The 129301-nt window shown below is 55.9% G+C and overlaps 39 protein-coding genes across 39 annotated transcripts; 22 read left to right on the plus strand and 17 right to left on the minus strand.

Moving 5' to 3' along the window:
* Window positions 1–3996: 3996 nt before the first annotated feature.
* CkaCkLH20_09435 (uncharacterized protein) lies at window positions 3997–5490 on the plus strand (the record flags this gene model as incomplete). The annotated part of the gene is made up of 1 exon (XM_038892150.1): window positions 3997–5490. One exon carries the CDS (start codon window positions 3997–3999, stop codon window positions 5488–5490), a length of 1494 nt encoding a protein of 497 aa, XP_038742386.1.
* Window positions 5491–6922: 1432 nt separating this feature from the next.
* CkaCkLH20_09436 (UV excision repair protein Rad23) lies at window positions 6923–8473 on the plus strand (the record flags this gene model as incomplete). The annotated part of the gene is made up of 7 exons (XM_038892151.1): window positions 6923–6982; window positions 7050–7097; window positions 7173–7245; window positions 7299–7378; window positions 7431–7754; window positions 7812–8297; window positions 8348–8473. 7 exons carry the CDS (start codon window positions 6923–6925, stop codon window positions 8471–8473), a joined length of 1197 nt encoding a protein of 398 aa, XP_038742387.1.
* A 1092-nt stretch (window positions 8474–9565) lies between these two features.
* Window positions 9566–11452, minus strand: CkaCkLH20_09437 (myb-like DNA-binding domain-containing protein; the record flags this gene model as incomplete). The annotated part of the gene is made up of 1 exon (XM_038892152.1): window positions 9566–11452. The coding sequence occupies one exon, from the start codon at window positions 11450–11452 to the stop codon at window positions 9566–9568; it is 1887 nt and encodes a 628-aa protein (XP_038742388.1).
* Window positions 11453–12021: 569 nt separating this feature from the next.
* CkaCkLH20_09438 (BRE1 E3 ubiquitin ligase) lies at window positions 12022–14607 on the plus strand (the record flags this gene model as incomplete). The annotated part of the gene is made up of 5 exons (XM_038892153.1): window positions 12022–12153; window positions 12484–12627; window positions 12676–12736; window positions 12784–14387; window positions 14434–14607. 5 exons carry the CDS (start codon window positions 12022–12024, stop codon window positions 14605–14607), a joined length of 2115 nt encoding a protein of 704 aa, XP_038742389.1.
* Window positions 14608–14987: 380 nt separating this feature from the next.
* On the minus strand, window positions 14988–15923 carry CkaCkLH20_09439 (uncharacterized protein; the record flags this gene model as incomplete). The annotated part of the gene is made up of 1 exon (XM_038892154.1): window positions 14988–15923. One exon carries the CDS (start codon window positions 15921–15923, stop codon window positions 14988–14990), a length of 936 nt encoding a protein of 311 aa, XP_038742390.1.
* Window positions 15924–17306: 1383 nt separating this feature from the next.
* CkaCkLH20_09440 (fic/DOC family protein) lies at window positions 17307–18371 on the plus strand (the record flags this gene model as incomplete). Its single annotated transcript, XM_038892155.1, has 1 exon — window positions 17307–18371. One exon carries the CDS (start codon window positions 17307–17309, stop codon window positions 18369–18371), a length of 1065 nt encoding a protein of 354 aa, XP_038742391.1.
* Window positions 18372–21573: 3202 nt separating this feature from the next.
* CkaCkLH20_09441 (ABC transporter) lies at window positions 21574–25715 on the plus strand (the record flags this gene model as incomplete). The annotated part of the gene is made up of 3 exons (XM_038892156.1): window positions 21574–22129; window positions 22176–23441; window positions 23488–25715. 3 exons carry the CDS (start codon window positions 21574–21576, stop codon window positions 25713–25715), a joined length of 4050 nt encoding a protein of 1349 aa, XP_038742392.1.
* A 2228-nt stretch (window positions 25716–27943) lies between these two features.
* On the plus strand, window positions 27944–29149 carry CkaCkLH20_09442 (protein kinase-like domain protein; the record flags this gene model as incomplete). The annotated part of the gene is made up of 1 exon (XM_038892157.1): window positions 27944–29149. The coding sequence occupies one exon, from the start codon at window positions 27944–27946 to the stop codon at window positions 29147–29149; it is 1206 nt and encodes a 401-aa protein (XP_038742393.1).
* Window positions 29150–30075: 926 nt separating this feature from the next.
* CkaCkLH20_09443 (uncharacterized protein) lies at window positions 30076–31273 on the minus strand (the record flags this gene model as incomplete). Its single annotated transcript, XM_038892158.1, has 4 exons — window positions 30076–30381; window positions 30435–30632; window positions 30682–31144; window positions 31191–31273. 4 exons carry the CDS (start codon window positions 31271–31273, stop codon window positions 30076–30078), a joined length of 1050 nt encoding a protein of 349 aa, XP_038742394.1.
* Window positions 31274–32269: 996 nt separating this feature from the next.
* Window positions 32270–33291, plus strand: CkaCkLH20_09444 (uncharacterized protein; the record flags this gene model as incomplete). Its single annotated transcript, XM_038892159.1, has 4 exons — window positions 32270–32510; window positions 32564–32657; window positions 32713–33116; window positions 33167–33291. 4 exons carry the CDS (start codon window positions 32270–32272, stop codon window positions 33289–33291), a joined length of 864 nt encoding a protein of 287 aa, XP_038742395.1.
* Window positions 33292–38371: 5080 nt separating this feature from the next.
* Window positions 38372–39503, plus strand: CkaCkLH20_09445 (C6 transcription factor; the record flags this gene model as incomplete). The annotated part of the gene is made up of 2 exons (XM_038892160.1): window positions 38372–38869; window positions 38916–39503. The coding sequence occupies 2 exons, from the start codon at window positions 38372–38374 to the stop codon at window positions 39501–39503; spliced, it is 1086 nt and encodes a 361-aa protein (XP_038742396.1).
* A 997-nt stretch (window positions 39504–40500) lies between these two features.
* Window positions 40501–41436, minus strand: CkaCkLH20_09446 (uncharacterized protein; the record flags this gene model as incomplete). Its single annotated transcript, XM_038892161.1, has 1 exon — window positions 40501–41436. The coding sequence occupies one exon, from the start codon at window positions 41434–41436 to the stop codon at window positions 40501–40503; it is 936 nt and encodes a 311-aa protein (XP_038742397.1).
* A 355-nt stretch (window positions 41437–41791) lies between these two features.
* On the plus strand, window positions 41792–43852 carry CkaCkLH20_09447 (uncharacterized protein; the record flags this gene model as incomplete). Its single annotated transcript, XM_038892162.1, has 1 exon — window positions 41792–43852. The coding sequence occupies one exon, from the start codon at window positions 41792–41794 to the stop codon at window positions 43850–43852; it is 2061 nt and encodes a 686-aa protein (XP_038742398.1).
* Window positions 43853–44771: 919 nt separating this feature from the next.
* Window positions 44772–45737, plus strand: CkaCkLH20_09448 (uncharacterized protein; the record flags this gene model as incomplete). The annotated part of the gene is made up of 3 exons (XM_038892163.1): window positions 44772–44831; window positions 44880–45001; window positions 45074–45737. The coding sequence occupies 3 exons, from the start codon at window positions 44772–44774 to the stop codon at window positions 45735–45737; spliced, it is 846 nt and encodes a 281-aa protein (XP_038742399.1).
* A 729-nt stretch (window positions 45738–46466) lies between these two features.
* Window positions 46467–49259, plus strand: CkaCkLH20_09449 (uncharacterized protein; the record flags this gene model as incomplete). The annotated part of the gene is made up of 1 exon (XM_038892164.1): window positions 46467–49259. The coding sequence occupies one exon, from the start codon at window positions 46467–46469 to the stop codon at window positions 49257–49259; it is 2793 nt and encodes a 930-aa protein (XP_038742400.1).
* A 1931-nt stretch (window positions 49260–51190) lies between these two features.
* Window positions 51191–54994, plus strand: CkaCkLH20_09450 (uncharacterized protein; the record flags this gene model as incomplete). Its single annotated transcript, XM_038892165.1, has 1 exon — window positions 51191–54994. One exon carries the CDS (start codon window positions 51191–51193, stop codon window positions 54992–54994), a length of 3804 nt encoding a protein of 1267 aa, XP_038742401.1.
* Window positions 54995–55996: 1002 nt separating this feature from the next.
* On the plus strand, window positions 55997–56428 carry CkaCkLH20_09451 (putative ABC transporter; the record flags this gene model as incomplete). Its single annotated transcript, XM_038892166.1, has 1 exon — window positions 55997–56428. One exon carries the CDS (start codon window positions 55997–55999, stop codon window positions 56426–56428), a length of 432 nt encoding a protein of 143 aa, XP_038742402.1.
* An 866-nt stretch (window positions 56429–57294) lies between these two features.
* Window positions 57295–58227, plus strand: CkaCkLH20_09452 (uncharacterized protein; the record flags this gene model as incomplete). The annotated part of the gene is made up of 1 exon (XM_038892167.1): window positions 57295–58227. One exon carries the CDS (start codon window positions 57295–57297, stop codon window positions 58225–58227), a length of 933 nt encoding a protein of 310 aa, XP_038742403.1.
* Window positions 58228–59337: 1110 nt separating this feature from the next.
* On the minus strand, window positions 59338–61124 carry CkaCkLH20_09453 (uncharacterized protein; the record flags this gene model as incomplete). Its single annotated transcript, XM_038892168.1, has 2 exons — window positions 59338–60749; window positions 60803–61124. 2 exons carry the CDS (start codon window positions 61122–61124, stop codon window positions 59338–59340), a joined length of 1734 nt encoding a protein of 577 aa, XP_038742404.1.
* Window positions 61125–61529: 405 nt separating this feature from the next.
* On the minus strand, window positions 61530–64090 carry CkaCkLH20_09454 (uncharacterized protein; the record flags this gene model as incomplete). Its single annotated transcript, XM_038892169.1, has 4 exons — window positions 61530–62069; window positions 62124–62901; window positions 63258–63604; window positions 63653–64090. The coding sequence occupies 4 exons, from the start codon at window positions 64088–64090 to the stop codon at window positions 61530–61532; spliced, it is 2103 nt and encodes a 700-aa protein (XP_038742405.1).
* A 644-nt stretch (window positions 64091–64734) lies between these two features.
* On the minus strand, window positions 64735–66434 carry CkaCkLH20_09455 (uncharacterized protein; the record flags this gene model as incomplete). The annotated part of the gene is made up of 3 exons (XM_038892170.1): window positions 64735–65976; window positions 66050–66211; window positions 66267–66434. 3 exons carry the CDS (start codon window positions 66432–66434, stop codon window positions 64735–64737), a joined length of 1572 nt encoding a protein of 523 aa, XP_038742406.1.
* Window positions 66435–67082: 648 nt separating this feature from the next.
* Window positions 67083–68726, minus strand: CkaCkLH20_09456 (UMTA methyltransferase; the record flags this gene model as incomplete). The annotated part of the gene is made up of 10 exons (XM_038892171.1): window positions 67083–67119; window positions 67171–67590; window positions 67673–67719; window positions 67779–67869; window positions 67924–67999; window positions 68055–68184; window positions 68251–68273; window positions 68338–68423; window positions 68473–68504; window positions 68556–68726. 10 exons carry the CDS (start codon window positions 68724–68726, stop codon window positions 67083–67085), a joined length of 1113 nt encoding a protein of 370 aa, XP_038742407.1.
* A 1307-nt stretch (window positions 68727–70033) lies between these two features.
* On the minus strand, window positions 70034–70957 carry CkaCkLH20_09457 (uncharacterized protein; the record flags this gene model as incomplete). The annotated part of the gene is made up of 1 exon (XM_038892172.1): window positions 70034–70957. One exon carries the CDS (start codon window positions 70955–70957, stop codon window positions 70034–70036), a length of 924 nt encoding a protein of 307 aa, XP_038742408.1.
* Window positions 70958–71797: 840 nt separating this feature from the next.
* On the plus strand, window positions 71798–72934 carry CkaCkLH20_09458 (uncharacterized protein; the record flags this gene model as incomplete). The annotated part of the gene is made up of 2 exons (XM_038892173.1): window positions 71798–72614; window positions 72693–72934. 2 exons carry the CDS (start codon window positions 71798–71800, stop codon window positions 72932–72934), a joined length of 1059 nt encoding a protein of 352 aa, XP_038742409.1.
* A 509-nt stretch (window positions 72935–73443) lies between these two features.
* CkaCkLH20_09459 (putative epoxide hydrolase) lies at window positions 73444–74442 on the minus strand (the record flags this gene model as incomplete). Its single annotated transcript, XM_038892174.1, has 1 exon — window positions 73444–74442. The coding sequence occupies one exon, from the start codon at window positions 74440–74442 to the stop codon at window positions 73444–73446; it is 999 nt and encodes a 332-aa protein (XP_038742410.1).
* A 1192-nt stretch (window positions 74443–75634) lies between these two features.
* CkaCkLH20_09460 (uncharacterized protein) lies at window positions 75635–76229 on the minus strand (the record flags this gene model as incomplete). The annotated part of the gene is made up of 3 exons (XM_038892175.1): window positions 75635–75772; window positions 75822–76039; window positions 76088–76229. The coding sequence occupies 3 exons, from the start codon at window positions 76227–76229 to the stop codon at window positions 75635–75637; spliced, it is 498 nt and encodes a 165-aa protein (XP_038742411.1).
* A 3696-nt stretch (window positions 76230–79925) lies between these two features.
* Window positions 79926–80861, plus strand: CkaCkLH20_09461 (mipc synthase; the record flags this gene model as incomplete). Its single annotated transcript, XM_038892176.1, has 1 exon — window positions 79926–80861. The coding sequence occupies one exon, from the start codon at window positions 79926–79928 to the stop codon at window positions 80859–80861; it is 936 nt and encodes a 311-aa protein (XP_038742412.1).
* A 123-nt stretch (window positions 80862–80984) lies between these two features.
* CkaCkLH20_09462 (uncharacterized protein) lies at window positions 80985–82490 on the minus strand (the record flags this gene model as incomplete). The annotated part of the gene is made up of 1 exon (XM_038892177.1): window positions 80985–82490. The coding sequence occupies one exon, from the start codon at window positions 82488–82490 to the stop codon at window positions 80985–80987; it is 1506 nt and encodes a 501-aa protein (XP_038742413.1).
* A 1128-nt stretch (window positions 82491–83618) lies between these two features.
* Window positions 83619–85555, minus strand: CkaCkLH20_09463 (DNA photolyase; the record flags this gene model as incomplete). The annotated part of the gene is made up of 2 exons (XM_038892178.1): window positions 83619–85317; window positions 85383–85555. 2 exons carry the CDS (start codon window positions 85553–85555, stop codon window positions 83619–83621), a joined length of 1872 nt encoding a protein of 623 aa, XP_038742414.1.
* Window positions 85556–87188: 1633 nt separating this feature from the next.
* CkaCkLH20_09464 (uncharacterized protein) lies at window positions 87189–88517 on the minus strand (the record flags this gene model as incomplete). The annotated part of the gene is made up of 1 exon (XM_038892179.1): window positions 87189–88517. The coding sequence occupies one exon, from the start codon at window positions 88515–88517 to the stop codon at window positions 87189–87191; it is 1329 nt and encodes a 442-aa protein (XP_038742415.1).
* A 7159-nt stretch (window positions 88518–95676) lies between these two features.
* CkaCkLH20_09465 (uncharacterized protein) lies at window positions 95677–96365 on the plus strand (the record flags this gene model as incomplete). Its single annotated transcript, XM_038892180.1, has 2 exons — window positions 95677–96228; window positions 96327–96365. The coding sequence occupies 2 exons, from the start codon at window positions 95677–95679 to the stop codon at window positions 96363–96365; spliced, it is 591 nt and encodes a 196-aa protein (XP_038742416.1).
* Window positions 96366–97706: 1341 nt separating this feature from the next.
* CkaCkLH20_09466 (uncharacterized protein) lies at window positions 97707–98971 on the plus strand (the record flags this gene model as incomplete). Its single annotated transcript, XM_038892181.1, has 4 exons — window positions 97707–98062; window positions 98116–98256; window positions 98316–98424; window positions 98477–98971. The coding sequence occupies 4 exons, from the start codon at window positions 97707–97709 to the stop codon at window positions 98969–98971; spliced, it is 1101 nt and encodes a 366-aa protein (XP_038742417.1).
* An 819-nt stretch (window positions 98972–99790) lies between these two features.
* CkaCkLH20_09467 (enoyl- hydratase isomerase family) lies at window positions 99791–101194 on the minus strand (the record flags this gene model as incomplete). Its single annotated transcript, XM_038892182.1, has 1 exon — window positions 99791–101194. The coding sequence occupies one exon, from the start codon at window positions 101192–101194 to the stop codon at window positions 99791–99793; it is 1404 nt and encodes a 467-aa protein (XP_038742418.1).
* Window positions 101195–102636: 1442 nt separating this feature from the next.
* Window positions 102637–107077, plus strand: CkaCkLH20_09468 (nacht and ankyrin domain protein; the record flags this gene model as incomplete). Its single annotated transcript, XM_038892183.1, has 7 exons — window positions 102637–102843; window positions 102898–103002; window positions 103061–103446; window positions 103496–103951; window positions 104399–104724; window positions 104778–105379; window positions 105437–107077. 7 exons carry the CDS (start codon window positions 102637–102639, stop codon window positions 107075–107077), a joined length of 3723 nt encoding a protein of 1240 aa, XP_038742419.1.
* Window positions 107078–107271: 194 nt separating this feature from the next.
* Window positions 107272–108334, minus strand: CkaCkLH20_09469 (uncharacterized protein; the record flags this gene model as incomplete). Its single annotated transcript, XM_038892184.1, has 2 exons — window positions 107272–107634; window positions 107687–108334. 2 exons carry the CDS (start codon window positions 108332–108334, stop codon window positions 107272–107274), a joined length of 1011 nt encoding a protein of 336 aa, XP_038742420.1.
* Window positions 108335–109084: 750 nt separating this feature from the next.
* CkaCkLH20_09470 (ankyrin repeat domain-containing protein) lies at window positions 109085–110605 on the plus strand (the record flags this gene model as incomplete). The annotated part of the gene is made up of 4 exons (XM_038892185.1): window positions 109085–109536; window positions 109595–109934; window positions 109988–110281; window positions 110351–110605. 4 exons carry the CDS (start codon window positions 109085–109087, stop codon window positions 110603–110605), a joined length of 1341 nt encoding a protein of 446 aa, XP_038742421.1.
* A 2914-nt stretch (window positions 110606–113519) lies between these two features.
* Window positions 113520–119272, minus strand: CkaCkLH20_09471 (acyl-CoA ligase-like protein; the record flags this gene model as incomplete). Its single annotated transcript, XM_038892186.1, has 4 exons — window positions 113520–114294; window positions 114340–118947; window positions 118998–119056; window positions 119213–119272. 4 exons carry the CDS (start codon window positions 119270–119272, stop codon window positions 113520–113522), a joined length of 5502 nt encoding a protein of 1833 aa, XP_038742422.1.
* Window positions 119273–121656: 2384 nt separating this feature from the next.
* Window positions 121657–123669, plus strand: CkaCkLH20_09472 (uncharacterized protein; the record flags this gene model as incomplete). The annotated part of the gene is made up of 1 exon (XM_038892187.1): window positions 121657–123669. One exon carries the CDS (start codon window positions 121657–121659, stop codon window positions 123667–123669), a length of 2013 nt encoding a protein of 670 aa, XP_038742423.1.
* A 3462-nt stretch (window positions 123670–127131) lies between these two features.
* On the plus strand, window positions 127132–129155 carry CkaCkLH20_09473 (cAMP phosphodiesterase class-II; the record flags this gene model as incomplete). Its single annotated transcript, XM_038892188.1, has 2 exons — window positions 127132–127206; window positions 127677–129155. 2 exons carry the CDS (start codon window positions 127132–127134, stop codon window positions 129153–129155), a joined length of 1554 nt encoding a protein of 517 aa, XP_038742424.1.
* Window positions 129156–129301: the final 146 nt, after the last annotated feature.

The following is a 129301-nucleotide window of genomic DNA, read 5'->3' on the forward strand; positions in this document are numbered from 1 at the left end:
TATTAGAGGCATCTCTCATCCTGAGGACGAAAGCAGCGTCGCAAAACCTCACCCAGCAACAGACGCGGAGAAGGGGCAGGTACATGGTCTGGGGCAGACAGAATCTCTCATCTGGGATAGATTCGTTCTGATAGTGTTCTGATAGTGCTCTGGCGTCATCCCGCTGCACCTCCGTCCTCCCCCCAGCGAGCACGACAGGCCCCGAGAATAGAACCGGAAAATGTGCACATGAGACATTTTTACATTTGCATTTGCGTTTTATTGCAATACCGACGGCCAACCAACGGCTTGGATCCCTCGGGAATTAGGGCACTTGTCAGCCCTTTTTACATGGCTGGCGTCCCTGTCATACGAATACCGGAATACAGAGTACCTCATCCAATGTACTTGGGCCTCGCTTCTCAGAGGTATCTCGTGTCAGGTAGCTGAGATTTATCATTTTCGACAGCCAGGAAAAATTTTCAGCAATTGGTCAAAGTACTGCTCAATCACAGCCTCTCTCAGTTCTGCCTTTGCAAGGGAGGTTACATGGTCACATTCTGCGACATGACCCCCGGAAAATCTCTCCTCCCCTGCAACAGTACCTCAACTCAGCTTTTTCGACACCGACGAAATTCTACACAATTCTTGGCCGTTGGGGGCCGAGTCAGTCTCCGGCCCAGTTCGGCGTCCACGGATCCGGAACCTATTTGCTGGACTCCCGTTCAGCTCAGCTTCGCCTGAACCGGCAATGGTCGCAAGCCAGACGGGCCAGGGCAGGCAAGGGGGCATCTGAAGCTGTCGACATCGCCATCCCATATCGACCAAAGCATGGCACATCTGCTGGCCCGTCCTGCAGAGCTCGGCTCGACTATATCCAATGTTTATCTGACCGTCCGCTTCAACCTTATGCACTCGACGCCCCGAGCGCGCCCGGGGAAGCGGCACAAAAAGCCCTCTGTTATGCACGTCTGCGAACTCGTCCTCTACAGAACATGGTCCACCCATGCGTCCGCCTCCCAACGGCCATTTCCCCTCGCCGCCAGCACACTTGTCAGACCTCTCGCGGGTACCTGACGGCGGTCCTCTCTCCACTGAACTGCTGCCGCCTCGTGGAGAAAGCGACGCCGGGCACGGAGGCGGGAGGAGGGAACACCCCCTCTCGAAGCTCGAGAGAGCACTGTCTTCCCTCTCTGGCGCCTCCGCTCTTTTATTTCGCCAGGCTAATTGCCATGGAAACAAGTGGAGGACGCCGAAATTCCTGCCCAAAAACCGCCGTCTTTTGTTTACAAACGGCGATTCAGCAGTCAGACAACGAAATTGTCTTCCGAACTCTCCGATCTGTCTTGAGGCCATCGTGGACTGCGCGTGGCAGAGAGAGTCTGTCTGTCTTGAACATGCCTCCCTCTGCTCGCGACCAACAGACAAGGATCCACGTCCTGTCTCACCCAAAAACAACAACATGCAGCAAGGACGCCACGCACCTCATCGCTAGCTCCGTCGATCTCCGTCCTCTCTGGTAAAAGGGCAGAGAGACTGCGAGTCACAGCAGCGCGGTGGCCTTCGCTGAGACGCCAGAACTGACGGACAATTGATGGATCGCCCGTCTGATTCATGGAAGCAAGGGAACGTTCACAATTGGACATTGGCAACAACATCAAAGAGGGCCGGAAATTGTGTCTGCACACCCCTCACATTGGGATGCACTCTTGAATCCAGCCTTACCCTGCGCCGTGGCTGCTAGTGGCCTCCCTCGACACGTCGCTGCAACCATGCCAAAAACGACACAATGTAAACAAGCTAGAATTGGCCCAGAGCCTCACGTACGGGTGCTCGGGGGGAGACTCTTTTGTTTGACGCCCGTCATCTCGCCTCCGCATCGTCAAAAAAGCCATGGCGAAGGCCGCTCGGCGTGGAAACGTCACCTGCTTCTCCTTGGGTGCACCCAGTCGCGCGTCATATGAGGAGCGGAAACATTCTGGTCGAAGGCATCGAAACTGAGGCAGAGGAATATCACGTCCGTGCTAATCAACAAAGCAGACCGGGATAGCCACGCCAGAACGCTCACACTTCCAACTCTGGTCTTATTGCGGACGGCGACCTATATCAGATAATCAGCAAGAGAGATGAGCTCGGCGGACCAAGAAAACAACGCAGAGTTGGTATTCCGGCTGCGTTTGCGCCGCCTTTGTTTCTGCCTGCTATTGCCGCAGCGTTTGCCGCCCAGCAGTGTGGCAGTTTGTCTATTGTCCGCCGTTTCTTTTTCCAGAATCCCATTGTGGCTGGCGATGCCCCTCGTTGCTTTTCGCGAGGGGTCGATAACGGGATGATGGATGATCTCCCTCCCTTCTCTCACGCCATGTCTCTAGGCTTCTTTTTTTCTCCATGTTTTACACGGCGCTTGTGGCTTCATCCTCATCTAATCTGGACGCCGCGGCCAATCGCTCCACGCAGCCCGACTGTCAGCTTCTCGCCATCTCGCCACTGCCGGCCATTTCGCAGATGCAGTAAACGGGCTCAGAAGCCACGAGGAGGACAGGATCATGCGCAGCGTCGAGGCACACAAACGAATCAACGTGGTCAATTAGAATGTCGAGTTAGATTGCCACAGGCACACGACAGCTCCTAGCCTCTCGCATGTGCTCCCTCTGTCGCGTCCTACAAGCACAAGGAAGGACGAGGTCGAGGTCTGAGCCGTCGAATCGTCCGGTCGTCGTCCAATTCTCTGAACGGCTCTGTGCACTGGCAGAAGCACATCGGCGACGTCTCTGGATGGGACGACAGAGCCCTGCATTTGGCCCTTTTGATCCCTCACGATATCCCGTCAGTACAACACCGGCGGTACATGACGGCGAAGCGTCAGCAGCATCTCGTCACCGGCCCTCAGTCCCCTGCCTCCGCGGACGCAGTCCCTGGTCGGGTCAGAAAATCCAGAAAATCCCAGACCTCACACACCAGGGCCGGACTCTGTCCCAGAAGCACACACCCCCCGGCACGGACAAGGGTAGCTGCCACTGTTTCGTTCCGAGCACCCCACCACGGCATCCCTTCGCCATCCTTGTCGCTGCCGTCCTTTCATCCACTCGTCTCTCACTGCCCCTTGGAAAACCTGGTCCTCTTGGGATCCAGAGACTGAAAAGTCCACCGGCCGGCCGAGGCGTGTGCGTAAAGGTACAGACCGCAGAGTACCTGCGCTACGAATAAACTCGCTCGGTCTGCCGTTTGCCCACGCGACGCTGGACCTTCTAGTCCCTGTTCCTCCTCCACCATCGACAGGGAATCCCATCTACCACCACCGCACACACAAAAACGCGCCTACCACCGCCTGCCATACTTTATTCGTTTGGTTCCCAGGTTTCGTTCTTCGTCCCCTCTACTTACACCTACGGCCCTTCCCACAGCCCCCATTCCATTCGTTTTCACCAACTACATTCTCTCGTTCAACCTCAACTCGGGTCTTGCCCATCGACAACCCGGCTCGTGGAAAGTATCTCGACCTCACGCCATCGCCCGGCATCTCATTCATAACGACCCAGTTTTACCCATTCATCCTGTCTAGAGAGTTTCTATACGGAGCTCTCTTACAGACCGAATCACCACCAGTGCCCATGTACACGGCTGGTCACCCGCGTCTTCCATATATCTCGTTCTCCCACAAACGCCTATCCGGGACTCTCTCGCCAACTCGCCGCTTACATCCGTCGACGTCCCGTGGCCGCCTCGCCTCTCCGGAGTTCTGTCCTCATCTAAGGTAGTCGACACGGCCTGCCCATCAGGCGTTAGGATTCGTTCCAGCTGCCGGCTGATCTGTGGTCTCATCAACGACCACGGCTCGGGCAGGCATTTCAGCGTTTGGATAGCACCGGCGTTGAGCAAACAGATTTGGTCCACCCGGTCTCCGGCAGACCATCTTCAGTCTCGTCTTCCGTTCAGCGTTTGCCTACTTCGTCCTTCTCGTGAAGGACACTCACAGCACCACACGTTTAGTTCTTGGCTTTGACAGCCCCAGTTTCAACCATGGGTTTACCTCGAGCTCTCCCCATCGTGGCCGGCGCACTTGCGCTCATCGCCACCATCACGATCGTCGTCATCCACGTCGTGCTCGCCGCCCACATCACCCAGGTCTCGCCCGTCAGGACGTCGTCAATCTTGTCATCGGTCTTGGAGGGCATTCTGTTGGTGGTTCTGGGATGGATGTTGTCGGCGAACCTGATCTCCAGCTTCCGGAACTCGTCGAAGCGGATCATCAGCGCCATGTTTGCTGTCAGCCTCCTCACCTGCACCCTCGCCACCGCGGCGTCGGTTGCCACGATGATCTGCCTCAGCAACGCGACGAGGGACCTGTCGGATTCTGTTCTCGGCGCGAAGCAGACGAGCTTCCTCATCGCTTCGTCGGTGGCCCTCGGCCTCTGCTTCGCGTGCCAGCTCATCTTCATCGTCATCCACTTCGTCCTCGCACGCCTCTCTGCCCGCGAGCAGGCAGACCCTTACCACACCGACGAGGAGTCGCGGAGGTCGCCCAACTTCCACGTCAAGTCGGTCAAGTCGATCCCGTACAGCCGCACCACGCCCACGTACGAGAGCAGGAGCCGGTCCACGTCCATGGGCTCCCAGACCCCGCCCCAGTCCAGCAGCGGCCGCTCGGCCACCGACACCCTGAGCTCCATCCGCTCGTCTCTGTCGAACGTCGTCCGCCCCATCTCTTCGAGGACGCGCCTGCTCCCGTTGAGAGAGAAGCGCAGGGCGGAGTCGATCGACTCCAACCACTACCGGTCCCGGTCCAGCAGCGTCAACGAGGACTCGTCCTTCGACTCCTGGGACACCTCGTCCGTCGACATGCAGAACCGCATGACCGTACTTGGCACATCCTCTCCGGTTCCCGGGGGCCGCTTCCTGGAGACGATCCCTGCCAGCCCAACCACAAGCCGCAGCCCCAGTCCAGGCACGCCACTCGACCTGGACTTGGAGCCTCCTCGCACGCGTCGCAGGAGTCGCAGCTACAGCCCCGTCGGAGACCTCCGCCGCCCCGAGACCACTTTCACCATGCAGTCTTCGGCCAGCGACGGCGAGCTCCGGCGACCCGAGCCCGCCTTCACCATGCAGGGCTCGGCGAGTGAATCGCACATTCACCCCCTGTTCCGTTCCGACTCGCCGGACCCCCCGCCCATGGTGACGCCCGGGACTATGGTGGTGGCCGCGCCCGACGCCGGCCGTGTCATTTCGGACAGGCACAGCGTCCGCCGCATGAGAAGCGGCAGCCTGCCCTCCGGGCCCAGCCCGCTCAGCCGCACCAGCAGCGTCGAGAACTTCTTCCCCAACGGCGCCCCCGTGAAGGAGGAGAAGGAAGAGCTTGAGTCGCCACAGGAGGAGGACGAGGATCCCGCCGAGAGGCAGATGACGCCGCCGATTCCGGAGTGGATCCTGACCGCGGGGGCCCGGACGAGCCTCAACGGGTACCAAAGTCGGAAGCTCCGGGTCGAGGACGGGGACGTCAAGCCGGGGCAATCATGATGATGACGGACGGCGGCGGTGGCCGTGTGCCGCGTCGCCCGGAAAAATTAAAAAAGGAAAATCGGGGGAGAACCTGACCCGGCGTGGTCCTCATGAATGTCTAATTCCTATTCTGTCGTTCGGCGACAACAAGGAGTATAACTCGGGCGGTGATACCATATTTGAGGGTTTATTTTTCTTTGTCACAGCGCGGCGTTGTCCCGGGAGGTAAGGTGGAAAAGGCAGGGTCCGGCGGCGAGAGGCCGTCGACCAGCTAGAATAGCTACAGCAGCTACAACAATATTAACGAGTCAAATGAATCATGGCCTTTGTGAACGTGGGCGTGTTTGATGTGATCGGATTGGCGGCGATCTGTAAGGGAGTAGACTATCGCGACGGCGGCGGGCCCGACGGGACCGGCTCAGATCTCGGATCATAGATGATCCCGATACGCCATCGTCGGGCCCGATCCGGTGGGGAACCTGGAGGGCACAGGCAGAATCTTAGCTCAGCAGCTCACCCTTTGGATTTCCAAGTCGGCTTCAAAGAACTTGGAGACGAATGGAAGGCCAACTCAAAGTCCAGAAGGAGACTCAGTGCGGTAGAAGGCCGCCCTGGGTGATGGCGAAAGTACCCAACCGTCAGACATTCTTCGTACAACTCCGGAACGAACGCCTTTGTAACCCGACCGTTCAGAGTACGGTAGAAACCGGTGCAACACCCCGCTTTCCGGTGGCTGCCAGATGGGAAAATTTCTGCAGGATGGCCTGCGATGGCTTGTGACTGACGATTTGATTGAATGGAATGACTGTATTTGACGTGAGGCGCAAATAAGAGCAGCAGGACTCTTTTTCATCCAATGGTTCCAACGGCTTCCCTGGCTGTCCAGACCGGCCTCACCCCTCACCAACGACCCCTCGCCTCGCGTCGCCTGCCTGGCCTCACCTGCCTAAATCATGAGCACCGCCACTCTTCCATGGACGAAAGAATTAGGTTGGACGTGAGGCACTCGACCGCTGCAGGTAACCATCTACCGGCTTCCTGAGATAGTCCTAGTCTGCGTACCTTGGGCCTTGGTTTGGACAAACTGAGGGGAGAGTCCAGTTAGGTAAGCCAAGGTGTGGTGGTGTTGTGTGAAAAGCACCGCGGTCATTGGAGGTACCTCAGCCAACCAACCGTCGTCCAGGCCCCCCACCGAGCGGCAACCAAACACTGACTTCAGGTCACCACTTACCTTCGTCATCTCCATTAATTCTGAACTCGCCTTTAACCTGCGCACAACACAACTTCTGGGTGACGGATTTCCCATCTCTCACCCTCCGCTTTCCGCGCACCGTTTTCCAGCGCAGCCGTCCCCGCTCAGCTACGCCCTCGACCACGTTCCACCTCACCGACCGCTTTCTGTGATTCCCCTCGTCGTCGCAGCCTTTCCGCTGCTCTGAAGCTAGCCAAAATGAAGGTCACATTCAAGGTACGCAGCTCTGCACCTCCGCCCCGGACGCCACGCCCTTCCGTGTTGCGTCGCTCTGCTTCACGCGACCCCTCCCGAGCTTCAGCTGACCGTCGTTCTCTCCCCCCAGGACTTGAAGCAACAAAAGTTTACGCTCGATGTCGAGCCCACCGACCTTGTGCGTTGCCCCCCACTTCCGCCTCCGCTCCGAGATCCTCTGCGGCGACGCCCCCGGGACTAACGAGATACACAGATCTCTGCCGTGAAGCAGAAGATTGCCGGCGAGAAGGGATGGGATCCCAAGGACCAGAAGCTTATCTACTCTGGTGGGTGGTCTCGCGCAGACACGCCGCCATGGCTTCGGCTGACCAGGTTTTAGGCAAGATCCTGAAAGACGACGACACCGTCGAGTCCTACAAGATCGAGGAGAAGGGGTTCGTCGTGTGCATGGTGAACAAGGTCGGTAACCCGCGGATGCCCTCCGCTCGCTGATGTGCTGACCACCCGATAGCCCAAGGCACCCAAGCCCGCGCCTGCTGAGTCTTCTTCCGCCGTCCCCGCGACCCCGGCCCCCCGCGTTGCCTCGACTCCCGCCGCTCCTCCGGCCCCCGCCGCCCAGGCTGCTGCTCCCGCCGCGGTGCCCTCCACGCCGACCCCGGCTGCCCGCAGCACCGGTGGCGATGCCTCTAGCACGGATCCCTCCATGGCCATGGGCGCCCAGCGCCAGGAGGTCGTTGCGAACATGGAGGCCATGGGTTTCGAGCGCTCCCAGATCGACGCCGCCATGCGTGCCGCATTCTACAACCCCGACCGCGCCGTCGAGTACCTGCTGAACGTAAGCACGAAGCACCCGACGAATGGCTTGGCTTGGCCCGTGACTGACGCTCGATAGGGCATCCCCGACAACGTCCAGGAGGAGCAACAGCAGCGCCAGGCCGCCGCCGCCGCTGCCCCGGCTGCCGAGCCCGCTGCGGCCGCGGCCGGTGGCGAGGAGGGCGTCAACCTGTTCGACCTCGCTGCTCAGCGCGGTGGTAGTGGTGGAAGCGGTGGTGCCCGCGGTGCTGCCGGTGGCAACACCCAGGCTGCTGCTGCTGCCGCCGCCGCGGCTGCCGCTCAGGGTGGCTTCGGCAACCTCGACTTCCTGAGGAACAACGCACAGTTCCAGCAGCTGCGCCAAGTCGTCCAGCAACAACCCCAGATGCTGGAGCCTATCCTGCAGCAGCTCGGCGCCGGCAACCCCCAGCTCGCGCAGCTGATCGCCAACAACCCCGACCAGTTCCTCCAGCTCCTGGGCGAGGAGGTCGACGACGACGTGCCTCTGCCTCCTGGCGCGCAGGCCATTGCCGTTACCGAGGAGGAGCGCGACGCCATTGAGCGGGTAGGTACTTCAGGAGCGTGACCGTGTGTGGCAATACTGACGGTCTCTAGTTATGCCGCCTCGGCTTCGACCGCGACGCCGCCATCCAGGCCTACTTCGCCTGCGACAAGAACGAGGAGCTCGCGGCAAACTTCCTGTTTGACCAGCCCGACGACGATGACCCTCCCGCGAACTAAGCCGATTTCGAACGACTGCATGACAAACCCATTCTACGACAGACACGCAAGGCTCAGGGATTACCGGACGGGGGAGAGACTTGAGGATACCTTTATGTCCCAAGAGGGCGAAAGGTTCTGAACGCCAGGGGCAACAGGGGCGCTCGTCTTTTGCAGCGGGGGTAGATGACTATTTTTTTTTCTTCCCAAAAAAGAAAAGGCTGGCGGAGAAGGCCAGAGATTATTCGTCATGCGGGGAACGAGTTGACGCATACGAACTCGCGGTTGCAATTCGATAGCTTCATCTGTTGGCCAGGCGTGCTCCTGTCCTGGCTTGGAAGAGAGCGTGGCGTCGGTCCTAGGTAGCCAGGCCAGGTAGTACCAGGTAATTCAACTTTTCACATGCCATTGGTTGTCCGCCGTGAATTTCGTTATGTTCGAAGGGTGCGTGGGGGTGAGGTACGTTCCCATGAGGCCAATTCGGATTTGGCCTCATCGAATTGGCCTCACCCGCACTGCTGCCTGACGACCGATGGCGTGTATAAATAAACAGCGTCCGCACCCGTTCTACTTCACTCGATCTCTTCTTTTCTGTATACTTACCTGCTCGAATGGCCCGGAGATCAAGAGTTCCGGGCCGTGGTGCTGGGGGACCTGCATTGCATAGCGCGGCCGTGCCCCTCGCCGTATGGTGCTCTCTACGAGGCCGTACTGGGCCAATTTTTGATTTTGAAAGTCTTTTTTTCATTGTGTTCGTCGCCACTTTGCGGCGATACGAAGAAGAAGGGTATCATCAGTTGCGTATAATTGAAATGATTGTTTCTGTGCCTATGCTCTCCTGCTGGGATTGAGAGAGTGTGTGTCTGTGTACGCTACCTAGACTGTTCCCATGTATGGCCCTTTTCGCCTCTGCGAAATCATAAAAACACACGCAAACCAAAACGCCGCCCGATGCAAGTTTGAGCCCTCGAGGAAGCGTTGTACGTCCTCGTAGGGCGGTAAATAGGGTATCTGTCTCGTAGCCTTTCCCGAATCCTGTCCATTCACCTACCCCCCCTGGAACTCCGAGCCACACCGCCAAGCCAACCTTGTAGAGGCCAGCGGCGGGCGACCTCATCTGATAATCTCGCCGCGCATGTTGTACTCCACGGCCTTCTTCTTCGCCTTGCCCGCGCCCCTCTTCTTGCGGCCCGCGTCCGGGTCCATGTTGGTCTCGTCGATGGTGATCATGCCGTCGGCGTCGACCGTGATCTGGGGCCCGACGTGGGCCGCCTGAGACCTCGGCTTCTTGCCTCCGCCGGTCGAGGACTCACCCGCACCGGCACCACCACTAGCATCCTTATCGCCGGGCTCCGCGAGCGAGGCGAGCTTCCTGGCGTTGATGGCGTCCTTGGCGGCCTTCACCTTTGCCTGCTCGGCGTCGAACTCGGCCTGCTGCTGGCGCTGGGCGGCCATGATGGCCTCGACGGGCTCGTACTCGGCCTTTGTCCAGGTCTTGTACTCCTCGAGGTCGATCTGGAGCTCCTTCTTGCCGACGAGGATGGCGTCGATGCGGGCGGGGGCGTGGCGCTCCTCGCGGTTGAACTTCATCTTGACGTGGCGGCGGTTCTTGCCGGGGAACATGCCGGAGATCATCTGGAAGTCGGTGCCGAACATGCGGAGGCCGCGGTAGAAGAGCTCCGTCTCGTCCTCGGTCCAGACGTTGGGGCCCTTGAGCTTGGAGCCGGTGCGGTAGCTGTTCTGCGTCGTGAGCGTGGTGAAGTCGTTCTCCTCGATCTCGAGCATGTCCTCGGCGTTGGCGTCCGCGATGGCGTGCCGGTCGAGGGCGAGCGAGTTCTGGTCGACGACGATCTGGCCGTCGATGATCTGGAACTGCGGGCCGCCGCCGCCGCCGCCGCCGCCGGACTGCTGCTGCGGTTTCGCGACGGGGACGGGGGCCGCTGGCGTGGGCGCGGGGGTGCCGCTCTCTGAGGCGATGTCCTCGGAGCCGTTCCTCCTGCTCTTGAGCTTCTCTCGGGCCCTGGCCTGCTTATCGCGGTGTCGCTGGAGGAGTTCGTCGTGGCGGGAGAACTTCTTGCCGATGCGGAGGTCGCGCGTCAGGTCGCCCATCGTGAGGACGCTGAGGTCGGCTTCTTGGTCCTCGGCGTCGTCCGGCGTGACGGAGCGGGCCCGGCGAGGGGGTCGTTTCCTGGTCGCGGCGTCTTCCCCGCCCTCGGTCGCAGCGCCGTCTGTCGTTGCGGCATCCTCCGTGGTCTTCTTTTTCCTCGGTCGGGCCGGTCGCTTCGGGGCCTCGGTGCCGTCTTCGGTCGGTGCGTCGTCCTTCTTTTTCCTCTGGCGCTTCGGTTTAGGGGCTGCTGCTGCGCTTTCGCTACCCTCGGCGGCGTCTTCCTCTGCGGCCTGAGGGGCTCGTTTCCTGGCTCGCGGCTTGGCGGCGGGTTTTGGGGTGTTGCTGGCGGGCGTGGGCTCGGTCGGGGTTTCGATGGAAGCTGCTACGTCGGTCGCAGGAGCGGTCGCAGGAGGGGTTTGCAGCTGGGCGGGCGTCGACGTTTCGTTGGATTGAGTGCCGGTGATTGAAGTTGGCGGGGCATCCGTCGCGGGGGTGGCCGACGACGAGGTGGTCTCGGTGGTGGAAACCTCAGCGGGCTGCGTGGGTGTGGTGACTGTCGCTTCTATCTCTTTTGTCGGTTTCGATGTCGTGGTATCGGCGGGCGTTTGTTGCGTCTGTGGTGTCGCCGTCTGTATGGCGTTCGAATTGGTCGATGGCGGGGTATCAGTGCCCTCAGTCCCGGCAGGTTCTTGGCCTCCCGCGGTCTTATCGACTGACTGCGCCGGCTGGTCATTCGGGACGACAGGAGCGTCTGGCTGTGTCACAGGATCGGCGGCGGTCGAAGACGGAGCCCTCGACGGTTGTGAGGAGGCAGCACCAGGCGCTCGAGGGCGGGCCATGGGCATTTTCGGCTTGAAAGCCATGCCTCCCTTTTTCTTGAACATTGAGCTCATGATGACGGTGGTGATGGAGCGTGCCTCTTGTTATCGATGTGGAAGTAGCCTCATGGCCGGGTCGGAGAGGCTATGGTGAGTCGATTTCGGTCGGAGATTTGGCTCACACCAGAAGTTTGAAGACGGCCCGCGGTGACTGGGTGGGATAAAAAAGTAGGCGGTTTTACTTTATCAAGGGACCCGACGATTAGCCGGGGCCTCAGGTTTTGCGCGGGGCGCCTACTGGTCGATACCTAAGATGACGAGTCTCCACTTGCGTTAGCGTGAGGAGTGGGACCTCGCTGGGAACGTGAAGCATCGGCGTCAACCTCGATTTTTCCAACTCCTTTGCCCAAGGTTCCCTCCCCCAATTCGTCTGCGCGAAAACCCGACCACTTCCCGACCCTCTCGACACCACGCATGGCCCGAATCAACGTGTATTCATCCTCTGCCATTCCTATCCCGTCATCTTCATCTGTCCGACGAGCCGGAGGCCGGGTGCACGCGCTGTCTCTGCATCTCCTGCCTTTCTCATGCCTGTAGCGACCTCAGCCCCGACTGCCTCTCCCCGTCCGTCCACCTTATCCAAGATGGAGGACAGGAAGAGACCTCCCATCAGCACCGCCGAGGATCTCGCTCCTCCCAGCAAGCGACATCAAACCGTGAATGGCAGCAAGTCCAAGGGCGATGGTGGCGATACCGCCGAGGAGCACTGGATCGAGGTAAGTGTCACGAGACACGGTTTCCCAACACACATCAAGTTTTCTCAACAATCAATGGAACCCCACGCGATCCCCCTCCGCCATCAATGGCTGCGCGACATCACGATCATCGATTGCCCCCGGCCAGTCTCAACACTGGCGGATCGCGGTCGACTGGCCTGGAATGGCCTTTCGGTCGGCCGCCGAGGGCGACGAGGCTGGCTGACCGACGATCCATCTCCCTGTCTTCCACGCATCCGATTCCTTCCCACATACTACCCCGTCTATGAAAACGATCGCGTGACGCGAAAACACACAAAGGGAATGGCCGAAGCTGATGATTGAGTTCAGAACTACCAAAAGGGCGCCATATATAGGCAACTCCAGGAAACAAAGAGGGAAAAGGCCGACTTCGAGTCACGCGTCGAATCGTTACAGAAAAATCTCGTCTACCGGGAGGATCATATCCGCATTATCGAATCATGGTGGAAGCAGGTCGGTCTGACTGATCCCTTGACTCGTGGCTCGGGCTGACTGTCGCAGGTCTTGGAGGAGATGGAGCAGCTCGTGGATCCCGCGCTACCACCACCGACAGGCCCATTAAGTGAGTTGGCGCTCGGAATGCCGTGGATTGATGCTGACGGACCCCAGACCCTCCGTACATCACTAGTACGCATTTTAAGGACAACGATGAATTTCAAAGACACTTGAACGACACCGCCTCGGATATCAAGAAGCGCGCCGAGGCCGTGCTTAGTCGCATCGCAAGCGCTCGGGGCGAGATCACGCCGAATATCGCCGACTTGGAGGCGAGGGTGAATAGTCTCCTCGCCCAGCAAAAGGACTATCTGGTGAAGCTCGACCGGGCGCACCAGGAAAACGAGCAACTATCGGAAGACCTCAACAAAGCCAGCTTACGATTCTTTAAAGCGGAGAAGCGTATGGACAGGCTGAAGAGTGCGCAAGTACAGAAGCTCGAACAGCAGTTTATTGCCAGTGCGAAGCCGACAATCGCCGGCGAGAACGGCAGCGATAATGCCGAAGCTAATGGCAACGCGGCCGAGGCCTTGCTCAAATTCGAGGAGGCGTCGGCGGTCGTCGCGAAGCAGAAGGAGCAGCTGGAGTCTGCGCAATCCGATATCAAGACCCTGCAGGAGGAGAACTCGGCACTCAAGGCGCGGAGGGAGAGTTTGACCGACGAAGACTTTATCCGGACCGACGTGTTCAAGCAGTTCAAGAACCAGAACGAGGACCTGATCAAGAGGGTGAACCACCTGGAGGCGACGAACAAGCAGCTGCGGGAAGAGGCCGACAAGCTGCAGTCGGAGCGGACGGCGTTCCGGACGAAGCTAAACGACGAGGCCCAGATGATAACGTCGGATCTGGAGCGACAGGTGGAGGAGCGCGACGCAGATTTGACCCGAATCCGAGCGGCCCGAGACGAGTGGTACGCCAAGGCGAACATGCTGGAGACGCGAGAAAAGGAGGAGAAGCAGGCGCACCAGCACCTGAAGGAGTTGACGGGTGCTCAAGAGGACCGGATCCAGTCGCTGGAGTTGGAGCTGCAGCGGTTGAAGCCGGAAGACCAGCAAATGACCGATCCCGACCCGGACGTGGACAGCCTGCCCGCCGAGGAGCTGTTGGCCAAGTACAAGAAGCTGCAGCAGGACTTTGAGTCCATCAACAAGGAGTTGCCGGCACTGCAGCAGGCGTACAAGCGATCTATGACGTTGTCTCACAAAAAGGTCATGGACTTCACGGCCCTCGAGGAGCGCGTATCGGCCGCGCTCGCCGAGAAGCAAAAGGTGGACCAAAAGTACTTTGCAGTGAAAAAGGACGCCGACATGAGGGATCGCGAGCTCGGCGTGCTTCGAAGTCAGAACCGGAAGAGCTCCGAGATTGTCGCCCAGCTCAAGGAGGTCGAGGCGCAACATCGAATTCTTATCAGCAACCTAGAGAAGCAGCTTTCCGACCTGAAGCAGGCGAACGCGTCCATGGCTGCGGACCACAAGAAGATGGAGACGACCAGCTCCGACGCTGCGCGCCGGGTTGAATCGTACAAGAACCAGATTAGCGAGTTGACGACCCTCGTCAAGTCTCGCGATGCGGCCGTCGCGGCGGCGAGGGAACGCACGACCACGCAGGAGGCAGAAGTGGAGCGACTCAAGGTGCGCGCAGACCTGGTGCAGAAGGAAAAAGACGATTGGAAACGCAAAGCGTTGAGCAATTCGTCGGAGGAAGAGGAGATGCTCCGAGTAAGTCTGCCCCATGTATGGGCGAGGGCGCCGCTAACGAAAGCAGACTTTCGCACTCTGTACTGTATGCCGCAACAACTTCAAGGACACGGCCCTGAAGACGTGTGGCCATCTGTTCTGCCACCAGTGCGTGGACGACCGGATCAGCAACCGCATGCGAAAGTGCCCCAACTGCTCACGGGCGTTCGATAGGTTGGACGTCATGTCCGTACACCACTAGCCATCGCAGGCGTCCCGCTTGAACTTCCGACTCGTGTAATATGACCCGACGTGTCGGCCGCGTCTTCGACGTTCGTCGAAGACGCATGTGCAATTTGGAGTTTGTTTCAGCAGTAGGGGTTCATGGTATGATACCTTGGGGTTGGTCCAGAGGATGCTTCGCTTGGAAATGAGGATTATTGTACTTTTACGTGTATGGTAGACGGCCTGGACCCGAGTATGTACATACTATCGCACCCCGTTTGGGGCTTTTCTTCACAAGGTCAGGGAGCGGAGGTGTTGATGTACGAAAGCCGGGTGTACAGGATAGACCTAGAAAGTCGCCTACCCATTCATGCTGTTTTCCGGTATCTGACTGTGACACTATCTTACTATGACAAACTACCTTCTGCTCGTGGACCCAAAACCGGTACTCTCCTGACGCGCCGATGAGCTGGAAGACGACGACCGCGAAGGACCGGCTCCCCAGTTGCTACTGCTGTCGTTTCCCCAGCCCGAGCCGTAGCCTTGGTTCCTGTTGTTGTTCCGTCCTTGATACAGGCCCGCCCCGTACCCAGCGGCACCGGCAGCCGCCGCTCCCGTCCAGAAACCGGGCCTCCATCCCTGCTGACCACCACTCTGCGACCCCGAGGGCTTCGTGCCCGGGTACGGCGGTGGCGGGTCGTTGTTGTCCGGGCCGAAGCCGGGGTTCCATCCGCCTCCGCCTCCACCACCTCCGTAACCACCACCGCCACCGCCTCCCCCGCGACGTCGAGGACCTCCGGCCCTCCGATTCTCCGCGCCAGCCACGCACGCCGAGTACACGATCCACCCGAGCACAGCGAAAAATAAAATCGCGAACAACACACCCCCCAAGTCCGTCCCTCCATCCCCTCCCCCTCCTCCCCTACCGAGGTCGGGATACCTCCGCTCGCCCTTGTCGGTCAGCGCGAGCCTGTACTCGACGCCGCAGCTGCCCCTCAGCACGTAGGGGTCGTCGCGGGAGTCGTAGCCCTCGCAGACGACGTCGGTGGAGCCGAGCTTGAGCTCCTCGGGGAGGGAGGCGACGCAGGACCACTGGACGTCGTCGGGGGCGTAGCCGGACCCTTGGTTGGTGCAGCGCATGACGTCGATGTCGTCGGCGACGAGGTCGCAGAGGGCCTTGCGGGAGACGCACTTGAGCTGGGGCGCGGCGGGGACGCGGCGGTGGGTGGTGAGGGCGCCGTGGCCGCGGAGGGTGAGGGATTTGACGTCGGAGAGGAGGATTGCGTTTTTGGGGGCTTTGGCAGCCGTTGTGAAGGGGAGGAGGGTGAGGGTAAGGGGGAGTGTGAGATGCATTTTGGGTGGTGTTTGGTGAGGATGGTGGGTGTGGTGTTTGGTGCGACGTGCTGTCGCCGCTTGTGAAGACCTCCGGTGAGATCAGAGCATAGGGTGAGTTTCACCAAATATGTGGTCGTGTATTTCGAAGGTGGTGTGGTTGTCTGAGCAGCCTCAAAAATTGAATATCTGATTAAGTTCAGGCGGTGAGGTTGAGGACAGATATGAGGTTGGGTGAGGCTCCTCGCTCGGTGTGCTGGGCCTGAGGAGGCGACTTGGACGATGAAGATTGGATGGGATCAGATACGTCACTTTCGGTGAAGGAGTGGCGTAGCCAGTCAGATTGAGCCACATCACATGCCTCGCGTGGCGGTATTACATAATGCAGCAAAGTCTCCATCGTGGAAGAGCCAAGCTTCTTCCACAGGAAAACGTTGACTTGGCGCGTTGGTCACTGCAGCGGGTTTGCCAAGGCGGGCCTGGCTGCAATAGCATCTGCCCCTTTTCCCTTTCCAGTCGAAAGCATCTTTTGGCGGGGGTGGGTGGTGTTGGTCTCAATTCTCTCGGAGAACAACGATGCCCCGAGATGCACCCCTCAAGCTTCTTCCTTGGATGCTCCGTCCCCCCGCCCTCTGAGGAGGAGGAGTTGGGTTACGTCCCCCATCATCGGGAATGCCGCGCGGTCTCCCGTTCCCAACGACCTGGCATTTCTGTGAAACCCGTTCGTCGCTGGCATGGCTCCGTTTTTATGATTTGAACGCTCGCTTTCGCTATCGTTTGTGTGTCGTTTCCACACTTTTACGTATGAACGCGGGGCGGTTCCTAGACGGATCGTCGGCGACGGAGCTCCACCGCGGAACGCCGTTGAAGAGAGCTGGGAAACGGAGGGAAGCGCAAGATCAGATAATGCAGGTCGGTTCATCTTGCTGCTGCGTTGTCTTACCTTGCCCTATTTCATTTCTCTCATGCGCCGCTCAGCATGCTGGGTCGGGCGCATGCAGCCGTGGCCGTGCCGTACATGATGTCCTGCCGGGTTCACGTAACGAGGGACTTTGGTGGTGGGAATTTCTCACTGTCGACGGTCCGGTGAGTTGGTCCGAAGCTTATCACGGCGACGCAGGCTTCGGACGACGCCTGGAACTCCGGCTCTCGGTACCGACGACGGCGTCGACATCAGTCTGAATTGAGGCTGTCACGGTCTCGGCGGCCCCATCACATGGCGTGACCTTGTTGGTTCACCGTGTTGGTTCATAGTGGATAGGGTTCAAGATTAGCAGAGCTGCGCCGCTTGGCCACACGGGTTTCTCCTGAGATGAGGAACTATGCATCCTTAACAAAACACGATAAGGCGCAACAAGGCTCATGCTTGATCACGACGGGACATAAGCAACGACATACCCCGCAATGTTTGACAAGATCATGCTCCGCATGCGGCAGCGGCATGCACGCCGTAGGCTGCTCACTTTTATCTACGAGCCGGCGTCCAAACTCCAGAAAGGCTCTGCGGAGTACGAAAAGCTTGCGACATCCGGAAGATTATGGGAAGACTTCTTCCAGCCCTGCAGCAGCCGCCTCATGGGCTACGTCGGGGTGCAGCGGGATCTCAGGGATATGCTGGACGAGGTTGATCGATACAAAACCGATCTCCCGGCTCTGTCGCTGAGCCGGTACCTGGTTCCCGAGCACGCGCAGCAGTCCGTCATGATCGAGGACAACCCTATGCGTATCGGCGACGCGTGCCAGGTATTTGACTTCCTGGACAAGGAGCGGGGTTTGGGGCTGGGTTCTATGATTGGGGTGACGTCGAGCGAGCTCGCCGCGATGCGCATCCCCCGGACCGAGGAGAATGAGAGCCCCGCGAAGGTCGAGCTCAAGAACCAAATCATCGCATCGCAGTGGGTTGCCGACAACGCGGCGGCCAAGCGTGGCACCGCAGGCGTCAGCGAGATCGAGGTGCGGGACCTTGCAGCGGCCTCGATCAGAGGCACCTCCTCCGAAGCCGTGTACGGCTTGTCCTGGGGAGGCAGAGTGCCGCTGGGAGGATACCGGAAGCTGCCGATCCAGGTGCAGAGCAACCACCTCGCCGTCTTCCCGTACCCGCAGGAAGTCCCAGCGTGCGTCCGGAGGTTCTTCGAGTGGCGGGACGCGCAGCACGCCGCGAGGGAGCTTCACCCGCTCGTCCTGGCATGTCAGATGACGGCTTATTTCGTCCACATTCATCCGTTCCCCGACGGCAACGGTCGCGTCAGTCGGTTGATCATGCAGGACTACATGGCCAGGCAGGGCTACCTGCCGACGATTTTCGAGGACATGGACCGGGCGAGGTATCTCCGGATGATCAGCGAGGCCTGCGAAGGCAGGCCGCGGGAGTTTGTCAAGGCGGTGCTTGAGGCTCAACTTGTGGTCAGCTTGAATCCTGGTCAGAAAGACGATGATCCAGAATACGTGTGGGACTCTGTCATACCGTAGGGAGTTGTAGACAACAGAATCCACTCCATGTGTAATCAGTCGTCATTGACTCATCGCCGCGTTGTTTCCCTCCAACGTTGCAGCCATTCCTCAATGTTTCCGAGTTGCGTGTGTTGTCTCGGAGACTTGGCGGTGTCATTTAGCGTCCCGGGAGACCGCCATTCACTATTGACCGCCCTGCTTGATCAGCAGAAAGGAGTTGAAACAAACGGTGGCCTGCACTGCTCGCATATCGCATCGAACCCGAGCAGAGGCGATTGGGCAGCCCCGTTAGCTGCACGACGGATCCATCGCCAAGTGCTCGCAGTCGGTCGAGTCAGTGGACGGCGCGATTGTCTGAGAGCGTGGCCGCCATCTTAGCCGGGACGTCGCTTAGATGGCGGTACGCCACACCGGGATTGACAGGGAGCCCGCGGGGCGTTTGGGCACAAGCTTCGGCTTGCCCCCCCTTCCAGTCTTCCAGAACGTATCGGAACTCACGCGTACCGCGTATTCCCACATTTTGTGAATGTCCAGTTCACGATCCGTCGCACTGACGTGAGACCTCGACGTGTGGCAGCCGGTGCAGGCGTATCCTTGTGTCGAGACAGGATCAAGAGTTCGTCGATTCCTCTCACACACTGAAAGCCAAGAACAACGACGTCCAAAGTTGATACGCCGTATGTTGAGACGACAAGACTGCTTCTCGCGGCAACCGGCGACAGCTCGATCGTCCCGTCACTGGGATAGGAGACACGGTGTGATTGGCCAGGAGTTTGTTCCTGGGACTAACATGCTCGGGTTGAAAGTTTGTGTGCGTGTTTGTGGAATGGGTATAGGATATAAGCACTTGTTAAACCCCGTACCGGGCGAGGCATGTCTCAACAATGATGCCAGCCGTCAATGGGCGTCGTAATCATAGGGCGTAGATAGTCTCCGATGGTTGGGAAATGGTCGAAACGGCCGGCACGGTGTCTCCGCGCCAAAGGTAAATGGTCCGTCGGGTGCTGAGAGTGTCACCGACAGGTCTGACTTGCGTGTTGGAATCCTTCGCGCAACCATGGCACCGTGGCATCGGGCCCGAGGGGAACGTTAACACCGGCGCACGTTGTTCGACCGGACCCCAACGTTGGGCCTGTATCCGTACCCGTGCGGCGGCATGCTCGAGATATCAGTCAGGGGTTTCTTTTTCGGTGTGCTGCTCGTCGTTGATCGATTATCCGAAAAACAGCAGGGTGCGTCGTAAAAATGCCCTGGTTTGCGCAACATTGGAATCTCAGATTCATCAGAAGCCCCACCGCGTCGCAGAGTTCTGGAACCGCATTCTGAGGACAGCTGGGGAAAGGAAATGAAGAGATCGGATTTCGGAGTGGTAAAGAAGCCCGAGGGAGGGGCAAAAAGAAGGAGAAGCAGAAGAACCTGAAGCTGCGAGAGCTGGAGCTGGCTAAGCGAGTGCGGCCGACGGCTGACTCGACCGGGATAGGAGGTACGTACCCGAGCCGACGTGACGGGACTGGCTTAGCACCACGCCTGTCTGAGAGGAGAGAATGACTGAATGACTGGACTTTGGCTCTGTGGTGACTGGTCATGACGTGCAGACTACCTATCTGGAATCCTTCCACGGCCATATCGTCCATCGAATCGTTCTGCAAAGAGTCAGAGCCCGAGGGAGCGGAGTGCTGCCCGGTTGGGTGATGCTCTCGTCCATGTCGCCCGCCCGCGCTTTGGACCTCGGGTTAATTGCTTGCATTGGATGCGTGTTCGGAGTCGTCTGTTCTTCGACGAACCTTTCAACTCAAGGCGGAAAGAACTCTTCTTTCGTCGCATGTGTTGCACACCACCCTTCTGCTTGTCAAATTGTCACTAACATGCTAACCGGCTAGTCCCCTGGATAGCAAGCGAGATGTGAGGGACGAATCGCAATCAATCGACATCAGCTGAAAACCGCACGAATGGTCCCGCTAGAGAGATAAATGATTCTACGGATATCCCCTACCATAGTAGATGGAAACCGCAGCAAGCAAGCAAGCTTCGACAATGTGGTCCCAATCCCCAATCCCGGGCCCCGTCCTCGCACTCTACGCAACCCCGAACGTCTATCCATACGCAGCGCTGTCTATCACGCGCCGCCAAAGCCTGCACCCGTCATACCAGTGCGCATAGGTTATCCTGGATAGGCTAGGAGTTGCGCACATGTCGTCGAGTCTGTCTGCCTGGTGACACAGGCCGACCGACGCCTTACGTCTGCTCGTACACGATATGACTCCGCCGTGTGTCCCCAACATGGATGCGGCTTATTGTAAGCAAATACAACTACGCCTGTCGTCCACGAGGCGAGTGACTCTCGCCGGTTGGATCTGCGGATAGATAGTGGCCCCCCTGCCAGGCTAGATTGAGGCGCAATTGATACTAACCACTCTTCGGGAAGTTGAACAAGTGCGAGGGCAGAAACGGGTCGGTTGCGTTCGAATTGCTGTTGTCGTTGGTTGCCATACCGCGTAAGACGGTCCTCATTGGCCGTCGTATGCATCTCGTCGGCTCGTCCACCCCGGGTCCAGAGGTGAGAGGCGCACCCCCAAGTCAAAGGTCCATGGTCGAGGTCGGCCCAGTCGAGCTCCGTCCACCGTTCACCCCCGTTTCCACCCCGGTCTCCATTTCGATTCTCTGTGCTTGCATATATCAAAAGTCCCCATCCCAGTCCCGTCCTGGCCAAGGTTGCAAGGGCTTTTCCCTCTGCTATCCGCCCAGTACTTACGGATACACTAATCCCCATCCTGGCATGCACCCCGAGTGGAAACGCCTCTGTTTTCCCTCTTAAATTTCTTAATCATTGAAGAAGAAGGGTCGCCCTGCCTACACCCAGCGTCGTCTTTGATTTGCCTGCTGCTTCATTTCGTTGGTCCCTTTGTCGCCGGAGGACGATCCATCGCCACAAATCTTTTCTTGGCCTTCGCCATCCGCCATCCTCTTTATTTTATTCCTTTTTCCCCGCAGACAGCTGTCACGACGTCTTTCGTAAATCGTCGAGACAATAAGCGCGTGCCTCTCCAGCGCACTTACACACGACGACGACGACATCACCACTCTGCCTGCGCCTCCCAGACGGCTTCAGACGAAACAACCGCACAGCTTGCGCGCTGCGCTCATCCGCGCAACGAGCGCGCCTTAAAACCCTCCTCCCACGTCTCTCGATAGCTCTGTTAGGAGCTACGCAACACCCGCCATGGCCCCCGAACACGAAAACCCCGTCAGCGAGAAGCCGACAGAGCTGGTGGAAAAGGCGGCCAGCAATGGGCCCTCATCCGACAGAGGATCCTCCCACGGCGAATCGACAGAGGTGGACACGCCGAACCAGCACAGGAAGCCCGCCGCCGTCGATCTCGAAAAGGCCGATTCCAAGGTCGTCGCCCCCAGAGATGTCTCCGACGACCCGTACAAGCACCTCCCCGAGGACGAGGCGACGATCCTCAAGCGCCAGATCACCACCCCCGAGATCAAGGCCGGCATGCTCACGCTGTACCGCTACTCGTCCACCAACGATCTGATCATCCTCGCCGTCGCCTCCATCATGTCCATCGCCGTCGGCGCCGCCCTGCCGCTCATGACCGTCATCTTCGGAAACCTGCAGGGCACCTTCCAGAACTACTTCAACGAATTCCCGCCCACCGCGGAGGCCAAGAGCGAGTTCAAGAGCGAGATGGCCGGTCTGGTTCTCTACTTTGTCTACCTCGCCATCGGCGTGTTCGTCGCGCAGTACATCACGACTGTCGGGTTCATCTGTAAGTTACACGCCGCCGGGAAGATGCCGCTTGCTGACCACACCAGACACGGGAGAGCACATTAGCGCAAAGATCCGCGAGCACTACCTCGAAAGCTGCATGCGCCAGAACATTGGCTTCTTCGACAAGCTGGGCGCCGGCGAGGTCACGACCCGCATCACGGCCGACACCAACCTGATCCAGGACGGCATCTCCGAGAAGGTCGGCCTGACGCTCGCCGCCATCGCGACCTTCATCTCCGCCTTTGTCATCGGTTTCATCCACTACTGGAAGCTCACGCTCATCCTGCTGTCGACCGTCGTCGCGCTGCTCCTGAGCATGGGAGGCGCGTCGTCCTTCATCGTCAAGTACAGCAAGCACTCGATCGAGTCGTACGCCCACGGGGGCAGTCTCGCCGACGAGGTCATCAGCTCCATCCGCAACGCCGTGGCCTTTGGTACCCAGGACCGCCTGGCCAAGCAGTACGACGAGCACCTGACAAAGGCCGAGTTCTACGGCTACAAGGTCAAGGCGACGATCGGTGTCATGGTCGGTCTCATGATGACCATCCTGTATCTCAACTACGGCCTGGCTTTCTGGCAGGGCAGCAAGTTCCTCATCGAGGACCACATCCCCCTGTCCAACGTGCTCATCATCATGATGTCCATCATGATCGGTGCCTTCAACCTCGGCAACGTCGCCCCCAACGTGCAGGCCTTCACCACCGCCATCGCCGCCGCCGCCAAGATCTACAACACCATCGACCGCGTCTCCCCCCTGGACCCGTCCAGCGATGCCGGCCAGAAGATCGAGAAGCTCGAGGGCACGATTCGTCTGGAGAACATCAAGCACATCTACCCGTCCCGTCCCGAGGTCACCGTCATGGAGGACGTCAGCCTTACTATCCCCGCCGGCAAGACCACGGCCTTGGTCGGCGCGTCTGGTTCCGGAAAGAGCACGATCGTCGGTCTCGTCGAGCGCTTCTACGACCCCGTCCGCGGACGGGTTTTCTTGGATGGCCACGACATCAGCACTCTTAATCTGAGGTGGCTGCGCCAGCAGATGGCTCTCGTCAGCCAGGAGCCCACACTCTTCGGAACCACCATTTACCAGAACATCAGATACGGACTCATCGGCACCAGGCACGAGGACGCCAGCGACGAGGAGCAGAAGGAGCTGATCGAAAAGGCCGCCAAGATGGCCAACGCCCACGACTTCATCACCGGTCTTCCCGAGGGGTACCTGACGAACGTCGGCGAGCGCGGTTTCCTGCTCTCCGGTGGCCAGAAGCAGCGTATTGCCATTGCCAGAGCCGTCGTGTCCGACCCCAAGAGTGAGTCATGATGAAACTCGTCACAAAACCGAGCTAACCTTTGCAGTCCTCCTCCTCGATGAAGCCACTTCCGCGCTCGATACCAAGTCTGAGGGCGTGGTTCAGGCCGCCCTTGAGGTCGCCGCTGAAGGCCGCACCACCATCACTATCGCCCACCGTCTGTCCACGATCAAGGATGCCCACAACATCGTCGTCATGTCCAACGGACGCATCGTGGAACAGGGAACCCACGAGGAGCTCCTGGAGAAGCAGGGCGCCTACTACAACCTCGTCAGCGCCCAGAACATCGCCCGCGTCAACGAGATGGACGCCGACGAGGAGGCCGCCATCGACGCCGAAGACGACGAGCTCATCCGCAAAAAGTCCAGGGTCTCCGAGAAGGGCTTCGTCGCCGACCCCGAGGACGACATCGCGGCCAAGCTGCAGCGCAGCACCACCTCCAAGTCGCTCTCCAGCATCGCCCTCCAGGGCCGAAAGGAGGACGGCGAGGTCAAGTACAGCCTGTGGACGCTGATCAAGGTCATCGCCGCGTTCAACAAGCAGGAGTGGCACCTGATGCTGGTCGGTCTCTTCTTCTCCATCATCTGCGGTGGCGGCAACCCCACGCAGGCCGTCTTCTTCGCCAAGCAGATCATGACCCTCTCCGTGCCCGTCACCCCTGAGAACGCCGCCCAGATGAAGAAGGACTCCGACTTCTGGAGCGCCATGTACCTCATGCTCGCCGGCGTGCAGTTCATCGCCTTCGTCGTCCAGGGCATCCTCTTCGCCAAGTGCTCCGAGAGGCTCGTCCACCGCGTCCGAGACCGCGCCTTCCGCACCATGCTCCGCCAGGACGTCTCCTTCTTCGACAAGGACGAGAACACCGCCGGCGCGCTCACGTCGTTCCTCTCGACCGAGACGACCCACCTCGCCGGACTCAGCGGCGTCACGCTCGGCACGCTGCTCATGGTCACGACCACCCTGGTCGCCGCGCTCGTCCTGGCCATCGCCATCGGCTGGAAGCTGGCCCTGGTGTGCACCGCGACGATTCCCATCCTGATCGGCTGCGGCTTCTTCCGCTTCTGGATGCTGGCGCACTTCCAGCGCCGCTCCAAGACGGCCTACTCCAACTCGGCCAGCTACGCGTCCGAGGCCATCTCCGCCATCCGCACCGTCGCCTCCCTGACCCGCGAGAAGGACGTCATCCGCCAGTACCAGGCCTCGCTGGCCGTCCAGCAGCGCGCCAGCCTGATGTCCGTCCTCAAGTCCAGCCTGCTCTTCGCCGCGTCGCAGTCCTTCATGTTCCTCGCCTTCGCCCTCGGCTTCTGGTACGGCGGCACGCTCATCGCCGACCTCGAGTACAACATGTTCCAGTTCTTCGTGTGCTTCTCCGCCGTCATCTTCGGCGCCCAGTCGGCCGGCTCCATCTTCTCCTTCGCCCCCGACATGGGCAAGGCGCACCAGGCCGCCAACGAGCTCAAGATCCTCTTCGACCGCAAGCCCACCATCGACACCTGGTCCGAGGACGGCGCCCCGCTCGACGCCGTCGACGGCACCCTCGAGTTCCGCGACGTCCACTTCCGCTACCCCACCCGCCCCGAGCAGCCCGTCCTCCGCGGGCTGAACCTCGTCGTCCGCCCCGGGCAGTACGTCGCCCTCGTCGGCGCCTCCGGCTGCGGAAAGTCCACCACCATCGCGCTGCTCGAGCGCTTCTACGACCCCCTCTCCGGCGGCATCTACGTCGACGACAAGGAGATCAGCACGCTCAACGTCAACCAGTACCGCTCCTTCATCGCCCTCGTCAGCCAGGAGCCCACCCTCTACCAGGGCACCATCCGGGAGAACATCCTCCTCGGCGCCGCCTCCGAGGTCACCGACGCCCAGGTCGAGCACGCCTGCCGCGAGGCCAACATCCACGACTTCATCGTCTCCCTCCCCGAGGGCTTCAACACCGTCGTCGGCAGCAAGGGCGCCCTCCTCTCCGGCGGCCAGAAGCAGCGCATCGCCATCGCCCGCGCCCTCATCCGCGACCCCAAGATCTTGCTCCTCGACGAGGCCACCTCCGCCCTCGACTCCGAGTCCGAGCACGTCGTCCAGGCCGCCCTCGACAAGGCCGCCAAGGGCCGCACCACGATTGCTGTCGCCCACCGCCTCAGCACCATCCAGAAGGCCGACATCATCTACGTCTTCGACCAGGGCCGCATCGTCGAGCAGGGCACTCACGGGGAGTTGATGAAGAAGAACGGCCGCTATGCCGAGCTGGTGAACCTGCAGTCGTTGGAGAAGAGGCAGTAGACCGGGAGGCATCTGAAAGAATTTGATTTTTTTGCAAGGGGAAAAAGTGCATACGTCAGCGGAGGTCCAATTGCGTTGTTCGTCTCCAGAGATATCCGGATCGAAGACCGATCCACGTCGATTTGCTGCATTGTTTGGGCGTTTTGTTTTGCGATTTACGATAGAACTGGGCCACGATACTCCCGTTGTCGGGGTCAGCTAACTGTTCGACTGAGACCAAAAAAGGGGGTCTTGTTGATGATCAACGAGAAAGAGAGAAGACGGTTTAAGGGTTGAGAACTAGACTCCCCTCCCCCCTATAGTACTGCGGTACTTATTTTAGATGTAATTCCAATCACTCAAGACATTGATGCGTTCTGGGAGTGTGGGTGACTGAGGTTGGAGTGCTGACTGTCGGTGTACTGTGACTGGAGCCATTGGATGGTGCAACGAAGAACAACAAGTTGAAAGTCGACTGTTTGACATGTTCTCTCATAAAACTTCACATCGACTCATCGTCAGAGGTCTCAACAGCGCGTGACCTCATCCGTGGCCTTGCGGTCCTGCGCGTTTTCCCAGTAGCGTCTGAGCTCTTCAGTCTTGCGGCTGATTCGTCCCTACTGCCCACCTCCGTTGACACACCCAGACAGGCGCGTCTCATCGTCTCTCATTATCTTCGCCTGTGTATTCCGTGCTGCTTTCATATCGTGAGGCTTGGCCATCCCGGTAGAGGGGTCCGCTTCAGTTAGGGGAAACCTGCTTCGTGAGAATGTGACGTATGCCATCTTTGAGGGACTTTCTTGGTACTACTGCCATGTAGCCGATCTCGACGATGTCTTGACTTGGGCCATCATATGCATAATGACTTCTACCTTGGCTATTTGACAAACTCGGATGTGAGGCTCGGCGTCTCACAGCGCGGGAGGGACTATAAAAGAGGAGAAAATATCAACATATGTGTCGAAGAACTCTGCAGTTTATTTGATTCGAGCTCCATATAAGTAGATGCTGTGTAGCAGTCAGCACCAAGTCCCTTCGAAAAACGCACATGGAGTTTCCGTGGGGTAATGGTGATTTGGTCCCGTGTTACAAATCAGAAAGGGACACGCGACCGTCCTGTGTTGGGCTGGCACTTGGCTCATGGTATGGCGATCCTTTGAAAGAGACTTGAAGTCGCCACTCTTCATCGTCATCTTCTCTTGATGATACGCTTCTGCTTATTCGTCTCCTGAATTCTGGCTACGGCGGCCCGGGGGTTGCTTGCTATGAACGGTTTTGGCCTTGGTGACAACTTCACGTTTGACTTGCTTCTGCTTTCAGTGACTTCTTGGAGATGTGGTATCTCAGTCATCGGCTTCTGCTCGTCTTACGCCGTTGTAGGTTGACGTTTGTCTCTATTTAAGTATACCCTGCGATGTCTTGGATCGAGGTGATGGGCGAGCTCTGCGATGGCCTGCTTGCATGTGACCTCGTGATTGATCTTGGACGTGTGCTTGGAAAGACGCCATGCTTGCATGTGAAATCAAGTATTTAACATCCCGTCAAGGCGCTCTTTAGTCCTCGCTCAGAATTCGTCCCAAGAACACAACAGTCCATTCGAGTTTAGCATGGCATTCATGTTGATCATGTCCTTCATCGGCCAGGAAAGCCGACGCGGTAAGCTGTGGCTGAGACTGGAGGGGAGTCGGCTTTCGTCACTTCTATCGAGAGATTATTCATCCGGGAAACACAACAACTCGGGAGCGACTTTATACGTCACACGACTCGGTAACCTTGTCCTACGTACATGAGGAGACCAAACGCGGGATGCAGAGCTATGTGTACTGCGGAACTTCTACGTGATAATACTTGCTGCTCAAGTATTTCATACTCTCGGGTGAACTTGGCATTGACGTTGTCTGGTTGGACGCAGCTGGCCCATGACTCTTTGAAACCTTTGCCCTTTCTCCCCATGTCATGGAGGCAACACAGTTCATCTTTCGAGTGCAGCCGGCTCACCTGACGGCTCAGTTTGATTTGGCCGCCTTCAGGGCGCTGTTGGATACAAGTTGTCAAGAGGCTGCATGTTGGACGGCCCCTGTTGTTGGTCGTGTCGCGCGGTTGAGACACATCCAATACATTTAGTGAGTCCCACTCTAAGTAGAGAAAGTCTACATTCAAGGCGATCAACTTGTGCCGTACCCCGCACTTATGATCACTTCGCTTTTCCTGTATCTTCACACCGTCAACCCTCACCACGCTCCCAAGACATGATCGACCCGGAGTTCAGATACTTTGCCCCCGGCGGTTTCATCCAGCCGGGTGGGCCTAGCACCTGGCACATTCTCGATTGGGACCAGAGGCGAGTGATCGCCGTTACCATGGACGAAGAACAGGACAGCGAAGACCTGGCCATCGAACATCTGGAGAAACACATCGATACCCTCCCGCCTGACGTGTACGCGATTCACGTCTCTCACGACGGACATCTGATTTCCACCTCCACCGACCCCGAAGATGACGAAACCACCTGCGTATATTACCCGCCTCTAGAGGAACTGCAGCGGCCAGAGGGTCTCCGAACCATCACCCGCTCCGACCTGGAGGAAATCGACCGGATATGTCCCAACGTTGATCTCGTGTCATATCAGGCACACCCTGGCGTCGGCGGCGCGAAGAAGGTCGTGTTCAAATACTATTTTCTCTACCAGTTCATGCACAAGCTGTGGCATGAAATGAATTTGTGGATGCGTCTTCCTCCGCATCCGAACATCGTCAAGTTCGACCGACTCGTTGTTGACGAACTCGACGGTCACGTTGTCGGGTTCACGAATGTTTATATCCCCGGCGGCACCATTGAGGATAACCGAGCACGTGTGTTCAAGCTCAAATGGCTTGAGCAGCTGACCCGTGTCGTGGACGACCTCAACCTCAAGCACGGCATCGTGCATCAGGACATCGCCGCACGGAATCTGCTGGTGGATCCGTCGACCGACAACCTTCTTCTGTTTGACTTCAACCACTCGGGTCGCATTGGAGGCGACGGGCACGTCAACGAGCGAGACGACGTCAAGGGTGTCATCTTCACCCTGTACGAGATCATCACCCGCGATAAGCATTTCAGGGAGGTGCCCCATGACCAGCAGAATCCCGCCGACGTTCAATCGTTGGATACGTGGCCCCAACACCAAGACGTTCACCTCGATCGCCCCGTCTCGGAATATCGGTCGGTTCTGGATCGATGGGTACAGCGGAGGCAAGAAGGAAAGCGTATTTCTGTTTATACGGAAGCGGAGGACCCCATCGACTGGCCGCTAATTAACCCACCCCCCGAACCGCCCTTCCTCAGCTCAGACGCGGAAGGCAATCCGATTACAAAGATGGTATCGAGCTGGGCTGAATTACGCCAAAGCAAGAGACAGAAGGGCGAGGTCACCCTGGACTGGGAACGCCCACCGCAAAACAGAGCTGTATGAGACACGTGTCTACGGGAACAACTGCGGTGATAGAACCGAAGCGAAGAAGCCGCTTTCCAGTGCGGAACTACTGTAGATAACAACGTTCATTACTTGATTGAGCAGAGGTGAATTTTGCGAAGAAGTTCTCCTCGAATAGTAACAGTGAGGATGCCCAAGGTCTGAAGACACGTGAACAATCGGTGTCAACAAGAAATATGTATGAGATTCTTAATCGGCGTCAGTCGCGTGGTTATAGAGGTTGCCTCCATCGTTAGGGTGTAGCCGAGCTGTATTATCTGAACCGAGCCCTGACGCAGACGGATGCGTCTGGAGATTCTTTGCCAGGCCACATCTCTCATCGTCCGTGTCTTGATGATGATGATGGCCAAATACGCAATCTGCTTTGCTCAGAAGCCGAAGCCGCTGCTTTGATCACATGGACATGCTTCACCTAGATAGATGCGTGAGGAGTTCATGCGAATAACAAGCTGCAAAGAACTCTCGCCATCCCATCGAGTGCCGAGCGACGCCACAGAACACTCTCCTCTTGTACCCCAAACTCGCCGATTACAAAGTTTTTAATTATATTAAAGATGCAGCTATTCACCCCTCATATACGTACTTGAGAACATCGTACTTGATGGGATACAGGTGTCTGCTGGTTCAGCATTTCTTCAACAGGTCACCTCGTCAGGGACACGATGTGTGCTCGTGATGCGCATCCACCGAATGAGGCCAAAGCATACTGCCAGGGCTGAGTTCACCGCTGTATCAGCAGCTTGAAAGGAGCCTCATCATGCGAGCGCATGGCTCGATGGCATACCTCCCTCCTCCTCGTGTGATGGTCCCTCCGCACCGGTCTATATTACCTTGCTTCTCGCACGCAACTGTCCTGCAGCCGCCGGGTACCTTTCCGGTCTAGATCGCACGAAACAGCAACCCAGCTATTCGAGATCGAAGCGGCGAGAATGAAACTGCGACGCGGAAAGATTGACGTTCGGCGGTTCCCGGATCTCCATGCCCATCAAATGCGAAGAAGAACTCTGCTGCCCGTCCCGTCCCGGCACCAGCACCTTCTTCAGGCCCTGGCCGAAGCCGAGCGTACACAGGATCGCGGAGACGAGAGACGCGGCGGTGAAGGCGAGCCCGAGCGAAGCGAAGAAGATCATCTCGGCGCTCATCGAGCCGTCGCCCGGGAAGAGGAACCAGATCCGGCTGCTGAGGTATGCCATGATCCCGAGCTGGCCCGCCTGCGAGGTTGTGGTGTTAGCAATGCACTTCGATGAGAGTTCGGAACACGTACCATGACCAGCAACATCCTCTTTGCGTACTCCCTCATCGCGCAGTAGCCGGCATAGACCGAATGGATCAGGATGGCGGGTACGAGGGCGAGCGTCAGAGCGAACTCGGGCTGTTTGTAGTGAACCTCGACGAAGCTGTACACGATGACGAAGAGGATGATGAAAAGCGGCGAAATCTTGAGGAAGACCAGGAAGGTCTGCTGAAGTTGTCAGACACTTACACACCGCCAATCTGCTGCGTGAACGCACCTCGTATTGCTTATGTCTCCTCTTCATCCGCATATCGGGGCTGATCTGCTCATACACCGACCAGGCGAACTCAACGTGGAGACGGGTGGCGATGACGATCATGGCGATGCTGCAGACCGCGCTGACGGCCGTCGACGTGATGCTCACGGGGTGCGCGATGTTCCAGAACGAGTGCGCGTCCTTCGCAAAGGGGTGGTGGTACATGTCATAGCCGCTCACGATGCGATCGTTGGCGTTTTTGGTCTGGTCGTGCTGCAGCCCCAGGGTGATGGTGAGGCAGGCGTTGATGATGCACTGCGCCCAGAGCTGCGACTTGTTTTTCACGCGACACGAGTCGACCGCGACGACGGCTTGGAACAATGAGCCCAGCGCACTTATCGCGAATGCCATCGGGACAACGTACGTCACTGGCACTTGGTATGCTACCGGGTTGACCCAGTGCAGGTAGCTTACAAGTGCGGCCCTGAAGATGGTCAGTGGAAAGTCGTGATGATGAGGATGAAACTCACAGTTGGATGGCCGTGATGGAGAGAGCCTGCCCTGCCACGACAGCCACAAAAGCCCGTTCGGGCAAGGTCTTGAGAAAATTCATCGTCTAGTCGAGGCCCGGCGAGGGATTGGTCTCGAAGCACGATCGTTGACCGGTAGTCAGCATGGGAAAAGGGGCCCCGGGGGTTTCAAGGATTCGCTTCGGAACGGAAGAACCACCGCGTGGGTCGTATACGAAAACAGACCCGTAAATACCCCCCGTTTCGGTCAGATCCAGGTGGATTTGAATTATTCTATTGGACCAAAATAATAAGGAAGAGATGGATCTTTCTGTAGCTTTGGCGTCACTTGGCAGTCGATAAAACTTGCGCTCTGCGATCGTCACGAGCTGGCCTGGGCAACCAACAGCATCACACAGCAAGAGTCTTGCTAATGATGCTAGCAACAATCCATACTCTGTATTAATTATGCTGGCCAGCTCTTCAATGGGTTGGGACGCAACAGCGGCGCAGTCAACTCCCTTCAGCTTGTGACATCGATTGCTGAGACCAGATGACCATTCGATTTGCATTCATACGAACTGAATCAATAACATGATGAAAAGTATTCGTTTTCCAGAAAAATAAGCTTGCTCTTGTAGCCCATCGATAAGTCGTATCCGAAGCGTAAGTCTAGAATACTTCTTTCGAATCCGTACAACTTCAAGGGCCTGTTTGAATAGAGCCTAACTCCGATCCATCGAAACAACGACTTTTTAGAGCACGTTCTGACATCCACGATCACGAGCTTAGACTGCAAAACGGGGCTCGTATAACGTGGGGATACCAAGACCTCTAGCGGGCCGTTGTGGTATCTCGTAGAATATCTGCCGGCATGGCCTTTTGATATGGCAAAGATTCGCCGGAAAGTTGCCATTTTCACATACGTCTGGGACGAAACACGAGGGATGTGATCTTTGCGTACCATGTTGAGGAGGGAGGAGAAAAATGTTGAAGTTGCGGGCACGGCACCGTTGTTGCTGTAGACATATAAAGACGTGGTCTCTGCAACATACCACCACCTTTAACGAAACCCAAGATCCAAGCACACCAGGTTCATCATGCTCTTTTCACACCTATCCTTCCTCCTCGGCCTCGCCGGTGCCGCCGCGCTCACCTACCCCGATCCTGCGCGCTGCACCGCACCCGTGGTCCGCCGCGAGTGGCGCGATCTCAGCGAGGAGAACCGCCAGAGCTACATCGACGCGGTCCTGTGCCTGAAGACCAAGCCGTCCAAGATCGATCTGCCGACTTCGCTGTACGACGATTTCCCCTTCGTGCATCAGAAGTACAACGAAATCAGTACGTGGGAGACAATATCAGAGCCCCGATGGTTCAAGTGTTGACTGCAGCAGTCCACGGCATCGCCACGTTCTTGCCGTGGCATCGTTACTTCACCGTCGTGTATGAGAATGCTCTGCACGAATGCGGTTACGAGGGTTCCGTCCCGTGAGTAGGACCGCTGAAGGGCGATATCTCGTTCGGCAATGTCTAACACGGGCAGGTACTGGGATTGGACGCGGGACCCCATGGAATTCTACAAATCCCCCGTCTTTGCGGACCAGTTCGGCTTCGGGTATGACGGGTCGGACAACAAGACGGAGACGCTGGCAGACGGCCGGTTGCTGCGATGCGTGACCGCCGGGCCGTTCAAGGATCTGCGGCCCTCGTACATCGCCGTGTCGTTGAAGGAGTTGGTGGAGGAAGAGCATTGCCTATTCCGCAATCTCGTGGACGGCGACAACGAAGCCTCTGCCCGGGCGGCTGAGTACTTCAACAGCACCGCCATCGCCGCCGTGCAGACCGAGACGACCTACGAGGACTACCGCTGGAAGCTCGAAGGGGGTCCTCACGGCATTATCCATTCTTCCATCGGCGGAGATATGACGCCGACCACGTCCCCGAACGGTCAGTCTTTGTTCGAATCCGCGATGACTGGTTACTCACAATGACGACAGAGCCCTTGTTCTTCTTACACCATGCCCAGATCGATCGCATCTGGTCTCAGTGGCAGGACATGGATATCGAGGCGCGCGAGTACGATTATGCCGGTCCGACTATTCACGCCGGCAAGCCTCGATGATGTGCTGTGGATGGGGGGTCTCGGAGAAGATTTGATTGTGCGGGATGTTATTTCCCTTCGTGGCCGTCTCTGCTTCCAGTACGCGGACTAAGTGACACTTTGTCTGGGAGACCAAGCCTCGACGCGTATGCCTCAGTCATCGGACGCGGTGGCTGTTCCTTTTCGACAGATCTGCTCCTTGTAACTCTTTGGCGGAGCCTTTCGGTGCGCTGGCCGCGCCGGTTCAGAGAAGTATATTAATTATAAGAGACATAGACAAGTCGTGCGAATCGAATCAAATCGGCACCCAGGCGTTTGTATCTGATATAGGGGCTCCAGCGAGCTCATTTTATTGTGATGATCAATACATTGAGGTGTTTTGTGATGGCTTTGTCCAGCAGTTGATAGACATGAGCTGCGCCCTTAGCATACGGCGGCCCCAAGAGGATTTCAAGGGTAGACGCTGTCCAAATCACCGGCGTTTCAGCAGTCTTCATGGCAGCCTCGTCACTACGGAAGCACAATCTTCGAAAGCATCGCTTGATGGCACGGCTGCGCGCAGCAACCTCTTCTCACTTTGAAAACAAATCCAAACGGCGGTGTTCGACCCCGGGAGCTCCGGCATCCTGGCCTGAGACCTGATGAATACCCACAGACATCTCTTTACGTCTCTTCAACGAACTGCGCACTTGCTTCCGCTCGATGACGCTATCCGGGCCTGCTGCCCGCGTGGGGGTGATCCTTCGCTTCCAGAACATAAATAGCCGCGGGATCCAATTCCTTCAGGTCGTTCAACAGAGCCTCAACCGCAACGAGCGCGCTCCCGGCTCCTATTTGTTTATGGTCCGTGGGCAGGAATCCCGGACTGGACCCGCTCGGCCCGGACGCGCGGCGGTGACACGGAGCTTGCGTGGAGTCTATCGGTCCTTGCGTCTGGGCACCACGGACGATCGCCGTGCATCACAGACATCATCGAGTTGTTTTCCTCCTAGCTGTCCACAAACATGAGATGGCATCTGGGCAGACCGGTGGCTGAAACGTTAGGGTGGCGGTGAGTATGTGATTCGAAGCATCAGCTCGAGTCTGTTGTTGTCTCGGCGGCGTCTCCAAAGATGGCTCGTATCGATCGTGGTGAGTCAAACAGAGGCGAAGTCGTCGTCTCCCTGTGCAAGCTGCTTCTAGAAGTGGATCAAGACGTCGTCGGCGCCAACGCAGCTCGCTGCCCACGTCAGACGTGCGTTACTGCGCCGTGAAACCTGTCTGAGTCTGCAATTAAAATCGAAGTCAAGACGCCGATTCCGGATTCCAGCTCGCACGCCGGAACGCGGCGGAGGATTTAGGCGGCGACTGTGTCTCGCTACTTCGTGTTGAGTACCCGTGTCACTGTTTGATGCCGCCGTTGCGCATCATCTGGAGCGGTGTAACAGGCTCGGGTGGCACGCAAGCAAGGCGAAGCTGCAACAGACCGTCGCTGAGCAACGTCGCCCCAGCCGTCTCGTGTCTGTGGGACATCTGTGCGAACCGACGGACAATATTCCACGCTCTGAGAACAAGCGCCGAGGTGAATCACTCGACTCAACCACAACAGCTGTCCATGGGTCCGGACCCAGTCAACGTGGTTGGAGTGCGCGGAGAATATCGGCTGGATATCTGGCCTCCCGAGGGGCTGGTAACGCATATTGCGCGCCTGTTCGGATTCCAGTAATCAGGTCCACCATTGAAGCCGAAAAGGGGCAATGATATCACTCGACGGCCAGACTGGTCGGGAGCGGGCGCTTGCCGCACACTTTGCGCGATCTGTGGTCGCACAACCCATAGGAGAGGTCTGAGAATCGCCCGCGTGTACGCTATGCGGATGGTATGCAAGGAGGCGCAGGTACCCGTCGACTAGCAGAGGCAGCGCGAAAGCCACAGCTCGATAGACCTCGCGCTAGCCGCGTCGATGGGCTTTGGGGACGAACGCCGCGGACCAATACCAAGACAGGCCGTTTCCTCAAGGCCGTGTGGCAGTCAGACACGCGGCGGCGGGTGATGGCATTCCTGACGGCTCACCGGCGCATCGGCTGGGAAATGAGACAATGACACCACTTGGGAGTCTCACGAAATGAGTCGAGTTGACAGCTTCTCGAAGGCTGGAGGGGGCATCCTTTCTGCGGGATGCCATGGTGTTGATTGCCGACGGATGCGGTTGCGGTAGGTTGGTCGGACCGCTCCATCCGATGTCGTCGTGTATTTGACTTTGGACGGCAGATGAAGTTTATGCTGGACTGACTCTTGTCGTCTGAAGTCTCTGTCGGCCTTACGGGGACGGCGCGGGGATGGTAGGGTTCTTCGCTGCAGGCGCCGTGGTTGGTGGTGGCTGCGGCTGATGGCAAGGGACCCCTCGTGGGCGGCGTGGCAGGAAATGAACAGCTGGAGACGGACGACGTGATTGGGTTCCCAGCAGCCAGGCCAGCGCCTTGCAGATCCGGCCGATTCCAGTGAAAATCTTTTGGAATTGGCTGGTGCGGGCTGCATGAAATGACAGCTCTCGCGAGGCATTCATCGGCTGGCGAAGACTGCAGAACGACGCATGGAAGCGTGGGTCGATTATTGAGACTGATTGAGGCTAGAGGCAGCTGAAAATGCCTTATTCGGGCCACGTCAGGTCGAGCAGACGACGACTCAGGCGATGGGGTTCGGATTGCGGAGCGCTGTCAAATCTTGGTCTGGATCGAAGCGCACGGAAGTGATTAATTAGCAGAGATTTCTTTTGTCGGCCTCGAGAGAACAGACGTCGTCCATGGAGGGCCCCGTTGGAGGTCGCTATTTTGGGATCCATCAGATATTGGGCCGAGAAACCTTGAGCCGGGAGGATCAATGTCGACAGCGTCGTGTTCCGTCGTTTCCCGTCACGTCAGGATGGAACGCAGAATCAAGAACGAGATGAACAAGAAGAGGAGAGCCGGGGCTTCAGCGTTCCGAGGTGAGGATGGTAAGGTACGAGGGTACAGCATCGCGAGAGGCACAAATAGGAAATGCGCCGTCAAGTGGGGGTGGGCTGACCCTCGGGCCAATGAACGGCATCCACCAGGGCATACGCGGCTGTGATTGGCCGTTGAAATCTCTGTGCAGGACAGCCAATCTGCTTTATGCATATCCGGGATGTGCATGTGGCCTTGTGCATGTCATTGCATCTGGATAATATCGCAAGCGGGGCGATACGCGTTCCATCGCGAGGGGTTCGCTGCTTGGCTGCGTTTTCTTCCAGCGCACAACAGGAAGTTCTCGAGAAGCGGCAGTCGATCTCCGCAGATGACCGACCGCAAATAGAAGCGGAAGACCTCAGTCTTGAGTCTCCAGTTCGAATGTCGAGTCCTTTGGCAGTGACAGGTGCGTCGATCACCCACCTGAAGACAGACGAATCGGCCCCCCACAACTTCAGGCGCAGTCGGACATTGGAGCGCAATGCGGCGCCGGAAAGGCAAAGGGCCCGGAGACTGGAGACAGAGAGCACGACAACCGCCAGGGGATGCGGATGCTCTCCATCGTCTCCCGATACGGGCATGAGAGTGGTCATCTCCCGCTGGCCGTCTTCCAGACAGAGGAGAAGCATCAGAGACAATATTCCATCTGACGTGCTGCCCGTTCCAACCCGCCGCCAATCAACGGGGCGAGGTGCTCATCCCTCGCTGCAACCCTGTCGTGACTGTGCAGTTCTAGACCACGAATTGGCATGTTCTGCCCGGCTCGCTTCCTTTTGTCAGCCATTCATCGCGACCTTGATCTGACTGACTATTGCTGCCGCAGCGTGGCACTGTTGTTCGGGCTGCGTCGTATCGGCCAGTCACCGCCAGTTGGCCGTTTGGCCGTCGTGCTGATAATAAGGTTGTTTCTGGTTCACCCAAATAATAACGCAGTCAGTCGTATCAAGCGGCATTGAACGACGTCAACCCGCAGTCCGGGAACCGCAGCTGTCAAGCTTCGCTTCGAGGATTCCAAGGCTTGAACTGGGCAACACTGCCCGTGTCTCCATGTTTGGTGCATCGCAAGAAGTGGAGGAATGCGAAGTCACCCCTCACCCAGAACTGGTGATAGACTACTTCAAGCTGAGTGGCTTGACGCCAAATCTCCTCCTTTCCCCCCTCCCGGTGCCCTGCCTCTAGCGTGATGCCTCGCCCCTGGCCCCCTGCTCCGTGCCCCCTGTTCGCTCCGGACCTGGACCTTGACCTGGACCAGGACCACGGGGCCACACCTCACGAACCAGTCCAAGTTCTTGCGGTGCGTGTGCATGTCCCAGGTGGGTGAGAAGAGGCACGCAAGGCACGTCTGGGACCGGGTTTTTGATAGCGGAATCGTCTCCAAACCTCTTCCAAGGTTCCCTTCTCGACGCAAAATACCACCCAACCCACCGCAGATGCCGTCCATGCATCCACCCACCATTGAAGACACGGCCCTCTCTGTTTGCTTCCACCTTCGTCCCGTCCTCCTTTTGGGCCTCCAAGTCCTCGTTTGAACAGTCAGAGTCCTTCTTCCCCTGGACCCCTGTTCTCCTCTGCCTCCCACCACGCGAGCGAGCCAAGCCAATATTGCTCGCTTCCCCCCCATCCCGTCTCTCCCATTCATTGCTTCTCCTTCTTAACCTCTTCCTCTCCCCCAGCCAGTTCCAGGGATCGTCGCCGCCCTCCAAGAGCCTCAGCTTCCTGTCGACCCAAGCCTGAGCTCTCGACGATACGGACGACACCGACCGGCCTAATACCCACGAAATTGGTTAATCATCGTGTCGACGAGTAGGACTTTGGATCGCGACAGCCGCCGACCGTCGCCAACGGACACTTCAGATCGACTCAAATCAAGCATCATATCGACTCCTTCACTGGTGTCGACAGCGGATCACTCGTTTACCCGCCGAATCGCCTCGTCACCTCGTCACCAACACAGACCAACTGCAGCAGTGGAGTGGTGGTCTTGTTTTTCCTTGGTGCCATAATATATCCACCATCGCGTGCGTGATCTCGTCGATCACTACAGACAATCGACGCCGATCAACGTGGGGTCAAAAACGTCGGACATCGCATCACAGGATTATGTCCTGTTCCTCACACCTGCGTCTCGCAGCTTCATGACGCCCCCCGCCATGTCTTCACCATCCTCCCGCCGGCCACGGTCACTATGGCTCATAATTCTCCTTACCGTCATCTCTCTGGTCTCGGCCGCCTCCGAATCCCTCTCTGAAGCGCTCCCCGCGCAGATCACGCCTCCCGCCATCATCGCCCCCCTGGACGCCCTCATCGTCGACGACCGCACCCCGACCATGATCCGGGGCCGCTGGACCATGCTGCCGAACCAGGAGCTCAGGAAGCGCGACGACGACAGCGTCACCGACACGCCGACCGCCACGCAAAAGGTCAAGGCCACCGACGACCCGACGACGCTGACCATCTCCGTCGCCGTCCCCGCCACCACCGTCGCCGCCGCCTCGCCCCTGCCCTCGCCCTTCGACACCAGCCTGGCCTTCAACTTCACCAGCAACGACGGCGCCTCGTGCCCCCGCTTCATCAACGAGCTCCTCACCAACCAGAACTTCAAGAAGTGCTACCCCTTGTCGATGCTTCTCCAGGTGAGTCCCCCGCCCGTTGACACACGACAAACACTAACACGCCCAGGGTTCGCGGTCCTTCTTCGAGGCCGAGAAGCAGCTCCTGAGCATCGTCAAGGTCCTCGACGCCACCTGCAGCGCCGACGTCGCGTTCTGCACCTCGTACCTCAACGGCGTCGCCGGCAACCTCACCATGGACGCCAACTGCGGCTCCGACTACGACTCGGGCAACCCCATCGTCATGCAGGCCTACCTCGGCCTCAAGTCGTACGAGATGCTCTACAAGGCCACCTGCCTCACCGACCCCGACACCTCCATGTACTGCTTCGCCAACGCCGTCACCAACCTCACCACCCCGTCCAACGTCTACTTCTACTACCTCCCGCTCAACATGACCCTCCCCGGCAGCGCGAACCCAACGTGCGGCTCCTGCCTCAAGCGCACCATGGAGATCTACCAGACCTTCACCGCCAACCGCCGGCTCGCCATCTCGTCGACGTACGTGGACGCCGCCAAGCAGGTGAACACCATCTGCGGGCCCGAGTACGTCAACGACACGCTGCAGATTGCTGTCGGCATGGCCGGGCTGTCGGTGCCCTCGTGGGCTCTCACGACCGCGTTGGTGGCCCTCGCGGTGGCCTTCAATTTTGGATGAGCCCCGACGTGCGGCACGGTTATGAGTCATGTTTTGTTTGATTTTCCAGCGAGCGCCTTGATACCCCAAACATTCTTTCTACATTTTTCTTAATTCTGCCTGCTGGGCCCTTCGAGTTATGGCTCGGAGTTCATATTTAGTCTTATATCACTGTCATGGGAAAGATAAAAGCCGACGCCGAAGGGGCGTCGGTTGGCGGGTTACGGCGGGCATTCGCTGGGGTGCAGCGGCATAGCATCCGACGAGATGCGGTACAAATGTAATCTTCGCATAGTGCGGATCTTAATCATATTCTTGTAGATACCTATTAGAGAGGGTGGTTTACGTTGAGGAGTGAGAGAGAGAGGGGAGAAGACGACGGCCTGTAGTGGTCATATCAATACAAGTCGTTGCGAACAATGATGCTGTCCCTGAATGTGAAGATCTTGGCGGTGTTGCCTCTGGGTGGGTTAAGATTGCTGTGAAGATTGCCGTGCAGATGCACGATCAGCATGCCGGGACGGAAGGATTAGTGATATGCGCAGTTCATTGGCCGAGAGCTCGTCCTGTTTGCCGCTCATGCGGGTTTGTGCAAGCCACCAACGGCTCACCCGTTGCAGAATCCAGCTCGTACGACCGGTCATCGTTTTGCTGATGCAGATCCGTCGGGTCGTGTTTGTCCTCGCGGGCGACACCATGATATCTGGACGTCAGGACTGAGGCGAGGTAAATCTACTGACCGGCGGCCAAACATTGGTTTAAACGTGAGAGAGACTCGGCTCTGTGGAGGAAGCAATCTGTCTATTCGCATGTTCCAGCTATGGGACTCAGTGCGTTCACGACGAGATGTAAATGGTGCTTCGATTCTATTGCATGACTACAAGTCTAGTCGACAGGTCGCAGGGGCATTACCCACGGTCAGCAACGTTTGCCCCATCCGCTCTCACCAAGTCTTCCACCAGCCCTTGAAGATCTATCAAAGCCGAAGACGTGTACACAGTTGCCACCCGTCTTTTCCCTAGCACCTGTATCTTCTCCTGGGCATGAACTTTTTGCCGGTGCTATCTGCTGTCTGCGGCCGCGGCTCGGCGGGCTCATCTCGGTGGTACGGATATGATAAGACTCGAGGAGTCGAGGAGCTTGAGCCGTAGCCACCAAGGAAGACCTCTTCATTGACGGCGGCACCAAAGAAATCGGGCAAAATTTTCTGGTCCGCCATAGACGTCGAATCGCCAGTTTCGGAGGTATGATCAGGAATCCGGCGATGAGCAGAGGCATAGAGGTCTCCTTCGGGCTGATCGTGGTCAGGAGACGAACGTCCATCGACGACCGGGGAGTTCATCCCCTTCAGAGCGTCATGGTTGATGTAGCTGAAAGATGAGTATGATTGTGTGTGCCGGCCTGGGTTGGCCCCCCCGAATGCGTTCACTAGACCTTCGAGGCTACCTCCTTCTCCCAGCTTGGCCTCTACCGGCGGAGGTCCGGACCCAGATATAGAGCCAGAGCGAATCATATCGAAGATGTCTTCCGGCCTCTCCGTCTTCGGGATGGCCTTGTGTCCCTCGTGGCTGGTACTCTGAGACGGTCGGACGTCACGGTTGACTTCCATGCCGTGAGCCTGACTATGCATAGCATCTTGGTTGGCCGTCCTCTCAATGAGCTGGGTGGTAGTAGTGTTCGGCTGGTCGTCGTCGTATCCCTCAAAGACGATGCGGACGCGTTTGCCGGGTACTCGGTCCAGCTGCTTTGCGAACTCGGACACGATGTCTTCGCGGGAGGCCGCCAGTCCGAACTTGCGGTGGCCGTCGAAGTCGAAGTTGCAGCTGAAGGCGCCAGGGCCGGTGCGCATCGACTCGGCGGACCGGATGTAGTCGAGGTCGAAGGCAGTGGCTCTTCTCTTCGCAGGCTGGGGGTTGACGGTGTCGTCGTCGGCACGACGCTTAATGGACTCCATCTTGGTAATGTTGTGGATTGGGATGGTGTTAGATGTTGGTGTTTGGGGGAAAGATGCCGGGAAAAAGTGGATACCAAACGGCCTGCACCGACTACACACCTTGAATCGCCGTCAAAGACGTCTTTCACCACACGAAAAATTTGCACAAAGGCGCCCTTCTAGAACATTGGATTTTTATTATCTAATCTGCCTTGGGAGAGATAAACCTTTCGGCAGTACAACGTACCAGTGGCCGCCCTTTGAGGCAGGAACGTACCTTACAGAGTCTTGAATTCCCACGGCTCCCGCATACCCACAAACACCACTCCAAACCACAACAACGACAACTCGGTCAGCAACACAACAAGCCGCAGACATGGCGAGCCCCGACCAGGCTATGCCGAAAGAATGGAGCGAAAAGATGTACAAGATCAGAGAATGGTTCGACGGCGATGAAAACGTCAGATTGGCACACATCCAAACACCCCCGGGCTGTGAAAAAGACGCCCGGCTCATCCAATCCCTCCAGCAGATGATTGCGGCAAAAACGTCCGGACAAGAGTGCGACAACCACACGACATCATACATGCTACGGAGCCGGGAGGAAGCCCAAAAAGTCGCGGACTGTTGGTCTAAGCAGCAGGACGACTCTTTACCGCAGATTACAACTTACAAGGGGCTTCGAAGCGTCTTTCCAGGCCGTACTCTGGACTGCAAACACCTCCTTATCATCGACGTGGACGAGACACTCGGTTTCAACTACGCCCGATTGGCAATGGAATTGTCGGAGTTGATCTGCGACTGGTCAGAGAGTGCGATCCTTCGAGTGGCGTGGATATCTCCAAACCCGATCGACCAAAGCCTCAGCAAAATGGTGTCCGTTTTCCTCGATGCGGATGAAGTCGACATTGCTACATTCCAACTTCCACAGCTCGATGGCAAGCCGACAGCGGGCAGCTTCAAATGGAAGGTGTACCGTGCCGACTACCAAAGATTCTTGCAAGAAGCAGCAACGGTCATATCGCAAGATTACGGCCTCCAAGACGACAAGGCGTCCAATACCAAGTCGCCATTCAAGAGAACAAGAACTGGTGTCTATTATGACGCCTTGGGCCCGACGAACTTGAGCCATCGCCCAGACCCCTTCCACGAAAGGTTGACCAAGCTGGCGGTCAAGTCTTTCGTAGTACAAGGTGACGAAGAGCCCTTGGCCACTGATACCGGTGCGGTAGTCATGCTTCCCGCGTTCTCAACGTCCAAATCAAGGCTTCCGGATGGTGTACAACATTTGGTGCTATGCAAGGAAAGAGTTGTCAAACGCTTCGATCCTATGATCTCAAGGGTCGTCAACGCGGTCGGGCTCGCGTCAAAGAGCGAGCTCAACAAACAGATCCAACGGGCGTTGGAAGATGAGGGTGTCTCATCCAACTTGACCATCCATTCCCAGCTGTCCATGGAGGAAATTCAACATCTAGGAGAACACAGAGTATTCGAAGATCAGCTCCTGGACGCTTTCATTCTCTGGGCGTTGGTTCAGTACCCGAGCTTGAGTACCGACCGTCTGGCCACATGCTTCATACGCAATCGAAACGGCCTGCATGAGGCGCTCGGAAATCTTACTGTATTGGGCTGCCTGGAAAGAGTTGTGGGCACGGAGGCGCCAATCAAAGTCACATACAAGCTTACGGAACTTGGTCGGTGGACCTGCCGATGGTCCGCCCTCACCGACTACGACGTCTCGTGCGCGATCCTTCTTGGCTACTGCTCGGACGAGAGAATAAGTCCTGTCTTGCGCCTTGCTATCGTCCAAATTGTGGCTATTGTCCTGCGGTTCCAAGGCACCACTGCGTTCTTCAGGCTTCGCTGGGAGGCTGAGCTTACGAACGGAATCCTGGCGGAATGTCGAGATGTCCCCGTCGAGGCAATCCGTTCCAGTGCTATTTGGATGGCTTTGGCCATTTACCGGCTTTATTTGGGGTATCCGAAGATAAGTCAGCGGCAAGCGGACTCCGGAAATCTGACCATCGACTTGGCTCAATGTACGAATATTCATGTCACTGCCGAGTCCATCCTTCTCAAGTTGAGAGAAGGGGGCCTAGAGCCAGAGATCGACCCGGAACAGAGTCTCGACATGGATCTCATGGGACAGCTTGAATACTTGATGGTCAAGGCCTGGTTGCACCGCGTCGTCTACTTGGACGGGCCTCGGTCATGGAGCGTTCTGTCGAAAACGCCGCTGATGTGCGACAAAGATGATGTGATCTTGGACTGGGATCGCATGAAAGGAGGCTTCGGCCTCTTCTTCTTCACGGACAGGGAGGAGTCGATCTATAAGGGCCGTCTTCTAACGACGGTCCCAACGGCGACAGTCGTCGAAGCCTTTCAAGAGTTGGGATTGAAGCCCAATGGCCCGGTGCAATTTGGTGAAAGGGTGTAATGTCAATAGAAAAGGATGGATGTCGAGGGCTGAGGTCAGGTCAACTGAGGACACGCAGATCCAGACCTTAGTATCAGGGCCGGAGACTTGTGTAGGACGTCCAAGGTACCTCACAAAATGAAGCCAGATGGCACATCATCCATAGAGACTCTATAGTTAATTGGACTTCATGGCCTCTGTATGACTCGGAACCAATGCTTTGGGACTTTAAGAACGCCGGGTGCGCCGTTCGCACTAGGGATGGCTCGTTGTTGATGCCTGGTGCTTGACGACGTGGAACTCCGCAACAGCCTGCAATAATATGCCGGCGAAGGAAGTTTCTTGCGCTGGCAGAGTTTACTCGCCGAAGAAATAAAATCCATTCCTGCAAAGCGCCATCCCTCCTCCATACACGCAGGCCTCGGGAGTTCAAACTGGGCTAGCAGTTCTCAACCATTTCATGGTTCTCATCAGACACCTGAACTTCCGTTTCGACCTGGGTGAAACCAAGGACAAGAACGAAGACAGTATTCGAGAAATGGAGCAGAGCCCCATCGTCAGATTCTCGTGGCAAGCCGGACCGTGAAGGGCCGAAGGAAGTCAGGACCAGCTCAAGAACTTCATCTCCACGGCAATTGGAACTGCATACTTCGGCTTCGATGGCCTCCAAGGCTGCGACATTACGGAGAAGACTGTTTGGTCCAGATTCTGATTTCTCTTGTTCCCGGCGATGCGAAAAGACAACAACGCGAATGAAGGAGTCGAAGAGTCGCCCCTGGGCTTCAACGCGAGGTCGCAACTCATCGAGATCAACAACGAGATCAGAGGCACCACTGGCTTTGATGTTCTAGCCACGATCGACAAAAATGCGGTGGGTTTCTTGTTCCGAACACGCAAAACATCGCACGATTCGTGCGCGCGGTCTCACTGAGATACATCCATGATCCGTGTACGATTCACACCGTCGATCCACGACAAGAAGACGCTGGAGTCTCTGCAAGTTCTCAAGACGATTTTCCTCTGAGGCATGACGCATCCCACATTCGAGGAAGCCTGCACATACGTGTTGATGGCGGCAGTCCGAATGCGCGGCAGGGCTCCAGAAGACATGGACCGCATCCGCATCTTCGACCAGGAAGATATCGACGTGCTGCCCGTTCTCAAGTCGACGTACGCGGATTGAAATGGGAGATTGACGCGTATGGACACACATACCTATTGGTATACGTTCGCAATTAACAGCACCTTGCTTATCACATCCGAGAGTCGCGCCGAGTTCAGAGCAAGGGTAGCCCAGGGGGCGGGCCCGGAAGCGACAGCAATGACACAGAGGATGATGGAACTTTTCAACGCAGACTCCGGTCCAGTGGTCAACGCTGTCACGAGCGCAGAGAAGAGAGACCAGCCAAGCACCGATGGATTCCGAATGCCACCTCGTCCAGTGAAGAAGACCCGTCAAGAGGTTTCGACGCTTCAGGCGACGACGAATGTGCAAATGCGACCGCCGCAATCCGCACAGCGACCGGGGACCGGGCCAAGGCCATCAAGTGACCATTCGAGCCTCCAGTCGACGTTCAAGTCAACTGACAGGGGCCGTCGGTTGGCAAAAGAGGTGGAGGATTCCGAAGATGAGCAGCGGCCGCCCAAGAGGCTGTCGAGACCAAAAGACAAGGCGAGCGGTACCGGGGACGACGGCAAACGCGATCAACGCAAAGGCAATGAGGGTCGCAAGACCCGTAGCCCCAGTTTGTCTGCGTCTCGAGACATCGTCGTAATTCCGTCTTCTACGGGAGAAAGCACATCTCAGGATTCAGACAAGTTGCCCGCTCTCTCGAGCAGAGACGAGGGAGAGGATGACCCATTTGGTAGCCCTTCAAGGCTGAGTTGTATGGGATCCGATGGCTAGTCAATAGTCTTAGATTAATCAAATAACTCATTGCTGGATCCCCAATCGTTTCCTTTGCTCGAAGTGAGGCCGTGAGATCTGTCAATTGGCATTCTTCGGATTCAAGCCCGGGTGCGGACCAAACAACCGGCGTATAGGACTCTCCGACTCGATACCCAACTACGAGCTGCACATGGTCGAGTGGTCCGTTACGAGGACTGGTATCCCTGTTGCAATACAATGCCCTAGTATTATTTCACCCAGTCCACGTGCATGAGGCCCCGTCGTCGTACCCGGTAGTTTGCGTAGATCAGATTGACGATTGACCTTATGCAGCCCTGGAGATGTTTGGGAGAACGGCAGTAAACAAGCATGGTGTATTCCGTCATGATGATCCTGGCAGCGCCTGGTAAGAAGGTAGACAGATCAACCGACGCCCGGGGCAAGAAACTTTCGCAATGATGGCCTCGACCCTCGTCACAGAGTCTAGCTGACGTGCTGTTCAGGGAACTCGTCCTATGGAAAAACAACGGCATTTATTAGGGAGGCAAAGGGATACAAAGGCGAAAAGAAGATGGATTGCTTGGCGTGAAAAGCGAGAAAGATCAAAAATAAAGATGCTTGGCCTTGAGTGCTTTAATCGAAGGTGAAGGACCTGGTGGGGCAGATGCAAACCCAAACCGCTACTTTTCAACCACCGGTCTTGCCTACCTCACCCAACCACAACAACAACACCCGCAAACCGCGAAAATGGCCTTGCCACCAACCGCCCAAAATGCTTTCTCTTTCATGATGAATCGGCCGCAGGTTATCAAAGACAGCGGCGAGAACGTCAAAGAGATCCACGAATACCTCGACCGCTTGCGCGTCAACTACACCGATCGCGCGGCTACCCTCAAATACGACGCCGAAAATCCGCTGCTGTTCAAAGGCGAGCGCGACGTCTCCGGCGGTCAAACCCTTCACGCCTACAGAATTATAATGAAGCAAAAAGAGGCTTTAGAGCGGGAAATTCCGGGAGCCGTCAAGGCTGCCGAAGATATCTGGGCCAGTGTCCAAACCGAGACAAGCAAGGACGGCCGTGAGCACAAGACCATTTGCCCGGGCCTACTGGCGGAGATCATCAGATTCGCACAACCAATTCTCAACGATATCAATTCAAGCGAGGGGATCTCCACGGAGCTCCGTCAAAGGCTCGGGGACGACGACGAGTCGTGCAACATGGTGTTGCGAGCCTTCCAAGGCATGGCGACGTATCCAGACGACGACGGCGACAAAGAGCGGGGTGCAGATCAACATGGCATCGAGAGATCGCAAAACGAGACGTCTCTGTTGAACGATCAAAAGGAGAAGGATGAGGCAGAACGTGAGGCACAGAAGCAGTCGAGTCTCCTCAATAGCAGATTGCAGGCGAAAGACGATATCATTCAGGCACGAAATGGCGTCATCCACGAGTCAAATGCTGCTATTGAGGGACTCATGAACGATAACTCGTCCCTCGTTAAGGAGAATGAGCGACTGCGCTCTCGAGTCCGTCAACTGGATCAGGTCTGCCAAAGAAACGACTCTCTACGCACAACCATTCAGCGCCTGGTAGATTTGGGTAGTCAAGAGCCCGGACACACCAACGATGGAGACGACGACAGAGAAGACGACGCAGGCAACGAAGACGCGCAGAGCCCTTCCGATGACCAAACCTACAAGGATTACTGCATGCAACTCAACTGCCTCGTCCGAAATCTACGGATCGAAAAGAGCACAGCTATCGAGAACGCTGAAAAAGCGAACGCTGCGGCGGAAGAAGAGACGAGAACGCGGCAGGCCAAGGAAGTCGAACTTGAGGGCGCCCAGAAACAAATCGATCGACTGTCAAAGTCGCTTGAGACGCAGCAGGCTAGCCTGAAAGCTGCATCAGATGAGCTGATAGAGTTGCAGAAAACGTGCGAGGAATGGGGACGTTCGGAGGCGTCTTTATGGTCCCAAAGGACCGCCTTACGTATAGAACTCAAGATTGCGCGAAGGGATCTGGAGAGACTCAGTATGAATACCCAGGAGACGATCAAGGGTCTCGAGAATAAACTCCAAGAAGCGAAAGACGACGGCAATGCCAACATGGATCAGCTACGACGACAACACGCAGACACTGTCACTGCCATGAACGAGGACAAGGGGAAGGCGAAAGAGCTGTCGGATGGTCTAAAAGCTACAATCGTCGAACTAGACGAGAAGTTGGATGGCCTAAAAGCTACAATCGCCGAACTGAACGAGAAGCTGGAGGTGGCGCGTCAAGACGTCACTACCACGAACCAGAAGAAACAGCAAGCAGAAGAGGAGTCAGATGGGCTTCAAGTTACCATTGATGAACTGAACGAGAAGCTGGAGGTGGCGCGTCAAGACGTCACTACCACAAACCAAAAGAAGCAGCAAGCAGAAGAGCAGTCGGATGGGCTTCAAGCTACCATTGATGAACTGAACGACAAGTTGAAGGCGGAGCGTCAAAACGTCACCACTCTCAACCAGGACAAGCAACAGGCCACCAAGGACGCGAAAGAGGAGTCGGACGGGCTCCGGGCTGTGATTGCTGGACTGAAGGAGAAGCTGGTGGCGGCGGTTCAAGATAAACAGCACGCAAAAGAGCAGTCCGATGAACTTCAAGATACCATCGCTGAACTGAACGAGAAGTTGGAGGCGGCGGGTCAACACGCTGCTAGCCATGCCAAGACTTTGCAAGAGCTCCAAGCCACGTCAGACCAGCTCGAGGAAGACTTCAACGAGACAAAGGAAGGACGAGGACGCCTCGGTGAAAGATACATGGAATTCTTTCTCGGTGGGAGAAGCACAATGGCGGAAGAATTGATGCGGGAGATCGCTCGTGAGGACGCAGAATTCGCAACCGTCGATGCCGGAGTGCACAAGCCGTGGCTCGTCGAAGGCACATGGACACGGGCTCAACAGGATAGTGACTACAGCCACTTCACCATCATCGAGGTGATCCTGAGGCTGCCCAATGTCATCCTTCACAGCGAATGGAATGGGAATCAGTACCTTGCGTTGATGCGCCGACTGACGGAGCTCCTGAGTCAAGTTCCCAAACTCAACATGTCGGTCATCGACTTGTTGTTATCGGTCGTCAACAACCGTCTAGGAAGCCTCCCATCGAGGGAGCAGGATTCCGCGAGCGTGGCCTTATGGGCAATGCTGAATATCGTCTTGAAGAGGTGGGATGTCGAATTCGATAACCACAAGCCTGACGTCCTGGCAGCGTCCGAAGAGATTATGGGTAACTTCACGCCCAACGAGGTCAACGAGAACTGCGTCATGGTGGGAGAGGGTGAGGATAAACTTTACCTTGTCAAGGTTGAGGAATGGCCCCAGGCCGTTGTTATCAAACACACGAGTCGACGCAATGTCGTGTGGTTCGTTGATCGGGATTGCGGCAAACGCGAGGACAACTTCCTCACGCTTCGCGGTGGGCCGTCAAAGAAGATTGAAGTTGACCTGCTTACTGAAGCCGGGTACATCTTTTACCTCCGTGGTTGGTAGATAATTACATAGGTCAGTGCCTCGTCAAGAGGACAATACGGGAAACGCCAATGTTTCACAACTTACTTGTGCGGTGTGCTTGTGCTTGTATCACCATGCCCGCTTCTATTGACGCTCGCATGCCAACAGGACCGCGGCCGTAGGCACTTAAATTTCAGCGACACATCGTTCACGTTCGAACATCATCATCAGGTCTTGTGCAAGGGCTCTTCTGGAAAATCCCATCTCTTCGTATAAAATTCTAGGCTACGTGACCTCAGTCTCCAACCTACGCAAATCTGGCGTCTTTAAATCCATCGGGCTCATACCCATAGTTCGAAGAGCGTCGTTGACTACACAGCCAGGAATTGTTGTTGGCAGACGACCGACGTACCACGACTCCGATGATTGAGTCCGACTCGAGTCCACAGGCGAAGCAGGCGCCCATCTCGTCATACCACCAATATCCTTCACAGCATTTAGTGCCATTTTCAAGACGATTATGGCTAGACTGGAGACGCCCAAACCCACACTACGCATCAGCCTACTGCGTATGGTCCTAGGTGTCTTGGGACTTGTACCACGGCTGCCATCTAGTTACCAAGGCCCCAACTGCACTACATAGCCTGTGCCTATACTCTCCCTTGGAGGAGGAATAGTGGCACCAAGTGTGCTTTTACATCGCCAGGTGTCATCGAACGGCGTGATCACGCTACCGTGAATGAGAGTTTTATGATGATGTGGTCCCTCGGTGTCTTCCTTCCTACCTCCCTCAGTACCATCATCATTCAGAATGTGTTTCAGGAAGCGACGCGTCCGCTCGGTGCGACGGAATAAACCCCCAAGGTGTGTCGAAGAATACGAACTATTCACCGAAATATTGGTCGTGACATTCGTAGTCGTGACACTCGAACACAGAAACTTCAGGCAGCACGCCTAAACATCGGTAGCCTGCGAACCCTTACAGGCAACACTCAGGTCCGAGATGAGTGTCACCTCGTATCTCTAACTGCTTTTGGTCTTGTATATGGTACATTGGTTTCGTCCGTTAGACCCGCAAAAGGCTCAAGTCCCTCTCGGTATTCATCGATTCGCGTACTATAATCAAGGGCTCCAGCTCACAGTCAGGAGGACCATGGGATATAGATTTGCTGCGTCGGCTATGGAGGATCGATTAGATGGTCAATACTCTGCTGTAGAGGGAGGGGGAGTTATGGCAATTGTACAAATGAGTGAATTAGCTTCATATCCGTGCAGTCTACAGGCTATGGCTACACTAACATTGGGTGATCACATTGCAGCAGTGTATGCTCAGGGGATGCCATGAAAGCTTCAATACTCAGTGATAAATGCTATGTGATTAGGCCGGGAGCCGCTGACTGAGCTCCTGAATTCTTGTCATTCGATTATCAAGTGGTGAGAGGCTTGTTACTTCGCACGAAGGCCCATTGCCAGTCAAGACGGGTTAGCTTGACTGTTTACTAGCTGAATATGGCTGCAGCCGTGATAAAGCGTGCATGGCCATCTCCAAGGCCGGTGTGAATGGCGTCGAACAGTATGTCCTGAGGTATGCTGTGGTGTTGCCATTCGCGGTTCGGTCAGGCTTGGAAGAGGAGTTTGACACGGCATGTGCAACGGGTACCCTCAACCAGTCTGGCTTAGCTAGAATACCTAATCGTATTGAAAACCATTGTGTCTCTACAGTTCTAGAGCACCAGTTCAAAAGTCTAGAAGTAAGCCTCATCCCCGAGGTCCAAAATATTGTCTACCTCCACTGGCTTCACTTCTGAGTCATTATGACGCTGGACTTCTGACCCCTCATTCTAAGCGATCTTCTGGAAACTGTTGCTTACAATCTTTTTAGACAAGGAGGTCTTCCACATTTCATTGCGGTACTGATACGGCAGCAGACATCATCGACACCTGCACAGCGGCCAACTTCGAAGCTTATCATGGCCTCCGTTCGTCAACTGGCTATTTTGGGAGGCCACCCAGCGTTTTCTCCCTGCGATCCTGTGCCGTTGATATCCCCTCAAGGCTACCGACCCAAGGGTGACTACAGCGCGGTCGATGCCATTCTCGCCAATAAAGCCTGTGAAGACTCAACGACCCGTGCCAGCAAGCAGCGTTTCGTATCCAAGTTACTGCCAGGCGTTGGGAATTCTAGCCTAGGATACCGCATCCCTTTACAACGCCGCATCGGAGACTTCCTGGAACTTGATCTCAACAAGACATCAGTACTCTGCGTCACCAGCGGCACGAATGCACTTCGAGCCGTGCTGAAAGGAATTCGCGCTACCTATGGGCATACCCAGCGCAACGAGGTCATTATACCTCAGCTCACGGTCGGGGCAACTGCCGAAGCTGTGATTGATGAGGGATTCAAGCCAGTCTTTGTGGATGTCGATCCATTGTCATGGCTCTTGTCACCGGAGGCCACTAAACGATGTATCTCGAACAACACCGCAGCTATCGTCACTGTTGATTGGCTCGGTACCTTGTGCAATCTCAACACCTTTCGCAAGCTCGCTGACGACCACGGCATCAAGCTCATCTCCGACAGCGCTCAGAGCTTCGGCGCTGTCAAAGGCAAGCCTCATTCGATCGATATCGCCGATGCCACCATTTACAGCCTGGGTTATCCGAAGGTCTTTACAGGGGCAGGATCGGGTGGCGTCATCGTTTGTCCAAAGCCTTTGGCCAGTGTACTGGAGAATCATTCCACTGGTATCTTGCGACATGAAACGATGGCGGAGGTTCATGCGTTCATATCTCTTCGAGCACTGGACGTGCTTCCACAAGCTCTCGAGACGCGTATATCAGCCGGCGAGATGTACCGTCATCTACTCGCTGACATTCCTGGCATCATCTTCCAGGAAGTTCCTGACGGTCTGGGAACAAATCACTATCAAGTCAGCGTCTTCATCAGGGCTGAGGACTTTGGTCTCAACTCCGAAGACCTCTGCGCGGCGCTGAAGGCTGAGAACGTTCATTGCAGCGCAGCCAGAATGCCATGCATTGGTACTAAGAAAAGGTTTCTTCAGTACGGCGAAGTGGGAGGAGACCTCAAGTTCAGTCGACTGCTAGCCGAAAATTCGGTCACTCTGCCCATTTACAACAACATCAGCCTCGAAACGGTCGAGAGGATCTGCTTCTTGATTAAAGACATCCACAAGAAAGGTTCGATCATCCTTGAAGCGAAGCAGAAACCTGGTTTGACGTGCGCCTCGTCTCTGGGCAAATCGGCCGATATTGTCGATATTGGGTCCAAGTTTCGCAGGCATTTAGATGTACCCATCCTGAATGACAGCAGCGTTCACTCGAAAGTTTTCGTACCGATTTCCTACCTAGAGGCGCAAAACGTGTCCATTGACGAAGTTCTCTACCGTTTCAAGTCGCGGCGGGAATGGAGCCTGGACGAGCTTGTTGTTGCTGGGCTTTTCGTGGATGCGGTCATCGGCAAGTCAGTCGTCCTTTCCCCACGCAGCGATGGTCACTGCAAAGGCAGTGACAGCGCTGTTGCTCTGGATGAGAGCGGATCTTCTGCGAGCGTTACCTTGGTGCCTGGAGCGGACGGCAGATTGACGGTTCACAAGACGGCTGTGGGGTACGGCATCGATGGCAATGGGGCACCATGGCTGAGAAGACAATCGATATTCTTGGAGGCGAGCAACGCCGTTAAGAACACAGGAATTTTCGTGGTACCCCAGCAGGTCAGTGATACCGAGAGCGGGATCAGGCTCGTGTTCCCATACATCCCAAGCCACTCGTTCGGAGAACTGATATTTGCCAACGTCGGCGCGAAGCCGGCGGTGGCCGCCATCGTGGACTTGCTTTCTAATTTGGCAACCTCTGTCTGGACCGAAAGCCGAGACAAAGCCCACCCAGATTTCATCAAGCAGGCGCACTTTGGTAGAATGAAAAGGCGTGTCAAGATCGCCCGCGAGCGTCACGAATTGCTCGACAAGATCCTCAATCAAAAGTCAGTCATGCTGAATGGCAAGCTTCTGATGGGTTTCGACTGCGTCATGGAGAATTTGGAAGCACATCCCGAGCTTGTCAAGATTGGGCCGACCGTTTTAAACGAGATCCACGGCGACCTCAACATCCACAACATACTCAGTCACTTGGACCCAGATCAAGACGAGCCCGTTGCGCTTATTGACCCTCGTGGTGTTCCGCTTCTCGATCATTCCGACGACAAGATTTTCGAGCGTGGCGACTATGCCTACGACGTCTCGAAGCTACTCTTCTCTCTGACAGGCTTCTCTGAAATTAGAAAGAAGCTCTACAACATGTCAGCTGATGGCCAATCATATCAGCTCGAGATTCAGCAGCATCCTGGTTCAGATACCATGACCGGCGCCGCCCATCGACTGATCCCGGAGCTCGCCTCTAATGCAATAGTGAGGCGATGGATCGATGAAGTCGAGTCCCAGGGCACTAAATCTTTTGAGCTCAGAGTGAGGTTGGGTGAGGCGGCACACTTCGTCGCCGACTGCGCCTGCGCACTGGGACGGGATACGCCTTGGGAGGTGGTCCCTCTGTTCTTGATGGGTCTCGAGAAGCTGAACAATATGCTCAACCTCTTAAACGGAATCGGTCAACTCTCTATCGACAATTCGGAATACTCGTCGGATTCTGAGGCCATATCTGAGAGCGCAGACCTTGGAGCATTGATGATCCAGTCCACCATCTTCGGGCTACAGACGTCTGACGAAGGTCTGCCCTACAACGTGCTAGAAGTCTCTGTCAAGTTCGAGTCGGCCGCCACAACCCAGAAGCTCTTCCGCGAGATGGCCGGATCCTACTTACCCAAAGGAACACCGGTATACCTATCGACTGATCCGATTGCGTCGGTTGACCCATCTTCTTGCGTGTTAATTCACCCATCCAACGGTGTCAGGGGCCAAACTCACATGTTTGCAGCGGCAGCACGAAGAACCACTGCATTCTTCAGAGACAACGGGGTGCCTCAGCACGTCATCGATGGCCTGAAAATTGTTCATATCTCTTCGACAGGATCATCGTCCCGTTCTCAGTACAGCGCACGGGATAACGACAAGCTTCTCTCTCCTGGATCCTTCGGTATTTCTCCCCTGAAACTGGCCCTTCTGCAGGCCAACCAACTCCCCTTCCCGAAGGCCGGGCGCTGGGTCCTCGAAAATGACTCATTCTTTCTGCTTAGTCGACCCTTGACTCTGGGAGGAGATGATCTGTGTCTTCTAGCGATACAGAGACCGACCACGGGTTCAACCTCATCCTGGAGGGTTTGCGTTAATGGCGTCGAATCTATCAACGATCAACTGTTCGCCAAGAGCTTCCGAGGCATTGCGTCGCATGAGATGGGAAAGAAGTTGCTCCGAACGACGACTGGACTTTTCGTCCCGCACCGCCTGGCGAAGGAAATATCTTGGAAAGAATCCGACTATACTGAGAGGATGAGTCCTCTTCTGATTGATGTAGTGCTCCCGCGATTTATGAACCGGAATGAGTGGATCGAACTGAGCCACAAGCAAGGCTACGGAATCGCTTCGCATCTCGTATGGCAGAATGCCAAGGATTTTCAGGCCATCTTCCCGTCAGTCGAACTTGCGTATGGCGGCGACGAGACGGCTTTCTACCACTACGGTTCAGACAAGGAGTATCACAAGCTGCTGACAGACGTGCCCTGTGATGCTCGCCTCAACAGTCTGGCATACGCCATCCCCGCGGCGCAATGGCGCCACCGTCGTGTCGACCAGAAACTCTGGTAAATGGTCCCGCGTCTGACGTGACTTGCCGCTGAAAGGCGCATCAGTTTACTGGTGATGTCACTGGGAGTCTTGGCTGGGCGTCTTTGCTCTGGCTTTTAGTATTTAGTTCATCACATAGGCGTTCATTGTCTTTTCCTTGCTAATGAGGTCTTGGGTTTTGATTCCGAGTTAGCGGGTGCTTTTTGAGGGAAGGGGGAACGGTCAGGGATCTGGCAAGGGCCGAAAAGATCGAAGACGCATGCGTGGGCAATCGGCTAAGTGGGCGGAGCAGAGGGGGATGTCCTGGGCCCAAGATTGCAAACAGTTACCAAGTCGAGAGAACTTCAGTATCAGAAAAGCTCATATTTTGAAGTCCATTGGCGTTCGTCAAATGTGCCTTTCTAAGTAAGCTATCCGTAAGGTGCACCTCGACAATTTATCCATTTGATATTACGTCATACTGCTGACTCAGCGTACGCTGAAAGCTACCTTCTCAGGATCAAACGGATACGCTAACGGACGGGAGCGTGCATGCCAGGAACCTAGGTACGGAAGGTAACGTGGACCCAAACCCTGTCGTCCACGTCTCATGAGTGAACCCCGCTGTTTTGATTGGTGACGTGACTCTTTCAGAAGCGAGAAGTGCCACCACCGACATGGAGGTGCTCCTCCTGACAACTCGCCTAGGTATCCGTAGGTTCCAATTTCTTAGCTTCACACTTCTTCCATACCTTAATCTACGGCCACACTGCAATGTTCGTAAATACCACACCTACAACCAGCCTCCGTATCCACCACATCTGTAGTCAACCCATCAAGACACAACAAGACTACGAACCCCGGATCTATCCCCCTACAATGACTTCTAGGCAAAGCTCACAGGGGTCATGCCGACTGTTCATCCAGATGTCCGGTGCACCAGGTTCTGGGAAAAGCACATTGGCGAGGCTACTACGGCAATCCATTGGCGGACTGGTCATAGACCATGACGTCTTCAGGTCCGCCCTTCTTGAGTGTAACGACATGGAATTTGACGAAGCAGCAAAACGCGCCTATCATCTTCAATGGTCATTCGCCGAGGACGCTATGAAACAAGGCCTGGATGTCATCATCGACAGTACCTGCAACTTCCAAGAGGTTCTCGATCAAGGATCCGCGCTCGCGGAAAAGCACGGCTTCACCTACTGGTACGTCGAGTGTAAGGTCGAGGACATCGATCTACTGGATGAAAGGTTGCGTTCGCGAGACCCGATGAGGAGTCAGCGAACTGGTGTCGATTGTCCCCCTGCTGCGGCACGCCAGGCTCGTGCAGGCGAAGACTCTCGCAGTCTCTTCAAGAAATGGATCGAGAACCCGTGCCGTCCGAAGCACAACGCCATTATCGTGGATTCAACGGGCAATCCAGAAATACATCGGGACTACATTTTGAAGCAGATTGTTGGTCAGCCTCGGTGATGCTTAGGTGAGTAATCATTCCTCTTAGCCTGCGACGATGATGGTTCCAGAGACGACGACATTGACACTTCTATGCGGCAGGTACTTCAATATGTTTCGATATTGTACCCATTGCTACAACGCCACATAAAGCACCGCAATCTCGCGATATCAGGCCCTGCTGAATCGCGCTGACGTTCGATTCGTGGACCCAGTCCAAACTTCGAGTTCCAAGCATGCTCCAGCCGCCAACAACCTCACCGAGCAGGTTGCCGACGACCCATTAGGAGTCTCATTTCTGCAATACAGTGCTCGAGTATCCTCGAGCAGAGCGTTGAAGTCAACTGTCAGTGGAAAGGGTGGGCGGATATAGTTATCTTCTTGGCTCTGGCGGAAAGGTAATTACTCGTAGAAGAGCTATTGGATGGGGCCTCGTCCCTGATCGACTGCTTACTGCGGTACGTTGTGCTGGCATGACAGAAAGAGGGCCAGACGCTTTCCATGAAATTAGCACATTAAGACAGAATAAGAAAAATTTCATGGATTCAGAGCACTTCCTTCATGCAAACTTCAGCGTGCTAGAGGATGAGTTTTGCTGTATTTCAACGCTCGTCGCCGACTCTGACCCGCAAGTTCTAGTTCCCATTGTTCGATTGTTCGGTAACGACCCACTTGAATATCATCCACGTCCTTGATTGAATGTTCTCGCTGTGTAAACAATCGTCAGAGGTCGAAAAGACGAACATTCAGCGAAGGGGGGGGCTGTGAAAACTCGCGTGGCCGCTCGATCCTGTGGTTGACTGCACGTTTGTTCGGCGGGGCCCACAAAACTCCTTTGGAGGGTTTCGCACCTTCCTTCCCTGTCTCTCCCTCAACCAATTTTCTTTATGACCATCACCACACCCACCACCTCACACAACATGGGTACCGACGACGATCTGCGATCGAGGAAGAGAGAGAGAGAAGAAGAAGGCGACGACATGCGCTCACCACAAGCCGCCAAAACGGGGAAGAGATTTCTTGAGGAATTCCTTACCTCAAGCCATATGCCCATCATCCCCGAGGGCGTGACCGATTTCGCAATGAGTACGGAGGGATCTCAACTGTCCTTGGGCAAGGGAAGGGAGGCGTGGAAAAGCTTTTGCGAGAAGGTCGAGGCCTCCGACATTGGCGAGAACGACCACATCAAGATGGTGTTCGTAAACGAAACAAAGCTCCACAAGAGTCGGCGAAATGTCCCGAGCTTCAGCGAGGACTCCGAAGAAGTCAAGGCCGACCACATGAGAACGCGTCGAGCCATGAGAGAGAGTTTCGGTCATCAAGACGAGTCCATCGAAACGCCGGGTTCACAGCGACAAGCTCAACCGCAAAACAACTTCAATCCCGGGACACAATCTCAGCACGGCATTGCCGACGGCCACTGCGCAAGGCAGCCTGAGACTTCAAGTGTTCCTGGCTACATCAAACCCGACCCCCAAGCTCAACCTCAGCCCCAATCACCAGCTCAGCTCGGCAGTCCTGACAGCTACTGGACAGAGCAGCCAAACATGTCAAATGTCCCTGGCAACACCAAACTCAACCAGAAGGCCCTGTTATTCACGGCAGGCTTCAACACCTCGCCTCAAGCTCAGTACGGTCTCTCCAACAACTACCATGCGCCCTCTCGCGGCGGCTCTGTCACTCGTTCAGGACGCCGGGTCAACCCTTCTCGAGGAAGAGGCGGCGGTCTATTTCATCAAGAAACCAACAGTAGTAGCAGCAGAGGAGGCAGAGGAGGCTACAATAACAGGGGCGACAGCCATTTCGGCCAAGGGAACTAGGCAAAAATGTAGATGAGCAGCTCTGATCGGAAGCAGAGTCATTGAGGGAGTTGTGGACGGGGCTCTTTCGATCGAGAACTTAGAGAGTGAGATCCGGATCAACTGGATTCTCACCTGGTACTCTTGTCTGTCTGGATCATTAGACTAGCCAGGCCGATCAATACAGTATTATACAGTTCAGTTCAGTAGGCAATCGTTTCTCTTTGCGTCGGTAAACATGTGAAATCTCTACGCGCGCCCATCACCAAGTGATGTATACTTTAACAGGAGCCTCCCTACGAAATTAGTCTGCCCGTAGCCCGATTATCAATCCATAGTTCGTAGCTGTGCCAAGCTGCTAAAGCACTGGCATCGATTCGTGATCTTGGCGGACAGCTTAACCTCTTCCCGCGCCAACACGTGTTGAAGCGCGCCTATCAAAAGAAAATTCACTGGAATCTTCAAACGCAGTGGAATTCGATCTGCACCTCAGGATTGCAACAGTCGCGAGAACCTAATTGATTTATGATTGTGCCATTCCCCAATTGACGTTGGAGGTTTTGATGCTATCGGATGTCCAGCAGCGAGGGGATTTCTCCCAAAAGGGCCTAGTGCAATCCCAACCTGGAAATGGAGCTTGTCATGGGGGGGATCCGACTGGGTGAGCCTTGACCGCCATCTGCCGCTGCTTTAAAGAGCTCAGACCACTGCAACGACACCTCGAGTCAATCTTCAGAGCTGCTCATGATCTCTATAATTACGAGGACCCCGAGCTGGAACCCGGAACGCGTTGGTCATCGAAGGCGTAGATTTGCGCTGTTCTCATACATGTCACACCATAGACAACCCCAGTCACAGAGAGGCAGCAATTCTTGTTTTTGTAACAGACTGTATTTTGACCTCAGCCTGACCGGGTAGACTTGCCATCTACCTGGACCCAAATTCCCCAGAGCGCCCGCTTAGACCAGGCCTCGTCAGTATCCTCCAAGACCTCGATTAGACCGAGTCTATTCGTCGCCAATGCCAAGTCTTCCATCCCGAATATCATATGCCCAAAAGTTAGTCTTTTTGACGAGACTTTTCTAACTTGTCGGAAACATCGGAAGACTGCCAGATTCCCCGGTAAATGTCCTAGACGTCGTTGGGAAGTTCATCATCAGCCATGTCCAGACCGGGTACCGACTCGTCCATATTCATCTCCTTCAGCACATCAGCCACAGAGCCGACCTCGTCGAGGAACTTTTTGGACAAGTCTCCGACCTTCAAAAACCATCTGGCGGCATGTGCGGTGTTCTCTGCCTTCTTGCCGTCGCCGTTGTAGTTCGACCAAGCCTGCTGGATGGCGTACTTGATCTCCTCTGAAGAGAGATGCACGCCGGTGTTGTTCCAGATGAGCGAGGCGTACATCCAGAGATCGGTGAGTCTCTTCCATCTCTCGCCGTCGGCACCTTTTGTTTCCATGCACCTTTGAATAGTCCACTCCATGACGGAACGCGTCTGCTTGCTCTTGATTTGACCAAGAGCACTCTTCGCTGCATCCTCTTGCTTACGCAACTCGAGCTCAAGAAGTCTGCGCTTGCGCTCGGCCATCGCGACCTTCGCTTTCTCAACGTTTCTGAGTGCGTTTGTCTCTAAAGAGTGCCTGAACCAGTCGCTGAGGGGGATGAGAGAGCCTGGGTTCGTCTCCAACATGCCGCAGTAGGTGACCAGGATTTCCCAGACCGAGAGATAGTCGACGTCGTCCAGCTTGGTGTGATTTGAAGTCGGGATGGCCAGAAGAAACGTTGCACGGTTGTGCTCTGTCCAGACGATGCGGAGCCTCGAATCCAGCATAGTCGAAACTTGTCGCATGACGTTGGGGTCTTTGAACAGGCGGGTCGCCATGGCCTTGTCCTTGTGGACGTTGTTGGGGAGCCGCGCCTCGAACGGGTAGCCGTCAAATTCCAAACTATTCGCGGAGAGACCACAACTGATGAAGTGCTCCCCCCGATCGGCTCTTCCAGCTTCGATTAGTTTATTGATACCAGAGACTTGAGCCTGAGCCTGACTCTGAGGCGTAGTGCTCGATTCCGCCGTGCTGAAGTTGAGTTGATTTTGGCAGGCCTGGATTCCGGTCGCAAAGCTTTCCCGCTTTGGGCCGATGAGTGGAGGAACTGCTGCCTTAGACGCAGCTGTTGAGGTTATGGGGGTCGTTGCCTTGGACGCAAATGCAGCCGCCATGTTGGTAGTAGGGAATGAGTTGGGCTTCACCGCCTTGGACGCAGGTGAATTCACGGTCTCGGGAGTGACAGCGGGGCTAGTCTTTGCTGCCTTAGACGCAGAGGGAGCCGCGGGAGTGGTTGTAGGAGCTGACTGTGCTGCATTGGACGCAGACGGTCCCGACTTGACTGGAGGCCTGAAGACCGGCATCCGCCACTTGTTGGCATGGTAGAATTCCGGGTGCTCGGCCATCAAAAACTCCATGTAGCCGAGGTCAGCGTCCCTCATGTAGGATACGGGAATCGCCAAGTTCATCGCGTCGAGTTCTTCTTGGGTGTGGCCCACTGTCGAAGACTGTCAGCAAAGTTGCATGAGCGGAGGAGAGGGCTAAACTTACGCTCCATCCAGAACCACGCCAAGATTTGATACTTGACGAACTCCAGGCCGATGAAATGGTGTCCAGTCTTGAACCACTCGACGTAGAGCTCATTCGCGAGAGCCTCTATCTTGGGCTTGAATATGACCTGTTGTTGCTCTGTAATTTCAGTGCCAAACACCACAGTCAGCAGAGTCTTCACCGTTGACGACCATTTGCTGTCCTTCGCCCAGTCCGGGGTCTCGTCATTAAAAGACGGAACCCAGTCTCTGGCGCGAGGAAAGTTGGTCTTCTCCTCCGTCTTCTCGCTCGCCTTCTTGTGGTTGTCGTTGTTGGAGGCCATGATGATCGTCGTGACGAATATCGTGGCTGTGTGATGGTTGATGTGAAGAGAGAAAATCGACGACAGGTTTGCCCTCTTATTTTTTGATAATATGGAAGTGACGGCTGCCGAGGAGGGGAGGCCGGTCGGTTAGGGCTCCACCCACAAGCAAGCCTTTGGCCAATCAAAGACCGGCGCGCATGCCCAGGACGACTACACCGATCAAAACGCAGCAAAAGGCTTCCTCCAAGGCACCGAAAATTTGCACGTAAGGCATTCTTATTGGAAGAGTTACATCCATCGCGGATCAAAACAGTTTTCTAATTCTTTGTGTGTCTATTCGTGACCGATAGGGTGCATACAGACAATAAATGCAATTCGCTGCGCCATACGGTGCAGCCAGCCTCATCGATGATCTCGAAATGACTACTTTTTCAGAGAGTTAGACCTGTCCATGAAGGTAAAGCTCTTTCCCGACTGATTGCCAGTTTCTGATCGGCACACCACCAACAGACAATACTTTTTATTCACGTGATGGTCGCAGTCCATTGGTGATTTGATCGGCGGAACTTGCGGGCCGAATCCCACGTTCATTGCGGCCGAGAAGCAGTAGGTCAGCCCGGGCCTCGTGTGTTCCAAAAAGTCCTTGAGCTGAGGATATGCATTGCACTTCCACAATAATGGCCCAATGTGTTTTAATGTCGTCGTGTGCATCAGACTTCCCACTCCTCTCTGTACCACGTTAAACCCAGCGAGGTTGTTCGACAGATTTCCGAGCAGGTCGGCGAATCCCGCCGGAATTCTTCTCTCGTCCTGGTTGTTCAGCACCATTCGTTCCTTTACTGTCACTGATGAAGGTTGTTGCTGGCGGAGCTGGTTGTCCGCTGTCGATGAGCTGGTTCGAAGTCTCTTCCTCGGCTGATCTTTGGCTGACGAGTGATTGACGCTGCTTGTAATGATATCCTTCTATTTCGCCCTGTTAGAAATGATCTTCAAAGCCTCGCCTGTTATTATCCTCACCTTCGTAGCTTCGAGCTCGATCTCGATTCTCTCTCGAGATTTCTTCTCCTGTGCCAATGTGGCCTCTTTCAGGGATGCTTGCTCTTGCCAGCGATCGCGGTCCGCTCTCATACTTTCAAGCTCTCCCAAGAGCTGGGTGCTTTTGCTCTCGAGCCTTTGCTTCGACTCAACCAACGATTCCAGCTTCGTCGTTAGCTCAGTGACGACAGTTTTCCCCTCCTGACTGGACTTGGTTATCGCCTCGGCAGAGTTTTGGAATGCGCGGGTAACTGCGCCTTCGACAATCCCAGGGAGGATATCGTTGAGATTGGTGGAGTCATCTCTCACCAAAGCTGCCCTCCCCTCTACTGAGAGCGTAGCCACCGGCTTATTCGTTTCGTTAGGATTGCCCATGCTCTGCTTCATCGCGGTGACGGCATCTCGCACACCGGTAGCTTCGACCGCCATCTTGACCTTCTTCAAGACGGAGTCGACGCTATCATCGTGTGCCTGTCTATCACGAGCGAGGTCGGCTTCTTGTTGACGAAGGATCGTCGACTTGCTGAGCGCGGCTTCGACAAATCTTCGCAGATCTGCTAGGCCTCGAGCGGTGTTGAAATACTCGGGCTGTGCCTCTGCTTGGGTGACAGCAGTCAGCAATCTCTGTAACTGCTCGTGTAGGGGGTCTTTCGGGTCGTCCATGATGAACCTCGATGCTCGTTTGTGGGTTGCTGCGAGGTGGTTGTTTTGGTGAAGAAGTGAGGTGTTGAGCGTGGGATGAAAGGGGGAAGGCGGTCGACTTTGAAAGACCCTGTCAGTTACCTAGTAGCGCCCTGGAGCTCGCAAAGACTGCGCTGAACCTCCCCGCCCTGTCACCCGAGGCGGCAGAAGGCGCAACCTGCCCCCTTCCATATCACTCCCGTCCTTCCTTCTTTTAGACCTGTGGACTCGGAGCAAATGGAAGGCTTTGGAAACACGATAACATCGACCTGCTGACAATGGAATTCTTTCAGATTGCAAACGGTTCATGAGAGAAATTCCTTACATCCTCAAAGCTCATTCTACAACCTCCCGCTTCGCAAACCGGCACGGCTCTCTCGTTGCTCCTTCATCCGCCTCTGAACTACTCTCCACGGATGAATCCCATCAACATACCCGATAAACGGCGCCCCGACGCCATAACCAAGCATATCAACGAGCTTCCGCGGCATTCCCTCCAACTTTTCCCACTCGACGGCGAGAATCTGGTTCTCCAGCGGCCGAATCCACGGCTGGCAGTACTGTATCGTCATCGACCGACGCTCCTTGTCGAACGTATTCTGCCCGCCTCCGTGCCAAAGGGTTCCGACAAAGAAAACAGCGCTGCCCCGAGGCATGATGACTGGGATGGTGTCTTCCCGGCGCGGGGCCTGGTCATTCTTGTCGCCCCATTTATGCGAGCCGGGAATCACGACTGTGGCGCCGTTGGTGGCGGTGAAGTCGTCTATCGCGACCATCACTCCCTATCAACCTGTCAGACACATGCTCGAGGCTGGAAGATGCAATCTTACCGTTCCGAAGGGTCGATGAGGGCGTGGTAAAGTGACGAAGCCGTCGTCGTGATGGAGCATCTGCGGTGCCTCGCCGGGCTGGATGTACACGCTATGGAACGAATTCAGGAGATACCCCGAGTCGAGAAAGTGGTCATTCAACGCCAAGAGTGTGGTCTGGATGGGAAACTTCTGAAAGACGGGAGATTTGTTGAGAAGGGCGTAGATACGCTTGGTGTTGAGACCTTCGAAGTCGTTGCGGCCGGCTCGGTCGCCCCCGGCCGGTCCGGCAGAAGCGGCGTCCGCCGCTAAACGGAGGAGCTCCGTGTGGGCCTCCTCCAGCTCCGCTTCGGTGAAAGCGTTGGGGATGATCACGTACCCGTGCTCCTCGACATGGTCGATCATACTTTGGATGTCCGCACCCGAGGAACTGGACTGAGATGCGATCGTGGAACTCATTGTGGACGTTTTTGTGCAACAAGGACTGATCTTGTGAACAGAGCAATTGTCATGGGCGGTGATGATGCGAGAAAAGAGAGACAACTTATACAACCAGACGATGAAGCGAGCAGGGAGCTGCGAAATCCAATTTGGTGGGTCGGCCGAGGTACGAGGGGTTCTATATCCCCAACACGTATCACTTCAATTGGGAAACGAGCTCCGGATTGTTTTGGCCTGCGCGGGAACACTGAGGAGACAGGAGTTTAGAGATGGGGTAAAGTTGTGATGACGATGTCGTGCGGGGAAGCCGAGGCATACGAGATGGGGAAAGACAGGAGAACACCAGCCCTCCTTGTATCTATTTGAAGAACGCCGGAGGCGTCGGCTCTTCCGCACAGAGGTCGGTTCTTAAGCGGAGTTTGGATACTAATCATTCACGGCAGACTCGGTTGCGGACTCAACCGTCCGGGACTCCATGTCGGATGACGACGGACCGTTCCGATCCGCCGGGGACCTACACCGTTCCATTCGGGTTTCTCCTCATCACTCGTGTATGGGGGTATCTCAAGGATCCAGCTTGTAAATAAGTCAAATGAATATGACCACCAGCGCAAGGTAAGAGATTTCGATGATTGCATCTTGTGTCGAAATTTGTGCTAGTCCTAATTCTCCTCCTTTTGCATGATACTCATAGCTAAAGCCGTGGTAAAACCACGATTCCCGATCTTGGCTCTTGTCCTGCCATACCAGCAGAAATGCCCCGCGGGCCAACCTCCGTCCAACTCCTGCAAAGACATCAAAGCCTTCAAGTCCTTTCTATAGAGCCCTGGATCAATCCCTACAATCTGACAAGCAGAAAGCCGCAGCGCAAGTGCCGCCGGGTTGGCAGGCACGTGGATCCTTTCTCCAAGCTTCTCCTTAACTAGCTCCAGCTGCCCCTTCAACGGCCCTTCATCGCATTCATCGTAAAGCCGCGCCACGAAATACAGAAACGTCTCTGCCGTCGAGTAATGCCGGCTCCCATCAAGACAGGCGTCATTCCTAAGACAGTCGACCACCCAGTCCTTGGTCGCCTGCAGACGGGGGTCGGAAATCCGGCCGAAGCGGTTGAAGGCTCGCAAGACGTTGCAGCAGACTTCCGGGCACGTGCGGGGCCTGTCGGTGGAGAAGTAGACCCGCACGATGCCGTCGGGGTCGGAGTTGGAGAGCATCTCGTCGAGGACGATGTCCGGGTTTGCGAGGCGTCCGTGGTGTGGTGAGGGGATGGAGATGTATGCCATGGCGGTTGTGTCGGCGTCCGGGGGGAAGTCTGTGGTTGTTAAGATTGGCTTCTCGCAGAAGAAGTTCCAGAGGCCGGTTTCGACTTCGTTGTTGACGTCTCCATTGGGGAGTGTAGGCTGTGTATCGTCCCTCTCGCCGTTGGTTTCGGAGTCCCTGGCAGTAGAGTCCAATTTCCCAGTCTGTTCTGCATGAGAAGGCCATCGAAGAGAAACAGCGTTCTCATCTCCAGTTAACCCCCATATCATGAGCTGGGAGAAGTTATCCTTGAACGTAATGCCCTCATGACCCTGAACCACGCAAAAGTGGTTACCCGCGTTCGTCTTCATGTACGCCTGAGCCCGCCGTAAGGGGTCTTGTAAGAGGTTACGCAGCGCAGCGCTCGTCTTCTCGGGATGTTTACTATCCACCAGCATACCACGAATGCCCAAAGACCGGGCCGCGCAGATGTTCTCGGCCGAGTCGTCGACCATGATGGTCTGCTCCGGCCTCGCGCCGATCTGCGCCAGGACGTGGCGCCAGAAACCCAGCTCGGGCTTCCGCATGCCCTCGACCCCGGAGACGAAGACCCGGGTGAACTCCGACCAGGGAACATCGAGTTCTCGGCAGACGATTGCGAAATGCTCCTGGGGTTGGAGGTTAGCTTGGAAGTTTCTTTGGGCGGGTTCCGACCAGAAATGATTGATGGTGTTGTCTTACTTTGGATACATTGGACATGACGTAGAACTTCAGATTCTTGTTTGAGGTCTTCAGATCATGGATTGTCGCCAGCAGTTCCGGGACGACTTTCAATGACTTTTGGGCTTCTTCCAAGGATGCCTCGACAGCGGCCGAGTCTACGCCTAGCATTGTGCTAAAGTGCTGTGATTTGACCACGGTTCAGCCTTTTTCACTTGACTAACCCTTCGCCACTTACCTCACACGCCTGCTTGACTGTGAGTTCCCCTCTGTCAAGTTTGTGCCACGCCGTCGAGTTCATCATCGCTGAAAATTGATCCCGAGTCATCATCGGCTGATTTTGACGGTCCCAATCCAAGAGGACGCCGCCGAGGTCGAAGATGACGGCTTTGAAACCCTGACACATCTTGGAATTCTCGTAGCGGGAATTCTGTTGGCAGACGAAAGATGGCGTGAAATACCGGTCCTGTCCAAGTCGTGGGGATACGAGAATACTGTCGCGAGAGTGATTGCACGCAACGTAGTGGAAGTCGCCATCGACTCTACAGATTTATACTAAATGCCTTTTCCACTCGTCGCCCCCAATTATCAGTCGTCATTTGTTCATCGTCTGTTTTGTGGCGTGATCTCACCAGGCCAGCCGCGCTGACGTGCAGCCCGCTGAAGAATGAAAGCTGCTGGGTTATGCTGATCTCTAACTCAAACGAGAGCTCATACTGAATTCCGGACATGTCATTCGCGACCTCGGACTGAGAAGACGGCGACAAAATCCGTCAGAGATGCTGACGAGATGTCAGCGTCGTACCGTATGTCGGACTCCCGAGGATGATCGACGATGAGCTGCAACTTTGGTGGCTATTTATATTCTGTATTGCGGCTCTCATAACGCCTGAAACGCTTCTGTAGTTTGATTTGACGTCTTTTATATCGTTGCGATATTTTGTACAAGAGCAGCGACGTCGTTTGGAGAGCAAACCAAACTTTAAGCTGAATACTAACAAATAATCCAGAAAATGGTTGATTGAAACGAATGCAAGTCTGAGACCTCTTGGATCTATTCCTCCAGAGGCTTCTGTCCGTAAGCTACGTGACTGCGAACCAAGTTAGCTTGAGCACCTTTGAACGAATCGTTGATGACTTACAGATCAAAAAGGCCATGGAAAGCCCTCTGCTTCAACTCTTTGCGGACGTTCACCAGCTCGACAAGGACCTCTTCCCTCGTCCGCTGTAGCACGCCGCAGAACAGTCTCAGCGAGAAAGCCTCCAGTCCCTCCAAAAGTTGCGCCAGGTTGAGCATCCCAATATCCTTATAAACGGGATCCGCAGCCCAGGGGCCCATCGGGGCCTTGTATCGCCTGTGGAAGACATTCGTGAAGCCGGCGCTCTTCACCCAGCCCTCAAGCTTAGGCCCGGGGCAGGGGTCACGTCCGAGGATGTTGCAAGCCTTGAGAAAGGACTTGTTCCAAGCCCACGTGGCATGCTTGTCGGTGTATGATCCGTCGTCCGAATAATACTCAGTAGACATATCCTGGAACTCTGCCCAGCCTCCGGGTTTGAGATTGCTGGTCGGACTAGTCAGAACCATCCTGGCGGTTGATGACAACCCCGAAAAGTACTTTCACACGCGGAGACAACATAACTTACTCGTAGATGTTCTCCACCAGCTTAGGCCAGTCTAGAATGGAGCAAGCCTCGATTGATCCTTAGTCATTTCGAACAAATAGGTTTTGCGTGGGAAGCATGGGCTTACCATGTATCTGCACATAATGAAGTCGTACTTCTCATGGCCAACCCAGTCGCTCTCGACATCGTCAATCACGAATTTCACGTTCGGAGGTGTCCTATAAACATAGGTCTCAGTCACAGAACCTCTTCCTTACGACATGGAAACATACCATTCTGGCTGAATAGGGCTCAGATCGTTACCAATAACTTCGGCATGGCCGAAAATGTCACCAATCTCAACAGCCCCTGCGATACGGTCAGTGTCTCAGTTACCATGGGCATCAAATGAAGCAGGTCGTACAAATTCCAGTGCCTGTTCCGATGTCCAGGATCCGATGCACTTCATCTTTCTTGAGAGGCGCGAGGTAGAGTCGGCTCCCGATCGACCTGACCATCAGCGCATGCGCCATGTCGAGGCGTTCCATTTCAACCTAAATCTCGTTAACACGCGACTTTTCCTTTTCAACTGTTGGGCCCATCTCGTGACGCAGACAAACCTCGTCGTTGGGTAGGACGTAAGCTGTTTCACATGGTTAGCGATTGGTGATCATGGGCTCCTGGGGACCTTTCTCGGGGATGCTCACTGCCTGGGCGATACGCATGGTACCGACGACCATACTCCTCGGGATAATCGACAACGCTCGACGTCAGTGACGCAGTGTACTCCGACCTAATGGATGAGCACCGGGTGGCAGATCTGTACGAGGAAGGCTTCTTACAGGCGCTCGTCGATTGTCGACGCATCGTCGGTCTGAGGCGCAATTCAGCATAGTCGACTGTACGTGAGTCGAAGGAAATCTACCGTGTTGTCATCGTCGGCCTCAATAGGTTCGTCAGTCGCCACTGGCTGGGCCGCAATGTCTTGGTTGGCAGGGTGAGGATGCGCAGGTGGCTGGCTGGCGGGCGAAGTCGTCGTCGCAGCGTCAGAGGCAGTCGCCCGCGGGCTGGCTGCGTTGGTAGATTGATCAGCCATCAAGGTTTCGAGCGAGAGCTGCTCAATCTCTCGGACGATTTCAAGTTGACAACGTCGTGGCGACGATGGAAATGTCTCACGAAAGTGGCGAATAAAAGAAGGAGGAAGAAGCGGACGCGGGGTTTTCCAGTGCTTCGCCCGCTCGACAGATGACCCGCTGTTGATGCAGGCCTGATCAATAGTTCGGGACAAACACCTTCTGCTCTGGGGTCTCGGTGCGGTCGACGGTCATCAGATCGATCCCATTCGCCGGTTCCACTGAAGACAGCGCGCTGGACAACATGGATCATTGCAGATTTGGAACGAAATCCGATAGGATGGCGCAAACCCTTGTCGCCAACGGCCAACGCTGCGTCCCCCATCGGCAGCTGGGTCCTGCTCCGCGAAAGAGACGATACTCAACTTCACGATATGAGCCTCGGAGTTTACATCACATATGTGACCAAGATCTTGATCGACAAAGCTCTCGCTGCGCAGGCCCTGGACGTTTCTTTGAAGCACGCCCTTCCTGGCACGGGAAAAAATATATTGGCTGCCAGGTCATGGACATGCCTGAGCCTGGGACCGCGAAAGAATATTTCACAAGGGGGTCAAGACTTGGGACTGGGGGTTTCACTGATTTCGGGCATCGTTTGGAAAATGGGAGGAAAATATGTACCAGTTCTGGCAAGCCAGAGTCCTTGAGAGGAGCATTTCTGCTGGCGAAGGCCATGGGACACTCGTGGAGTGCCCAGCCAACACCAGCATGTGCATCAGGGATGGACTGTTCGAGCACCCTGATAGCAAACGCGTGGATTTGATCTGTCCGCAGTGGGTACGACGCAACCATGAAGGCACCATGTGCCAGTTGGTCGCACAAACTGAGGGCTCTGGGGATGTGAGACTGTGATGAAGACCGGCTCCTGTAAGCCGATAATCTGAGTCTCGGGGGATGCCTGAAGAGGAAGACTTGAGCAATATTCCGGCACCTGAATGTGGGTTTTGCGCGAATGAGGAAACATGAGTGGAAGGGATACACGACCGGAAAGAATAGGAAGGCTGGGCGAAAGGGATACATGAAGTATGATGGGTTACAAGATGCAGGATGAAGATTGGTGATGGGATATAATGTTGAAAGGAAGAAGAAAATGGGAGAGAGAGGGTGAAAAGTGAACATTTTATAGACGGGAGAAGTACGTTTAAATTTTCATAAAGCCTCAAGGGAAGAAAACACGTTGGCGATGCATAGAGGGGCACTGATATCAACATGATGAGAGGTAGAACGTTGTATAGATCATCTAATCACTAGTCTAATCCTCACGATGCCGTCACTCGGCAAGGAAAGCCGTTTTGTTTTGCCTCACCCAGTCCTTCAGAGTCGTCATCGCCCCTCCGTACTTCTCGAGATTCGCAACGCCTTCTTGATAGACTGCCGGCGAGAATATATCATCCGCTCTTCCTTGTGCCCTGTCCGCCATCGACTTCAGAAGCACCTCCCCAACCGATCTCGGCACTTGCCTGTCAGACAGCTCCAAGTACTCGGCGTCTCCGATCTTGATCACCTTGATATACTTGCCGGTCACTTCCTCCACCGTCTTGATGGCGTCTTCCTGCGATATCATGTTGGGCCCGCAGAGATAAACCGCATTCTGTCCATCCACGGCATCGATGCCCTTCGCGAGCACCAAGCCCGCCACCCGGCCGATATCCTGCGGCGCGATGAAGTCCCAGGTCACGTTCGGATACGGAACTTTGAACTCGCCCTGCTTGATGTCGTCCGCCCACCGCAGCAAGTTGCTACTGAAGTACCCCGGCCGTAGGGAAACGTAGCCCCTTGGGCCGAAGACCTCGCGCAGGGAGATCTCGACCTGCGCGTGTTCCCAAGCGAGGACGCTGGGCTCGGGACCGATGCCGTAGATGTCACCCTTGACGGCGAGGGAGCTCAGGAAGACGACGAGTTCGACGCCGGCGGATTTCATGGCTTCGATGGTCGGGCGGAGGCCCTTCGCTTCTTCTGCGTTTGCGCCCTCGACCAGGTAGATGAAGGCGCGTTTAGCGCCGGTAGAGGAGACGGCGGCGGACACGGTATCGGGTTTGGTTAAATCAGCTTGAACTCGGCTGAAGTCAAGCGGCAGGGCCTTGGTGGTGTCGCGCATGGCGAGGACAACTTTGGCGCCGTGCTTTTCGGCGGCGAGGGCTGCGGCGGAGCCGACTTGGCCGGTTGCGCCGAAGATGATGGTAGTTGTGGACATGGTGTTTTGGCGTTGTATAAACAATCGAGATGGCGTCTTTCTCAATCACATAGGGCGAGCTGATGACCTCGCGATCGGACATGTCTCTCTTAAGCCCGCCGCATCTCATCCTTACATCATAGGCGGGTCTGCTCGCCGGACATATCATATGTCCGCCATCCTTCGACATGGGCTGCTATTTGCCAAGCTATGATACGCGATTTGAGTTGCCGTTGTCACATGAGGCGCTGAAGATGCAGGAAACTCCATATGTTGGCGAGGATGTGGGGTGTTGCTGGATATTCATGATTCAACTCCCGACACTTTTAACGCATGGAACTACTGCCAAGTTAACGAAACACGAGATAAATGCCTTCAAAGATCTACGATCGCGGCCAAATCCCCGGCGTAGGTAATACGCGTGAGATAGCGTTGTCTAGCAAAGCCCGTGGCTAAAGACGTTGGCTACCTAACCAAACATTTTCGTATCTCGAGGATCCAATATCAGATATCTTGTACATAGGTCATGTTGCTACTTGGGATGTAATGCATAAAATACCATTGTATCTGTAGAAAAGCTAAGCCCTGACTACAAGTTCAACGTCTCACTGCGGTTGATGGCCAGACCGGCTGCGTAGAGACTGGTGCCGCACCTGCCTGATAAAGTGTTTTGATTTTCCCTTTTTTCCCCTTCCCTTTCAGAAAGGCTGAAGCCGCTCGTTTAGATTTACAAGCGACCCACAAGTTCTTTTTGCGATTTTGGGGTGGGAAAGAAAATACAACGTTCTTTATTCCTCTGCTCCTTCCCTTCCTACCACAACAACGCGCCACCAACACCACCACCTCGACACATCAACCACGATGGCGCCGCCGAAGAGCTCAGCCCACGGTGACTCAGAGGCGCAGAGGCCGCAAAAGCGAGGAGGATCGATTCTCGCACACCTCCGAGAGTTATCGCTGGAAGCACGAAAAGATGACCCAATGTCTGTTGTGCTGATGTATCAAGCTGGCGTATACCTGTTAGGCGGCCATGTTGACGTCATCGAAGATGCTTTGAGAAAGACCTTGAAGTCCCGAGATGGCAGCCATTTCATCATAATCGTTGAATCGCAGGACTCGGTAGCGTCGCCGCCCAGGCTCGGTTTCGACTACATGAGAGAGGAGTACTGTCTTGCCTTGGAGACATCTGAGATAACTGATGGTCTCTCCATTCTTCTTTCCAGAAACCGAACCGGACTGGCAACCGACCGCGAGCAATTGGTCGCATTTTTCATGCGCACCATTGAGGAATACTTCGATGGTGCCGAACACTTCGGCCTCATGCTTCGTGCGACGGACGCCCACACGAGCTCGAACTCCTCGCATGACCAGGATAGACCTCGTCATCAGGAGCCATCGAATGCCGTCACGAAGCCCGAATCCGTTGCCATTGAGACAGCGGGTAAGCACTGCGCTCGTACCTGGACACCGGACAACGGCGTTCAGGGTGGTGTATGTCAGAAGCTTTGGGCTCTGTTCTGCTTCAAGTTCCATAAAAGTTTTGACGATGCTGACGTCCAGGGGCTTTTTGAGAAATATCATGACGCAGGCTACATTCAAGCCCACCGCGTTGGGAAAATGTGGTGCTCAAGGGAATACGCCATGTATTGCATCTTAAAGATGGCTTATTGCAAGCTTGGTAAGTTATCCATTCTATCAATCCTCACATCATCCCTCAAATCATACCTCATCTGATCCTAATCAGTATATATGTTAGACTCTACAGCCCGTCCGAGTTGGGATGAGCTTGGCTTGAACATGCCGCCTTGCAGGGAATTGATCCATCAGGACGACTTGGATGAGGGTTATCCCAAGTGGTTAAAGAAGCACTGGCCTAGATTCTACGCAGAGAACGAATACCAGATCCCTACGAAACGTAGGATCGCACCCAAGACGACTCCCCTTGCCGCTCAAGCATCGGTTGCCGCGAGTGCAAGTCACTCTGCCGAAACTGCATGAGCAGTCATTGATGGGGCTGAGACACCCCTGCGAAAACTGGTCGGGATGACCACTAGGTAGTTGAAGCAGAGTTGGATGCAAGCCAGACCAAGGAAGTCATGTTGCAAGTCCAGGCGAGGCACGGGTATACGTGCCTTCAGCCAGAGACGTCGCACACAGGATGATGACACCGAGGAGGACTCGGTTTCACACGCCTGAGGAAGACTAACGTGGCTTCGGCCAGAGACGACGCACACGGGGTGATGATACCCAGGCAGACCTGGTTTCACACGCCCGATGGGAATGATCGTTAGATAGAGGCTGGAGTTCTAGATACTACCGATAGGTTGAATGAGAGACACTTGGCCAAATGCTGCCGCTACACACCTTGATTGATGCGTGAATGTCGGCTTACAATAGTACCAGATGAAGAATACTGACCCATTGTGAACTTACAAGTAATGTCGGAATAGCATCAACTATCTAACTCTTGAACCTTGTCAGTCCCCGTCAACTTCGCCAGGTTGGCCCTAGAAAGCCTCCTGCAACCAAGCAACCACGTCCTGACCGAATTCAGCCGGCCGTTCCAGCAGCGCCCAGTGACCGCCTTCCCTCGTCACAGTCTTCAACTTCGGCAGCAGCCCAGCATCGACGTGCGGCTCTAGACCAGCAGCTCGGCACACGTAGTCCTGCTCGCCGCCCCAGAAGAGCGTAGGCATCTCAACTACATTCCCCTCCGCGGGAACTGATCTCTCCGCCTCATTCTGGACTCCCACCACCATAGCCTTGTACCACCGCAGCGGCGCGTCGAACCCAGGCTCCTCGCCGAGCCGGCCCATGAAGTCTGCCTTGTGCTCGGCCGTGGCGTACGGGAGAGTCGGATGCGTCCGGCCCTCGCTAACCCACTTCCTCATCCCATCTGGCGTGCACAAGACTCCCGGCCAGGCTTCAGGGTCGCCGAACGCGATGCTGTACACGGCCTCGAGGTTCTCGTTCAAAATGCCCGCGGCGTCCTCCGCCTTGAAGAAGTGCCAGTACTCGAATATCCCCATGCCGTACGCGTCGCGGGTGACGTTGTTCACCGTCTCGAGGTCGAAGTCCGCCGTCGCCGGCATGTACGGCACGTTCACCATGACGAGCCCGGAGACCCTGGCGGGGTAGAAGTGGTAGAGGCGCTGGGCGAGGCCGCTGCCCCAGTCGTGGCCGAGGGCAACGACCTCGGGGATGCCTTCGGCGTCGAGGATCTCGGTGATGTCGGTGGCCATCTGCTGGTAGCTGTATGATTCGTTGTTCGTTGGTTTCGATGTGCCGCCGTAGCCGAGGCAGTCCAGCGCGAGCACGCCGTAGCCCGCGGGGAGGAGGTGGGAGTTGATGAGGCCGGCCCAGAGCTTGGCAGTGTCGGGCCAGCCGTGGATGAGGGCGAGGGTGGGCTTGGAGGGTTGCGCAGGGGATGTGTAGTAGGTGTATGTGAAGCCGCGGGAGACCTGGAGGGTCTTTTGGTTGAGCTTGGATAGGTCCATGTCGTTCATGTTGGCGTTTGGCGTTTGGGTGCGAAGAGGCCGCGTGCTGGGAGCCAGGTTTGGATAATTCTGGGGGTTGAGTGCTATGCCTTGGGTTTGACGTGCTTATTTGAAGATGCAGTCTTCGTACATCAGGCCAAGACGGCCAACTTCGCCCCACTTTGTCGAGGCAGTGAGTTAAGTTACTGCACGTTACGCCTGACCAAGAGACCTTTGTGCAGGTTTCCTTGCGAATGCCGCGTCTCTGCGGGTTCTTTCAATCGCCAAGGTCCCACATCTCTGACGTATCCATTGTAAGTATGTGCCAAAGACGATCTCGTTGTTACCTCTGTCGTTCTGGTGGCAAGGGCCACAGAAGCAATCACCAGCCTACATGGACCTTCAAGCTACCCATTTGATTGTGCAAAGCCTGAAATTCAGCAGCAGGCTGCGATACTTCGCGCCCATGAGATATCCACTGCGCCTTGGCTGCAGCGAGCGGGCCGGGGTGATGAGGGGCTTCATCGGCGAAGGGCCACTTGCAGACGTAGGGTTGCAGCACCTGCGACTCAAATGTCGAGATTGCCTCAATGGGTCTGGTTTAAGTGATTCGCCGGAGCACTCTGCAGCCAACTATCATGTTGGCAGAGGTCCTGCGACCTACATTCCTGAGTGGGTAGGGCCAGTGTCGATCGTAAACCGGGCTGGCATGCCGGCGATTGATCAAGGATTCCATCTCCAATAGATTGATTTACCTTCACCGGCGTAGTTTGGGGTCTTAACCATAAGTCTCGCTGGCACTGCGTGAATAGATGAAGATTTCCAAGGCGTCGGTCTTCCGGTACTCAGACGTTCCGTGCGGATCCACTTCGGCCCTCGCGGGTTATCCGGTTCGGATCGATATGCGGACTGAGGACCCGGTCCGACCTCGGAATCGGGCTGTGCTTCTTCACCGCGGGAGGGAAAGTTACGAGGGCTCAATTGAGTTGATAGGGAAAATTTCCGCTCAAACATGTTGTTCCTATTCCACCTCGAGACTCAGATCAGGAGACCTAACTTGGCTGAATTGAGAGTACTCTCCTAAGAGCTGACTTAACACTCCTCATCACTGACCCATGTCACTCCGTTGAGGCGCAATTAGCAATCAGAGCGAGAATCATGCGGAGCAAGCGAAAACTTGCTTGTGAAGGCCAAAGTTCCAAACAGAACTACTCAACGCCTCCTAGAAGTCATGAAGAGGATCACCAATCATCCCAGCCAGAGCACTGACATCGACGTGAGTCTCCGCCTCGAAAATACCACCACCGATATTCGCCAACTCACTCCCAGCCATGGACTTCATGCTCGCAACGAATCGCCACTGAAGACAGGTAAGCAACCATCAATCGAAGAAGAAACTACCCACTGACCTGATACGCCTTCATGCTCTTGTCATGGTACGCCAGCCAGCGCGAGGACTTGTCGGAGTTCTGGCCGTACTGGAACGAGTCGTCCACGATGACGGTGTAGTCACCCTCGGGCGTCCTCCAGAACATGAGCCAGTCGAACCAGCCGGCGCCCGAGACCTTCTTGCTCTTGAAGGAGTCGACATAGCTGGTGGAGATGAAGAGGAGGCTCTTCTCGTCTCCTGTGGTCGATGTCAGAGACGTGAGGTTTCGCGGCTTCTTGAACTCACCTTGGCTCTTGTTGACGAAGGTGACTGAGTAGTAGTCCTGGGAACGCTTGCCCAGGTTCTGCTGCCACTCGACAGTGACTTTGGTGCCGAGCAGCTCGCTGGCGGGGACGTGGATCTTGTCGCCTTTCTGAACGATTCCCATCTTGACGGCAATCTGCTGGTGAGATGGAGTTCTTGTGTTGGGATGAGTAAATTAGTGGTTGCGAGCAGAATGTGTGAGCTGAAACTACCATCGGGACTCATCCACCAACTCCACTACCTGGAAGCTGCCACTCCTCTTTATTATCTTCAATCGACGGAGACTCGGGGTCGACCCCTCACCTAAGGCCATTCACAGATCTCGTCGTAGGTTCGAACCCCCTCAACCCAAACTTTCATGCCCTTGGGCCCCTCGTCGAGACCCTTCGAAAGTATGCCGCGATACCTCTCATGAGTACGGGAAAAGTTTCGTTTCGCGGTTTCATCCAGCCGCTGGCGAGATCGTTCGAAAAGGCCGGCACATGTTTTTGATGAAAGCGCCTGGCTTGGTCAGGCAGCGGACGCGGCTGGGCGATGCGATGCTGCGTTTGACCCCAACTAATTGCCCATAAACCGAACATGAAGACTTCGATGAGAATGATCATGAATTATCGAGGGCGTGCTTATCGCGCTAGTGAAAGATAGTCGAAGACCTCCCGAAGCCACGGAGACACAGGCGGGGCCAAGTCTCCACTAACGCCGACCCTTCCGGATTTCCTGGACCCCGCTCGAGCGGCGGTCCAGACCCACTGACCCGGGGCTAACCCGGCCTGTCAGAATCTAATTGCAATGACATTCGCGTCACCTAACACAACTGCTTCTTAAGCTAGGTGTATTTTCAATCGCCAATAACGCTCAAAGGGTAGTTGGCCGTGCGCCGAATATGCTTCGTCTCCCGATATTTCGGTATTCCAGCCAAACGATTGGGCTACCGCTGCCTTCACATGCTGTTCACGATTACTTCATTTTCGAAACGGTGCCCCTGTTGAAGCTTAGGTCCCTGAGCTCCCAGATCGGAACGCGGGTCGTCGTAAAGTTAACGTATTTGACTGCCGACCACTCCTGGCATTCATCCGAATCCTTGCCCTACTCAACTTCGGAGTATTTCCGTATCCATCAGACTACAACAACAGGCGGATACATAAGCTCGGAGGCTGAATGCGCTAGAAGTGACTGCGAGTGACTTGTACGTGGTGTGAATGTCATACTGAAATTGGTGATACTTTATCCACCTGTCTCCTCTCCAGCTCCGTTCCTCTCGGTGAGCTTCATCGTACTAGTTCGAAGCGGGTAAAAGTACCCAGCGCCTCCTCATCCCAGTCGCCAGCAAAAGCGCTCTGGGCGAACTCTTTCTTCTAGCCCCTCTAATTGGTGCTAAAACCCCTTGCCCGAGGAAAATACACCTCTGTCACCATCTAGGGACATTAAGATGACCAAACCTGCCCCTAAGCCGGACGCTACCCAATGATATAACACAGGGACGTACCTTGACGGACATGAAAACAGGGATGACCGAATTGCAACGGAGATGGCTGTACGGGTGAAGCCAAGAACAGCGGAGTTAGAAAAGACCGAGATCGTTGTTTGTGTTCTGATGGGCGTCGACTGGGCAGTAAATGTTTGTTCAACTGAGTTATTCCGTATAATCCATCTCAGTGAAACCACATAGACTTCAGCTTCTCTGCTTCAATCGTGAAGAGCTTTGGATTATGCTGCGTATTGACTACCACCTACGCTTCTCTCGGCTTGTCCCCTCTCGATCTTCCGAAACAACATGAAGTTGAACAATCATGGGTTACAAAAGCTGAAGGAGCTAAGACGAATGTAGTAGACTGTATCATGATGACCTGGACACCGCCTCTGGGGGTCTTTGCGCGACTTCTTCTTTCATCTCGGCCATTCAGCTCGATTTCCGAGCTTCCTGTTGAGACTTTGAACCCGGTTCTGAACCTCTACGACGTTAAGCCCTGCGATCTGGCTGCCGCTACTGTGACTACTGAGACAACCCCACTATCAGCGAAATCAAATTTCGCGCTACGAGGAGGGCGGTGTTGCTGTAAGTAGCACTTCCGGGCGGTTGGATACGACCTCCCTTGAGCATAGCCCGATTTTCCAGCTTGGAAGTAGCAAGCTGCTGTGTAAGAGCAACAGTTCTGCTTGGTCGGAGCTTGATGCTCTGTATTCTCGATGACGGCTCATTGAAAGAAAAGATTCCAATTATGCGGCTGAATACAGTGCAGCAACCAATTATCAACGAAAGGTTGTCGTTACAAAGGGGCTTTTCAACTTTTCAAAGGAGCTGTAAACGATCGATTGGACCTGAAACAACTGACCGACGCATTTGTTCTCAGCCTATGGACGCCAATGTCGGGATATATTTACCATTTTTCGTTAGTAGACGCATACACAAGAAATAGGCGCAGTCCAAATACCCACTACCCGCGGAGTAAAGATGCCACAGCCCTATTTCGAAGTTTTGGAGAGATTGAGTGCAAAAATGCTGCTGCCTTGAGCCGGGGTACAAATGTTGCTGCCTTGAGTGGGTTCAACTCATGCGTTACAACAATGTGGGTGCGGGCCAATTGTATGAATAATCGCTCCGCGTCTAACGAAGTGATGAGCTCAGACTTCAGACTACTTGCTCTAATTACATCAGAACGGAAAGTCTGTTTTTAGAGTTGTTCAACGGTAAGGCTGTCTTTGAAGAGATTGAATCTCTAATTCGTCGATGCTGGATATAGGTGCAGGCATCCTGGTATACCCCTAATTCTCAAGAGCATTCAGTCTTCAGCATTCAGCAGAACTTCAGCTCGTATTGCGACGGCTATTATGAAGACTAACGCAAGTCGTCGCCAAGACGGCCTCGCGAGCCGTGAAGTATCTCGGTGACCGTAGAAGCAATCATTCACACATTGAGACCAACAATATTGTCAATCTCCTCGGACGGGAAAGGGATCCCGAATGCCGACTGTGGGCAACAAACCAACATTAGCTCTCAGAGACTAAGACAACTGAATCCTTCGGCATCTTCCGCAGCTGCCAACGTACCGAGGCGACCTAGCGCCCGATCGACCTCGTATCAAGATTGATCACGTCTGCGATTTTGGCCCGCAGGGAGTCGACATTAGCTTCTGACTCGTGGGTAAAATGCGTTGAACCAACAGCGCCGGGATCCCTATTGCTGGTGCCTGGGTTCGGACGGCACTGGCCAGCAGACGGCCTCGGCCGGTTAAAGTCGGACGGACGTAGCAACGTTACTGCGGCGGCTGCGCCCCGGATGTCGACCGTAGAGTCTAGAGATCGTCAGTTGGAAGTCTCCAGGTGTGGGTTGTGGAAATAGGGCAAATGGTGTTGGTGGGAGGGTGTCGTTTCAAGACGTGATTTGCTTTCGTATAATTGATCTCACAACTTCCCGTTGAATAGAGTCTGTCTTCTCCATCGACCTACTGGCAAGCGGCGTGGTTCTTGATTTACACTGCATTCCTTCAACCGTTCGTTATATCTCTGTCTCATTTGTATTGATACCCCTTCTACCATCGAGATACCACGATTTCATCGTTTGCGGCTCTCAGAACAATCTCTTTGTTTTTCCTGATTCTGAACAACTTGCTTTACTCAACGAAACCCACAAGTTTAACGGAATATCCCAAAAGCTCTCCTTCACAGGCAACCATAGATGTGCCGTCATTCTTCTACACTTGAAGTTGTCACTCTTTTAGATCATTTATCTTCTCCCTCTTTCTTATCCTCCAAGCCAGAGAAAACGCCTCTTCACTCAAAGACGACATCAACAGAGCAAAACAATAAATCATCATTCACAATGGCAGTCCCCCGAGGAAACTGTTTGAAACTTCTCACATTCACAATCGCCTCCCTCACCCTCCTCCTCATCCTCCACCAACTCAGCTACACCAACACAAACGACTTCACCCTCCCGAATCAACCGATCCCAACTTTAGACAAATGCTCCCCGTCGACCCTCCCCACGATCCCAAACACAATCCACCAGATCTGGAAAACCGCCAACGTGTCGACCTACCCGGCGAAACCGTCCCACGACTCCTGGAAGGCCACGTTCGAGCCGAGAAACTACACCGTCAAACTCTGGACGGACGACGACATCCTCCGCCTGATTCGAACAAACTACACCTGGCTCCTCCCGACATACGAGGGCTACGACCACAACATCCAAAGAGCGGACATGGCGCGCCTGGTGGTTGTCCACGCGGAAGGGGGCGTCTACGCCGACCTAGACGTCCACCCGCGTTCCGTCGAGGCGACGAGGTGCGTGCAACGCCTCGGTCTCCAGGCGGCATTCGCGCCGACGGGAGGTGATGCCGGTCTGAGTAACCACTTCTTCATGGCGGAGCACGAGTCGGACTTTCTTCTGTGGGTGCTACAAGAGGCGAAGCGGCGCGGCGGGTCGACGTCGAAGAGGATTCTGCTGCCGTATCTGCGGGTGTTTTGGTCTACAGGGCCGCTGATGCTTACGGCTGCGTACCGACAATACGTGTGGATGTATGGTAAGGAAGATACCCAGGTTGCGTTGTTGAGCGAGACGTACGCGAGGAAGATGGTCGGGCACGCGGCTGGACGGTCGTGGCATGGATCGGATGGGCAGGTGTTGAATTATCTATCGGATCATGTGCATCTTGACAGTCTGTGGATCATCCTTGCGTGCTTAGGAGCTGTCGTTGGTGTTGTTTGCATTTTCAGGAGATACCGCGGGACTCGTAAATGGCACAGTCACGTATGAGAGAGAGCATTTGGTTGATATCATTCTATTGTGCAAAGACACAACCTAAAAAGCTTGCATCATCGAGTCGTTAACTATGTTCGTGAATCATAACCTCTTCCATCCTCAACACGCCCAACCCCATCACCTCAAACCAATATGCTGGCACATGATCGGCACAGGACGGAAGGTGCTCCTGAAGGGTCCGATGCGCGCGACCCGAAAAGCCACAGTCTCCTCCTCCGTGAACTCCCTGCCCTCGGCCTCGGCCTTCTCCCGCATCAACTGTGCCACGCTCTTCACCTCCTTGAACTCGCCCTTGATGCCGCCGGACTCCTTTCCCCACAGCTCGAAGAAAGGCCAGCCGTGTTGAGCGTAGTCCTTGGCGCTGACGGGGGTGTTCGGAGCCGGCTGGCCGGTGACGGCAGCAAACGAGTCGGTGTCCAGGATGGAAATATTCAACATGACCGAAGCCTCGACATCCCACACGTCGGCAGGGTGCGGGTCAGGAATGATATCCTGCGTGATGAGACCTCCGGCGGCGAGCCCCATTTCCTTGACGCTCGCGGGCGCGGGTGCGCTCTCCACGTCCGAGACGGCCGCAGCCATCGGGGAAGCTGCGGAGGCGGACATGGTCGTGAAGGCTGCCCTTCCTCTCGCAAAGGATCTAACGTTCGGCCTGAAAGGCCTATGCTCGACTCCGAGGGTGAAGGGTCTGGGCGGGAAGTAGTCATCCCCAAGCTGGACGTCGTGAATAAAGTGCATGTCAGGTTCAAAAGGTGACTTTCCAGTGGGGTTCACGTTGTAGTTGCAGAGAACCTGCTCTTCCATGGGAATGTCGAACTCGTCTCGGACGCGCTCCCTGACATCCTCCCACGTGCTGTCCCGCGTGAGGCCCTTCTCGGCGAGGTTGAAGGTGCGAACGATGACCTTCTGTTCCTTGTCCTCGTAGCGGACGTCGAACTGGGCCGGAAAGTGTCTCTTGATGGGGATGATTTCGATCTGGATGCCTCCCACCTTCTCCTCGCCGGTGACCTGGGCCTCCACGGAGAAGCCGTTGCCCTTGGGCTCGGCGACGAACTGGCGGATCTTGCCGTCCTCGGTGACGATGCCGTCGAGCCAAGGCTGCTCGGGGAGGACCAGGTAGTCCTGGATGGACTTGCCGCTGCTGAGCATCTTCTCCCTCTTCTCCCTAGTCTTGTCGTTCTCCGTCATGGGGAAGCCCGACACCGCGTTGACGCCGCCGACGTACATCTTGAGGGCGAACGGAGCTTCTGCTGAGAAGGAGATCCACATGGCCTCGCGCTGGTACATGGGGAAGAAGATGCCGCCCTTGCTGGTGAGGTCTTGGGGCAGTTTTTCGGCGTAGTCGGCGATCTTGAAGAGGGGGAAATGGCCGAGGCTCGGGGGGAGCAGGCTGGTGTCGTTGTTGTCGGGCACGCGGATCGTGCGGTTCAGAACCATGGTGACGGCATCCCTCTTGCGGCCGTGGCTGACGAGGATGGTGCTGGGCAGCACGTCTGCGGCGTCTCGTCGGAGGCTGACGGTCAAGTTTCTGTGGTTGGATACCAGTTCCGTTTGATCTCCGCCGGCTTCGGGGCGAACATTAACGATGTCGGCGGGAGAGATGAAGTTCGGATTGAATCTCATGTTGATGGCTGTGGTGTGTTTGTAGTTGTGGTATTGGTAATGTAGTTGTGAGTGATGTCGAGAAGAACAAACAGGAGGCAGCGGGTTTCTTATATGTGTTGAATCGAGATTTCATGTAGAACTGTCCCCTCGAATCCGTTCAATCAGTCCTTTCATGTCGCAACGCTTTTGGCAGGTGGTAGATTAACAGCCACAACGTGGCGTTGGAAGCTGCCTCCGCAGTTGAGAGCCCTGATTGGCCAGATCTGTCCGCTGGGTGGATCCGTGCTTCTCTGCGCTCATTAGTCAGCGAGTTTTGCGCAACGGCGGATTACTTCTGGAAGCAATTCGCAAACACCTTTGTCGTCCATTTCAACGTAGTCCTCCGTTACAATGATTGACCGTTGGATGCCTTTCAACCTATTCCGAAGCTATGAGATCTCAATGAGGTATCTCCCTGGCTGGGAAGCTGCTAGAATTAAGATGCCAAGTGCGGAATATTGCAGCTTGATTCCGAAATGCCGGTCTTCTCAATCGACAATGGCTCCATCGACAATGACCTCAATCGCCATGGAACACCGCAAACGCAAACGGAAATCAACAACTTCCACGCGCCTTCGATGCATCAACTTCTCTCCCTTTGCGGTTACACTGCGCCTACGGATAGACACCTGCATCATCCAAGGTCGATTTCGAGAAGCACCATCTAAGCAGGGATCCCTTCCATTCAACAGCTCAACAGCCAGCGCTTCCCTCATTCGGAAAACCAGTCGCGGGACAAGATTTCTTATCCAGGACGCTGCACAAATGCTGCAGGGAACCGTTGGAAGCTCCTCTGGTTGGCCAGGGATCAGATCATCACACAGCCATGGAGACCCAGAATAACCACGGCCCCTGAGCCTGCGCGAATTCCAGCCCCTCCCTTCGGATCCATGTCCCCGGTAACTGCCAACTTGCCGTCTCGACGTCTGATTGGCGGCGCAGACGAACGACTGCGAAAGCGTCAACTGGCGCGGATGCCGCATCAGACCACTGCAAACCCAATGTCTATTCCGGAGCCCTGGACATCAACGAGGTCACTCTGCAGCTCCAATAGGGCCGTCTTCGCAACAGAGATCCAAGCATGAAGTTTGGTTTAGATTCACACGTCTACGACCTTCGCCTCTTGTCGGCGTGCTGCTCGGCGCTGCCCTCCTCGGCAGCCCGCTTGGCCGGCGTAATCTCATCTCCCTTCACTTTGGCGCCGTCTTCATCGGCCTCGTCCGCGCGTTCGCCGTCGTCACTCTCGAATTCGTCCATCATCTCCGTGTCCGTACCCTCAAATAGCTTCCGCCAGCTGCCGTCCCGCACCTTATCGTCGTTCCCGTGCAGGCCGACTTGATACGCCTGCTTCATCGCACTCAAACATGCCGTCCTCCTCTCGTTGAAGTCGAACATGGGTTTCGGGTACACTCCCTCTTCCGCCTTCTCCCCGCGACCTGTCACCCGCACCCCGGCCTTCTTCTGGTCCGGCAGCGGGGCCTTCCACGGCTCGTAAATGTACTTGGCATCCATCTTCTTGAGCTCCGGCACCCAACGCCGCACGAAATCCCCGTGCTTGTCCCACTTCTGGCCAAACGACACCGGGCTGTAACACCGGAAGTACTGCGAGAAGAAGGCGGTGCAGCTCAGCCATTGCCAGTTACCCGCATTACACGCCGGCTCGTGGTCGAGCAGCCACTCCTCAAAGACCTCGCATCCGCGCTCCCAGTCGATGTAGCAGCCGCCACGGGTGAGGAAGCAGGCGACAGAGTGACGGCCGAGGTGGTGGATCCAGCCCTCCTCGCGCAGCTGCCGCATGAGGGCGTCGATCCACGGAAACCCCGTCATGCCAAACTTCCATCTCCTGAACCACTCGTCCGCCTGCTCCGAATCAACGTGATACTCCCCGGTGACGAGCCCCGTCTTGGCGTCGACCTTGGACGGCAAGTGCCACGGGATGAATCGGCAATACGGGTTGTTCGCCGTCTGGGTGAACTTGTACCCCAGAGCCGCGTGCGCCGCGAAGTACATGTCTCGGAACAGCAGCTGGCCGAGCAGGTTCTCCGGCACCTTGGCGGCGCCCTTGTACTCGTCGATGATCTCCTTCGCCCTCCAGTAGAACTCCCTCACAGACAACGCCCCAAAGTGGAGAAACGGCGATAGCAGCGTCGTCGATTGCGGCTCGAACGCCGCGGGGCTCGTCTTCGGCTTCTCAAACGTGGCGGTGTACTTCTTATCCGCCAGGATCTCCTCGAGCATCTTCAACGCCTTCGTCTCTCCTCCCCGGTGCGGCGTGGTCGCAGACGGAAATCCGAGCTCCTCCATCGTCTCAATCGCGAAGTCGCCGTTCGGCCCGGAAATCTTCTTATACGCCGAGTCCCCCTCGGTGCGCTGCTCCGCGTTGAAATCCGGCTTCGTCTGAGGCGGCGTCGGCTCGAAATCGACCGGCATCTCCCCGGGGTCCGGCAGGCTCTCGGGCGCGGGGATCGGCTTCGCGATGGGCCCGACCTTGGCGCCAGCCGCCTGCAGCTGCGACATGGACATGGTCGGCTTGCCGCCGTGCTTCTCGACGACCGCGTCGCTGTCCCACAGCGTCCGCCCGCTCTTCACAATGACCTTGACGCCGGCGTCCGCGGCTGCCTTCATCACGACCTCGTCGCGCTCCCGCCCGTACGCGTCCGTGTCCTTCTCGAAGACGAGGTGCGTCACCTTCCACGCCTCGAACAGCTTCGGGAAGAGCGTCTGCGGCCCCTCGCGCAGGACGAAGAGCTTCGACTTGGGGTTGAGCTTCGTGATGCTCTCCGAGAGGTCATTCTGGCAGTCGAGTCTGCGTGATTCGTGATTAGCATGGTTTGATCGGTCTGTCAACGTGACCTGTGGCAGCTCACGAACAGGAATTGCCACCGGTTCAGACCGCCTCGCGCGCGGTAGACGTAGTGCGGGTCCCAGGTGAAGACGGGCCAGAGCACCGCCGGCTCGAGGGCGAGGGCGGCCGCGAGCGCGGGGGAGTCGTGGAGCCGGAGGTCGGTCCGGAACCAGTAGACGACGCGCGGGCCGGAGGGCATCGTGTCTGTGCTGGAGAAATCGAAAACGAGGGACTGCCACGTTCTGTGTGACACGCGAGAGACACGCAGAATCGTCACGATTCGATAAATTCAAAGAACGTCAATTGACATTGTCGAAAAACGGAAAACAGCTTCCAAGAAGCTATGACCAGGGGCAGAGCGGGAAAAAAAAAGCAAAGTCAATGATGTCAACGATTCCAGCCACTCGATCGTCGCCCCCGACGAACCCATTCCATCTCTCTCAAACACCAAGATTCCTGCTGTCCCATCCCGAGGAGGGGGGAGGTGAGGGAAGGGCCACACGGCGCGCCGGGCACGCGGGAACGCAATCTTAGAACCATCTCAAATGTCGCCATCACCCGAAAGTCTAAAGCCGCCGCCCGCCGCGCCCGTACCATCTCTGTCCCGTCGCGAGTTTTTTTTATTTTTTCGCCGCCCGCCCCGGTTCCCGGAGGCGGAGACAACAAAAGACCCATGAACCCTGACCAAAACACAACAAAATTCCACTCCCCCCATCCTCTGGAACGTGAATGGATTTTCCCTCTGGAAAATGCAGATCTTTTCGAAGAGTACGGGTACGGTACCGGGCAGCGGGAAAAACCCCGACGAACGAGGGGGAATGCTCGTTTAACAAACCGTAAACGTTCTTCACAATACAACACCGAGTCCGTCCTTGTATGTCTCGGCCCTGGCGCGGAGTCGACAACCGAGGAAGTCTCTAGTTCTTGTGTGATGGCCCGGTGCCCGGATACAGATCGTCGACGCCAGCGACGCGGCGATGGGCCGATGTCTAAGTCAGGTCTCTCCCTCTTGCGAGTCTCACGTGTTTCGGCGACGCTGTGTGTCCTGATCGACGCTCCCTTGGCTGCGGCTCCATACAATTCAGGTTGAGCGGTGGTTGTCACATGTGCCTCTGCAACGTCAGTACCATGTCAAGGAAACCACTTCGCGAATCAACGTGTCCGAGAAAAGGCGGCGCTCCGACTTCAATTTCTGATACCTAGCGAGGCAACAGTAAAATTCTGTAGCCCGGTCGGGCGTAAGACGGTTTTCTATACATGATGAGCCCCCCTCTCCTCTTCCCGCAGATGATGCAACACAAAATAAATACCAGGCCCCAAAGGACGACGGACGGACTTTCCTTTTCTCCATGATCATGACCCATAAAGTTCCACTAAGGGTATAATAGATACGAAGAAATGGTGTATAGAATCGACGGATGAAAAAAAAATGGACAAAAGAAATGAACATGATCTGGACCTCGGTCTGGACGGGTCCTTTGCTGGGGCGTAGAAATTGCCCGGTGTTGCGTTGCGTTGCCATGATGATCAGATATTGCACATTCGTCCCCGTGCAAAGGGCGCGATAATCGCCCCGGTGTTGCGTCAATGACAACCATCTCATCGCACACTCGTCCCCGTGCGGAAATAGCAGCCTCCGGACAGCTGTTCCGATATGACGACATTCGTCTTCGTGCGTAAGAGCAGCTCCCGGAGAGCCTCATAAAAAGCATGGCCGTGTATTCGCCGATGTAGCCCGACTCCCAACGCCGTTCCCATTATGCCACCTCCTAATTTATTCCCTTCGACTGTCGGAAGATCTTCGATGCTCTGCTGAACGGGGCTCGGTTACTTCACCGCTGCTTCTTTGACTTTCTGCGTTTGCTCGACGACCCGCCCTCCTCGTCGTCTTCATCGCTGTCATCTTGACGACGTGACTTACCACCGGACTTTTCGTTGCCCTTCTTGATAGAAATGAGGCAACCCTGCTCCTTCAAACGCTTCGTCAGCTCCGTGCTGGCCTGCATGCCGGGGAAGTCCTTGGCGTTGTAGACCTGGAAGATCTCGCTCATGATGGTGGACTTGATGGGCGCCGTGCGGCTCCTGTGGGTCGGGTGGACGACGATGAGGGAGAACCGGAGGCGGAAGTGGCCCGGCGTGCGGACCGACATGTCCGGGAAGCAGAAGAAGCAGCCCTCCTGGCCGTTCTCGTCGTTTCCGACAAAGGGCGAGGAGACCAGCGACCCCATGATGCGCTTGCCCGGCCGCACGTACTCTGGCGGCATGTCGGTTTCGTCCTTGGTGCCCTCCTTGTCCCAGATGCTGCAGTGGACAACGTACGACGGGAAGTGAATTCGGTCGTACATCTCGTCTGGCGTGAGGTTGGGGTTGTTGATCCGCAGCTGGACGATTGGCGGCGGGTCGATCACTCTGCGGTCCCTCTCTCCATAGCCGCAGCACCTCGCCGCCACGGGCTGCTGTCGGAAGAAGATTTCGTATTCGTTCGGGGGCGGTGCGGGCTGGTCTGGCATGAACTTCTGGTCTGGTGCAAACTTCTGATCCGGGGCGAATTTTTGGTCAGGGGCAAACTCGTTCTTCACAGAATTCGAGACGCCGTGGCAGAGGTCTTCAATCTTAACCGCCCTGTCCGACTGGCTCGTGGCGCTCCACGGCCCGCCAGCGGGAACGGCGGATCCTGAACGCACCGCGGGGATTCTCAGGCCGGGCGGCGTAAATGGAATGGCGACCTTGCCGTCGTAGTTGCTGTTCTGGACGCGCGGGGCTGGAGCTTGGTTCCGCATCATCATGTGCTGCTCTCTTGCTTCCCGAAACTCATCATACGGCTCATTGGCGGCTGGCGGGGCGGCTTGCGGCGACTCCTGAGTAGGATACCGAGCCACTGGCGTTCGATACGGGTCGTGGACCATGGACGGTTGAGGCGGCGGCTGATAATGCTGATACTGCGGCGGCGGCTGGTGGTAGCTCGGGGATGGGGGTTGCTGATAGTAGTCTGGCCGGTACTGCTGGTCTTGTGACATTGGCCTGGGTTGCGAGCCTCCGTTGAGAAGCCCAGACGGGGGAGGAAGACGCGGGGATTCGGCTTCGTAGTGGTAGGCTTCTCCGGCGTGCCTGGGCTGGCCGTATGCCGGCGACGGAGCCCACGAGTTGTGCCTTTGAGCCATTTCGTCGTGATTTTCGTATCCTTGATGTTGAGGTAGAGGTTCACCTGGGTGACCAGAGTGGTAGGCCATGGTGAAAGTAGGCAATTAGGTGCTTCTAAAAGCAGATTTCCTGTTAGCAACAACGCCCGTTCCGGCGCGAGGCCGAAATCCACGTTCTCGGTTTGAGATGTGGCGGTCGGAGCGGACTCACAGAGTGGATATGGTCTCAGATCCGTACCCAGCCTTTGGCTGAGTTGAGAGTGGGAAAGAGACTTTCAGCTCCGGATGCGCTCAATGTGATCGGCGCGTGGAAGAGGTGAGGTCGGGTTCAAATTGGCAAACGTGAGTGGTCGACAGAAAACCGGCGTTGGATGATGGATGCAGGTCAGATCATGTCCACGGGAGCTCCTGGACGAGGACAAAGGGTCGGTCGTGAGTAATGTTGGACGCTGAAGAAGAACAGGCGACTGGGCGGCGGCAGCAGAGAGGGGCTCTTTTGTGGTTGTGTCTTGCCCAATAGCAGCGTTTCCTTGGCGGATGAAGGTCCCAAGAGTCGTAGCAGAAAAGACAAATCGTTCCCTTTACTTTTTTCCCTGTCCAGGCCACCGGTCGAGGCGCGTAGTTGAGACAGTTCTAGTCGTTATCGGCGGCGGGGAACATGCAAGTGATGGGGCGTCGTAGGTATGTCGCGGTCGATGAGAGAGACGAGAGTCGCGTAACCGGGTAGATCCTTGCACAGAGTTGGGACCAAGCACACTCGGTCTGACGGCGGCACCCAGGAACCGGGAGAAGCGATCAGCGGAGAGAAAGGATGGATTCGTTTGGACGAAACGGAATGGCGTCGCTGATGGCGCGGTATCGCATGCAGGACGGGAGAGTGTTGTGTAGTGCAGCAGCGGGATGCGAGTGAGCGTCAGAGAGTGCGAATTGTCTTTCGGGTCAGGTCGTGTCGGCCGGGCGGCGTATTGCAGACGAGCGGGAGAGCACCGGCGAAGTCGGGCGCTGGAAGCGTAGAAAGAGTGAAAAGGAAGAAAACGATAAAGGGTGGCGGACGGTGGGGGTTGCTGATGTATGTATATGAAGCTGCTGTCGACTAGACAGGGTCCAATACCGAACGTCGGGCGATGGGCAGACGGATGGATATGGATTGAGTGGTTGTAGACCAGCTGAGAAGGGTATCAATTGCCGTTGGTCCAACAAGTCCGCACCGCAAGGTGTAGTGGTAGCGTCTGGACAATGCAGTCGCTACAATGCCCAACGGGGCGCGGTGAAATCCTTGCGAGGGCTTGCTTCCTCTGGATTGTCAATTTGGTCGCAACGGCGTGGACGAGAAGTTGAGGGTGAAGAGGCGAAGAATGCGAGAGAGGAGAGGCGAGACGAGTGAGGAAGAGCGCGGGTGAAGACGAGGGCCAGCCTGGACGACTAGGACTGTAGGCGGCATCCGCAAAGTACCATGTGCAGGAGCAGTTGTTGGCTTGTCTTGTCTGGTCGAAGGGGGGACCAGGATCAGGCCCCACGTCGGACAATGTGATGGATGGGGGAGAGAAATTGGAGCCTTGGGGCTTGTCGTGTGGACGCGAAGGCCGACTCTGACGAGGTAGACGAGAGGTGGACGAGGTGGACGAGACGGTAGACGAGACGGTATCCGCAGACGAGGTGCAGACAGCAGTGGCTAAGCGAGAGAGGATAGAGGTGGTGATGCCGATGCTGCTGCGCTGCTGATGACCGAAGTTGCTGTAGGTGCTCCAAATACCAGAGTCGAGACCAGATAGACGGGAATCCAGCACAAGCAGGTGTGGGAAGGCGTTCGTCGAAGGAGTCGAACTGGCTGATCAGGCCAGGGAACACACCAAGAGGCGCGGAAACGGCTGAGCTGAGGCTTCCCCTAGCCCACTTTGCACTTTGCACTTTGCATTTTCCACTTGCCATGCCCACGCCCACGCCGCCCAGGATTCAGAACGAAGACGAGGGACAAGGGACCATGGCAGGGACGGGGATACCAGGGAACTGTGAACTGTGAACTGGACTGGGACCGGGACAGGGACCGGGATCATGGGTACGCCCAAGGCAAGACAGGAGGCGACATTGGCCGACAGCTGGGGGCGCACTGCATCGAGGAGGACTCGGCCGGGTGGGAATAACTGAAAATAAAAAGATTTGGATGACGGGTACGTGGGATGGACACGGTTGGAGGTTGCATAAGAGTACGAGAGACGAATAAGAGGGATACTTCTGCTTGTATCTGCGTTACATAAGCGGGTACCGTATCCTCTTACATAAGCAGGCCAAACCGTCAGACACTGTCGCCTACTGACGAGTATTCGTACCTCCTCCTCCTCCTCCTCCTCCTCGAAATCATCACCACCATAACCACAACCACCACCATCCTCAGCTCGCCTCAGTACCCGCATGCATTACCTTACCTCCAACGCCTACGCAGTACAGACAAGATGGTGGGCGCACGGCGATGGTACGCGGTACAAAAGTCTCCATTGGCGCGCAGATTGCGCATGCTCTCCTCCTGCGCCCAGTAAGCAGGCCTGCGAATCAGACGACATCTCTTGCGTCTTGTTGGAACTTGGGACGCCGCGGTGGATGCCCTCGATGAAAATGCGATGCGACCTGGCATGCACGCTCTAACCTCTCGCGGAAAATGGGGAAAACGACCCCCTGCTCGCTGCCACCCATGAGCCCATGTCGATCTGCTCCCGTCATTCTCTGCCCTCCATCACGACTCCCCAGCACTTGTCGGAGGGCGAACACGACTCCGATATACTGGACACTGGGAAGCACAACTCGCCCTACCATCTCACAATTCCATGTCCCGGCCAAGCTCCATGCACACGAGTTCTTATTTCTCCTGCCAGCTGCGCAAAACGGGACCGTACACCACACGCAATTCACGAGACACTTCGGCCATGCCATCCTGCGGGGATCTCTCTCGCTCGTCCCTCATCCCTCGTCGTGTCTGGGGCCGCGCCGGGCCACTGACGGGTACACCCATGGCGGCCGCGGCGCCGGGGAACTGTCCTAATAAGCACCGTCAGGACGCCCGACTCCTGCCACTTCACGCACCAACAGATACGGATTCCACACCTTGAATTGACGACCAACGACACGCAGTCTCACTCAACCCACAAGAACCGTCAAACGGGAAGCATACCCACGTGTGGGCGACCGACCAAAAATCCTCCTCTAGCTTCCTTCTGGAGAATCCCAGAGGCTGGAATGCGCTGTTGACGCTACTGATGCGGGCCTGGGTGCAGATACTGCAATGGCCGGGGGGCTTCGACGCAGCACTACTACGTACACTCGTACAGAGCATCCATGGATTGATATCCGTACTCAGCACGCACGGCCTGTCTTGAAAAGTACCTTGGGCTGGCCCTTTGGAACATCCCTTCGAAGCCCCTTCCATGGGTCGGTAGCACCGGATACGCTGTCGTTGTGCTCTGAGAGATTGGAACTGGGTCGACTGCATCATCCCCAACGAACGCTGAACGCTTCTGGAAAACAGTTCGGGACCGCCTCAGATCACTTCTTGTCGCCTCCACCGCCCTGCGTCTGCATCTCCCGGACTCCGGAGAAGAAAATCTGCCCGTTTGCTGCGTCCCTCGCAATCGTCCGCCATTCCTTCACTGAACAATGGACACCTTGTTGCCAACGCACCGTCAATCATCAATACAGTGGAGATTGAGATCCTGAGCTGCCCGCCTGCCCACACGGAATGCCCCGTCCTTCGAGGCCCTGGCCTGAAACCGAGTCCTGCGCTGCCCATGTACGCAGCCAAGCAGCGGACTGATGAGTCTATCCGCAGTTGCATTTCAATCTTGCGGAAGTCAAAGGCCCCTTACCATCACTGATGGGAGCCGAGGCATAGCGACACCGTATCGCCTTAGTACTAGACCTCCAGTCTGCGGTGACATTTCGTTACCTGCACTCCTTGGAGCAGGCATTGTAGGATACCTTGCCCTGCCCTTACGGCGCGGCACGCCATCGCCTACGCAGCGCTTGCAATCAAGATGTACCAGCAATGGGCATTTCCATTTCAGGCAAAGACGGGCTTTTCAGCGTCTTCCTCTCGGTGTCCCAGCAGGTTCCGGTTGGTCGCCCTCCAAAGCCTGCTTCTCTCTCGCGTGGTTCTAACTTGATTCTCTCGCAGCCCGAGCTGGTGATAAAATCGGTCCTCAATTGAGACATTCTCCCGCACCTCCTGCCTCGCAGATCGGCGAGTAGTGCTTCTTCAACTTCTTGAGAGCCCCTACCTTCGGCAGAGCGACTTTCCTTCGACTCTGTACCACGCATTACTAATGTTCAGTGTCGGTCTAGCCGACTACCGGCTGTTCATGCTATCGCCCCCAAATGTGCTGCTTTGAGGCACGGATATGGAGGCATCTCGTTGTTGGCACATTTTGGAGCCGAGAGCGACTCTCCGGGGTCGGCGTTGATTGTCCGCAGGATCTGACAAGCGGAGTCCCGTGTCAATTCCCATGTCGGGAACTGCCCGATGCCTTCTCTGTCGGATCTCAACGTCTTGGTCCAGACCGGGTTGTCAAATCTTGCTTCATCACCCGCTTCGCCGCTCGCCAGACTCTGCATCTTGTGTTCGCACTGTCCGATGCCAGACTGTCGGGTCCGAGTCAATCTCCAAAAAGCCTTGTTTCTCACGCACACCCTTCTCCCAACGGCAACACGACCGCTACTAATACCGTCTACGCCACCAATCACCGTCCCTTTGGCCTGTCCCCCACCGCAAGCAAGACCGTAAGCGGTCAAAATCGTCACAGGATGCCAACGCCCAGGCGACCTGTGGCTGGCTATGCTGGGCGTTCTGCGGCAATTGTGCCCGTCTCCGATCATGAGAACTGTGCTCGTGTGGCACAGCAAGCGCAGCCATCAGTCAGGTACCGCAACTCTGTCCGTATCACATTACTAATGTCCTCCACGAAATCCCAGTCGACCTCTTGCTGACGTGGACGGAGTGGATGTCCTGAACGGGCCAAACGCTCCTCAGACCGAGGGCTCTGCTCACCACGGCCCCCGCATCCATCAACCAACAAATGTCCCTGGAGACGAGAAGGTGTTCGGCCGCGGGGGCTCGACCTGCAGCTATTCTCCTAGCGTCCAAGATGACGGGCTGTGATGCCACTCTCCTCCTGTCACAGTGCATCTGCGGCCTAAAGGGGCCTTCTGCTGAAGCCCCTCACGCATAACACGCAACCACACTCTTAAAAAAGCCGGCTTGGTTGGAACCAGTTACCTGGGAGGCTGGCGCGCCACTCTGCCGCTATCACTGGAGACGGCACCCGTTAAGTTCAATCTCGCAGCCTCAATCACGTCCTACTTGCCGGGCAAATCATGGCGTTACGGTGATGACAAGAGGTCGGAACCGGCGCTGGAGCTCGGTCGACCTGCCGTAAACGATGCGGATCTTCAGGCGGACTTACCGCCGATTTCGCGGACAACGCCCGAGCCGAGTCATACGAGGCCGCCGTGCCAGACGACGCATCGACTGGTCATCAACTCCATAATATCATGTCGAATGGGTCGCAGTGACACGAAAAGATGTGATCAATTTCCGTCATGGTCGCCTCGCGACGCCTACATCGTCTGCCTACACAGACCTCTCGACTAATCACTGGCGTCGAAATCTGGCTTGGTTATGCGACGTAACCCAATCTCGCCCCCTTTTCTTCTGGAAGCGACTAGTGTGTCTTTGATTTAAGCATATGAGCCACGTCCAAAAGTTCCCGACGTTTCGGCTGCCTCGCACTCGCCGTGTTCATCTCCGGATCTGCTATTGACGACGCGTTCCTGTTTCTATCACGAGGGCCAACGTCGCGTTCGTATGAAACAGCGGCTAACCGTTGCTTTCAGGATTGGTCCTCGAGGGTTGTCGTGGGTTTCGAAAACATTGCTGCGAGTTCCAGAATCATTCTCGAAGCTACTCGAAGATGTGTTACATCGGTCCACCTCGCGTGCATTCGGGGCAATCAGCGGCCGCTGCATCTCCTTATTTCGTGAGACACCAGCAAAACTGCAATTTGGTGTCCCATTTGATTAACTGGTCGCCGAATCTCACCTGCTCCCCCAATCCCGCTCCGAATTCCGGGGTCTCGCAACGTTGCGGCCACGAGATAGTCGCGGGACACTTCCTCAGAGGCTGCAGGCCCTGATCTACCACAGATTGATCTCCGTGAAACGTACTTCGTCACTTGGGTGGCCGTTTAAAATGCGATGCTGTTGAGTCGTTCTGCTCGTCTTCCGCCCGTCGTTGATCAATAGATGACGACGTTAGGTGCTCAGCCCCGCGATGTGTGGCGGTTTTGGCATCCAATTTCCAACCTTCCTCTTGTGATTGGTGGCAACATGTATGCGAGTGCTTCGACCGGCTAGACACCCTCAGTCCGCACATCTATTGTCAATCGCTCCTTCATGCGGCGCGTGGCAAACTGCATACATTTATTTTTGGTGTTTCAGCCGCTGCCGCTGAAGATACGCGTTGTTGATTGTGTTGACGGTTGAGAGATTGTCTAGAGATGATGCACTCGCAAGGTGCTTCGGGAGAAGTGACTTACATGCCGCTTCTAACACGCTGGTCTGCCATTGCCAAAGTGTCTGAGCTATTTTCACAACGGGCCGAGAAGTCGCTTGTCAATGACAAGTTGGCTGTGAGTTCTGTGAGATTTGTGGTTCGAAGTTGTCTTCAAGAATACCAAAACTCACGATGCAGCTCTTTTCTAGTTGATAATTTGGTCACCTACACTCAATGTCCAACTTATTCATCATACAAGCCTAGAGCACGAAAAGCTCATCTCGTAACCTTCCTGTCCTAGACAAATAACAGAGTTTCCACGCCGAAAGGCTGTAAAAAACTTAATAACAATCGATTAGCCATCCACTGCAATGGAGATGACAATGTACGACAGAGCCTTCAGATTCCACACGGTCACCTTTTGGTACCGGTCCACGGCCATCGTTGCGGTGAACCTTGATACAGTTGAGATTTCTCCGATACGGCCTTCTAAGACTGCAAATTCGACTGAAATCCCGCCATGGGAGTTCTCTTCGATGCAGAACATTTCCTCCATTTCTCGGCAGAGGCGTCAATATCACCTTTCCTCCATCCCGAAAACTTCTCTACACTTCCAAGCCAACCGTCAGCGGCATCAATATCAAGATGAATCAGGTACAACCCCATACGAAGCGGCACCCGAAGCTCCAGGAGGCTCTGGACGCCATGTCAAGACTCTTCCGCCGCAACCCGATACGCCAATACCTCGACCGCCGCCTCGTGGCCAAGGCAACCAGAGAGTATGACCTCTCGACCCGCGAGGCCCACATGCAGGTCCTGGACGACTTCTTCCACCCCGCCATAGCGATGACCATGCGAGAGACGCCCTGGTTCCGCACGCAGACGCTCAACGGCACCTGGGACCAGTCGGAGGGCACGTTCCAAGACCGCCTCTTGAGCCACGTGGTCAGCCACTTACACTCGAACCACCGCATCGAATCCAGCGACACGCCCAAGTCCGTCGAAGACTGGATCGGGATCATCAAGGTCGTCGTGAACCAGCGCGCCGCTCAGAGTTGTGCCGCGCAGCTCGAGGCGCTGGATGACATGGCCGGCTCCGGTTGCGCCGATAGCGTTCTTCAAGAGGAGACGGTCGGGCACTGGGTCAAGTGTCTCGTTCACGGTTTGGTCCTGAACGGCCATCGGCTCGGCAGAGATGTAGGTCGAAGGCTCTAAATTCTCCGTCTCGACTCAGCCGTTTCGTAAGTGGCTACACTTCAGTCCCTGATGATGGCATATCACTGACACCGGACCAGCCGCGTTCCGCACCGCCAACTCGCACTGTTAGCGTCTAGTAAAAGGCCATACAGCAAGTCCACCTGTGAGGAGACACGATCCTCGAGGCGTGGGCGAATGAGCCGCCTTCCAGGAGGCGATGTACCTCGTCGACCCCTCGCAGAAGCCCGCGTCCCGCCGCCGCGGATGGTAGTCGAATGGGCAGTCATACGCCGGGCTGATGCTATTCGCGTTCCGCAGCGTCCAACCTGTTCCGCAGGGCCCCGTTCCGCAGGGCGTGACCGCGATGCTGTTTATTCCATGTCCTCTGGTGCGGGGCCGAGCGGGAGAATACTTGATGGCAGTGGGAAACGCTGGCGTCTCGCTTCGAGAGTCTCGCAGTCATTTACAAGTCTTCACAGGATAAGAAGTTGAACACTATTGGATTATTATGCCCCTTCCTATCACTTCAATCAACCTCCATCATAACATTAGTGCTCGTTGCCTCCAATGTCGCGAACACCTAGCCATACCACCCGAACTCGTCGCGCCCTGGCTGGTGTTAGATCCATTGTCACTACATGCCAACGGCAGACCCTTACACCTCCGTAGCTGACGATGAGTTTCATTACGCCATTGTTGTTCGTCGTCCTGTTGAGATGGCCCAGAAGTCCGAACACTGATCTACTGTCGTCGTTGATGGCTACACCAATGACGGTCTGGCTGAGGATCCCTCTGAGGACTCCTTGGGAGGCTGGTGAGAGAGGGTCAACAGGCTTGATGATTAAGCGTATGGATGCCTTCTGTGATGATCTCCGCTGATATGTCGCCTAATATTACTCCGGGTTTCCACCCGATTCTGCAGATGCCTCGGTTCTCTGCTTGGTGCTTGGTTTCAAAGTCCGACCCAAGACGCAAGACGGTGGAGTTGGAGGGCTATCGTAGTTACTCCGCCAGAGGCATCTCTAGAAGGGAAGCATACGGGTAGCTATGCGGAAGTTGGGTGCGTGTTGGTCTTTCGCGAGTATTCACAACTAATGTGGTAGTTGTCTATATTGGTCAGCACAGTTTATGATAGGAGAGATCTAATACGGCCAAAGACGCTGAAGAAGAGACATCGGGAGGTCTATTGCTCCGTTGCCCGTCTCTTTCTGTTCTAAAACATTCTAGACCCACGTTAGTCGGTCAAACACTCGCAGTCTTTGCCATTGGCTAGTATGAAGCAACATTTCCTGTTAAGTAACGCTCAGCCGACGGGATGGATTTCGTAGCCTCGGCTGAACTTGTGCTTGGACTGTCGCCGTTGCTCTAAAGATAGGCCGCGTATTACTAATTATGGGTTTAGTTTGTCGTTAAAACCAGCAGCATTTCGTTTCCAAATCAATTCGGCCCTTCATCACGAGCGACTTCTTTCCTCTACAATGGCGCATCCACTCTCAGCTCCGAATCTATCCATTCCGGCATCACAAAATGTTGTCGACGTCAGTATCATCGACAGCACCGCGAGGATTCGCGTCCCTATGGCGTCCTTCGTGAAGAACCCACTCCCCGGACACGAATGGCTCGAATGTCCCGCTTTCGTCTTCCTCGTCGAGCATCCGTCGGGGAAAAAGGCCCTCTTCGACTTGGGTGTGAGAAAGGATATCGACGGGTTTCCGCCCGCAATTCTTTCCGTCATGAAAGGGAGGTTTACGATTGATGTTGAGAAAGACATTGCGACGATTCTCAAAGAAGACGGGCGAGTGGGTCTGGATGAGATCAATAGCATCATCTGGAGGTGAGTTCCGTTTTCCGGCGAGGCCTCAGCAAAATGACTGATGCAAGCTGCAGCCACTGGCATCTTGACCATAACGGGGACCCCTCGACGTTCCCATCATCCACGGAGCTGGTCGTGGGGCCGGGATTCAAAAACGCCTTTCTACCCGGGTATCCCGCCAACCCCCAAGGGCTCGTTCTCGAGAGCGATTACCAGTTCGTCTCCCAAATCCTCTTTTGCCGTTTCGAAAGCTTTTCACTAATACAATTGCCAGAGGCCGGGAGTTGCGAGAAGTGAATTTTGAGGGTGGCCTCGAAATTGGTGGCTACAAAGCCTTCGACTTCTTCAACGACGGGAGCTTCTATCTCCTCGACTGTCCCGGTGTAAGTCGACTCATTCTACCGCTATGACATATCTAACATTGCGTCCGCAAAGCACACCATCGGCCACATCGCCGCTCTGGCGCGAACCACAGAGTCGTCTTTTATCCTCATGGGCGGAGACGGTTGCCACCACTGCGGCTCGTTGAGACCTACGGAGTACCTACCCCTTCCCGACCAGCTGTCGCCGTCTCCCTTCTCCGAACCTCCGCATGCTCCGGGATCGTTCTGCGCGGGCCACCTGCTGGAACAGATCCACCCCGAGCACAGCCGCACGGCACCCTTTTACGCGCAGCTGTCAGAGGCCCCCGGTCGTGACGTGGCAGAAGCAGAGGCCTCGATCTGTAAGATGGCGGATTTTGATGCCAACGACGACATTTTCGTCGTCATTGCGCATGATCGGAGTCTTTTGGGAGTTATCGATGTTTTTCCTAACTCGGCTAATCACTGGCGAGAGAAGGGTTGGAAACAAGCAGGCCGGTGGAGGTTTCTGGAGGATTTTCGACACCAGGCTGAGAAGCTTAAAACTGAGTCGGATGAAACCCAATGAGATGTTCTAAAATTGCCTAGCAGCAGATGATAATCATGTCATGTAACATCACGTCTTGCGTTGCGATAGAGGCAGCATTGCCGGATGCTGTCAGGAACAACAGGATAGTTGGAAGTAAAACAACCTCGGAAAGTACATGATGAATGGTCCAAAGACTGAAGTTGACCGATGATGAGTTGAGCGAACGGTTCATAGACTGATGTTCATTACCTCTGATATCATCAGCAGCAGCGAAACGCCATATCGACTACCGTTTTGCAAAGACGTTCACAATTTCGACTGGCTCAACACCAAGACAGCCACACCGTTGGAACCGGTTGAGTAGGATGACGGCTTCAGCCGTTGTCAGCCCCGTCACTTGGTCTGAATGGCATCTTCTAATAGTGTATTACCAAGGCAGTGGGAGTTGTTATTGTTAGGTGTACGTGAGAACTCACTGGGCGCCCATGTAGCCTCAAGATGAACTTCATCCACACCTAGAACGCCCCACGTCTCACAGAAGAAATGAGGACATCGCGAGCTACAAAAAGAAAAAAGAACTCGTATCAAGCCACACAATAGAATAACTTTCCACATGACGCGATATAAGTGTAATACCCAACACTCAACACAATGAGAGTTTATAAGCCCAATGGATATGCAAGCCCTCCCAGGCCCCACGTCTCACTGACGTCTCATTCTCATTTTGTGCGATGGCGAGAGTTGTCAAGATTCTGAAAGCATGTCACTTCGCCAAGAGCAAGGTTACACAGTCGGCTGCCATGGAGAACACTCGCTTGCTATCAAACTACCAACCCAGACTTACACAACCTTCCCAACCTATCTCGGCTCGGCAAACTTCATCCACAAAGGCTCATGCATCAACCTGTCCAGACAGTTCGCCTCAACTCCCACAATAATCTCCATCCCGCCATCCGGCAAGACGGGCAGCACGACCTGCAACCCGTTGATGACTCCAACATGCGGGGACCGGACGGCCTGGATGCTGCCACCAAGAGCCGGACCCCATTGGACGTCGTACAGCGTAAAGTTGACCCACGAACTCTGGATGCAGTTGTTCCCCGGAACATCGAGCATCGCGGTGGGAACGATACGGTTCACGTCCTCGAGGGTGTCGATCAGCGTCGTCACATCGTCCAGGAACTGTCTGTCCGCACGGAGGAGTGCCTGGCGGACCAGGATCGCCAGATCTGCCAAGCTTGCCGAGCCAAGCATCTTGCGAATCGGAGCGGATGCCGCTACGTAGCCGAGGAAGCAGCCTATCGTGTCCGGATGCACGGGCGGGTCGGTCCGCAGACGGCCGTCGATGGCGATGTTGAAGACCGACACGGGATCGCCCTCCAGGGTCTCAAGCGGGGACTGGACGGCCATGACGGTGCGCCAAAGAAGGGCGGATAGTGCATCGTTGGTCGAGATCCATGCCTGCTTCGACGGCTCGGTGGCGTTCTGAGGCGACGCTTCGGCCTTGAGCCTCGCGAGGGACTCGGGAGAGAAGTAGAAGACCTGGCCGCGGTGCTCCTCGGAGAGCATCTTCGGCGGCGCGCCCTGAGGCGTGAAAGGGAGGATGGTGTACTCCGGGTGGTCTTCCGGGCTTCCCTTGTTGTTGCCGGACGGCTTCATGATGCGTTGGCGGTCTCTGATGAGGGCCTCGTCGAGGTTGAAGGGGTCGGTGATGGGGAGGCCCTGGGCTCGGCGACACTCTTCGGCCCAGACCTTGGTCCAGGTGAGGAAGGTGTTGCCGTCGCCGAACATGTGGAAGATGCACCAGGAGAGTATCATGCCGCCCTGGATGAAGTTCGCTTGGGGGAGGGAGACGGGGAGTCGTTCGCCGGCGGACGGCCAGACGGAGCGGCGCATGATGGTGTTGGAATCGAAGGCGGATACTGGGAAGGCCTTTGATTTGAGCTCGGAGTAGGTCATTAGGAAAGCCCCTGTGCTTCTGAGGTCCTTGACTGCGATGCCTTCAATGTCACCATGACGGAGTCTCTGGAGCTTCAGGACGCCGGCCTGCTTTGCGTCCGGGTCTGGAACGGCTTCGCAGGCGAGGACTGCGATTCTGCGTGAAGCAGCATCGTACCCAGCCCGTAGGATAGACGCGGCTTCTTCGAGGTCGTAATTATCCGGAAGCTGGAAGGGGAAGACGTAACGGAGGTAGCCCTTGGGGCCGATGCGCTCGAGGGGGGTGAGATCGGGGATCTCGGTGAAGCCTGACAAGGAGCCCATGATGGATAAGTCTATGGAAGCAAGACGGGCAGAGAGAAATGAAGAGGCAGATCGAGTGGACACTTTGCAGAAGCAGAAGACGGGTCCTTTCATAAATATCACATCCATCGCCCCTGAGTCGAATGGAAGCTCGGTCATATCTCGTCCGACGCAGTTTACATGTGCCTTCTTCGAACACCTGATGCATATTAACGCACCATAATTTCGAAAATCATCTGCATTGGTAGCTTGATACGACGCTCTGTTGGTTGTTTCTCTAATGAGTGGAACTCGTCCGTCACCTCCCCTCGGCGCGGATAACTGGGGTAGCTGTGGGATGCCACTTGCAGACGTCCAACAGACCCCTGCTTCCGTCGTTGGTCCAAAGACAATGCTTATGGTCGGTTAGCGAAAAGATCGGGTGAGCCGAATGGACCGAGAAAATGTGCTCTCACATGGCACAAGAGCGGCTTCACTGATCAAATGGAATATGAACAGGATGCGGTACGCCTTTGAAGCCCATCAAACCTTGAAAACAACGTTATTTGAACACATTGGGCCTTGCTTCTCCGCCCAGATGGGCAAAGAAGACGTTGTTTTCGACTACTGCGGGTTCATGAATGATCTTCAGGTCACCTACCTCTTCGAACCACTGGAACTGGGGATGAAGATAGCCGTCGGCGGTAGGGTGGGATATGTACGAATTTCTGAAGACTCCAGAGCCAAGCCGGGTTGTTGGGGGCCACTTCCCCGGCCCAGGGATCCGGACCGTCGTCGCATTTATCACGGAACCCGAGCCGCTCTCCGTAGCCACTACTGGTGAGCGAAGATAGCTGCAGTCTTCGTCTATGAAGCTGCATCTCAAAAAGATCATGTCCCGGATGTCCTCGCTAGCTTATTCAATTGATTGATTGGAACGACAGAACGAAAAGCCACCTGGATATATCTGTCTCCTTGGACTAACCTTCACCTTTCGCATACCTCAGATCATGCCACAATTCACTTGCGACTAAGTTATGCGGCTTTCATCACAAATTGTGGGAAATGATCTTCTCCCGATGCAGACTTGCACCAACAGAACCGTAGTGTGGTGACGATGACAGGGGCCCTGTCAGAAGAGAACCAACGGCATGCCGAAGACACTTCCTAAACAAGAGAGATTGCAACAGACGAACGCAGCTGTGGAGACTCGAGTCTGGGATAGCAACAAGCGACTACCAACACGAGTCCACTTGGTCACTGGTGTTGAGCTCCTGATCATCACAGCATAATCTCTGTATCCGCTACCGGATGTCTCCTCCGGCACCAACGTATCAACAGAACGAACCAAAATGGAAAAATCGCTTGCAAGATGAATCTGTCTGTCGTTGTGGCTGACCCATGAGAACTGACGGTATAATGGCTGGTTTCCGCACTCATTCCTCAAGCCACTTCCGTCTTTGCAACACAAATTCTTTCATCTGATGATGGAACCCAACGCCGAAATCGTTGCAGTTTTCGGACCTCCGCCTGAGGGGTCGGATGTAGCTGAGAGTAGCGTCACGCAGAACAATGCTGCAGTCATCGTCCTCGCGGTTCTGGCATCCGCTGCCGTAGCGTTGCGATTATGGGCGAGACTTCTTCAAGGGCATAGCATGAAGGCAGACGACTGGACCATCATCGTTTCTCTGGTAAGTTTGCTCCCACGTTTCTCTCTATAGAGACTTGCTCATCTCATCCTTCAGCTACTCGTGGGTGCTACAGTCGGGTTGAGCATCGTCGGTGGCGTTCGAGGCGCGGGAAACCACATCTGGTCCTGTACGCTTCCAGACCTGACAAACATCTTTCAAGTAAGGCTCCCCAGCTTCTACGCCCTCCTGAGCGAAAGACTAACATCAAGCCTGGCAGGTCCTCTACGCCTACACTTTCGTGTACGGAACCGCATGCGCGGCGACTAAAATATCCATCCTGCTCTTCTACCAGCGCGTCTTCGTATCGAGAATTCCTTCATTCAGGGTTCCCTTGATCATCGGCTACTTTCTCTCCATCTCCTACCCAATCGTCATCTGGGTCACGATGGGAAACGCGTGCAAGCCTCTCCACTTCTACTGGAACCAATTCGTCGGAGCGACTGGGACGTGCATCGACATCAACACCTTCTATCTCGCCCTCGGCATCATCAACATGCTCAACGACATCATCGTCCTCCTCATACCAATACCTCAGATCCTCAAGCTTCAGATGTCCGGGAGGAAAAAGTTGGCCGTCTGCAGCATCATGCTGCTGGGTAGTTTGTAAGTACACTCCAGTCCCGAAAAACACAATCTGCTAACTCGACAACAGTGTCTGCGTCGCCAGCATCATACGAATCTGGTATCTCGACAAGTTCTCCAAGGCAGTCGACATCACCTGGATGATGGGCCCCGTCTTCATCTGGTCCGCGATCGAGCCCTCCGTCGCCATCGTCTCGGCCTGTCTTCCGCACTTGGCGCCTCTTCGAAGGCTCGTAGGGAACAAAATCTCGTCCACGCAACGCAGCAACGGACAGTCCGGCCCGTCGTCAGCTAGCACGCCCTGGAGGTCGGGGAAGAGTGGAACTGGAGGTGGTTCTCAGAAAGGTGCTGGTGCATTATTCACGTACGGGGGATCGAGGTTCCCCTTTGGCAACAATGGAGATGGCATGGTTAAGCTCGATGAAGAGGGGGATGAGATTGGCCTCACTAATAGGGTCGCTACGAAGGGTAGTGTTGGAAAGAGTATGTCTGCGGCGTCGGGCTCGGATGAGAACATCAACAGCCGGTCAGTTACGGTTCAGTCTAGTTTTGTCCAGGAGAGTCGGTAGTGTCTTATATGAAGATTGAGTGATCTGATCGGCCGATGAATCGCGGGTTTGGTATTGGTAGAGATTATGTTGACGATCAACGTCGTCACAGTTGTTCCGGAGATTGAATGGCCAATATTTAGGAGCTGCCTTGTTGAAAAGTCGTTGGCTCCTCAATATCATCGACAGCTGCACTGCGCCACTGAAGGTGTGGCTTCCATGTAAGACCCCGGTCACTGAGACGCAGCCTTGCTTACGGTCTTTAAGAAGCCCTCACGCCCCCACCACTTTCAGGCTGTCACCTCATTCTTTTCAGTTTTTCGCCAACGGCACGTTAAGATATTCGACGACCGAATATGAACCGCACTAGCAAAGGGGCTCGCCGATAGTCACAGTTATGCGACAATGTGGTCGAATCTGTCAAGCTGGGGACTGTCTCTGATTAAGCGCAAGATCGAAGACGACGAGGAGACTACGCAGAGCAAGCGACACCACCTCGAGGTCAAGCCCGGGCTAGATCAACTTCAAAATGAGAGGGGATTGAATTCATTTGTCAAATCGACAGCTTGGGGCATCAGAGCGGACGCCGCATACCAACACGGGTCCACCTACAACGGCGCAGTCACTGCACAAGCTGGTTCGAGTCTTCATCTGGGCAATAACATCACCATCTACAACGGAGATGTACAAACTCGTACGACTACAGCTGATGAGGGTGGCGGTCAGGATAAGATTAAACGGATTTTGAAAGGTTTGCCCCGATAACCATATCCTCAGTGACTACACGCGACTGACGAGAACAAGATTGGTCCCAACGGCTTCAATTCAATTACGTTCAACGTCGACGGGATCAACTTGAAGCCACCGTGGTCGCCTCGGGAACCTGCCAGTGGCTATTCAAGACGGAGGAGTTCACCTCTTGGGAAACCGAAGCAGTCACGGACGGTCACGTACCAGTTCTGGTGCTCAAAGGAAAAGCAGGGTCCGGAAAGTCGGTTCTCTTGAACGCGGCCCTTCGGCGATCCGAATCGCTGTCATGCGATCCCTCCCAGGACCAAATTACCCTCGGGTTCTTCTTCAACGCACGCGACAGCCTGCCGTTGGAACACTCGAGGCAGGGACTCTATCGCAGCCTGTTGTCTCAATTGTTACACAAAACACCACCGGCTGGCGATATCTGCGAGCTTCTCGAGACACTACAGCCGGTTGATGACGAATGGGACGTCTTCACTCTCCAACGCACGATATGCAAGGTTCTGCGCCTCATACAAGGGCAGAGAGTTTTCCTCTTCATCGACGCACTTGACGAGTGCCTAAACGACGATGAGGATGAAGACAGTATTTCCCACATGCTGGATGTCCTCGAATTCATCAAAAGTCTTTCTGAGACAGGTGCCGATGTTCGGGTTTGTTTGTCGACTCGCGGCGTGATATCTTTCTCACGGCTTTCGAAACCGCCACAGATCATCGACGTAATGCAGTACAACCAGCCAGACATCGAACGGTATCTCAAGGAGGAGCTGGACAAGATAGTCATCTCGCCGGAAACGCGCAAGAAGTTACTGTCCGCCATCTCTGACCGAGCGTCGAACATGTTTCTGTGGGTGAGGCTGGTCATCAGCAGAATCAAGCAGAGGACTCTCAGGGAGTCATACGAAAACGATACAGAGATGCTGGATGAAGTCAAGAATACCCCGAAAAAGCTCAAGGACCTCTACAAGACACTCCTCGAGAACGTGGACCTCGACAAACGCCAAGACGCTCTCACGCTGCTCCAACTCATTCAGGCCGCCGTGAGGCCCCTGACTCTCGACGAGGTGCGGTCAGCCATTGGCAAAAGTACAGGGTCCTCCGGGGACGTGCAAGAGCTGTCAGACGCTATGAGAGATTTGAAGATGGCGGAGGAGGGCTACCGCTTACACATTCTCTCCGGAGGCCTTGTCGAGGTCTCTTATGTGTCCCCGGGTCTTCCCCGCGTCGACGAAACATCACCTGTTGTGCAGTTCATCCACAAGTCCGTCAGGGACTTTCTGGAAAAGGGGGAACTGAAAGCTCTGGACCGTAAGCTGACAACTGAGCCCGAAGCTCACTTCCACCTCTGCGCGGCCAAGCTCTGTATGGCCGTGATCGACAGATCGAAGGACAGCGGCCACGAGCCATCTTTCCTACCGTACGCCAGCCAGTACTGGATGTTACACGCCCGCAGGGGAGATAAGGTCACGGACAACGAAATTGAGCTCCCCGACATCTTTGCCTTTTGCTCCAACCGCACCGAGGTCATCTTTGAGCTATTGAACAAATACAAGAGCGCCCGCTTTCATACCAACGTGGACGATATCCCGAACCCCCGCGCCATTACATGCAAGCTCAACCGAGGCAACTGCGACGCAAGCCCGGACCCCGAGGCGTGTCGGGAGAGTCTCCTCGTCTTGCTGGCTCACGAGGGATGCGCAAAGCTACTCGCTCAGCACGCGCGGGAGTGTCAGCGGAGCAGCAGATGCTGGGGGCATCCTCATATCCTCGACAGGGCCTTCTTCTTCGCGGTGCACCGCGGCTACGTGGACGCGGCGAGAGCGGTCTGGGATCTTTCGAGGGAGGTAGGGGTGACCATTGAAGTCGACAAGGTCAGACTGAAGCGCCTCACGCCGCTGTTCGCTGCTTGCTTCAAGGGGAAGCGCGAGGTTGCCGAGTTTCTCCTCGAGATCGGCGCGGATGCGATGGCAGAGGCGAGGATGAGTCCCTGGCTTCCGCTTCACGCCGCCGTCGCTCAAGGATATACGGATGTCGTGCAGCTTCTGCTACGGCATCCAGGGCACGACGCCAAGGAAATGCTGGCTCAGAAGAACAGTTCAGGCATGACGGTTCTTCACCACGCGGCGAAGGCAGGACATGTTGCACTCCTCGTGACGCTTCTCAAAGAATTGAGGAGGCACAGGCTTGGGCATCTGGTGCGCGAGGATTCGAATGAGGGAACAGCCCTTGACATCGCAGAGGCCATGGTGCAGAAGTTGAAGGCAACGCCCGGGGCATCGTCAGCATCACGACTGGAGGGGTTCTTACAGGTCCAAAATAAGCTGGATGAGTTTGCGAGCGCAATTGAATGAGCATTTAAGGGTTGTTGTCCGTCAATGATGACAGGAAGCTGTGTTGAAGTAAGTAGGCAATTCCTATCAACTTTTGAATTCATTCCATCTTCCGTTCATCGTACTGCCTACACATTGTATTTCGAACTCCATGCGCCGCCGTACAAAACACTTGGGTATCTCGTCCACCTCAATCCATCGTGACATACTCGGCCTCATACATGGAACAACATGCCAACAGACACGATAAGGCCAAGAAAGAACGCCTTATGAACAACCCGGGTGCCACCACCTTTCGCATCAGGCGTGGCTGAGGCTTGACCCGTGTGCTCAGCGCGATCGACGGTATGCGTGCCCGTGATCTGCGCATACAACGCCGATCTCGTCGTGGTGGCAGTCGTCGTCGCCGTCGACGTCTTCCTGGCGAGTTTCGACCAGGTCGTCGTGTCGGTGTTCAATGTGAAGATGGACCGAGTTGCCTCCGCCGCGCACACATGCTCCATCTTGCCGTTCTTGACCCTGTAAATCGTGGAATCGCATGCGCTGGCCGTGCTTGACGTATCATCATCAGAAGCGGTCTAGATTCTTCGTCAGTCCTACTCCCCAGCCCACGATACGAAGTGTACTCACCGCTCCCCGTGCCTTGTTCTGCTTCACGATCTTGTGCGGCGTGCCCTTGCACAAGTTCTCCTCGCGCGTGTCGCAGTACGTCCACTTGAACGGCTTATAGTACTTGTCCTGCGCGTACTCGCGGTCCGGGTTCGACCAGATGCACTTGTCCAAGCACCCAATCGACTCGTCATCCACGAGCTCACAACAGAGACAATCGTAAAACTCCTGCGAATTGGCGTCGTAGGGGCACTTTCGAAAGACGGCGTCCAAGTCGCAGTGCATGCATGCCCCCGTGGAAGCCGCCGCGAGGAGGATGCCGCGCGGGGTGACCTGCAGCTCGCCGTCGTCGTCGTCGGCGGCCTTGCGGATCTTGTCCGAGTTCTTGGCGCCGATGCCGGGCGGGATGAGGTCGAGGGAGTCGGCGTGGCTGCCGGGCTTGACGCTCCAGTAGGTGACGCCGTTGTCGTCGGCCGAGTTGGCGCAGCGGAAGATCTGCGCGAGGGTGTTGCGCTGGAGGAGGCAGACGGCCAGGTCGTAGATGGAGTCCTCGTCGATGCAGTCGTACTGGTAATTGACGTCCTTTTTGAATTGGCTGGAGCTCCAGAGGTCGCAGCTGAAGGCCGAGTGCGCCTGGGCGACGACAAGAAGGAGTGTTGTGAGTAACATGGCGAATGCTTGGAACGCGGTGAGAGCATGTAGCAGAGATGAGATCGTCTTTGGGGCGTCGCGAACACCATCTTATCTATCTAATTCATCCTCCGGAGGGATACAAGAGATCCACCGCCATCCCCCGGAGAAATCAGAGACGAAGTCGGTTCTATGTTGTGGGCGTATTTTGCCAGGATCATTATCCGAGCTGTGGATTGCAGTTCAAAAGTTCCTTTCTGTTGGTCCTCATCTGCCTCGCTGTTGTTAGAACTGGGAGCACAGCAAGCCCGCACGAAACACAACGCCGGAGGCCATGAGGATCCCTCTGAGGCTGTAAACGGAGCTGATTCCCTGATCGGTTAAGGGCTTCAACGAAAAAGCAATGTTAGGCTTCCGTAACTGCACTGCAACCCCACGTGTAAGCACGCCAACACAAGGCTGCTGCAACCCTCTCTTACCAGAGAGGTGAGTGATATCTTGAGCCTGCAGCAACCCTGGAGCTGGACAGGGGTAGTTGACAAGGGCTTATTGGGGGATTGGCTGGAGACACCCATGTCTGGCTCCAGGCTCCCGAATTAAACGTCCGCAGGAGGCGCTGCTGCAGAGAGGTTTTCGATCAGCCACAATGCTATGGTCCGATTGCAGTGTGTCGGTGGGGGGCTGTGTTTGTGTCTATGAGGTGCTGAAAATAGTTGCTTTGACGACCTTGACTTCACTTGCAGAACGATTCTTTCTGTTGTCATGTCGTTTCCATCAGTCTCTCTCGACATGGCGATCTCGGTTGAACTCATTCTGGGAATCGCGGTCGCCACGGTAGTCGCGGTTCTGATCAGTCGGCTGCTGATAACCCAGCGGTCCAACAAACAACTCAATGACAGTCCTAAAGACAAGCCACGTCCCAGAGACTTCACTTTCCGTGTGGATGAGATCCCAGCTGGAACATCCCGATCAGTTTTGGAGACGAATTTGAGAACGCTGCAGGCCACTGCACTTCCGATCCTCAAAGATGCCCTAGGAACATTAGAAATACGCTCACTGGCGACAAGAGATGCCCATTTTGCCTGCGCTACCGCTACCATCACCACCCCGCTTTCCGAGGCCGACTTGTTCAGGAGCCTCCACAAAGCTCTAAGAGCCGTGGGGCTTCCCTACCGTTGCGACTGCAATTTCCTCGGCATCACGCCTCTCTACGATAGTGAGGCCAGTGCCGACGCTTGCGAGTATGTTAACTCTCTGTTCTGATGAACATCGCCTGTGCTAATCACCGAAACTTCCCAGCGTGATTGCGGTGCCTGGTCTTGCGAGTCACGCCGTTGGCTCGTGGAAGACACCGGGGGAGAATGAGGTCTGGCTGCGCGACTGGCTCCCTAAAGACATTCCCAATGTCCGCGTGCTGCTCTACGGCTACGACACGACGCTTTTGAAGAACGAGTCGACGTCTTCGATTGAGGACTTGAGCCGGAGGCTCCTCGAGAGCGTGACGACGTTCAGACTGAGTACAAACGTGTGTGCTGCCTACTCGCCCAGAAGCATTAATCAAGCTGACGAAACTGAGCAGACCCAGAGCCGCCCCGTCATCTTCATTGGTCACAGTCTTGGCGGACTGTTAGTTAAAGAGGTCGGCATTTTTCGTGATCAGCAGTACGGAGTGCAACTGACCGGCATCTCCAGGCACTTGTCCAGGCATACAGGAGCCCCGACTCCAAGCCCATCCACAAGCCTCTTTACAAGAATTGCTGCGGCATAATCTTCTTCGGCGTCCCGCATCTCGGTCTGCGGAACGAAGCGCTCAAGACCCTCGTAGAAGGCCAGCCTAACCAAGCCTTGGTTGATTCCATCGTCGTGGACAACGAGTCTGAGCCGTCTCATTTCCTGGCGCGGATCTCGGACGACTTCGCCAGGTGTTTTCATGGCGAAACGCGCGTGGTGTCGTTTTATGAACGCAAAAGGAGCCCGACGGTCGAGGTGAGTGCGAATCGGCTTGTTTGATGTTGGAAATACCCCATAGGCCGGTTACTGACGACCCTACTTTAGATGCACAACGGAAAGCTAAGCAAGACCGGTGCCAAAGTCCTTATGGTCACGAGGAAGTCCGCCACGAGCACCGGTATCACCGGCGTCTCCGAGGAAGACAACATTCCCCTGGAGGAGGACCATTCCGGTCTCGTCAAGTTTCAGTCGCGGGGACAAGACGCGTATAGCGTTGTGAGGGAGCGGATCAGGAGCTTCGTATCAAAGGCTGCCTCAGTGGACAATTACGAGGGTAAGGACACAAATGCGTATGGTTGAGTACTCAATGAAAGCTGAAGAACGAAACAGATACAGCCGTAGAAACGCCGCGTCGAGAGACACTCAGATCTTTCAACGTGAACCAAGGGGGTTCCAACTTCAACGGCCCGATCACGATGGCGGAGGGAGGGAGTCTGACTATGGGAAACCAGTCGAATGTACATTATTACGGACGTAGCTCTTCGCCTGAGTCTTTCAGACGCCCGGTACGGGGGAACAGATAATAAACGTTCTGCCATGAGCGGTTTGGACTTGTCTAGTCACTAGCACACCTTGATTGAGCCTCTCAGGACTGTCCCCGAAGTAATCGAGCGAGGCATGCCGCCGCCCTTATATAATGGCGCCCCTCGCTATCACTTGGAGATGTGGAACAGTCTTGATGTGTTTCGTTGTCTCGATCCGAGGTGATGGCTTCTTCCATGTTTCCTGGCGTGTTGAAACATCATCCTGCAGATGCGCTGTACGACCCAGGCGCCTCATAACTTGTCATGATGTCCGTTTAGTGGCTTTTCGTCGTTTGATGATTTCTCTGAATAAACGTAGACCAAGGCTGAAGAATGACACCGATGAAATAGCAGTGATGGTCTTCGGGTAGTCCCGAAGCGAAGTGAGGTATAACTTTCGCTTACATTATCTGCCTATCAAACCTTGCTCTCGAACAGTCAACGACCACAACGAGGCCTCCAAGAAGTAGCGTTTTGTCCGGAGAAACAGGTAATAGACCCAGTCCCTGATATCAGCCGTCTTATTATCTTATATACCATGAAATCTATACAGACCTTGTCAGAAAGCTTTCTCACGGGAGTCGAAACGCCACGAAAAGCAAGGCCATGAGAAACCCGGCTATATAAGTCTTTCAAATTCACGAAGCTTCTCATTGCCAACGCAAATGCTGTTTTATGTGCTGCTGCTATAAACCGCAGCGCTCGACACCAGTGAACCCGTTGATGTCACCGGCCTTGAGTCTGCAGACTAGCATCCGTTTTCGAACCCGGTTCCCTCGGCTCAACTTCTAGAATAAGCCAAACGAATTTTCAGACGATGATGACAACGGACGACGGCGGTGCCGAACACGACCTCGATAAAACGCAGAGTTCCGAGGAATGGATTTCCACCAACCAGCCTGGATCGGGCCCAGCCCGTCCAAGCGTTATTTATACTTTAAACTACTCATGACCATTCTTCGGCGGCAAAGGTGCCAGGTTCCATGCTGATGATGGGAAAGGTCAACTCGGCCAGGATAGCTAATCTACTTACAATCGCTGAACCGCAATATCCACAAGTTGCTGAATGAAGTTGCAGCCGATTAATATAAAAGCCACAGTTCCACGATATTTAGGTCTTTCAACCGTGGGCTGTCTAGGATGACATCTAGCTCTTCCGCAAATCGATGACGTTGCGCGCAGTATGTGGTATGCATCACGATTTTGCCTTCTCATGTCCAACCCCGAACTCCATATACGATATTCTTCCCCGTCAGTTGCTTGCTATCTCTTACTTTTCGTCACTTATCAGATAGAATACTCGTAAATCGACACAGAACGATAACGGTGCTCCTGATTAACTCCGCCCGCGTTGCTCATAACCTCATCCGCAGTGATACCAATCCCGCTGATCATAAGAATCATGTCTAGCACAGCCGAAGCGACTGGACTATCTAGCTCAGCAACATGGATGGAGCAGCGCATCCGTGTTGCCGGTGATCGTCGGATACGGGGGCGTGGCGGCTTTTATATGAACTCGTGCCGCGTGCTTAGCAACACGAGATTCTCTCATAAAAGGGTCGACACCCGCGAACGGGGAGAATCATGAGTATCTCTGCCTGCAGGCTATGAGCATGATGTAAGCCCCGAGCTGAGCTGATAATCGTGTCCGTCTGCTCGTCTAGTGAGAATTCGGACGTGTCTGAACGCAAACTTTTCTCCCTGTTACTTTCTATCTCACTTTCCGTCACTTATTAAAGGGAATACTCACAAAACGACTCCAGATAACAGCAGAGATTGCATCACATGGCTACATTCCTACTGCACTGTCTAGCACGACACGTCATTTCACCTAGGAGAGAGAGGTCACGAAGGATGCAACCATACCCTCTTCCCCTGCTGTGCCATGAGTTGGCAATCTTGTTGGAGACTTCAAGCTGACCGGCACAGGAGAACCCCTTTTATGATAATCCTGTTTTGCGCATCTCTGTCCCTCTACACGCAGGTATATAAACTACATCCAACGACAACCGTCGTAGTTCACACAATAATCGTTCTCCGTCTCGAAGAGAAGGCGGAAAACATGGGGCGTCTTCCTGGACACGTACTATTGCGTAGCAAGATGAGACTCCGCATGTCCCCAAACCCCCGACTCGCAGAAGCTCCATCACCGCATCCTCCCATCCGTTACTCGCCGTTCGCCACCTCCCGCCAATTATAACGGAAAACGAATAACCGAATAACGACGTCAAACGATAGACCTAAAGTTCGATCACGGCTATTCTTTGATGCCGATTCGGGTCATCAGAGCGGGTGACAACTGTATGGCGTAGTCAGAACCTGCGCAACCGCATCGATATTGTCATCCAACAGCGCGGAGAATCCACGTTGCCACCTCTCTCAAAAACCGAAAACCCTGGTGACTTTTATACGCTTAAGAAGTTTGGGACGGATCTGGTGACTTCGTCTCGATACAACTCGGATGCAGTTGACGAGCACAGGCATCATCACCACATTCCACTCATGACAACAAAAATGAATCATCAATGATCTTTTGAGGCTGCATGCACAGGGAATCCTCTATCCAAGCAATTCGTAACCGCGACAGTATCATACCTACCCATGCTAGACGCCACAGACAGTCCCCCTCCAAGGCATATCAACATGAAAAAAACACACTCAACCCCACATCCCAGGATGCTTCAGGACTCTCAGCTGTGGCCCTGCTTCTTCTCCAAATCGCTGGCGAGGTTCATGTGCATCAGCGCCTGGGCCGTCCAGTCCTCGTCTTGCCCGCCGTCCTTGCTCTTCCACAGGTCCATGCTCTCGCGTCCGTCAACGCCGGGCAGGTTGATCTGCGGCGGGGGCCCGCCCGGTCCCGCCCTCGAGCCCGGCTTCGCTCCGACCGGCGGCGGACCGTCGTCGCGGCCGAATTGGTCAAAGTCGGGGAGGTCGTAGCCGTGACCTTGCGGGGCTCTCGGCTGGCTTTGGTAGATGGGGCCCTCGTCGCCCGGCATTTCCGCGATGCCACCCTGAGGAGGCAGAGAGGCCATCTGTCCGTGCTGCTGGTCAAACTCCTCCTGCTCCAAGATCTGCGGCGCGTGCTCGACGTTGCGTAGGCTCGAGGAGCCGGGTGCCAGCCCGCCCATGCTCCGCTGGCTGCCGATAGAAGCCCGGTTGGGGTCCGGTCCGTCGGGAACGCCGCTGGGATCGCCTCCCATGCTCGCGGGGTCCATGTCTCGGATGGCGAACTGGGCCAGGGTGCGCATCTTGCGGGTGACCCAGCCGGCCAGGATCTTTCCGCGCTGCTTCTCGCCGAGCCGAGACCGGGGGAAGTCGCCCTTATTAACGAATGCGACAATGTCCACGATGATCTGGTGCTCGTTGAGGATGGCGTTGACGATGACCGGGACAACGGAGCCGAGGTATGCCTTGCGCGTGATCTCGGCAAGCACAACGACGAGGCCGCCGGCTTGGAAGACGGCACTATTACTGTTAGCGGTTGTTCACCAACACGAATGCACAACTTACCATCCACCAGTGACAATGTTTCGGTGGCATCGCTCGACGGACGCTTCAATGTCCATGGGGAAGTGGCTCAGACCGTTAATCTCGAATGTTTCGCCAATGTTGCCGAGGACGAAAAGAACTTGCATGTCGACCTGCGCGCCACCAGGACCGATAGGCCTGCTCACGTTGTGCAGGAAACCCAGGTCACCCGTGCGGACGTACTGGATGCTCGGGTCGCCATCCATAGTGCGACCGTCGAAGCGCTCCGCGTCGAACACGTCCTTGGAGCCGTAGAATCCCTTGACGCACGCCTCGGAGTCGACCCAGATCTCGCCGTACTCGCCGTCGTGGCAGAGGAGTCGGCTCTCGGGGTTGACAATGGCGATCTGGGTAGATACAGGGACCATGCCGGAATCTTGAATGAGAAGGGCCTTAGGGTCCTGCTCCGGGTCCACAGGGTAGATCAGGCCGCGGCGCAAGGCCTTGGTGTCCAGCCAGAGCTCGATAGGCTCGATGCACATGTACGACCTCGACGCGACCATGGGGTTGAGGACGTGCGAGTAGACGGTGTTGATGGCGGTCCTGTCGAGGCCGGTAGCAGCGAAGTGCAGCCGTACCTTCTGGAACACATCGACGCGCGGCCGGCTCTCGGCGGAGATCATCATGTTCTTGAGCTCGTGGAGCGTGAAGCCCTTGCCTTGCATCATGGCCATGGCGTGGTCCAGCATCTGCGGGGTGGCGTACGTGTCCTTGATCTTGTATCTCGACAGAGTCACGAACAGCGACATTGGGTTTTGGGCGAACTCGACGGGCGACAGGAGGTATGTTGGCGTGCCGATGTAGATGCCCATCAAGCAGGAGTGGATGAATCCCAGGCCGGTCGTACTGCGAACGCAGCCGAGCACCGGGCGGGAGCTCGTCATCTGGCAGGTCTCCTTCTGGACCTTGCACATACCTAAGATGGTGTCGTGCCCCAGCTGAACCGCAATACGGCGCTGGTCGGGTGTCCAGTAGGTCCAGATGATGACCGGGTATCCAGACTGAATCCAAGCGGGCTGCATAGTGATGCCGTTGTCTCTCAGGCCGCTGCTCTGCTTCGGCGGCTTGGTGGTGTTGTAATAATGGGGTATCGGGGTCTTGAGGATGGAGGCGGCCTGCTTAATGTGGTTGCCGACGGGCTTCAGCTTGACGAGATGGTCGACGTCCTGGTTGACTAACACGGCCTTAACGCGGAAGTCGGCGACGACGTGCAAAAACGCAGGGACGTCTTCGTTGAGGCGATTCTGGTCGAGGGGGGCCATCGGAATGACGACCGCGCCGAGGTTGATGCAGGCATGGACGGCGAAGACGAACTCCTCCGAGTGCGTGTACATGAGAATGAGGTGGTCTCCCGGGCGGACCTTGACCTTATTCTTGAGGTACAACGCCACGGCAGCGACCTTCATGTCGAACTTCTTCCACGTAACGCCCTTGCCCTCTCTGCCGCGACCGTCAATGGTGCAGTAGGCGAGCTCCTCTGGCTGTCTTGCCACGCGCCATTGGATGAGATCGGTGATGCAGGCAAAGTTGTTCAAAGGTGTCGATGTGCGGTCGTCAATAACGACCTCTCTCCTATCGATACCAGAATACTGCTTGTCGGCGGACATGAGGATGTCGGCACGGGAGTTCGACGAGATGGGCGACCAGATACCACCAATGGGGTCGACACCAATCGGCAGGTTGAGGACGGCGTGCTCCACGCCGAACTTGACGTGGACGCAGGGCAGATTGCCGAGATCGAACTCTCGTCTGCAAAGCATGTTGCCGATATCCTTTCGTCCATTCTTCACCACTCTAGGGAGAGAGTTAGGAGCCGTAATCATAACGCAGTACAGCCGCAAGTGATGTTCCTGCATCAACACGTCCATACATCGCTCGGCGAGAGAGTCCAGCAGCGCAGTGTTGAGCTGCACAGGCGGGCCCCCTGACGTGGCGGGCGCTGTTGACGCCGCTTGAGACTCCAAGACGACGATAGGGAGGTGTTCCTCGTTGACAAACACATCGAAAGCTGAGCAATCGTAAATTTTAGGCACGTTTTTGACAATGCTGACGACGAGGTGCTGGACGAAGAAGTATCGGTGTTCGGCGACCTCGGCACCGTGCTCGACCCATTCCACCTTTTGGCGGATGCGGTCCTCGTACAAGCCGAGGACGAAGATCTTGCCCTCGATCACCGTACCGAGCAGACCGGTGCGCAGGAACTCGGGTTCCACGGGCGTCGGCGTCGGCTCGCCGGGGTCGAACTTGTACGGACGGGCGTGGAATATTTGCTCGGTGTGTTTAGGAAGGGCCCAGAAGCCGCCGGATAGCGAGGGCGAATCGACCCAAATCTCTCCAACTGAGTGCGGTGATGCCAGCAGGCCGGTCTCGGGGTCGACAACGGCAAGCGTGGCATCGGGTATCGGGTATCCAAAAGCACCAACACGGACAGCGCCCTGCTCGCTGCTGGCCCTCTTTCGAGCCTCGTCTCCAATCGCGAGAACGACCACTTCGTTCGTCTTCAATGCCTCCCGGTCGAGGAGGACCTCGCTGAGCTCGTTCTTAGCGCGCTGCTCAGTCGTCGTGGTACCGCCACCTCCGAGGAGACTGCCGAAGCCGTTGGACGGTGCCGGTTTCACTTCTTCTTTCTCCTCAAAGTCGGACTCATCTTCGGAGTTGATATCCAGCTTCAGAGGACATCCCATGCGCTCTTCACCGCCCAGCCAATCACGAATGCTGATGACCATGCCGCCGTGTTCGGGAAGACAGAGCATAGGCGCGACAACCTCACGAGCCCGCGGGTTTCGCAGCGGCCTCAGCCATCTGTCCGCTAACACTTCGTGGAACTCGCTATCGACGGTCAAGGTGTCGATGAGACACAGCTTTACCGTCTGGAAGTTTGGCTCCATGCCCTTCTTGAAGTTTCTCGTGGTCATCGGGTCTTGTTGGTAATTGTAGGCGGCTCGCTTGAGGCCGGGGTAGTCGGCGATCATGAGCGATGCCTTGTACTTGGTGATGAGGTGAGCGTACAGTCCCGCGACTTCGACCGCTTTGTTTTCCAGCCACACCGTCGTGTGGCCTCCGTAGACGGTAAGCAGGACGCCGAGAATCATGCCGATACCTGAGCGAGGGTCCAAATATGAGAGCAGCGTTTCGCTGGTCGAGCCGGCACCGATGAGCCGGCCGTTCTTGTCTCGCAACGTACGACTAAAGGTGTCTCCCGGGCCGTTTCCAGGCACTGTAGATATGACGGCACTCAAGCACGCCATCTGGTGCATGATTGTCCTGTGGCTCAGCACGACGCCTCTCAGGTCACCAGTAGGAGCCCGCGAAAACTCAATGTACGCGAGATCGGGCACCGTCAGAGGGGGCACCTCATCCTTGCGCTTCGGGTGGAAACCACCGAACTCATTCGTCTTCCACCACTCGACGCCCTTTGGCCAGTTCAATTTCTGCGTGGTGATATCGCGCTGGAACGTCTTCAGGTTGTTGTCTGTAGTGAGCGCCAAGTGCGCTTGGGTCGAAGTCAGAATGAGGTTGAGCTTCTGGTAGTCTTGGAGATCGTTAATCGGGACTGCGACGACGCCGGCGATGAAACATCCGAGAAGGGCAATGGCGAAATCGATGATTTCCGTGTCGCGGTAGATGAGAGCCACGCGGTCACCCCTGTAGAGCGAGCTCTTGTCCCGGATGACCTGTGCGACCTTCTCGGCTCTTGACGCAAGCTTGTCCCACGTGATGGACGCTATCTCTTTGCCCTTGCTGTCGAGAACCCAGTAGGCGGGCAGTTTCGCCGTCGTCCTTCCTCTGTGCCTCAACACTGCGGCGATGTTGTCGAATTTCGACATGGGGGTGTTGCTGTCGTGCGGGTCGGAAATCGCAAACGGGAGATCGCGGGGTTCCAGCGGCATCTGGTACTCGAGCACCTCTGGCGGAGGCAGGTCGTTTGCGGTGAGCATGGGCGGCGCCATCGCCGCCGTGGGCGAAAAGGCCTCGCCGGAGGAGTACCTATGTCCCCCGCCGTACTCTTCTTGAGGCGGCTGGTCGAAGTTCTGGCCTCCAGTAAAGCCCGAGAAGTATCCCGTGGTGTCCAACATCGTGCCCGTGCGGCTGTCGTATGGGTTCTGCTGGCCGTGGTCCATGTACGCCCCCTGCTGGTCGGGGTTGAAGGCGTAGTCCGTCGACACCATGGTGCCGGACCTCGTCTGCGGGTCGTTCGGGTTCGACAGGAACAGAGAATCGTGCTGCTTCATAGTTGGCCTGTGCTCGGCGAGGGGACCGCCCGGGCGGAGGAGGCCTGCGGGGTTCATTTCGGGGGAGTTGTAACCGCCACCGGGCGATGCGTAGCCAGGGGAAGCGTAGCCGCCGGAACCGTGGCCGCTAAACGGCGACTGCGGTCGGCCTGAGGTTGGCGATGTCGGGCTCGTGGGATCGGAGTCTCTGCCACCGAGGGCGGCGAGGGCGGCTGCGCGGTGCCCATCGCTAGAGGGGTGTCCGGAGCTGTCTGGCGAGTGTATGCCCAATCCGCCTCTGTGCTCGGGGGCGGCGGGAAATCCGGCTGAGCCAGGGCCCATGTACTGAGAGAGGAGCTGCGTTCGTCGCTTCTGGTATCTGTGAGGAGAGAGGGGTTCGTTAGCTGCTGTCGTCGCGCCGTCGTGGACTGCCAAATCGTGGTCAGACTGAGGGGAAATGCCAACCCTTTCTCTGTGATGTCGCCTTCCTATAGCCACACGGGCGCGTCAGCCAATGCGACAAATCAAGGCTCCCGGCAGCGGCTGCGAGTGCTCGGGCACGATGCGCAAGCGCAACGCAAGGTCTGTTGTGGTGGTTCGGGCGGGGAGCGCGACCGCGGCCGAGGGACAGATCGCAAACGTACCTCCAACTCCTTCTCAAGCTCCTCGAGCTTGTTCTGCAAATCGGGGCTTAATTGTGCCATGTTGTCGGTGGTGGTTCATCGACGGCGGGCACTGCTGCGTTGGAAGCGAAGAGGTCTGGAAGTGCCCGAGACCCCCGGATGAAGGAGGCTTGTGGATTAGGGCGGGAGTCGTCCAGACTTAATGGGACGGGAGGTGAGAGGTGAAGGAGGGACGATGTCGATTGTCGACGTCTGTGGTCGCTGTACCCGACTCCGTTCCCCGACTGGTGCAGTGTGTGCAGACAGCAACCTATGGAAAGAGGTGGCCCAGTCAGTGACCAACGTCGTAGTGCGGGTTGCGGGTGCAGGACGGTCGTTCGTTCGTCTTCCTCCACCCGGTCAAGTCTCGTGACGTAGGTCGGGCCAGGAAGAGCGCAAGGAGCGGCGGCAGCGTTTCCTGGGTTTGGCTGAGATTGAGGGTGGTGGAATCTGGATGGATGGTGGTGGGCGTCTAAGATGGGCTTAGGCCCAGGCCGATATTAGCAGTACGTACTGGCGATTCAGGGTTCCGGGCGGGAACACGGGGAATTCGGTGGTGCGGTCGACGAGTAAGGGAGTGATCAGTGATTGTTGGATGAATTGGCGGTGGTACAGATACGAGTGCGAGAGGAGGATTACGATGGAATAGGTTGGAGGCCAAGGAGAGACCAGCGTCCTCCGTATTCTGTAGCAGCTAGTGCAATCTGTATGCATCTGCTGCATCTACAGCATCCACGGCAAGACACGATTTCGCATCACCAAACACCAGCAATGAGGGGCAACTTGGCAAGTTCATCCTGTTCAGCGTTCACCTCACATGAGCCGACAGCGGATGTCAAGCCGATGATTAGCGTCGAGATCCCGGATTCGACGCCCAGCAGACTTTCAGGTACCCGCGAGGCAAATCGCAGGGTTGGGGGATATCGGCGCATGAAGTTGAGAGCATCTCGACCGCCTTCATCCATTCCATACCACCCACCCAGCCTTGAGAGACGGCAGTCGATGATAGCGTCATCGGCACCAGCACCGTCGAGGATTAAATCAGGGATCTGGTCGATGCGAGCTGCCCCGAAATCAGGAATCGGCCCAGAAGGTCGAAGCCCGACCGGAGGACATCCCAAAAGGGTCAGAAGGTCACCGGCCCTTGCTCGAGATCTAACGCCTTCTTTTGTTGAGTGCTTCGCTATTGCGTAGGGCCTGGTTGATGTCCAGAAGCCATTTCCGTCGGGATGCATTCAGGGACCACACTTCACCTCAGCAATGGAATTCGGCAGCACTTCTCCTATTTCCCCAGAGCCCTGGATGTCTTGTCTTGGTTGATGCTATCCATCGACAGTCTCTGAGTGATTGAAGATCTGCCCAACGTCGAACTGCGTCATTGGCTCGGCTAATTGTCCCGATCGAGGAGGGCACCCAAAACGGCCTGGCGTGCTATTTTCCGATGCACGGGCCATTCGAGCAACGTAGCGGGGCTCTTCGATCGTGGCCGACCTTTTTTCTCTTCAACCGCCTTTAAAACCTTTTCTGCTGGCGATTGATTTCTTTTCTTCACTTCTCCAAAGACAACTCACACAATGGCGTTGACGGTACACAACCACATTGGCGAAAGCATTCGGACATGATGATCGACAACGGTCTCACTAAGCCTCGCCCATCCTCGACTCGATCAAAATGTGATCTGAGGATGGCGAGAGACTTCACCGCCGAGACCGAGTAGGTCGAGATCAGCATCAAGTGGTGTTGACCTTGGCCACGACGAACTAACTGACTGAGAGCCTCAGCCAAGATTCAAATGGTAAGCATATCCCCAATCTCCTCACTCCCTCCCCATCAAATGATGAGACAACGCAAAAATTCACAGACCTGTTCGGAACAACTTTGTGTCGAGAACTTTGCATCATCTCCTGATCTTGATCCCAAACCCCAACTTCATTCGGATCCTCTAGTTTTTCAGTAACTAACGAATGATCTCAGATACCATTGATACCAAACAATGAAGCCGAGGCTCTGCCTTGCTCCCTCTTCAAGTCCTCTTGTTCTTTCGAGGGCCAAAGGACGGCATCTTTGGCACGCCTTGAATAAGGCCATTGTCTGTCGCCAGTCTGTTGTTTCTCCACAGCCTGCCTGGTGTGTTCAACGGCACTTTGTCCATACATCTATAATAGCAATATGAATCTTTGTCCATCAACACATCGCTGCCCCTCCCAAAGGGTGACATCCTTTCTTCTTACTTACCTCTTCGACGGCGACACATGACCAGTGCGACGAAGCTCCCCGGAACCATTTAAACTTGTCGTCTCGCCGCCCGTTGCAACATGCATCTTGACACTCACAAACACAGCTTTCCGTTCGATTCGATTTAAAGTTTCATATTTCATCGTCTTTTCCATTCACAGCATCCGACGCGGAAACTCGAAACTGCGAGGATGGATTTCACCGAGCTCGATCCTCTGTTCGACCTCCCCTCGCCATCATTCGATACCTTCGCCGATCCGAATCTCTTCTTCGACTTCGACGGCTACACCGGGCTGGCCCCGGAAGCCTCATCACCCAAACCACAACAGATCCCGCAGCCTACAGAAGATGCGCAAGTCGACTTCAGCTCGCTGCTCGAAGACACCAGCTTTGGAAACGACTTCACATTTGACAGTCTTCTGGACGATACCCTCCTCACAATCCCCGACGAGCGGCCCGCGGATGTGCAACCACCGCTCTCGCTCGTGCCACCCTCGAACCCCACAGCAGCTCCCTTGGAGAACAAAGACGCATGTTCCCAGGACGTCTTCGACGCCCTTCTCGCCGAACTCTTAGCCCCGCCTGGAGCCCTTCCAGGTAACCCGACGTCAGTTGACCCTCAAGATGTTTTCCCTTTCCCCTCGGAATCCTGGCCAACAGAGGAATTCGGCTCTTTCACATGGGTCCCGACCCCGAACTTCGATGTGGGCCTCTTCACCGAGCCTCAGTACTCGGATGCCCAGACAAAGACCGATGCCTTCGCCGCCCAGGCCAACCCTTTCTTCCCAGACCTCTCCACCGTCTCAGCCGGTGAAATCCCATTCACCTTCGACGAAGAGGCATCCCTCGTGCCCATCTTCACACCGATTGCCTCCCTAACCGCACCGCAGTCCGTCGTCTCGCCAAGCTTGCCCACGACTGCACTGCAGCACCCGCGTCCGATTGCACCTGCTTCGCCACCCTTCATCAAGACCGAGTCTGTCGAGGAGGAATTTGGCCCTTCGAACTTTGATGGTCCTTCGAGCATCATCGACGCTCAAGGCCGCATCAAATTCTCACCCGCCCCTTCGGCGTCGCTATCACCAGAGCCGCCGAAACGCGACCTGACGACGCCCGTGGTGAACGGCAAGGTAATAAAGCGCATCCCCCGCCCCGCCAAAGCCAAAGACGTGAACGCGTCAGACTGGTACTCGCCACCTCCCCAGATCCCGTCCTGGGGCGGCCCCTCCCCGTCCAACCCGCTCTTCACTTACAACCCGAACGGCGAGTGGTCTCCAAGCCAGCGTTTCTCACGCGACGAGATCCTTCACTACCTGACCGAACGCAAGCGACTCTCTCTCCCCTTGACTCTCTGGATCCAGAACTTACCCCACGGCTGCGTCAAGCGCGTGACGGACGGCCGGACCCTCAAGTGCCGCTGGGACGGCTGCCCTGCCCAGAACGGGACGATCCTCAAGGGTTTCTGGCGCGTCTGCTTCGATGAGCGCCCGGAGACCTCGGGGAAGCAGCACAACCCGTTCCACAACGCGGGCTACATGCACTTGTGGTGTCTCGACCGCTGCTTCGATCTATTTGAGATCTCACAAGCATTTGACCTCCGCCCCGACACCCGCCATTTCGAAAAAGAAGAGAGAAACCCGATGGCCATGACCCGGGATCACGACGAGCTGGTCATGGAATTCGAGAACTGGAGAGAGGAGCAGACCAAGGCCTACGAGACGTGGCGCGCTCAATGCGAGGCCAACAAGGCGCTCGGCATCCCCCCCGAGAACCGCGTGGTCGAGCGGGAGCAGAAGCTGTGGTACATCCTCACGACGAAGCACCTCGCCCTCGAGACCGTCGTCCGGCAGACGATGCGCGACAACCGCGGGGGCATCTCCATCGACCAGCACAAGGGCGACCTGGGGTGGTACATCAAGAAGGTGAACGAGCGGAAGAGCCACACGCGCGCGCAGAAGGACGCCGGGTCCAGGGCGCTCGCCCGCCTGGCCACCGACTGCGACGACGTCTTCGGCGACGACGCGGACGTTCCCGAGACCCCACGTCGCGGCGCGGCCAGGAGCCACAGGGCTGAGGACGGCGGGCGCACGCCTCAGCTGGGGGAGATTGGCAGCAGGAAGCGTCAACGCTGCGTGGCGGACGAGTGCGCCTTCGACGGCGAGGGCGAGCGCAAGCGTCAGCGCCGCCACTGCCGTTCGATCTGATTATTGATCACGCCGTTAAGGCGTTCTGTGTGCAGTCTTTCTTCCATCTTGGCCGGTTTCTGAAACGGTGTGTGAGCCCTTCACGCGTGCGGTAATACTTTTTGGGGGAATATCGGCTTTCTTTGTCCGCGTTTCCGTATATAGTTTCCTTTCTCTCGTCCTCGAGCTGGGTATCGAGGGCCTCTCTTTCAGCATCTTTATTAGTTAGACTCGACCGTGTCCACACACTTTACGACGAGGCATGATAATGACGGAGCATTCAAACACCGGTAGACAAAAAGGACAGCATAACAGCATAGACAAAAAAGCATATAGACCACATATTTACCATGGATATCAAAAGTCCTTGCCAAGAAGTGCGCACATATTCCGTGTTCATCGTAATCCTGTAAGACCTGACTCACCAACCCAGGCTTGTTTAAGGGCTTGAGGCTGTTCGAACCGGGGGCCAGCCGCAGAACGCCCCTGTCAGACACCGGTCCCAAACGGTCGGGCTCGAGGTGAGTGCGCCCGCCCAACGGCCACGATTTGAATGTGAGAGCAGGATGGGACTTTCGGTCCGTGAGAAGGTTGGGGCAGATGAGATTCTGGGGCCAGGAGCCCGTGGGCCGTGCCCCCTTGACGGCGGGGACATCAACATAACAGAGTTTCCGTAAAGAGCAGCCTCATGGAGCTGCGAATGGAGTCTCGCTTGGGTGAATAACTGGAGGCGGTGACATGGATTGAGTGAGCAGGATGTGCCGCCAGAATGTGACAGAGGACGGAAAGTGAAAGCGGGCTTGACGATGTGGACGACTGAGTCGTAGGTTTTGGCGGGTAGCACGCGACGTGCAGCGGCGAGGCCGAAGGCGAGGAGAGCGCTAGTGCGGAGCTGCATGTCGTAGTAGGTTGAGAATTGAACTTCGGCCGTCAGAGGCGGCGTTTTCCATGGCGTCCCGTCCAATCCGGTGCCGTCGTCGTCCCTCGTCCTCGATGTCATATCACAGTTCTCGTGAACGCCCTAAGGCTGCAGGGCTGAAGTGGGAGTGCTGATGAAGAAATGAGGAGGACGCGGAGAGGCGTTGGCGTCGGAGGAAACGAAACGCAGGCCCTGATGTCGGTACGTAGTTTCTTAGGAATTAGAGACCCGAAGAAACCGACGTTGAACGAGGTGAAGTACAAATACGTCGGTGCGCTCGTCGTGGTCGTCATTTGTTTCCCTTTTGCTCTCGAGAAGGAGGTCGACAGAGTTGTTCTCGAAAAGGGCCGGTGAGGCAGTTTTTGACTCGGGATCTGTCGCGGGAAACTCTGGCCTGACTTGGAGACTTTTTTTTTTCCTGTGTGAGTGTCCTGTTCTATTTTTCCCTTTTTCTTAGACTTGACGGGTTCGCACAGTAAGGCGAATACGGCCCCGGGGCGAGTCCGACGACGAGGGGATACCGCTGCTTCGACGCCTCGTCTGAAGGTTGGGACCGTTCTTTCTCGGAGCTGGAGGCCGGTCGCCCCCGCGAGCCATTGGCGATCGGACATCGGACGGGCACAGAGCTGGAACACTGGGCCGAAGCTTACTTGCGGGCGATCGTTGACGGTTTTCTCCAGGGATTGGTCGACTTCGTTGGCCCGACTCGAGAACGGCGAAGACAGAGAAAGGCTGAGGCGGAGAGGACCCTTGGAACGACGCGCGATCAGGGCAGCAATTGAGTTTCGAGATTTGGAGGGCAGAAGAGACGAAGGACGGAAGCGAGGAAGGAGAAGAGCGAGAATTGACGCGAGACGAAAGGGAACGAGGCCGTGACGAGAAGCGTCACGTGGTCGAGAGTTTTGACGGCCATCTGGAAGAGGGAAGTCTGAGGAAGAAAAGTGGCAGCAGGGTGCTTCTTCCGATCCGACGGCTTCGGGAAAGGGTAGCCGGAACTCTGAAGAGAATTTTGCGTCTCTACTGGTCAATTGGAACATCAGAAGAAACATTGGAAGAACGGAAGGAAGCGGCTATTTGGACAATAGCCGATGAGAGAATCAACACCACGACGATATCACCAACAGCAGAATACACAATCACCACATCACCAGCCGGCAGCAGTTGAGGACCAGCCGGCAGCAGTTGAGGACCAGCCGGCAGCAGTTGAGGACCAGCCGACAGCAGCTGCAAGAAAGAACCTGGAGAGCTGAGCACGAGCCAGCTGAGCACCTACCACACCGCAGACGACTGCATCTGCACCTCGAGCTGCACCCTGCAGGACATTTTCCCGGTCAAGTACCTCTCCACGGAAATCAGGCGTGTCGATACATTCACCGACATCACCAAGCAACACGCACCACGACCTCAGACCTAAGAAGCAGCACTTGCACCACCATTTGCTCCGCGCTGCATCCACAAACATCGACAGTGTTTCCTCTGGCGCCCGCTCCAATTGTTGCTGCATCCGACCGAGGCTTGCTTTTGAGCCGTCTTGTCCTTCACCTGCGAAGCACTGACATTGGTCACCAAAACAAAGCCATTCAAAACCCGCCCTCTTCGGACTTAAACACCACGTCTCCCTCACCTCGACATCCACCCGCCTACGCCTACGCGCACGCCGACAACCGGCTCACTACCCACCTTTGACCGTCTCACCGGCAGGGTACCTTAGACGCGACGTCGGGCGCATCGGGGAAGCCGGCCATCCCACTCCATCGCCTTCCCCAATCCCCCCCAATTCCCCTCATCCACATTTCCTCAAGGGGACCGGTCGTTGTGGAGGTCTTCGGCGTCGCCAATCGACAGTGGGACCGCGCCTGCGCCTGCGATTGCGACTGCGACGGCTGAGATTTTCGACAACGAGAACAAGGGATCAAAAAACGGACGGGAAAAGAGACCGACGCTGACTGCACCAAGGTACGGGATACACAAAACATCAGACTGACGCCCTAGCCCTGTTTCGATTCGACACTTCGAAACCGTCTTCGTCCTTTCGTCCATCCTCTTCTTTTTTTGCGCATCCGATTGCCCTGAAAGCTTCGACATTCCCAGAGCCTCGTCTAGCTTCTGTCTTACTTTTTTTCATCCGTCGCTTATTGCCTTTTACCTCACGGCACGCCGTCTACGTTAGTGGCTTCGGCGCCGCGACCACCGTTCACCGACGACACCCTCACCTCACTTCAACCTCATCACCTCCCGTCATCACCGACAATCGCCGCGCTTCCAGAATCCGCATCCTGGGTCACGTCCCTGGCGAACACCAGTCTCACACCGCGCGCCTCACCCGACACAGCACCCCAACACCCTGCGCTGTCACCCGACGCCGACGCCGCCAATCCCATCTGCCGTGCCGTGCCGTCTTGTCCGCCACGCGCCGACTTACCTCATCACGGCAATCCGTCACTGGCGGGGTGGTGGCTATCAGAGGCGGCATTGGCTGCGCTCTCACCACGGGCAGAAATCTTATTCCTCCCACGCGCATCACATATTGCGAGAATTGCGCCGCGCCCTCAAGATACCCCGTCATGGCGGACACGAATGGGGAGCCAGAGAAGGCTCAGGCTCAGGCTCATCCGCCGGCACTGCACGTCATTGTCCTGGTACGTCCGTCTCATCTCACTGCTGCGCATCAATCTCATTCGTCGTCGTCGTCATTCCTCTTTGTCCTTCTTGGCGTTGCGCCCTTCAGCTTAAATCCGTCATTTTTCTCACCATCGCGTCTCACTTCGCCGACCCCAACATCTTCTTGGTGCCTCTCTTCATTGGACCGTCAAAATCTACCGATGCAAGTTCCAATGAGGCGTGGTCAACCGCCGTGAGATCATCCCGACCCAGCCGGCCGGCGCATCCTCACCCGTTCATGCAGTCGCACCGAATAGGCAACTCTGTCTGCAGGCGCATCTTACCCCTGAATCCTGCCAGTGCAGATGAATGACATTCAAAAGATGATGAAGATTCCGTCAGAAGTCTAGATGCCACCCGAAAGAAATGCGATGCGCCATTTGATGATATGCGACCTCTCACTTCATATCTGGAATGCCTGTGAATCGCCCCGCTAACGAACTCGTAGGGCGCCGGCGGCGGTCCCCAGGAAAACAACACCACCGCCCTTCTTGTCCGATCAGTCGCGTCGGGATGGACAAGACGCTCCATCATCTCCGTCGATGCTGGCGTTCACCTCTCCGCCATAACGAACATACTGGAGAAGACGGTACCGGCGGGTCTCAGCGCGGAGACCCTCCCCCACACTCTCACCGACGGCCCGTTCAAAGGACTCGAGCTCACCGCAGAAACGACGTCTTTCTACCCATCAACTATCGCCGCGTACATCACCCGATCTCTAATCGAAACCTATGTCATAACTCACCCCCACCTGGACCACATTGCCGGGTTCGTCGTCAACACAGCCGGACTCACCCGCCAGAAACGTCTGGCGGCTCTCCCTACCACCATCAACGCCTTCAAGAATCACATATTCAACAACATCATCTGGCCTAATCTGTCCGACGAGAACAACGGCGCAGGCCTCGTGACGTATATCCGCCTCGTCGAAGGAGGCTCCCCGGCCATCGGCGACGGCGAGGCCAAAGGCTACCTCGAAGTGGGCGATAACCTCCTCGCCAAAGTGTGGTCCGTCTCCCACGGGCACTGCATCGAGCACCACCCTCACCGCGGCTCGACATCCTCCGCGGCGACGCCCCACCGCTACGGCTCCGTCGACGGCGCCTCCATGGCGTCCCCGCGCATCCTCGCCCACGGATTCCCTCCCAGCACGGGACCGATGATCCCCCGCGCCGCCTCCGTCGCCCCAGAACCCATGCCCTCCGAGTGCGTCTACGACTCCTCGGCCTACTTCATCCAGGATTACGTCACGAAACAAGAGATTCTCATCTTTGGCGACGTCGAACCAGACTCGATCTCGCTGTCCCCCCGCAACGAACGAATATGGAAAGAAGCCGCCTCCAAAATCGCAGCGGGCCAGCTCGCAGCCATCTTCATCGAATGCTCCTACGACGAATCCCAGTCCGTCGACCGCCTCTTTGGCCACATGAAACCCTCCTACCTCATCGAAGAGCTCCGCGCGTTGGCCTACGAAGTCCGCCAGGTCGATCACCTCTCTCGCAAGCGCAAGCGCGACCCGGAAACCGTCCACCGGCGCAGAACGGGCGGGCCCCTCTCCCGGGTCGCCCACGGCGACGAGTCTCCCATCAGCCCCAAGTCCGTCGCCAAGAGGGCACTCTCGACAGACATACCCAACGTCCCGCCGCTGCCGCCGCTCCCGCCCTCGGCGACGTCCGTCGAGAGCTCGCACCTCACCACCCCGACGGAGACCGAGCTCGGGATGAGCGAGTCCGAGGACGGGCTGCAGGGTCCGTCCCTCAAGGGCTTCCTCAAAGGCGTCAAGATCGTCGTGATACACGTCAAAGAACGCCTGGACGGGACGAACGTCGGCGCCGTGATCGAACGGGAGCTGCTGAAGTTCGAGGAGAAGGAGCAACTCGGCTGCGAGTTCATCATCTCGAAGCCGGGGGAGAGCATCTACTTGTAATGGTGGCCGGAGGCTTTAATGAACACACGTATGGGGTGGGCAAATGTGTATTTGCATGAGGAAAACGGTCCGATACCACACGTTGGGGGGGCTTTCTGGAGTTTGGTCTACGGGGGGGTTTTTTGGATTGGGCATGGGGGGGGTAT

The sequence above is a fragment of the Colletotrichum karsti genome (assembly GCF_011947395.1).
Source record: "Colletotrichum karsti strain CkLH20 chromosome Unknown Scaffold34, whole genome shotgun sequence".
Classification (NCBI taxonomy): Eukaryota; Fungi; Ascomycota; class Sordariomycetes; order Glomerellales; family Glomerellaceae; genus Colletotrichum; species Colletotrichum karsti.